Source organism: Trichomonas vaginalis (genome assembly GCF_026262505.1).
Source record: "Trichomonas vaginalis G3 chromosome Unknown ctg_114, whole genome shotgun sequence".
Classification (NCBI taxonomy): Eukaryota; Parabasalia; order Trichomonadida; family Trichomonadidae; genus Trichomonas; species Trichomonas vaginalis.
Genome location: NW_026529201.1, coordinates 37,253 through 154,364, shown reverse-complemented (window position 1 = coordinate 154,364; position 117,112 = coordinate 37,253). Strand labels below are relative to the sequence as shown.

The 117,112-nt window shown below is 30.3% G+C and overlaps 25 protein-coding genes and 18 pseudogenes across 43 annotated transcripts, besides 16 other annotated features; 23 read left to right on the top strand and 20 right to left on the bottom strand.

Moving 5' to 3' along the window:
- Positions 1 to 1,553: 1,553 nt before the first annotated feature.
- TVAGG3_1075230 (MRG, C-terminal superdomain-containing protein) lies at positions 1,554 to 2,285 on the top strand (the record flags this gene model as incomplete). The annotated part of the gene is made up of 1 exon (XM_001323071.1): positions 1,554 to 2,285. One exon carries the CDS (start codon positions 1,554 to 1,556, stop codon positions 2,283 to 2,285), a length of 732 nt encoding a protein of 243 aa, XP_001323106.1.
- An 83-nt stretch (positions 2,286 to 2,368) lies between these two features.
- Positions 2,369 to 2,405: a mobile genetic element.
- Positions 2,406 to 3,581: 1,176 nt separating this feature from the next.
- Positions 3,582 to 3,619: a mobile genetic element.
- Positions 3,620 to 3,935: 316 nt separating this feature from the next.
- Positions 3,936 to 4,592, bottom strand: TVAGG3_1075200 (uncharacterized protein; the record flags this gene model as incomplete). Its single annotated transcript, XM_001323070.1, has 1 exon — positions 3,936 to 4,592. The coding sequence occupies one exon, from the start codon at positions 4,590 to 4,592 to the stop codon at positions 3,936 to 3,938; it is 657 nt and encodes a 218-aa protein (XP_001323105.1).
- Positions 4,593 to 5,220: 628 nt separating this feature from the next.
- On the top strand, positions 5,221 to 6,888 carry TVAGG3_1075190 (quinoprotein alcohol dehydrogenase-like family; the record flags this gene model as incomplete). Its single annotated transcript, XM_001323069.1, has 1 exon — positions 5,221 to 6,888. The coding sequence occupies one exon, from the start codon at positions 5,221 to 5,223 to the stop codon at positions 6,886 to 6,888; it is 1,668 nt and encodes a 555-aa protein (XP_001323104.1).
- Positions 6,889 to 15,303: 8,415 nt separating this feature from the next.
- Positions 15,304 to 15,324: a mobile genetic element.
- A 26-nt stretch (positions 15,325 to 15,350) lies between these two features.
- Positions 15,351 to 15,388: a mobile genetic element.
- A 684-nt stretch (positions 15,389 to 16,072) lies between these two features.
- Positions 16,073 to 16,109: a mobile genetic element.
- Positions 16,110 to 16,269: 160 nt separating this feature from the next.
- Positions 16,270 to 17,498, bottom strand: TVAGG3_1075150 (gene silencing by RNA; the record flags this gene model as incomplete). The annotated part of the gene is made up of 1 exon (XM_001323068.2): positions 16,311 to 17,498. One exon carries the CDS (start codon positions 17,496 to 17,498, stop codon positions 16,311 to 16,313), a length of 1,188 nt encoding a protein of 395 aa, XP_001323103.1.
- A 576-nt stretch (positions 17,499 to 18,074) lies between these two features.
- TVAGG3_1075140 (axoneme assembly) lies at positions 18,075 to 30,248 on the bottom strand (the record flags this gene model as incomplete). The annotated part of the gene is made up of 1 exon (XM_001323067.1): positions 18,075 to 30,248. The coding sequence occupies one exon, from the start codon at positions 30,246 to 30,248 to the stop codon at positions 18,075 to 18,077; it is 12,174 nt and encodes a 4,057-aa protein (XP_001323102.1).
- A 633-nt stretch (positions 30,249 to 30,881) lies between these two features.
- On the top strand, positions 30,882 to 31,613 carry TVAGG3_1075130 (glycine-rich protein family; the record flags this gene model as incomplete). Its single annotated transcript, XM_001323066.1, has 1 exon — positions 30,882 to 31,613. The coding sequence occupies one exon, from the start codon at positions 30,882 to 30,884 to the stop codon at positions 31,611 to 31,613; it is 732 nt and encodes a 243-aa protein (XP_001323101.1).
- A 529-nt stretch (positions 31,614 to 32,142) lies between these two features.
- TVAGG3_1075120 (positive regulation of cilium movement) lies at positions 32,143 to 33,753 on the top strand (the record flags this gene model as incomplete). The annotated part of the gene is made up of 1 exon (XM_001323065.1): positions 32,175 to 33,719. One exon carries the CDS (start codon positions 32,175 to 32,177, stop codon positions 33,717 to 33,719), a length of 1,545 nt encoding a protein of 514 aa, XP_001323100.1.
- A 3,570-nt stretch (positions 33,754 to 37,323) lies between these two features.
- Positions 37,324 to 57,817: a mobile genetic element.
- TVAGG3_1075110 (uncharacterized protein) lies at positions 38,403 to 38,750 on the top strand (the record flags this gene model as incomplete). The annotated part of the gene is made up of 1 exon (XM_051256509.1): positions 38,403 to 38,750. The coding sequence occupies one exon, from the start codon at positions 38,403 to 38,405 to the stop codon at positions 38,748 to 38,750; it is 348 nt and encodes a 115-aa protein (XP_051076285.1).
- TVAGG3_1075100 (protein of unknown function, DUF4106 family) lies at positions 39,297 to 40,007 on the top strand (the record flags this gene model as incomplete). The annotated part of the gene is made up of 1 exon (XM_051256508.1): positions 39,297 to 40,007. The coding sequence occupies one exon, from the start codon at positions 39,297 to 39,299 to the stop codon at positions 40,005 to 40,007; it is 711 nt and encodes a 236-aa protein (XP_051076284.1).
- Positions 42,229 to 43,221, top strand: TVAGG3_1075090 (annotated as a pseudogene). The gene has a single exon. A coding segment is annotated over exon 1 (993 nt).
- On the top strand, positions 43,257 to 43,676 carry TVAGG3_1075080 (protein of unknown function, DUF4108 family; the record flags this gene model as incomplete). Its single annotated transcript, XM_051256507.1, has 1 exon — positions 43,257 to 43,676. One exon carries the CDS (start codon positions 43,257 to 43,259, stop codon positions 43,674 to 43,676), a length of 420 nt encoding a protein of 139 aa, XP_051076283.1.
- On the bottom strand, positions 43,693 to 44,136 carry TVAGG3_1075070 (uncharacterized protein; the record flags this gene model as incomplete). Its single annotated transcript, XM_051256506.1, has 1 exon — positions 43,693 to 44,136. One exon carries the CDS (start codon positions 44,134 to 44,136, stop codon positions 43,693 to 43,695), a length of 444 nt encoding a protein of 147 aa, XP_051076282.1.
- On the top strand, positions 44,173 to 45,043 carry TVAGG3_1075060 (annotated as a pseudogene). Its single transcript has one exon. A coding segment is annotated over exon 1 (871 nt).
- Positions 45,059 to 45,898, bottom strand: TVAGG3_1075050 (KilA, N-terminal/APSES-type HTH, DNA-binding family; the record flags this gene model as incomplete). The annotated part of the gene is made up of 1 exon (XM_051256505.1): positions 45,059 to 45,898. One exon carries the CDS (start codon positions 45,896 to 45,898, stop codon positions 45,059 to 45,061), a length of 840 nt encoding a protein of 279 aa, XP_051076281.1.
- TVAGG3_1075040 (organellar and viral DNA polymerase type B) lies at positions 47,329 to 47,664 on the bottom strand (the record flags this gene model as incomplete). Its single annotated transcript, XM_051256504.1, has 1 exon — positions 47,329 to 47,664. One exon carries the CDS (start codon positions 47,662 to 47,664, stop codon positions 47,329 to 47,331), a length of 336 nt encoding a protein of 111 aa, XP_051076280.1.
- Positions 49,762 to 51,360: a mobile genetic element.
- Positions 54,307 to 54,888, bottom strand: TVAGG3_1075020 (annotated as a pseudogene). The gene has a single exon. A coding segment is annotated over exon 1 (582 nt).
- On the bottom strand, positions 54,908 to 55,072 carry TVAGG3_1075010 (uncharacterized protein; the record flags this gene model as incomplete). Its single annotated transcript, XM_051256503.1, has 1 exon — positions 54,908 to 55,072. The coding sequence occupies one exon, from the start codon at positions 55,070 to 55,072 to the stop codon at positions 54,908 to 54,910; it is 165 nt and encodes a 54-aa protein (XP_051076279.1).
- A 449-nt stretch (positions 57,818 to 58,266) lies between the features above and the next one.
- Positions 58,267 to 59,114, top strand: TVAGG3_1074990 (annotated as a pseudogene). Its single transcript has one exon. A coding segment is annotated over exon 1 (848 nt).
- A 4-nt stretch (positions 59,115 to 59,118) lies between these two features.
- Positions 59,119 to 59,361, bottom strand: TVAGG3_1074980 (serine threonine-protein phosphatase family; the record flags this gene model as incomplete). Its single annotated transcript, XM_051256502.1, has 1 exon — positions 59,119 to 59,361. The coding sequence occupies one exon, from the start codon at positions 59,359 to 59,361 to the stop codon at positions 59,119 to 59,121; it is 243 nt and encodes an 80-aa protein (XP_051076278.1).
- Positions 59,362 to 59,379: 18 nt separating this feature from the next.
- TVAGG3_1074970 (uncharacterized protein) lies at positions 59,380 to 59,742 on the bottom strand (the record flags this gene model as incomplete). The annotated part of the gene is made up of 1 exon (XM_051256501.1): positions 59,380 to 59,742. The coding sequence occupies one exon, from the start codon at positions 59,740 to 59,742 to the stop codon at positions 59,380 to 59,382; it is 363 nt and encodes a 120-aa protein (XP_051076277.1).
- A 1,751-nt stretch (positions 59,743 to 61,493) lies between these two features.
- On the bottom strand, positions 61,494 to 61,891 carry TVAGG3_1074960 (uncharacterized protein; the record flags this gene model as incomplete). Its single annotated transcript, XM_001323056.1, has 1 exon — positions 61,552 to 61,824. The coding sequence occupies one exon, from the start codon at positions 61,822 to 61,824 to the stop codon at positions 61,552 to 61,554; it is 273 nt and encodes a 90-aa protein (XP_001323091.1).
- Positions 61,892 to 62,767: 876 nt separating this feature from the next.
- TVAGG3_1074950 lies at positions 62,768 to 63,830 on the top strand (annotated as a pseudogene). Its single transcript has one exon. A coding segment is annotated over exon 1 (1,063 nt).
- Positions 63,831 to 64,117: 287 nt separating this feature from the next.
- Positions 64,118 to 64,709, top strand: TVAGG3_1074940 (annotated as a pseudogene). The gene has a single exon. A coding segment is annotated over exon 1 (592 nt).
- A 2,208-nt stretch (positions 64,710 to 66,917) lies between these two features.
- Positions 66,918 to 72,165: a mobile genetic element.
- A 2,970-nt stretch (positions 72,166 to 75,135) lies between these two features.
- Positions 75,136 to 75,606, bottom strand: TVAGG3_1074920 (uncharacterized protein; the record flags this gene model as incomplete). Its single annotated transcript, XM_001323055.1, has 1 exon — positions 75,136 to 75,606. One exon carries the CDS (start codon positions 75,604 to 75,606, stop codon positions 75,136 to 75,138), a length of 471 nt encoding a protein of 156 aa, XP_001323090.1.
- A 741-nt stretch (positions 75,607 to 76,347) lies between these two features.
- TVAGG3_1074910 (NAD(P)H-binding) lies at positions 76,348 to 78,009 on the top strand (the record flags this gene model as incomplete). Its single annotated transcript, XM_001323054.1, has 1 exon — positions 76,348 to 78,009. One exon carries the CDS (start codon positions 76,348 to 76,350, stop codon positions 78,007 to 78,009), a length of 1,662 nt encoding a protein of 553 aa, XP_001323089.1.
- Positions 78,010 to 78,919: 910 nt separating this feature from the next.
- Positions 78,920 to 79,528, top strand: TVAGG3_1074900 (ribonuclease inhibitor domain-containing protein; the record flags this gene model as incomplete). The annotated part of the gene is made up of 1 exon (XM_001323053.1): positions 78,920 to 79,528. The coding sequence occupies one exon, from the start codon at positions 78,920 to 78,922 to the stop codon at positions 79,526 to 79,528; it is 609 nt and encodes a 202-aa protein (XP_001323088.1).
- A 330-nt stretch (positions 79,529 to 79,858) lies between these two features.
- Positions 79,859 to 95,948: a mobile genetic element.
- Positions 81,085 to 82,417, top strand: TVAGG3_1074880 (annotated as a pseudogene). The gene has a single exon. A coding segment is annotated over exon 1 (1,333 nt).
- Positions 82,557 to 83,549, top strand: TVAGG3_1074870 (annotated as a pseudogene). Its single transcript has one exon. A coding segment is annotated over exon 1 (993 nt).
- On the top strand, positions 83,645 to 84,527 carry TVAGG3_1074860 (annotated as a pseudogene). Its single transcript has one exon. A coding segment is annotated over exon 1 (883 nt).
- On the top strand, positions 84,652 to 86,208 carry TVAGG3_1074850 (integrase core domain containing protein family; the record flags this gene model as incomplete). Its single annotated transcript, XM_051256500.1, has 1 exon — positions 84,652 to 86,208. One exon carries the CDS (start codon positions 84,652 to 84,654, stop codon positions 86,206 to 86,208), a length of 1,557 nt encoding a protein of 518 aa, XP_051076276.1.
- On the top strand, positions 87,264 to 89,561 carry TVAGG3_1074840 (annotated as a pseudogene). Its single transcript has one exon. A coding segment is annotated over exon 1 (2,298 nt).
- TVAGG3_1074830 lies at positions 90,313 to 91,396 on the bottom strand (annotated as a pseudogene). The gene has a single exon. A coding segment is annotated over exon 1 (1,084 nt).
- TVAGG3_1074820 lies at positions 92,839 to 93,538 on the bottom strand (annotated as a pseudogene). The gene has a single exon. A coding segment is annotated over exon 1 (700 nt).
- TVAGG3_1074810 lies at positions 95,412 to 95,765 on the bottom strand (annotated as a pseudogene). Its single transcript has one exon. A coding segment is annotated over exon 1 (354 nt).
- Positions 95,949 to 96,578: 630 nt separating the features above from the next.
- TVAGG3_1074790 (uncharacterized protein) lies at positions 96,579 to 97,016 on the bottom strand (the record flags this gene model as incomplete). Its single annotated transcript, XM_051256499.1, has 1 exon — positions 96,579 to 97,016. The coding sequence occupies one exon, from the start codon at positions 97,014 to 97,016 to the stop codon at positions 96,579 to 96,581; it is 438 nt and encodes a 145-aa protein (XP_051076275.1).
- A 344-nt stretch (positions 97,017 to 97,360) lies between these two features.
- On the bottom strand, positions 97,361 to 97,596 carry TVAGG3_1074780 (annotated as a pseudogene). The gene has a single exon. A coding segment is annotated over exon 1 (236 nt).
- A 2,257-nt stretch (positions 97,597 to 99,853) lies between these two features.
- Positions 99,854 to 99,881: a mobile genetic element.
- A 4-nt stretch (positions 99,882 to 99,885) lies between these two features.
- Positions 99,886 to 99,997: a mobile genetic element.
- A 6-nt stretch (positions 99,998 to 100,003) lies between these two features.
- Positions 100,004 to 100,031: a mobile genetic element.
- Positions 100,032 to 100,196: 165 nt separating this feature from the next.
- On the bottom strand, positions 100,197 to 102,293 carry TVAGG3_1074740 (P-loop containing nucleoside triphosphate hydrolases family; the record flags this gene model as incomplete). The annotated part of the gene is made up of 1 exon (XM_001323048.1): positions 100,220 to 102,193. The coding sequence occupies one exon, from the start codon at positions 102,191 to 102,193 to the stop codon at positions 100,220 to 100,222; it is 1,974 nt and encodes a 657-aa protein (XP_001323083.1).
- A 144-nt stretch (positions 102,294 to 102,437) lies between these two features.
- On the top strand, positions 102,438 to 102,784 carry TVAGG3_1074730 (uncharacterized protein; the record flags this gene model as incomplete). Its single annotated transcript, XM_001323047.1, has 1 exon — positions 102,444 to 102,710. The coding sequence occupies one exon, from the start codon at positions 102,444 to 102,446 to the stop codon at positions 102,708 to 102,710; it is 267 nt and encodes an 88-aa protein (XP_001323082.1).
- Positions 102,785 to 102,806: 22 nt separating this feature from the next.
- On the bottom strand, positions 102,807 to 105,305 carry TVAGG3_1074720 (protein kinase protein; the record flags this gene model as incomplete). Its single annotated transcript, XM_001323046.1, has 1 exon — positions 102,807 to 105,305. The coding sequence occupies one exon, from the start codon at positions 105,303 to 105,305 to the stop codon at positions 102,807 to 102,809; it is 2,499 nt and encodes an 832-aa protein (XP_001323081.1).
- Positions 105,306 to 106,411: 1,106 nt separating this feature from the next.
- Positions 106,412 to 107,549, top strand: TVAGG3_1074710 (annotated as a pseudogene). The gene has a single exon. A coding segment is annotated over exon 1 (1,138 nt).
- Positions 107,550 to 107,611: 62 nt separating this feature from the next.
- TVAGG3_1074700 lies at positions 107,612 to 108,405 on the top strand (annotated as a pseudogene). Its single transcript has one exon. A coding segment is annotated over exon 1 (794 nt).
- Positions 107,612 to 109,623: a mobile genetic element.
- A 728-nt stretch (positions 109,624 to 110,351) lies between these two features.
- Positions 110,352 to 114,220: a mobile genetic element.
- Positions 114,221 to 117,112: part of a mobile genetic element that runs on past the window's edge.
- Positions 114,621 to 117,112: part of a mobile genetic element that runs on past the window's edge.
- TVAGG3_1074670 lies at positions 115,487 to 116,008 on the bottom strand (annotated as a pseudogene). The gene has a single exon. A coding segment is annotated over exon 1 (522 nt).
- Positions 116,078 to 116,292, top strand: TVAGG3_1074660 (annotated as a pseudogene). Its single transcript has one exon. A coding segment is annotated over exon 1 (215 nt).

Below are 117,112 nucleotides of genomic sequence, written 5' to 3'. Positions count from 1 at the left end.
GATGAAATATTTACACATTTTTGAAAGCAAATTCTAGAAATCGTTCTAACATAACTAGCAACAGTATATTCACCTGAATATGAAACAACAACTCTAAATAATGTTGTATTATATATTCCTGTATAAACTGATATAGAATCGCTTTTATAGTTTGTATTTTCTGAATCAACTGTTATATTTTCTAATGGACAATCGTAAAAAACGTCTGATTCAATCGTTTTAAGAGATTTTGGAATAAAAATTGAAGATATTTTTGATCTAAAAAAACATCTGCTTTCAATTTTTTCTAATTTAGAATTAGGTGAAATATTTATGGTTGTTAAACCACTATATTCAAATACATAATTTTCGAGAGTAACTACAGAATCTGGTAAATCTATTGACGTTAGATTTTCATTGGATTGAAAGCAACTAAATCCGATCTGATCAATATTCGGAGGAAGTATAACTGATTTCAAGTATTTACATTCATAAAATATATCATTATTGAGGTATGGAAGTTTTTTGCATCCACTGAAATTTGCTAATTCAAGACTTGTGCGAGTAAAACTAAATTGCCCAATAAAGGTAATTTGGCTATTTTCTCCGAATTGAAGTGTCGTAATTGCATCTTTACAATTCTTGAATGCAAAGTTGGATAATCATTGGCTACTAATTTCAGTAACATCATTAGGAATAAAAACTTCACCACTAGAATCTGCTGTACAATTAACAACAACTCGATTATAAGATTTTTCTTGGTATAGTAGAGTGACAATACTAGAACTTTGACGGAGTAGAAAATGAAACAAATTTATATAATATAACTATATGATAAATACTAAAAGTTGTACAATTTTTGCATGCTATTCTGAAATCATTTGTCAATTCTGATTGTTTATAAGAATATTGGTATTGATGAAAAATTCTATCAAATGACCCTTTTGTGAGAATGTTTTAATAAGTAATTTTTCATATTTTTTTTGAATAATCGCTAATTTGAGAGTTATTGATCAATGATTGTAATTAAAACAAATAGCATACTAGTTTATGACTTAACAAAGAGAGGATTTAAGTTTGAGTTTGTGATTGGCTAAAATTCAAAGCTTGAAACTTATTGGGCATTTATGTTTGATAAAATCAATTAACTGTTTGTAGTTTTTATTTGTAAATTCACTTCTTGAACCATATTTGTTCCTCGACGAGAATGGGTATTGTTTTTTTAATCCGAAAACAATGCGTCTTATCAAAAAAAAACTTTCTCACATAGTTTTGTCATAAAGTTTATTTTGAAAATCAAGCAAACATGATAGAAAGCATCATTATAAATATCCAAATAATGATTTTGGAAAATTTTGGAATCAAAAAATGAAAAATAAATGATATATTTAGACAGAAATATTTATTTTATGCTTATATATAACTCATTTACACATTAATCTTATAGTTTTGAAATAAATTTTTTCCAATTCTAAGTTTAGAGCATTATTTGAATAGAAAATCGATAATATATCAAAATCCAAATTAAACTACATAAGAAACTAAATAATTAATTTAGACCGTTTTTGCAAGAGATGAGCGAGTTTTCGGGGCATCATAAATCGATCTCCAGGAGTCGCTCTCGGAGCATAAAACAGAATGCTGAGTATACAATTACGCTCAGCAGAAAGAAACCTGTCTTTGTTCCGAAGTCTATCAAATTTATTCGAGGTCCTCAACCGAGGCCTCGGAAATTCATGATGGACGCAAACCAATGGGTATCCATGCCCGAAGTACTATCGCAAATAATGGTCCAAGAAAATTCTTTAATCCAAGAATCGCGCGCGCAGCATTTATTTCCACCAACGCCTGAAACATCAATGGCCGAATTGCTAAATAGTTTTGAACTATCATGCTACGATCCCGATGATATTATGAAAACAGAGCAATACAGAATGTTTACAGAAATGATAAGTTCAATCTTTCAAAAAAATGTAATCCTGTTCCTTTTATATGATCAGGAACATACAGTTACAGAAACCATAAAATCTGACATTCTCGCAAATACTCCAGCAATATTTATTCTCAGATTTATTTACTATTTGCCAGAATTACTAAAATATGAAGACCCCGAATCAGAAACATCCAAGAAAATGCAAGAAGGTATTAAGAGACTCCTAGATTTTTGTATAGAAAACGCAAACGAATTTTTTGTACTTCCATCATCTTATCACAGACCGACACCACAGATTCCAACCCACGGCCAGAAACATGTTTCCAAGACAGAAAGTCACGGTAATAGAGCAGTTAAAGAGAAAAAGAAGTAGATTCTGTTTATTAAACTTTCCATTATAATATATATATTCTATAGCGCATGTATCAATGTAATTTTTTAAAAACTTTTATATTGTAATAAACAGAAATTCATCAAAAGTGACAGCTCTCAATTTTTTGACATTTGTAAATTCTAAATTGAATGAGAAAAATGAAATAATACTAAGCATAATACAATATTCTAGATTTAATTATAATTAGGAAAAAGTTAGTTTTGAGAGTACTTTTCATAGGCATATAGAATGAAATCTTCTGAAAAATAATATCACATAAACTCATATTATTTTCTAATATATAACTATTTTATATAAAAATCAAATTCAATGATCTTAAAAGCGAAGGATAAACCTCAAAATTTACGAATATAATGAGTGGGAATATAATGCTTATCTATCATAAAACCATATGAAATATCAATTTTTGCTTTACGCCTAATTTTTGACGACAATTAGCAAAAAATGTTAAATGTTAACACTCAGTCCATTTGAATATGAAAAATAAAATTGACTTTGATTAAATGTTTTTATTTATCATGCAATTCTTCTTGCGACCAAAGATTTGAATAAAAGTTCAAAAATAAGATAGCTTAAAAATAATATACGGTAGTGTTTACTAATAGATGAATAGTATATAAATTCTATTAAAATGGATTTGATCCAAAAAATATAAAACCAAAAATAATTGTTATAATTTAAATGAAGAAGTAATTTAAAACGATTTTATTTATGATCAAATTTTTATATATTTTTTGGATCAAATCCATTTTAATAGAATTTATATACTATTCATCTATTAGTAAACACTACCGTATATTATTTTTTAAGCTATCTTATTTTTTGAAGTTTTATTCAAATCTTTGGTCGCAAGAAGAATTGCATGATAAATAAAAACATTTAATCAAAGTCAATTTTATTTTTCATATTCAAATGGACTGAGTGTTAACATTTAACATTTTTTGCTAATTGTCGTCAAAAATTAGGCGTAAAGCAAAAATTGATATTTCATATGGTTTTATGATAGATAAGCATTATATTCCCACTCATTATATTCGTAAATTTTGAGGTTTATCCTTCGCTTTTAAGATCATTGAATTTGATTTTTATATAAAATAGTTATATATTAGAAAATAATATGAGTTTATGTGATATTATTTTTCAGAAGATTTTGTGTTCTTCTTCAAAATTTTATTTTTTTTATTAAAAAGAATCTTTACAAAATATACATTTACTTTAATTAATATTTAAAAACGTGCTCTATCAAAAGTTCCAAAAATTCAATATTTTAGCTTTTCTGAGGTGTCACTTTTGATGAATTTCTGTTTACAACAATATATATTAATCTTATTCAACAACTATCATATAAATAAAAAATCATAAAAATTATTTTTAAATTTCTCATTTAAAATCATTTTATTTTGTGTAAATTCTACCAAAAATCTTAGAAACACAGATTCTGTTTCATCATTTTGGAAAAAATTGAATTTCGAAAATTAAAGCACAATTATTTGGGATTTAAACATGTTCACAGATGGTTTAAATAAAAACATATTTATTGGTTTTGGTAAATTTTAATATGAAATTATTTTTTTTTACTAAAGATGTAAAATAAAATTGTATAATAAGTAATAGTTATAACGTACTATTTTATTTGGAAGCATCATAAGTATTTGAATCATAAGTTGAAACATAAGCAGAAGCAAGAGGAGAAGATCTGTTCTCGAACACGTAGCCTACAACAGCGCCTAATATGGCACCAATGAACCAGGCAGCAATAGAAAGAAGGAATCCGCTATTCCAGATATTTGCATCGAATTTAGTGAAGAAAACAAAGAAAGCGGCTTGACCGACTGAAAGTAATGTGAAAAATCCAATGTAAGCACCGGCTTCTTGTGGGTAATCAATTCCTGCAGCTTTGAGAGAATCTTCGATTAAGAATTTTGTGATGAATGGAAGGAGAAGTGCGAAAAGTTGGCCAACAGCAACCATTTCGACTGAATAAACAATGAATTTCTCGAAATTCTTTTCTGCAGTGTAAAAGTCTTTTGAAACAATGAAATAAAGCAATCCAGCAACTAAACTGATAATAGCTGGGACAAACAAGTACCATCTAGGATCACCTTCGGTGTGCTTCCAAAATGATTTGAAAAGAAGAGCAACAACGGTTGCTAAAAGAATTCCTCCGAGAATGAATGTTACAATTCTCATTTGGATAGAAAGAGCTTGAAGTATTGCTACTAAACAAGTTGCTAAGAAGAATCCGACGCCTTCAACAAGCGCCAGCTTCAAAACCCTGCTTACCATCTAATTTTGTCAAAACCGCTATTTTTTATAGTTTTTTTAACTCCTATCATATGCGGGTGATAATATTCATGATGTCTATAACATGGATAATATTTTTTCTGCATAAAAGCAATCTTTATTTCCCAATTTGATAAAATCTTGAATCTAAAAGTACAGCAAATGGGTTTTTAAACATACCTCATTTATTAAAACATTTTAGAAATTTTAATTCAACAATTCAATATAAACAAAAGAATGAATTTGAGATGGTTTGGATAACATCTATGTGATGCACACATCAAATGAACACAAACTCAATGAAATAAGATTTTTATACTTGGATCCATATTAATGGCAACTTACACACATATAAAAAGCATTGATACAACATTTGAATTAGGAAATGAATATTATATTAAGCTATTTATAACCTGGATTACTTATGTGGAGTACAGCTTAACTAAAATCCTCTGTATCTTTGCTCTGCAGCATAGGCTTGTGATAATATTGAATCGATTTTTACAAAATTTTTTAAGTTTTTGGATTTTTAAATCAACAAGCATCCTTTACACCTTATTGTTATGCCAATTTTTAATTCAATGCATCTAAAATCTTAGAGGCACAAATTGATAGGTTTGGTCGAAAATAAATGCAAACCCTTCGCTTTGAGTCACCAATCATAGGAATTAGTCCTTGCAAGGACAATTTTGTTGTTGGTACAGAGAACGATGGGATTTTTGTTGCATCTTCAAATACTTATGATATTAAGCTTCAAATTCCTTTACCTTCGCAATTAGTTCCAACAGGACCACCAGTTTTCTCCAAAGATGGAGATTTCATATGGTTACAAACAGGCAAATCAATTCAATGCATTAAACCAGTTCAAAATGCGCAATTCAAACAAATAGATTTTGATTATCAAATTAAAAACGTTTATCCACATTCAGATCGCGTCTCCGTAGTTGCTGTACTCGAAAATAAAGAAATTCGTATTGCTAGAGCAGATGAAAACGCAAATCCAATTTCATTTGGACCATTAAGTGAAAATGAATCTATAATTTCAGTATTATTCTATCATAGGAAAGCTTACATTGTCATTGATGCCCCCAAACCATACATACAAATATTAGATGCTCAAACATTTGCAAAATCAGGCGAAATTATGCTTCCAAACAGAAGTTCTAATATATATACGGCCGTGTCCAGTGAGTTCGGAGTTGTTATTATCTGGTCCGATGGTTATTGGACTCGTTATACAGAAGGAGAATCAGATGCAATTTCAGATGGCAAAGTTATTGCAGCACAAGAGTATAAACTTATGCAAAGTCACTTAGCGTGCAGTTGTCAAGACTCAGTTCATATCTATGACCTCAAATTCGATGCTGAATTACAAAAAATCGAAAATCCATCACAACACATTTGTTTATTTTCTAACAAAATCGTTATTACTCAAGACCGTGTTGTTCATATCCGTGATTGGCGTGGTGTGAAACCAACAACATCACTTTCCTTAATTGGCTCTTGTTCTAAACAGAAACCGAGAGAAGAACTTGTCCTTCAGATCCAATACGATGACGACATGAAACACCCTACGACAGCACCAGTTTCACAAGAAACAGCAGTTTTCAACATCAAATCATTACGTCACGCAGTCGAGAGTGTCATGGAAGACAAATTTGTTTCATCAGATGCTAGACAAACAGCACTTGAATTGGCGGAAAAAGAAGAAGAAACAGATCTTCGTGAATTGGCGAAATTCCAGTTATTAACAACAATTCCATATTCATCCGTTGTTCGAGCTATCGAGAACAAGTCATTTGACACAGCATCTATGATGCTTAAGAAAGTTGAACCACTTAATTCAGAACAAGTTGTTCATTTGATCCGTTTATTAATGAGTACACTCAAAGAGAACGAAGTTGTCTTGACACATTTGATCACACAACCACATAATGATTCCGTTCTTCAAGGTGCTATCACATCATTGACTGCTCAAGAAGCCGATTCACTTCTTCAGTTCTTGTCCGTTATTATTCGAAGCAGGCGTCAATGGAAAGACTTTGAAGCATCACTTACAGCATTAGATTCAGCAACTCGATGGTCACGAATTATCATTTCAAGTCATTTGACCGGTTTAGCACTTGAGAATTATACAACGGGTCTTAAGATGGTCCAGAGCGAGTTACGTAATGAACAAGATCGAATCCACAGTGCAGGCAACTGCTGGGCAATCTTAAAGAACATTACAGGTGATAAAAAGTCAGATGCACCTCCTTCTTTCATGTATATTGTAGAGAAACTTCAGATTCCTGAATAAGTTTTATTATTTTTATTTATTTTCTGAATTCATAAAGATAAAGTTTCTATTTATAAATTAGATTCGCATAAGCGTTTATTTTCCATTATAATTAGAAAATGATATCTCATCTATAAAATCGTAACTCTTTTCGAACTATATTTAAATATAATATTTTCCCTGTTTTTATCTCTGTCACATACACTAAAAACATTGAAAATGTGTTTGGATTGATAGATTCTTATCGCACGAAGTTACGGGACGCTTACAATTTAATTTTGTTCTTACATCAATGGTAAACCAAATTATTCTTACATTATTTTATTTCGAAAAATTGAATTTCTTCTTTATCAATAATTATAATAATTTTCTTCAACTTTCATTTGGATAGAGGTATGCTGACTACCATTGATACAGGCCAAATGCTCCCAAATTTTGAATATAGCTTCTATGCATGCTTGTGAGCAATGTTTGTATGATCATGCAAGAAAAACTATCTGCCAATTTTGATGAAAATAGATACACTTTATGCTCAGATTATTTTTGCCATTTTTGAATTTTTTAAATTTTTTACATATTTAGCTGATTTATTCGAATTATGAATTGACAAAAACTAATTATTTTAAGTTCTAAAATAATATTAATGCTTAAATTTCATATATTACAATAATGAATAAAAATATTATATTAATCATCATGAAGTATTATTGAAATTAAATCATTCAGATTGTAATCCGAAGTTTATAATAATTTCACATATCTTGCATGTTTTAATAATACTTTCTCAATGAACGATTAAATGATGAGTTAATACCAATCAATTAGGCTTTCTGAGCAAAAATATCTAAATTACATAAATGTGTGAACTATTTACTAGTATTAAGATAAATTATTCCTAATAATAATAATAAAACAAAACAAAACAAAAAAAAAAACAAAAATAATAATTTTATAAGACATACTAAATAGTTAAACATTATTCATACCATAATGCTATAAACCATTATCGCATTATTAATTTTGCTATTTTGAATAAATCAGTAATTGAATATACGGGTAACTTTTTTTGGCTGATAGTTTTTAAATAAATCTATTCTAAAGGTGATACTTACAATGAATCTATATGTTTTATAGCTATTACAAGGAAAACCACATTTACAAAAAAAAGTTAATAATTTAGGATTTTAACATATACGTTTGAGTAATCTTTCATGCGAGTTTCTTAATGCTATGGCGTTTCCGTAAAGATGAACGAATAATAACATATATGATAATAATTTTGATAAATCTTTTGTATAAAAGCGAAAACATCTATTATGTTACTATCGAAAACATAATATCTGAAGTGCTTTTTCGAATGACTTTACTTGTTTCTAAAATAATGCTATGCTTGGGTCTAGACGTGGCGATTAAAAATGATGTTAAGAGAAAAATTAACCTTATTCCAGTCAGCATACCTCTATTTGGATCCTTTCAATTTTTCAAAGACAATGAAACAAAATTTATGATGGATTTCAAAGTCTGCGACTTACGGAGATGTTTGCTATGATATACAAACATTTCTAAATACATCATTGATGTTGATATTTCGATATCGCCATAAATCTTTAGGATTTTAATTTTTTTTCAACTTTATGCAGAGCTTCTTAATTTTATTAAATTAAAATTACAAGTTACATTACATTGTATCAATTTAAACTCTTCAATTATCTTATAATCTTTAATTATTGTCAAAATCTTCAAATAATTTCTTTCAGAAAATAGATTATTCATTTATTTTACATGTTTCTGACGTAATTTTATCTTTATTAGATATTATCAATTACAATGAAACAAGATAATATTACACTATTAAATTAATTAAAATATATTTTTGAAATTAATAATATTTAACCGTGCTGTGCTTTCTTGTTTATCAATGCCTTAGCATTGGACATCTTATTTATAGAGATGAATCTAATACAGTTGTTGTTGGTTGTTCGGCAGACTTTAGTGGTGAAATTCTTATTCCTCAAAATGTTACTGAAATATATAGCGATTCTCTATTTAAATCTGCATTTCAAAACTGTAAAGATTCGATTACATCACTTAAATTTGAAGAAAATAGTGAAATCACCAGTATTAGCAGCAGGAATTTTTATGATACAAATCTTGAATCAGCAAATCTCAGTGAATGCAAAAAACTTACATTACTTAATTCATATGTCTTTTCTTACTGTAAATACTTGAAATCAGTTATACTTCCTCCAAATATTTCAAGTATAGGAGATTCGTGCTTTAATGACAATAAAAATCTAGCATCAATAGATTTACCAGATTCTGTAGTTACTCTTGGTTCTAGTGCTTTTGATGATAGTGGTTTAACAACTATAAATATTTCACCTAATTCTAAATTAGAAACAATATCATCATATTGCTTTAATGAAGCAAAACTATCGTCGTTGTTTATCCCAAAATATCTAAATTCATTTCCTTCAAATGCAATTTATGAATGTCCATTAGAAAATATAACAGTTGATCCAGAAAATATAAACTATAAAAGTGATTCTAAATCAATTTATATAGGAACAGATAACACAACATTATTTACAGTTGTTGTTTCATATTCAGGTGAATATATTATTCCTAGTTATGTAACAAAAATTTCTGATTATTGCTTTTATAATTGTGTCAATATTTCATTTATTCAAACTAATAATGACATAACATCTATTGGGGAATATGCATTTTATGGTTGCTCATCATTAACAAATATTAACATTCCAGAAAGTGTAGAATCAATTGGATCATTTGCATTTTCTGATTGTGAATTAACAAATATTACAATTCCACCAAAAGTTACAATAATTTCATGTAATACATTTTCAAATTGCAAATATCTAACAAATATTATCATCACAGGAAATATAACATCTATTGAATCTAATGCATTTTCTGATTGCTCATCATTAACAAATATTAACATTCCAGAAAGTGTAGAATCAATTGAATCATTTGCATTTTCTGATTGTGAATTAACAAATATTACAATTCCACCAAAAGTTACAATAATTTCATATAATACATTTTATAATTGCAAAAATCTAACAAATATTATCATCACAGGAAATATAACATCTATTGAACATGATGCATTTTTTGGTTGTGAATCATTAACAAATATTAACATTCCAGAAAGTGTAGAATCAATTGGATCATCTGCATTTTCTGATTGTGAATTAACAAATATTACAATTCCATCTAAAATAAATTATATTGGATCATATGCATTTGTAAATTGTATAAATCTGAAAAATATTACATTCCAAAACAATACAAATACGATGTTATTTGACAGAAATATATTTTCTGGAATCCAAAATCCACTGAATATTTATATTTTAGGCAATTTTAATATTACTATTTCTTATGAAATATTTCCAGACAATTATGATATTTTTGATTATACTCAAATTCCAAAAGGAAGTCATTTATATATTACTAACGAAACAACTTTATCAGAATCATGTAAATCATTTTTTGGAGAAAAGTCAGTTTATGTTCATTTTGATAAATCATTTGATATTTCAAATGAAATAACAAAAGATGTGATTGATTATATATCTATTCCATTTGAAAAATTAAAAACAAAATATAATAAAGTTTATTACCAAACTAAATGTCTTCATCTAATTTGTTTCATTAATTGTATTGCAAACAATAACATGTGATTGTTGTTCATAATAAAACATTTTTTAGAATCAAAAAAGATTTTGAAAAAAGTTGAATCAAAGACAGCTAATTATAGACAATAGTTGTCTTTGTTTGAAATAATCAATTGTATTGCAAACAATAACATGTGATTGTTGTTCATAATAAAACATTTTTTAGAATCAAAAAAGATTTTGAAAAAAGTTGAATCAAAGACAGCTAATTATAGACAATAGTTGTCTTTGTTTGAAATAATCAATTGTATTGCAAACAATAACATGTGATTGTTGTTCATAATAAAACATTTTTTAGAATCAAATAAGATTTTGAAAAAAGTTGAATCAAAGACAGCTAATTATAGACAATAGTTGTCTTTGTTTGAAATAATCAATTGTATTGCAAACAATAACATGTGATTGTTGTTCATAATAAAACATTTTTTAGAATCAAAAAAGATTTTGAAAAAGTTGAATCAAAGACAGCTAATTATAGACAATAGTTGTCTTTGTTTGAAATAATCAATTGTATTGCAAACAATAACATGTGATTGTTGTTCATAATAAAACATTTTTTAGAATCAAAAAAGATTTTGAAAAAAGTTGAATCAAAGACAGCTAATTATAGACAATAGTTGTCTTTGTTTGAAATAATCAATTGTATTGCAAACAATTTAGATGTGAAATCAATTAGTTCTGCTAATCAATTTATGTCGTTTTTTGGATTTAGATGTGAAATAAATTGACGTATTGCATCAGTATATTGTAATAGGTCGATTTATAATAAAATAATTATTAAAGTCAATCGTTTTTTGCTAAAAATTAGCTTTCTTCCAAAGGGGTTTATAATTGCAATATAATATGACAGTATATTGCAATTGTAAACTCCTTTCGGGAATCAAATATCTAATGTCATATTGCGGAACAAAAGTGAGAGATTCTCCCGATCTGAGTACGTACTTGCAGGGTACCATTGCAAGACCCTGCAAATATGTACTCAGATCGGAAACTTTGTTCCCAATGTCACATTACGGAACAAAAGTGAGAGATTCTCCCGATCTGAGTACGTACTTGCAGGAACATAGAGATATAGTATGCAACAAATGCTTTTATTAACTTATTTACACTCATATAATTATATTCAAACTTCAATCTTCATTATATTTCATATTTCTGAGCAAACATAGAGCCCCATTCATAATTATAAAGATCACCAATTGTAACCATATAAAAACACAATTTTTAAAAAGTTATTATTATTCAACTTCCTGTGATATGGTATTTTGATTAGATTTCGTAAATTAATGTAAAACAAGCATAGATCTATCATGAGCAATCATACGATAGTAAATATATTGCTTCCATGCTAAATTCATATGAGATTATCTTGACATTAAACTTCGAATCCTCTCAAATTCAAGGTGATAATCACAATGCAGCTCTATTTTAATGCTGCAGTATAGCGAAAGCTCTATGATTATTATAAACTAATAATACCATATGAGTACGAAAACTGAAAAAAAATTGAGAGGGTGTACGAAAAAAAAGTCTGCTTTTCATATCGTTTCTAGTGGGTCATGCACTTTTTGTAAATTCCTGGAAAACAAGGGTATCAAAAAGAAATAAGTTTGCCAAACAGCGATTCCAACATAAGCCTTCTCATTTTTGTCAGCATTGAATCACAAAGAGAAATTAGGATTAAGAATGCAATTTCCACTTTCTGACATCACTAATTACATCATAATATGGCTTATTTTAATAACAAAAAAGTATAACATCCATAATAGGAAATATATAATGTATTATAATAACATTTTACTGACCAAAAATATTAAATCTTCAACTTAGAAATTGGGATATAAAGAGTAAAAAAAAATTAAAAAAAAGTAAAAAAAGATGATCAAAAAATTGTGAGATGTCAGAAAGTTTGCACCTTTTTTGCACTTTTTAAGCGAAGCTCAAAAAGTGCAAAAAAGGTAGAATTCTTTATGCCTTCAAAATTGACAGGCCCTTTTTTTGCAATTTTAAGGTTCTTTTAGAAAACGAAAAAAGTGACTAAAAATTGAATTGGCGAAAAATCATATATGAGCTTCATTTAGTCATATTTTATCAAAGAAGATTTCAAAAAAGTTCAATGAGTTATTAACTCATCTTCATTTCGCCATAATGCTCCTTGTTTTCCAACGTTTCAACTCAAACTTAGCTCAAAATGCGATTCTAATTTTGTCAAAAATTAGTCCACAGCCTGACCTACGCTTTTCTTTCCTTTTTACCAACGAAAGAATACTCTGTTTTCAATACAAACATGGACCATATCCTCAAAATATCTTAATTATTTTATTAATTTTACTTTATTTTGCTTTATTTTGTTTTATTAAGGATACCCTTACATTGCGTAGTTAGAAAGAGAATATGATATTGTCATGATTGTTAAAGTTTTAGGCTCCAGAAATGAATATACATCAAACTGAAACAATTGATAAATTGAATGAACTTTTGAGAGGTTCTCAAATAAAAAAAATTATCTAATTTTTTACAATATTACTATTATTTTATCCACATATGTATATATAGTAATTTGAGAAAACTTTTAGGAAAAAATAAGTTTAATAAAAATCTGAATTTTACTTGTTGTGGGATTGTTATTAATTGACACTCCAGACGTATTACTAATAGTTATGCGTATGCAATTAAAGTATTTCTGATGGACAAAATGTGAGATTTATATCAGATAATTCATTTCTACTATTAAGTTATTCATTTATGAGTTTGCACTTATTCGCACTAAATAAATAACTATTAAAAATTGTTTTAATTAATTGACACCATATAATAGAGTGAATTTTGTTTGATCAAACAACAATAGATGATAGATATAAAGCCAAGAAACTTGCTATTAATATGCTCTACTTGCTATTTCAATGTAAGTATGATATTTTCTAAATGTTTCGTTCAGATAACTTAGATATATTAGTCAAAATTTGAAATTTTAATAGCACATATATTAAAAATAATTATTATTCATAAAAGATTAATGAAATAGTAAAAAAATCAATCAAATTATAAAAATACAACATTTAGAAGAATTCTTATTATCCTTCAAAAAGTCAGTATTTCTGCTGTAATTTTCTACAACATTGTAGTTATTGCACTTTGTCTATGGATTTGTATATATGTTATATATAAATTATATATCTAAACTGCCCATAAGTGCAATTTTTATATAAATTGTTTATTTCTTTAACAATTTCATATGAAATATGCTTTTTTAAGCGTATCAAAGCTGTGTTCTTAATGTGCATGGATATATCAAGAAAAATGTCGAAAAAAAATGTGAATTCACAAATTCACTGAATTTTCACCGTTTTTTGAATTTTGCTACAGCACTAATATTAAATAATACTAAAATCTTCTGTCTTTGTAAAAGAATAAATTCTGACAAAAAGTGCTCGTTTAAATTTAATGATCATCTGTATGACTAAGTGGTAAAAAGTGTTTATGACCAAAAAAGGGTTACATGCTTAGTCTATTTTTCTGACAGGATACTCTAGATTTACATGATCTCTATTTCATATCTCCGTTTTTAGATTCTTCGACAGATTTTATGATAGAAAACCAAGATTAACAAATTTCTGGCATGTTAATGAAGAAATCTGCAGCTACCCTCAATATTATTTCAATAATCAGTATCGTTTCTCTACAATTTATTTTTTTCTCAATAATTTAACAAGAAATAACAATACACACTTGGTTTTACGTATAAAAGCTAAGTGTCGAACTTAATCAACTTTACTTACTTAGCAAATGAATATTTTTGTGGTTGCGAGTTCTGAATGCTGAAGTTTTAGATTTCTCTATAAATGATATCATTACACTTACAATGTTGTTCCAGTCTATCGCATAAATCATAGAAAATCCAAAAAAAAAAATAATATAAAGAAAATTCATGTCATGAAGTTCAAAAAATACCGTGTAACATTAAAATTTGTTATGCATAATACATTTTAGCTATTATTGATTTTTTTTAATTTTCGAGAAATTGAATGGTGAGTCCGATAGAGAAATTTTTAAAAATCCTAGTCCCTCATAGAAGTAATTTCCCTCGTCTCCCATACTTCCAAATGTATGCATATGACATAAACTTTTATGCATTACACAAATGGCCAATAATATCTATAGAGTAAAAAATTAGAAATTTAATTTTTTTATATGATAGTTATATTTCAGATTTGCGAGCGTAACTTTTTTCTCCATGGCATACTTGTTTTAAGAGCAAATGATCAAAATCGTCCTTCAATTATTGAAGGAGCTGATATCTTTTGAAAATTGAATTGAAAGGGTATTCAATTTTCAAATTTCCTCTCAATTTTGGAAACATATCAACTCTATGAATTAACAATTATGTGCCTTCACAGTTTATCAGTCATATAAGGTGCTTATAAAGAAAAAAGTTACGCTCGCAAAATATGTTTTTATATAGATTTCACATAAAATAATTATGTAATTTCTAAAAAGAATATTTTTGTTCTTGAATATTAAAGTGTATTGTAGTTTAAAAAGTTTTAAATATGTTGCTAAAATTTCAGGTTTATAGCTCATGTCTAGCATGACTTCTTCGTATGCGCAAAAAATCTGACACGTAAGGGTATCCTTAAGAATAAAATCATCGCCATACCCATATAACCTTAAAAGTGCAAAAAAGGGCCTGCCAATTTTGAATGCAAAAGAATTGGATTTTTTCCTTTTTAAAGGTGCACTTACGCCCCTATGACATGGCCTTCGATTTTGACGTTTAAGTGTTGTAAACAGAAATTCATCAAAAGTGACACCTCAGAAAAGCTAAAATATTGAATTTTTGGAATTTTTGATAGAGCACGTTTTTAAATATTAATTAAAGTAAATGTATATTTTGTAAAGATTCTTTTTAATAAAAAAATAAAATTTTGAAGAAGAACACAAAATCTTCTGAAAAATAATATCACATAAACTCATATTATTTTCTAATATATAACTATTTTATATAAAAATCAAATTCAATGATCTTAAAAGCGAATGATAAACCTCAAAATTTACGAATATAATGAGTGGGAATATAATGCTTATCTATCATAAAACCATATGAAATATCAATTTTTGCTTTACGCCTAATTTTTGACGACAATTAGCAAAAAATGTTAAATGTTAACACTCAGTCCATTTGAATATGAAAAATAAAATTGATATTTCATATGGTTTTATGATAGATAAGCATTATATTCCCACTCATTATATTCGTAAATTTTGAGGTTTATCATTCGCTTTTAAGATCATTGAATTTGATTTTTATATAAAATAGTTATATATTAGAAAATAATATGAGTTTATGTGATATTATTTTCAGAAGATTTCATTCTATATGCCTATGAAAAGTACTCTCAAAACTAACTTTTTCCTAATTATAATTAAATCTAGATATGAATATTATGCTTAGTATTATTTCATTTTTCTCGTTCAATTTAGAATTTACAAATGTCAAAAAATTGAGAGCTGTCACTTTTGATGAATTTCTGTTTATTACATAAGGTTAATTTTTAATGACCCTTCACGCCAGTTGTCAAAAATTTGAATTAAAGTCAGATGGCCGTAAGTACACTTTTAAATCTTTTAATTTTTGTCAATATGGTGTAATAAAGAAAATTTTATGATATAAATATAAAATAATTTGTTTTGTAAATAAAAAATAACGAAATTTACAATAAAAAAAGAGAAAAAATAAAATTATAACATATTCAACAAATCTTGAGCCTCTTTGATGCTCTTAGAGGCCAATTCGGTGCAGAATGCCTTCAGATCGGACACGAGTTCAGGAGTGAAAGGGTAATTCGACGTCTTAAAAATAGACATTACTTTTGTAAATATCCTTGTCTTTCTGAGTGCAGACTGACCATCTTTCAGACTCTGGATCAGTTTTATCGAGTTCTTTGCGTATCCTTGGAGGAAATCTGCAGGTGGAGAGCCACTGAGGACGAAATGTCGAACAACTTCGATTGAGTTGACTGTGACATCTAAAGATTGTAAGTTTTTGAGAATAGAAGGTTTCCGATTTCCCAAAGTAACGACGATTTCTTTTGCAACGTCCGGATTGTTCTCGATGAGTGAAGCAAATCTGTTTAGAGGGAATTTTGATTCATCGTATATTGAAGAATCTCTCTTGAATTCTGAAATTAAAACGTTTGATTCGTTTGGCTTTAATTTTGTGTCTGCAGCTTTTGCAATCAGGAGGAGGATCGATGATTTCGCAGATGTCGTTGACGAAGCATCGAATAAGAACTCAGGTGTTGCATAAGAATAAATTGGAGATAATTCTCCTTCAAAAATCGGTGCTATTTCAGGAATTGGACGGATGAACGGTGCTTCAAAGTTACTCCAGAAAATCTCGCTTGTAAGGATCTTAAGCAATGCCTGATCATGTGTTATATGCTGACAATTTGTATCTGGAGTATTAGAAACGATAACCGGCGAAATTCTGGGTGTAACTGATGGCGTTTTATCGAGAATTGGCTCCTTTTGAGATGGAAATGTGAATCCGGCAGACAAAATCGTATTTGCTGATTCTTTTGCTGCAGGACCAAATCCATTTCCATTCAAAACTGACGACAGGATTTCATGAAGCTGAGGGGATATGAAATTTGGATTTGATTGGTGAACAATGAGTAATGTTTGATAAATGTAAGCAAAAGGATTTGTTGGCTGTGATTTTCCTTCATTAAATAATATATAAACGCCAACAATTTGCTGCGCGTAATTTAACAAGCCGTCTGTAAGAAGAAGAGAGATTCCAGTTAATGCAGAAATGCGGTCATTGAAATCGAAATCTGCATTAAACTTGGAGGAGACTGTCTCGAGTGTGTCATCCCCGTTATTAAGAATCTCAATAACTAACTCGGCGACTGCTTGGCGTATCATTAAAATCTCTTTGTTTCGGTTGGCCGATAATTTCATTTTTTTTAGGGAGCTTTTTTTATTTGAGAAAACAAAAAAAATTTAATTACCAAATCAAAGTAAGAAAAGAGATAGCCTACTCATAATAAAGGTAAATTTTTGGATCGGTGAGCTTTTTGCAGAGTTTACTTTGATTTCATATATAGTCGCTTGGTCGGAACGGTATGATTCATTAGAGGTTTACAAAAATAGTACTGATGCTTGCATTTACACCTTATTTTCATTGATTTTGAGGTTATTTTTTCTTTCTTTGATATTTTTATTCTAAATTCATACAAAAAGAGCTGAATTAATACCTATTAGGAAAATAATTTATTTTTTCATTATCGAGTATTTTCTCTTACTTTATTGTATTCAGATATTGAACACAAAGTGCAACACGATTGAACAACATGAAAATAATAATTACCTTGAATTACATATTAATATTTAAATGCTAAAATTATAATTTATTAAAATGATTTTCATGTGAATTTTAAAAAACTAAAATTTTAAATAAAAATACATACATGATTTATTCCTATAAATAAATATATAAAATTATTTGGCCTCAAGGAATGCTCTGATCTCTTGAGTTGGATTTTCACTAGAATCACTGTATTTGTTGACGATTTCTACGACTCCTGTGACTGTTTTCGTCAGCTTATCAATCTTCTTTTCCATCTTTGATGCAACATTAGTGAATGACTTCTTTTCTTTCCTCAATTTTTTGACTTCAGTTTTCAAGTTATCAATTTCTTCTTCAAATTCAGATGATTTCAAGTCTTCTGAGCTCTTTATTATTTGTTTCAAAGACTTGTTTTCTCGTTCTGTCTTTTGCAATTTCTTTGTCAATCTCTCGTTTTCATCTTTTGCGTTTTGCAAAGACTCTAAAGCAGTTTGCAAGTTCTTTTCAACTTCTTCATTTATTTTGAGATAACTGTCATTAGAAACTGATTCATTTCTAGCGTTTTCAAGTTCTTCTTTCAATCTCTCGTTCTCTTCAAGTATTGATTCATTGTTTCTTCCTTTCAAAGAGTTCAATATCATTTTGTGTTCTTCAGATAATTTTTCGAAAGCAGCATTCTTTTCATCACAAACTTTCTTGAGAATTATCATTTCTTCTTTAACTTTTCTGACTTCTTCTTGTGCTGTCTCTTCTTTCCTTTTGATTCTCTGTATCAAGTTGTTCTTTTCTTTGTCACTTCTTCTTAGTTTCTGTAATTCTTCTTCCATTCTCTTCCTCATATCTTTTTCTCTGAGCATTTCCGATGTTCTATCTTTCTTTTCTTTGTTAATTTGTTTCATTTCTTCATTTTCTTTCTCCAATAATGAAATTCTGATCTTTAATTCTGAATTTTCTTTAACTAAATCATTGTTTATCTTCATTAGATAAACATCATTATCATTAGAAATCTCAGAAATACTTAATTTTGTTCCTAAAAGTCCGTTTTCTTTTTCACTTTTTGTTTTTTCAAGTTCAGACTTCAAAAATTCATTATCTTTTTGGAGATTTCTGATTTTCTGTGACAAATCTTTCTTCATTTTGTTGTTTTCATCTTTGAGCTGTTCTATTTCTTCGGAAATTGGGTCTTCCATTACAGAAAATGTTCCAGAAACTGCTGCAATGTCAGTAGTATTTGTTTGACTTATCTGGAACTTTCTGCGGTTGTCAATTGATGCTTGTGGACTGTTGTTCTTCAGAAGCTTAGTTAAATCAGAAATGTCACTTTTGGCTTTTTGTAAATCTCTAAGATTTTCATCATTTTGTTTTTCAATTTTTTCTTTTTCGGATTGAGAAGAATGAAGAGAAAGTTGAAGATCAGAAGTCAATGATTTGAGTTCTAAATTTTCATTCTTAAGTTCTTTGATGATTTTCTCATTGTTTATTGTTACTTTTTGTAAATTGTCAATTTTGAGTTTTTGATTTTCAATTTGATTTTGGAAATCATCAATTTCTATTTGAGAATTTTCTAATTCTTGTTTGAGATTGTTGTTTTCTCTGTTGATCTCTTGGATTTGCTGTTTCTGTTTCTTGATTTGTGTCTTGAGATTTTCAAGTGTTTCATTTTTGTTTTGCAAATCAATCAAAGAATTTTCTTCTCTTTGCTTGGATTCTTCGAGTTCTTCTGATAAATCTTCAACTTTCTTGTTCAATTTCTTGTTTTCTTCATTAGAAATTTGAAGTTTCTTTGCCAAATTCTCTTTATCATCATTTAACTTTCTTGTAAATGTTTCATTTTCATTTAACTTCTTGTTCAACAAATCAATTTGATCTTGGTTGTTTTCATTTGTTATTTCTTTGATTTGTTCATTAAGAGATTTGAGTTTCTTTGATATTTCTTCATTTTCTTGCTTGAGTTCATTATTTAATGAATTCAATCTCAAATTTTCTTCTTTAACTGAATCAAACTTCTTCTTTTGTTCATTAAATTCATTGGTTAATGAATTAAGTTTTGTTATTTCATGATTTAGTTTGTTATTTTCTTGTTTGAGATCATTATTTAATGAATCAAGTTTCTTGTTTTGGTTGTTGATATCATTAATTTCTTCTTTGGATCTCTTTAGTTGTTCATTAAGTTTTTGTGTTTCTTCATCAAATTGATTAACTTTCTTTGATAAATCTTCATTCAATCTCTTGTTTTGATCAATCAAATCGTTCTTTTCTGATGTTAATTTCTTAATTTCATTGTTAAGATCATTAACTTTCGTTGTCAATTTGTTGATTTGATCATTTAATTGTTTGTTTTCTTGTTCATTTGTAGAGTTAAGTTTCTTGTTTACTTCATCAAGAGAATCAATTTGTGACTTAGAATAATCTATTTCTTTGTTCAATTTTTGCAATTCTTCACTTTGAGATTTCAATTTCTTGTTGATCAAATCATTTTCTCTCTTCAAATTTTCTCTTTCTTCTTTGATTGATTCGAGTTTTTGTTGTAAATCATCATTTTGATTTTGAAGTTTTTGTTTTTCTTCATTTGATGATTTGAGTTTTTCAGAGAAATTCTCGATTTCTTTCTTTGATTTCTCTTTTTGTTCTTCAATTTCGTTTTTAAGAGATTTAATTTGTTGAGTTAAATCATTAACTTCTTTTTCAAGTTTTTCTCTTTCTTCAATGACTGATTTGAGTTTTTGTTGTAAATCATCATTTTCTCTCTTCAAAGATTTGATTTGTTGTGATAATTCATCTCTTTCTTTGTTAATTGATTTGATTTTCTCCAATAAATCTTCTTTTTCTCCTTTGATTGTTTGTATTTCTTCTGTCAACTGAGAATTCAATTTAGCTTTCATTTCTTCTATTTCTTGTTTAGTTTTCTCAACTTCTTTTCTGCAATTACTCAGTTTTTCATTCTGTGATTTGATTTTTTCTTCTCTTTCATCGATTTCTTTTTGAAGTTTGGAGATTTCTGTTTCTTTTTTTTCTTGTAATTCAATCAAAGAAGAAGAATGAGATTTAAGTTGACTTTCTAAGTTTCTGATTCTTTCTTCAAGTTCATTTGATGATTTCTTCACTGAATTAATGATTCCTTTCAAAGTTCTGTTTTCTTTCTTTAAGTTCTTGTTTTCAGTTGTCAAACTCTGGATTTTATCATTCTTTTCATCATCAAAACTCTTTGATTTATTTGTTAAATCATCAAGTTCTAAATCTCTTTGTTCTAATTCTTTTTCTAGTTGATTGATTTTGTCATTTTGATCTTTAACTGTTTTAGAAAATTCATAATTCTTGTCTTCCATTTGTGTCTTCGTTTTTTCAAGAATGTCTTCGTAATTTCTGATCTTTTCTTCTTTAGTTTGAAGCAAATCTTTCAAAGTATTCATTTCTATATCTCCTTTTTGCAAAGTATTTGATAATTTCTTGATTTCCCTGTTCTTATCGTCATTTTCTTCTTTCAATTTCTTATTTTGTGATTTTATTTCTTCATTTTGTTTCGTGATCTTTTCATTTTCTCTTTGCAAATCAGATAAAACAGATAAATCATTTTGCAAACCTTTCATTTTATCGTTCATTGAATTCAAAACTGTTTCATGTTTTTCATCTTTTTGTTTGAATTCTTTTTGAAGATTTTCAATGATCAAAGACTTTTCATTCAATTGGTTCTCCAAATCTTTAATTTGTTCATTTTCTTTTTGTACTTTCTTGATTTCGTTTTCAAGAGATTTGATTTTATCTGATTTAGTTTGGATTTCTTTTTCAAAAGAATTTGAAGAACAAGAGAAAGAATAAATTTCTTCACTCTTCAATGACAATTCATTTGAAAGACGTTCAATCTCTGATGTTTTGTCTTTCATCTCTGATTTCAATTTGTTTAATTCGATTTGCAAATCATTTAATTTGTTTTCAGAATAAGATAATCTTGTAATTTCTCTTTCTTTCTTCCTTAATTCGCTTTCAAGTTTATTGTTCTTATCCAAAAGATCATTTAGTTCTGTTTTAGCGTTGGATATATCTTTTTCTAAATAGATTTTCTCTGATTTAGTTGTTTCAAACTGGTTCTTGATTTCTTTGTTTTGTTTCTTCAAATTTTCATTTTCTTTTTGTTCTAAATCGAATTTCATTTTGAGTTCTTCGATTTCACTTTGCAAATCTTCTCTTTCCTTCTTAACTGTGTTCAATTCTGACTTGTTTTGCAATGATTTCGTCTTCAACAAAGTATTTTCATTTTGTAATCTTGTCACTTTTTCTTTGTTGTCATAATTTAATTGAGAAATTTGGAATTTAAGTTCATCAATTTGTTTCTTGTATTCTTCATTAAGAATGATTTGTTTCTTAAGGTTGAAGTTATCATTCTCAAGATTCTCTATCTTCTCTTCTTTCTCTTTATTGTCGTCATCAAAATTCGATTGTTTGAATTCTAAAATTGTCACTTTTTCTTTCAAGTTTGTGTTATCTTTCACCAATTTCTCAATTTGTTTTGTCTTGGAATTCAATTCCATCTGCAAAGCTCTAAGTTGATTGGAGATATTGGCATTTTCATCCTTCATTGTTTTGTTCAACTTCTGAGTTTCAGAGAATTTTTCTTCTGTTTCTTGGACTTTCTTTTGTAATTTCTCCAAAAGAATTTCTTTGGATTTGAGATCATCTTCTTTATCAGAAATTTGGTCATTTAACTTTTGTATCTTGTTCTGTAACTTTGTAAGTTCATTTTCGTAATTTGATCTAGATTTCAAACTCATCGACAAATTCTCAGATTCGGATTTAAGTTGTTCAATGATGTCACTTTTATCACTGTCACTTTTACGAAGATTTTCCAATTCTTTTTCATTTTCTGAGATAGAAGATTTCAATTCACTTATTGTATTATCATCGATAAGTTTTTGTTTCCTCAGATTTTCGATTTCTTCTTTTTGTGAAGTGATCTTTTCTGTCACTTTTTGAATCGACTTTTCTAAACCTTTCAAACGTTTTTCTTTCTCTAAGAATTCTTCTTTGAGATGTTTGAGCTCTTCTTTCTTTTGTTCATTTTCTTCTTCCAAAGATGATAATTCTTCTGATTGAGTTTGTTTCATTGTTTGTTTTGTTTCTGTCAAATCTTCAACTTTTGTATTTAATTTCTGAATGATTTTTTCTTGTTTCGTCAAAACTTTCTTCATTGTTGAATTATCATCTTTATATTTAGTCATTTCATTTTGTAATTGACGTTTTTCATCTTCAAGTTTAGATACTTTTTGTTCATAATCATTCAGTTGTTTCTTCATTTGATCTTTAACAAATTCATCAGTTTGTAATGACTTGATTTCACTTTGCAAAGTCTTATTTTCATTTTCTAATTGTTTGTTTTGTTTTTGTAGATTAGAAATAAGTCTTTCTTTTTCATTAGAATTAGTTTCATTTGTTGTTACTTTTTCATCCATTTCATTAACAGTTAATTTAAGTTCTCCATTTTCTGTTTCAACAAAAGTTAATTTTCTTGATATTTCATCATTAGTTTTTTGTAGTTTCGAAATCGTTTTCTCATTTTCATTGAGCTTCAAAACTAAACTCTTGTTTTCTTCTTGTGTTTTCTGCAAATCATTCTTCATTTTGTCATTTTCTCTCTTCAAACTAGAAATCAAAGAATTATCATTGTCACTTTTTCCGTTTAATTTTTCAAACTTTTCTTTTAGAGAGTTGTAATCATTTGTTGTCATCTTGAGTTCATCAATTGTGGCATTTAGTTTCTTTTGAAGGTTTTGAAGATCTTCATTTTGATTGTTTTGAGTTGTATTCAACAAAATTGTCATTTCATTCTTTTCTTTCTCTAAATCATCGATTTGTTCTTTTAATTTTCCATTTTCTGATTTAACATTTGTTAATTCTTCCAAAGTCTTATCAAACTTCTCTTGTCTAAGTTTGTTGTTTTCGTTCAACAGCTTAGAATTCATCTCAAATTTCTTCTCTAAATCATTCTTTTGTTTTTGTGATTCTTGTAATTTTTCATCTAAATTCTTGAGTTCATTTTCATGTTTATCCATCAAATCACTATTATCTTTAATTGACTGGTTAAGTTTGGATTGGATTTCATTGAGTTGTGACTCATATTTAGATTTCTGAATTTGAGAAGATTTTTCGGTTTCTTTCAATTTATTTTGTAAATCATTGATTTGAGATAAAAGATCTTCATTTGTCTTCTTGTTCTGCAAGTCATTATCTTGAGTGACTTTCTTGAGTGTATTGTTTTCTGTCTTCAAAGTTGAAACCAAAAATTGAAGATTTTCTGATTCATTTATAATCTTTTGTAAATCTTCAATTGTTTTATTTTGATCAATCAATTGTTGTTTCAACATTTCTATTTTAGCATTTTGTTGTTTAACAATTGAGTTGTTTTCTTCCAATTTCCTTTTAACAGTGAATAATTCATCATTATGAGAATTTGTCAGTTCACTTAAACGGTTTTGTAAACTAATGATTTCTGACTCATTTTTTTCTTTATTTTCTCTGAGTTTTTCATTTTGTTTCTTGAGATCAGCATTATTTCTCCTTAAATTAGTAAGTTCTTCATCGTTTTCTGATAATTTCTTATCACTTTGTTCTTTGTTGACTTGAAGATCTTCAACTTGTTTTACAAGATTTTCATTGACTTTTTTGAGATTATTTAGTTCTTTTTCTCTGTCATTCAACTGAACTTGTAAATCTCCTTTGTTTCTCAATGAATTTTCTAATTCATTTAGTTTGTTTTCAAGTTCTTTGATTTGCTCTTCTTGTGTTTGAAGTTTTTCGTCTTTTGACTTCACTTCATCTTGAAAAGTGACGATTTGTTCAGATTGAGATTTACTTTCATTTTGGATTTCATTTAATTGGTCTGATTTAGATTTGATCTCTGTTTGCAATTTCTCAAGTTCAGATTTAAGTTGTTTATTTTCATTTTCTGTTTGAGAAACATTGTTTTGTAAATCATTAATTTGTAATTCATTTGATTTTTGTTTTCCTTCCATTTCTTTGATCTTTTCATTATTAGTCTTTGATTCATTCTCATAATTATTAATCTTATTCTGCAAATTATTTAGATTTTCATCTTTTGATTTGATTTCTTCTTCATATTGATCAATTTTTGCTTGTAATTCTTCAATTTGTTTATGAGAATCATCTAAGTTCTGATCTCTTGTTTGAAGTTCTTTTTGGAATGATTCATTTTCTTTCTGTAACTCATCAATTTGTTTCAATGAACTTGTTAATTTGTTTTGAAGTTCTTTCAGTTCACCTTGAAAAGTGACAATTTGTTCAGATTGAGATTTACTTTCATTTTGGATTTCATTTAATTGGTCTGATTTAGATTTGATCTCTGTTTGCAATTTCTCAAGTTCAGATTTAAGTTGTTTATTTTCATTTTCTGTTTGAGAAACATTGTTTTGTAAATCATTAATTTGTAATTCATTTGATTTTTGTTTTCCTTCCATTTCTTTGATCTTTTCATTATTAGTCTTTGATTCATTCTCATAATTATTAATCTTATTCTGCAAATTATTTAGATTTTCATCTTTTGATTTGATTTCTTCTTCATATTGATCAATTTTTGCTTGTAATTCTTCAATTTGTTTATGAGAATCATCTAAGTTCTGATCTCTTGTTTGAAGTTCTTTTTGGAATGATTCATTTTCTTTCTGTAACTCATCAATTTGTTTCAATGAATTTATTAATTTGTTTTGAATTTCTTTCAGTTCACCTTGAAAAGTGACATTTTGAATTTGAAGTGAATCAATTTTATCATCTTTAGATTTCATTTGTTGGTCAAAGAACATTGTTTTATTTTCCAATTGTGAGATCATTAAATCCTTTTCTCTTAGAGAATCCTGGAATTCCTTTGTCTTCTTTTCATTTTCTTTCATTTTGTCATCAAACAATTTTCTCAAATTATTGATAACATCTTCTTTCTCTGTCAAATCATTTTCATGATCTTTTGTGGAATTCTTAATGAAATCCAACTCATTTGAGACTTTTTGAAGATTCTGCAAATTATTTTGTATCTCATTATCTTTTTGACTTATTGTATTTTGTAAATTACTTATTTGCAAAGTCAAATTTTTGATTTTTTCTTCAGAAATTTTATTTTCATTTTCTTTTTGTTTCAAAATCAATTCTTTTTCTTGTTCTAATTGTTTGATGTTATCATTCTTAGAGTTCTGCAAACTAAGTAATTCTCTTTTAGTCTTTTCCAAGTCATTTGTTAAATTACTCACATTGTTTTGCAAATCAAAGTTTTGTTTTTGCAATTTTTGTTTTGTGTCTTCCAAATTTTTGATTAATTTGTTTTGGGAATCAATTGTTTTGCCTTTCTCTTGTATAATATCATTAGAGTGTTTAAGAGAAGAGTTCAGAACTTGTAATTGCTGCTCTTTATTTCCTGTTTTGTCGAATTTAACTTGATTCTTTTTCAGAATTTCTTCAATTTGAGAATTTTTAACTGTTACGGAATCATTTAATTCATTGATCTCGTTTTCTTTGGATGTAAGAGATTGTTTAAGCATGTTTATTGTTGAGTTCATCTCTTCATTTTCACTTTGCAAACTCAATAACTCATTTTTGAGATTTTGAATTTCTTTTTCACTTTGTTTCAACTTGAGATTGGCTAAATTAAGTTTGTTCTGCATATCAAACATAGATACATTGTTATCTTCTATTGTTTGATGGAGTTCATCGTTATTAAATGATCTTTCTGGATAATTTGTTTTTGTCATTTCGATATCTTTGATTTTATCATTCAATAACTGATTATTGTGCTGTAAATCAATGATTGTTTGGTTCAAAGATAATATTTCTTTATCTTTTTGTGCAATTACTTGTTTGTTTCCGTCATCATTTGCTAATAATCTCTTTAATTCTCTAATTTGTGCTTCCAAATCAGTGTTTTTAGTTCTGAGTTCATTGAAATCAGTGTTTGGAACTGTTTTCAGTTTGATTTCTTCAATTTGGATCTCGAGATTTCCATTTTCTTCAGATAATTTTTGAAGATTTGACTCGTAATCAGCTAATTCCTCTTCTAACTGTTCAATCTTAGCTTTGTATTCGCTATTTTGCTTAGAAACATCATCAAAATCGTCTAATTTAGCTTCATTCTCCAAAATTTTTGCTTTCAAATCAGAATTTTCTTTAGAAATCTTTTCTATTTCTTCTTCTAGCAAAGTTATCTGTTCTTCATGATGTTCTAACTGTTTCTGATAATCATTGATAGCTGCTTGATGAACTTTCTCAGATAATTCAAATTTCTGCAAATCTTGTTTAATTTCTTCATCTTTTTTAGAAATTACGTCATTTAACTGGTCAATAGTAGTGTTTAATTGGCTAATTTTATCATTAAGTTGTTCAATTTCATCTTTTAATTTGTCAATTGTTTGCATATTTTCTGCATTTGTCAAAGTTAGTGATTTTTCAGTTTCTTTTAATAGATTTCGTTCTTTTGTTAATCTATCAATATCGTCTAACTTGAGTTGGTAATCTTCTGTCTTCTTTTTCTCCTCATTTATGTCATTTTGCAATTTTTCAGCAAAATCTTTAGATTCTTGTAATTCAATTTGAGTTTGCTTGATTTTATCATTTAGAGAATCAATTGTTTCTTGTGATGATTTCAATAATTGTTGTAAACCAGAGATTTTTTCATTCAAAGATTCAATTTGAGATTTTGAATCGAAAATAATCGTCTGAAGATTTTGAATTTGTTTTTCTAAATCTATTTTATTTTGTGTCAAATCATTGATTTCATTTTGCAAGTCATTGATTTTATCATCTTTCTGTTTTAACAAGCTATTGAGTTGTTGTATTTTTGTGTTCAAATTCGTATTTTCTTGCAACAAAGAAGAAATTTTTGTTTTTGAAGATTCTCCATTATTTTTAATCAATTCCTGTAATTCATTGATTTGTTTTTGCAACAAAGCGATCTCTTCTTGTTTATCATTCATTAGTTTATCATATGATTTCTTTGATTCTTCAAGGTTTTCATTGATTTTTTCCTTCAAAATTTGAATTGTTGAATCTTTTTCTTCAATTTTTTCTTCCAAATCTTGTGATTTTTGTTTCTCTTTTTGTAGTTGATCTTTGACAACATCCAGTTCATTATCTAATAGTTTTCTCTTCAAGTTTTCCATTTCATCCGTTAAATCTTTCATTTTCTGTTCATTTTGTTTAATTAAATTCGATTTTTCTTGATCGAAATCAATTTCCTTTCCTTTAATTTTGTTTTGCAAGTTTTCTATCTTTTCTTTATCTTTAAGTATCTGGTCATCTCTTTCTTTAATAGACTGAGATAACCCATCAATGTGTGTTGAGATTTGTTTGGAATGATTTTCATTTTCTTGTAAAATTTTTTGTAAATTATTTTGCAAATCATTGATTTTATCTTTCAATTTCATGTTTTCTTGCTTGAGATCATTAATTTGTCTTTCTAATAATTTAGTTTTATTTGTTTCATTTTCTTTTTGTTGTTGTAATTTTCTCAAAATTGTCAAAAATTCGTCAGAAATTTTTTGTTTTGTTTTCTGAATTTCGTAATTAAAATCAGCAAATAACTTGTTTAAGAACAGTTTAATGATATTTAACTGGTTCTGTACTGATCCTGCGAAATCTTTCTTTTTATTTCTTAATTGGTTGTTTAAATCCTGAATATCAGATTTAAGTTGTGTATTTTCTTTTTTAATTTGATTAACTCTTGAAACTAATTCTTCATTTTCGGATTTAAGAAGTGAATTCTCACGTTTCATTTTAGCAGAAGTATCAGGAGTTTTAGGTGCTGCATTTCTAAGACTTAATATTGTCTCATTTAGCTCTTTTATCTTATTTTCGTAATCCGAAATCACTTGATTTGTTTCAAGCATGTTTTGGATATCGGATTCATCGAGATTGGAACTATTCTCTTCTTCCATGTATTGCGTTGATGGAAGTGGCTGTCGAGAATTCTGTAACTGTGACTTCAAAAAGTTAATTTGGTTATTAAGAGCCATGTTTTGGTCTGTTAACGCTTTGTTTTCCTTGTCTTGGTCTTGTAATCTTCTTCTAAGGTTCTCAAGCTCTTGTTGGAATGGATTTGTCCTTTCTTTTGGAGAATTTAGATTTGATTGACTCAATTCATCGTATTTTCTTTGGATATCTTCAATGAAATTCTTTTGTGCTTCGTTAATCTGCTTTAATTTGTCGATTTCGTTCTGTTTTGCCTTGAAATCGCTTGATGAATTTGCAGATTTGCTTTGAAGATCTTTAATTTGTGATTTAAGAGCTTCAACTTGGTCTGCAGCAGCTTTCTTCTCTTGATTAATGGTGTGAAACTGCTCAAGTAAGACATTATATTTTTGTTCAAGCGTTTCGAAATCTTTTGTCTTGCTTTTAAGTTTCTTATCTGCTTCCATTAATTTCGTATTTAATTCTGCCACTTTTGATTCAGTATCTTGAAGAATTGATTTGATTGGAGATTCGGTATTTTGATTTTGACTAAGTTTGAATATTTCATTACGTGCATCAGCCAATTCTGATGTTCGTTGAGAAATTAAACTCTCTTGTTCTCGATTCTTTTGTTGTAATTCTTGATTCAAATGACGTAAATCTTCTATTTCTTTCAAATTATCTGCGTTGTTTTGTATATTTAGGTTGGACTTATTCGAGTTGTTAAGTTCGTTTTGTAGTGCTTCAATTCTATCGAGAAGCTGCGAATTTTCTTGAACCAATTCTTCTTGTTGAAGGCGTCCATATCTCTCGGATGCAGTTCTTCTCATCTCAATAGTAATGTTCTTCATGTTGATTACTGTCAATTGCGGTAGAATGTAGATTAAATATAATTCTGAAGACTGATCTCTTGAAATAGGAGTTCCTTCTATATCTAAAAGCGTAAGATTTTTACATTCTGTAAGCTTATGTAGCTCTGATATATCTGATATTGGATTAAAATTCAATCGAAGTTGTCTAAGATTCGATAGGTTCTTGATATTCCTTGGTATCTGCGAAATATTGTTATGATTTAATGTAATTGATCTGATTTGACGCAGTTTAGTCAGAGGACTGATGTCTGAAATTTCGTTATAAGAAAAATTAAGTTGAGTTAAATAAGGCATCGATTGAATATTAGTGATATCTTTGATACCATGACCAATGAGGCTTAAACTGTCTAATGAAGAAAATTTAGATATTGGTTCAATGTTTGCGATATATCCACGTTTTGGTGAATAATCGAATCGAATTGACTTGATATCATCGCTTTCCTTAGAGCCAGTAAGATTTTCTATAAACTTATCATTGAAAATAAGTCGTGGAATAGTTGCCCGCTCTAAGCTAGACATCTTTCCCCCGCGAAAATAAACGGTCACCTAAAAATAAAAAATAATCATTGTTTGAGAAATATTGTAATAATTTGAATTTTTATATAAAAACACAAGCTAAACTTTTATTTATTTTCATTTTCTATCAATTCAATTGTAAACTTCAGAAAATTATAATACATCTTTCCAAACCTGATTCATTCGATTGGAAGAGGAACAACCATTCAACGACTGCGGACTGGAATAATATGATAGACCTCTACTGATGTTATCATAATTAACCAAGAAGAAAATAAAATTAAGTAATGAATCCTACAAAAAATTAATAATTTACGTTTCAATCTATTATGCTGAATGATAATAATCTACTACAATCCCCGAAATGTACAATAAAAGTTACAATAGTAGAAGCTATCCAAGATTATGAATTCATAATTGATCATAATTGTTATTTAAATACATTTTTATTAATTAAAAATGCTGCTTTATTTACTTTGTAAATCTGTAATTGGAGTTCAATCTGAAACATTTTTCGGTTCATATGAATTTTTAGACACAACTAATGTGATTAAAAATCCTGTTTGCTCTAGAGAAATATGTGTGTTTCCCTATCCTTGTAATTCGAATAGTTCGTGTAGCGGAATAAAACTGAACATGAAAAAGGGTACTTATCTACTTGAAGTTTGGGGACCTCATGCTGGTTCACGTATAGTTGATGAAAAAGGTTATGGTGGTTATAGTTATGCGCTTGTTTATATACCTAAAGATCAAATAATCCATCTTTATATAGGTGGAATGGGCGAATATTATTTTAATGATAATAGGCTGACTTATAAAGCATTTAATGGAGGGGGCGCCGGATGTATATATGGTGGCAGCGGTGCTACAGATTTCAGAATAGATACTAATCTTAACTCTAGGTTCTTAATTGCTGGTGGAGGTGCCTATGACCATAACCAAGCTTCCAGCAGTGCTAATACATATGATATCGGAGGAGGAATTAAAAATACCCCTACTGATGCCAAATTTTTTGGAAATGGTAAGAGTTATTCAGCTGTTTCAGAATGTAAAAAATTTAAAAGTGATTCCCCAACTACTGGTTATTATGTATTTTATTCAGGTGGTGGCTGTGGTCTTTATGGTGGAGATGCTGGAAAAGGAGGTTCAGGTTTTGTTTATCTAACAAGACATCCTTCTTCTATAAGAGATATAAATGAAATATTTGTGATTGATGGTCGAACATACTCCGGTTTAAACTATTTTATAGATGGAAGAGCACAAATATCCCTATATTCTAATGCTGATATGTATAATTTTGGACCACGAAGAATAAGTGTTTTCTTGGGAAATTATATTTATTCTCAATCACATATATTAGCGGCATAATTTATTCTATTTCATTTGTTTATTTTGTCATAAATCTAATAAAAAGAAAGTTGCATATATTTATTATGTGATGTCCTCAGAGAGATAATTCACTTTTTAGGCGGAATGTTTGTGAGTTTTCCCCATGAATAACATTAATCACAAATTAGACAATATGTGGTGCCAATCTAGGACTATTCATTGAAACAGTTGACTGGATGGATTTTATCCCATATATTAGCCGAGTAGTCTATTTTATTATGGTATACCATAATAAAATCATTCAAACTTTTGAAATCTGAAACTTTCAATTGAAAGAATGCGCTTTATATAATCACGTAGCCAAAATCAATATAATGGATAAAAATTTTCATAGTTCAAGTGGCCGATCAATAATCACATTCAAAACAAAAACTCATTGAAATTTTGACAATTTTTTCTCAAATTTTTGACAATTAACGATACAGAAAATTTTTAGATGGAGGAGAATAAATATAATCATATTTTTCGAAGTGAAATTTTATTTGACGATGGAAAAATCGATAAAAAGTGTTTATAGGAAGTGACAACTTCATTTTTCGCATGGCACTTCGCGTTGCAAGCGGTAAAATCCTCTTTGGAACAGTTATAGCAGCTATTACGAAAGCAGGAGCTTCAATTGTTAACAACGAGAAAGATAAAGAATCTTGTCCGATTGTGTGGTATGACACATTACATGAGCAAGATCACGACATGCAAGGTATAAAACCATGGCAACTTGTTAACAGATTGCCTGGAATCAATTACATTTGCAGAAAAGCTCCTCTTTTCCGTCTTTTGAACAGAATGTCATTAAAGCTTCCAGCTGTATACAATTTCTTCCCAAAGAGCTACATTGTTCCCCAAGAATACCAACAATTCCTTGAAGATCGTAAGTCTTCAAACAAGAAATACATTTACAAACCAAATAATGGTTCTCTTGGTAACGGTATTGTAATTATCAAGCCTGAAACGAAGTTCAACTATCAGAAGTCATCAGCGGTTATCCAGGAGTTTGTTGAATCCGCATTAATTAATAACACCAAATTTGACTTAAGAATCTACGCTTTAGTTGCATCAATCCATCCATTGCGCATTTATGTTTATCGTGATGGTATTGCAAGATTCTGTTCTGCACCAAATAGCACTGATTCACAATTTGGTCAGATAACAAACACTGCTGTCAACAGAAAGAATCCAAATCATGTTTCGATTGAACAGATAACAAAGACTGTCTCCGAAACATTTGCTGAACTTGAAAGAGTTACAAATACTCAAGTTCTTTGGGGAAAAATTGACAGAATCATTGTTTTATCCGTAATTTCTTCACTCAAAATCCTCAGATTATCCGAAATCAAGTATTGTCCAGCCCATCTTTTCCAGCAATGCTTCCAACTTCTTGGATTTGATATTTTAATTGACAAGAACTACGAGCCAAAGATCTTAGAAGTCAACTACCGTCCTTCTCTTGCTGCAAATATTGCCAAGGAGTCATCACTCAAGATTGACATGCTTTCAACTCTAATCAAGATCATGACTCCACCTCAAGAACACATTGTCAAATTATCAACAATGTCTGAAGAGCAGATCAACAACATGTTCAACAAGAAGGCTGCACATCCAGAGATATTACAAGACATTGTTAGGGAAGGAAGAAGTTTGAACAAATACATTTGTGTTTATCCAACAAATGACAATGAAAGAATGGTTGAATACAAACTTGCAATGAATGTTGTAAGTAAAATGAGTGGTTCCATTGATTCTAGAGGTAATATTCCATTCATGGATGTTACTGAACAAGTAAAAGAAGAAAATCAACCAGAACAAATCAAAGAAAATGTTACAGAATCGAAAAAGTTGTCTGCAAGAGAGTCAAAAGGAAATGTCTCAGCGAGAAAGAGTCTCAACAATATTTCTGTTCAGAAGAAAACGGAATTTAGAGCACCTATTGTAGGAGAAAGTTTAGCTCTCAAGAAAACTCCTTTGGTTTATTCCCATAGTAGAGAAAAAGATTTAACTATTCCTAAGCATCAGAAGATAACAGTGCCTTCAAGCCATTATACTTCTAGACGTCCTATTCATCGAGCAACTCATTTACTTCCAAAGTGAAAATTATTTATATTTTTTTGTTTATTTAAAAAATGATTATTGTTTGAAATTGTTTTAAAAATGACAAATGTTTTTAATGAAAGTATCTCGTCAAATGATAGAAATATAAAAGAAAAAAAAATCCAATAAAAATATTAGAACGAAAAAAACGTAAATTGGAACGTAAGTTTCATGGTTTAATCAGTGTTTGAATGAATGCATCTTGCTATTTTAATATAAATATTTCTTTATAAAAATTCCTTTGTTTCTAAAAGGATTCGTATTTGAATGGCTTACCAAGATTTGGTATATGAATGATATAATTTGAGAAATTCTTATAGCTGAAATATTTTTAAGATATTGGATAGTGGGAGTTCATTTGACAAAATTGAAAAACAGATTTTTGAGATAACACATTCAATCAAATTAGATTATGATAGTTTCATATGATGAAATCGTTTCATTTATATGTTTTTTGATTTATTCGTCTTTTGGATTACCGTGCTTGAAGTGAAACAGAATTTTCTTTTAAGAAAATATTCAAAAATTTCTGAATATTTATATTCAGAAACAAGTATTATTCGAAATCGAATAAGGGTTTCGTTTTGCTAAAATTGTCACTTTTATAGCTAATTAATTTTTGGTTGTTTTGCGAAACCTAAAAAAAAATTCGATAGTCATGCTTATAGAACCCTCTTGCTATTGTGTCAAAATTGCGAAACCGATAGCAAAAATATCTCGCAATATCAAAAATGAGACATTTGGTGAATTATGCATTATACAGATTGAAAATATGATTTTTGAAAACATATCATCATTTTATAGCTAAATCGAAAGTAATTAATATCATATTAGATTAAAATGAAAAAGGAATAGTATCGTTAAAAAAAAAAGGTAGTGGGGCTTCCAGGCGCGTTGCGCCCTCTAGCCCCGAAGATGTTTAGTATAAATGAAGTTTTTATTCGGAGGGCTTCCAGGCGCGTTGCGCCCTCTAGCCCGAAGATGTTTAGTATAAATGAAGTTTTTATTCGGAGGGCTTCCAGGCGCGTTGCGCCCTCTAGCCCATAAAAAATTTCTGAGGACGAGCCAGCCGTTGACTTTTTTGTAGAGCACTCAAAATAGTATAACTTTGTCCGGACAAGTAATGGTCTATCGTCGCTACAGGAAAAGTTACAGGCGTTCCAAGGAAGTATACTTTGAGAAGCCTTTTCTCCCTTATAGAATGAGATAGGACGGTTATTTTACAAAACTGACAACACTTTGACCGAGTAGTTTTTTGTGCTGAACAAAAAGTGTCATATAAACATCTGTCAAAAACCGCTTTTTAACTTCACTTAAAATGCCACGTAAGCTACGTAAGAATATACGTAAGAGGAAGGGAGCATTGAAACATCCAATAGTAAAACTGACACCACAACAACAGTTGCAACAACAAATGATGAATGACCCCACTATGTTGCAACAAATGTCAAGCAACCCTATGCTTTTAAACCGAGTTATTGGTGCACAGAGTGGAGGTTTAAGAGCGGCACTTTTAGCGAAAATGGCAGGCTATGGTGGAGCTGCAGACGGAACAGCTTATAACCTCAAAGTCAAATGAATTTGAGTTCACTCAAAAATCAAATAACAGATGTCAAAAAGTCAAACATAGACATACAGAAACAAATAAGCGAAAACGAAAAGAAACTAGAATATGACAGACACACAAAGAAACTCAATGAGTTAAACGTAGAGAAAAAGAAGAAAGAAGAACAACTGAAAGAACTAAGTACAGAGGAATATGCGAAAAAAGTGTCAGAAAAAGCAGCAGAAGTAGCAAAAATGGAACAAGATGTTATAAATTTGAAAAACCATACTACTCAATATAAAGTACTGAAAGATGAAGAGATAAAACAAAAAGCCCTGAAGACATATATGGATAGCGATGAGTATAAAAAGAAGTTGAAGCAAATGTAAAGGCAGAAAAACTTTTACAGTTGCAAAACCAAACCGTACAGTATGAAAACTTAGCACAAGAAAGTAAAAATAACGACACAGCCATGCAAAAGGCAATGAAAAGCGCAGAATATATAAAAGCTAATAATGACTGGTTAGATGCCCAAGCCAACGCTAAAGCAGCCCAACTTCTAGGGTCAATAAGGACAAAAATACAAGCGGATGAAGACAGTTCAAATGAAGCTTTAATGAATGCTGACTTTAAGAATGCCTTCGAAGCTCTTCATAGTAAGGTGAAACTAGTGAACGACTTCTCATCTGGAAAGAAACTGAAGTCTGAAGGTTTCGACAAAGAGTTAAGAGAAGTAGCACAAAATATGACGAAAATAACAGATGCAGCAACGAGACAGGCAGTTCAAAGTGCCTATGACGCCGTTAGAGCAACTGTTGTGGAAAGTCAAGAAAAAGAGTTACAACAGACCAAAACAGACCTAGTAAATGCTTTCTTAAGAACGAAAAGTCAGGTAGGACATTATGCTGCAGATGGAACATATGTGCCAGCTGGTGGAACTTATATACCAGCTGGTGGAACTTATATACTAGCTAGTGAACTTATATACCACCAAACCCTCCAAGAGAAGCACCTGCACCAGGACTACCTAAAACATTTACATCGTCACATGGACACAGACACAGGCATGCACCAAAACAACAACAACCAACAGTTCAAAATCCAGCACCACAACCAACAGTTCAAAACACTACACAACAACCAACAGTTCAAAACCCTGCACAACAACAACCACAAACAGAGCAAGGACATAAAAGAAGTAGAGAACAAGGAAACCAAGAATTCTTAAAAATGCTTAAGGAAGATTATGGTTACCCAGATACTCTTGACTTTAGTGACAGATATAAAGAAGCTATTAAAAAGTTCAAGGAAGGAAATACTGACCCGAACCTATTTAGCTTTATGGTTCAGCACCAAATGGGATATAATTTCAAACCTGGAAAATACAAGCTCGCTAAGGGATATGATTTAATAGCATATCATCCAAATGACATGGATGAATTTACTCCGAGATATTTGATGTCAGAGCTAAATGATAATTCAACTCTCTTCATGAAACGCGTAAAAAATAGAGACGGAACGAAAGAAGAAAGGTTTATGAGTCCGGATGACTTAGATAGGGAACTTGTTAAAAACGGTCTCGGAATATATGAAATGTCAGCAGATGAGGTACAAGAAACTCAACAGGAAGAAGTTCAGATACAACCAGACATGGAAGAAATAGTTCAGCAACAACAGCTAGAAGAGCCTGAAGGAAACGAACAAGTCCCTCCTTTGGAAACTAACTTCACAGAACTAGATGAAGATTTGGAACAGCCGAAAAATCTTGACCCTCAACAAGACTATGAGGTGAATATGGAATCTTTCCAAGAGTCTAAGAAAAATTCGGCTGACAGAGTAGAAGAATATCGAAAAATGTTCACCGACATACAAAAGACTCCAACATCAGATGAAAATATTCAGCATAGAATGGAAGTACTGAAAGAAAATGTACGCAAATACAATAATCCTTTTTACTTACGACCATATAACGTTCAATCTTTGGCTGAACTCGGTGAAAATAAAAGGTTAAATTTCAACAAAACATATAGAAATGAAACATTGTTTAAAGTTCATTCAGAACCTAGCCAATATGGAAACAAACCTACTTTTGTTTCTGCAGACTATGGAACTACAATGAGATGGGGTCATAAAGCTAATCCGGATAGGTGGTTCATAAACTTACAACCTCAATTCCAAGAAGTTGTAGACGCAATGGAAGTGAATGGTGAACCAGATATAGCTGGTATTTTCAGCGCGGCTTTAATGCCATTGAAAGATATGAAACATGCAGATATTTTGGACCAGTATGAAATGAACATGGCTGATGGAAATATAACACCTGACGTTCTAGAACATTTATCTCAAAGAACTACACAGAACCATAGAGATGGTATATTTGGTGAAGAGTTTAGAAAGAAAGTTAGGGAGAGAGAAGGAAGAGAACCTATTGTACATGACCTTGCAAACGAAAGTTTGCAAAATGTCATAAAAACTTACTTTGCAGACAATGAACTGAGAAGGGATGAATATTTAAGAAAATTCAAATGGACAGTACCAAATGAAATGTTAGTATTGAAAAACATGTTCCTTGACAAAATAAAACCAACTACAGAAATAAATGACGCAAGACTGAAACATTGGGTAAAAGCTTTCCCATTCACAAAAGATATTATTGGTAACATGGAAAGAAAACCAGAATGGCTACAAAAACATATATTTGGAAACGAGCTTATTCCATATGGACAAGCTCTGTTTGAAGAGCTTGAACCGGAAACTCAGGAAAGAGTCATGCAAACAATAAGCGAAGACTCAAATACAAACTATGACAAAATCTTTCTAGGATATAGGTTACCTGAGATGGGCGACCAGAGCCCAAAGGCAAAAAGGACATGGGAAATTTACAACATACTAGGTGAACATGAGGCAAAGATGCAACAACTTGAAGCAGAGGGCAAGTTACCAAAAGCGACACCAAAGAAGAAGAGAAGAGTAGAACAAAGTGAAAGTAGTGAAGAAGTAACTTCATCTAGTGAAAGTAGTGGCAATGAAGGAAAAAGAAGAGTTAAAGATTCAGTCAGGAAGAAAGTAAAGCTTGGTCCGAGTGGGTTCTATTATGACACATAAATTCAACTATTCTATATTTTTACCCATATGAAATGTACGCCGCTCAGAATATAACGCCAACAGTTTTGGATGCCATGAACGGAAATGTTTCCGAATGGTATAACGAATGCGACAATGCCATTAGAAGGTCAGAAATAGTTCCTGGAACTTACGAATATACAACTGCTGTTTCTTATGGAAACGTAGGTGAGTTTGGAGAAGGTTCTTCAACAACAGTAGATATTGCTTGCGACAGGTTTCATATTATTTCTATTGACAACTCATTCTTATACGTGGAACAAGACATTGAAATAAAACCTTCTGCCAAGTTGTCTGACAAGAAAGGTTGCAATGGAATTTTCTATGTTGGATACCAATATGCTCCAGAAGTTTTCATGTGATATAAGATATATTCTAACTCTGACTTAGTTCAAACAGTAACATGGGCAAACTATGAATGGTTCGCTTTGAGAAACTCAGTACAACCACAAGCTAGAGAACAAACAGACCAGTATGCAAATATTGAGAAAATAAGAAGACTTGACCCTAACGTTCCAGGAGTTTATGTTAACCTTTCTGGACAAACTGCAGCAGCAGTAACCAAAATAAAACTGAAACTAAGAGTTCCTTTGTCATCTTTCCTCATCTTCAGGTTTTTAAGATACTTGCCAAACTGGGCAGGAAAAATTTCTATCGAACTTACTCCAAGCAAAAATAACTTAGTCATTGCACCAACACAAGACCCATTCAGCATTACTGTAGCTGGAACTGGTGGAGCCAAGTTCTGTGACTTTTGCAAAGACAAAGTTGACTTAGACTTTGGTTTCTCAAACCTCAACAATGAAGTAAACTATTATTTCAATGCTGCTGGAGATGCTTGGGACCCAGTTAAGTTCACATGCGAAAAGTTTGAATGCAAGAGAATAGAAAGCAGACTTGCAGTCTATATGTTGGACCCAGATATTTCAAATGCTTTAGCTGCCAAATATATTGCAGTTCCACTTATGTTCCCTATACACCAAATATCTGTCAAAGACTTTGCAGGTGAAGTTGGAAACCAAAGTGCTGACCCAGGTGCAAGAACAGATATTGCCTTAACAACTGCAATGAAACATGCAGATACTATGTTTGTACTGTTCAGACGAACTATAAATGACTATTCTTGTTTCTACAACCCTGGTATTAAATATCATATAAACATAGATGGCAAATATTATCCAAGAGAAGAATATTCTACAGTTGAGGATATGAGGTCATACAACTTGACATTAGATGCTATGAACTTTAACAACAACTTCACAACAACCATTAACCCTGAAATGCAAAGTTCTATTATGCCATATGTGAAAGTATGGACTCATACAGGAGGTCAAAAAACTCAATATACAAATGGAGACCGTTCAAACTTTTGGCTTGGCATTCCATTTGCTGACTCAGAAGACTTTATGGGTGGTATTTCAACTGTTGGTACAGTTCAAATACAATATACTGGTGACAGAGACGGTCCAGATGAATTGAGAGCAAAGAAGTTTACAAAACCAATAGCACTTTTCACGGAAGATGCTCTTTTGAAGATTCGTTCGATGAAACCTGCTGGGGCTCCTCAGATTGGTATAACGACAGCTTCCATCGAGCAGATTTTGGCAGCAGGTCAGTAAGTTGTTCTTGAACTGACTTCTCTCCGTCAAATATTGACAGTACGCCAGTTTTGACATAATATTGTATTAAACTTTCCTTTAGTAATATCGGTCAGTTTTGAAGTTATATTTTTGTCTGCTTCAAGAACTTTCACCATTTCAGTTATACCAACTTTCTTTGCTTTATGAAAATATTTTGGTTCAGCAAATATTGCTATTCTATAACATTTTCCATTGTTTGTGTAAAGAACTATTCTGTCAATGTATTTGTATTGTTTGTGAGTATAAACCTTGTTTTGCTTCAATTCAATAAGATATCCGAATACGTCCATCTTTTTATTCTAAGTAAAATGTCATTTCCGAAAAATAGAAGCGTAAGTGTTTCAAAAGGTTTAATGGCGGTGGCAGATGTGAAGTTAAATTCACCAACTCAAACAAACAGTCAAAGTGTTATTGTCAATGTCAAAGACAGAGATGTTGAAGTGGGGAAACCATACGAAGACGAAGATGGTATAACAATTGTTCCTGTAAAAGAACCAACATACCCTGAAGTTAGCAGAGACTTAAGTTCTGTTGCAGATATTCGAAATGACTACCAACAACTGAAAGACAAACTTCAAACTCAGGAGAAGATTTGTCAAGCTTTAAGTATATGTTAAACTTGGTCGAACACAACCCTGTAAAAGTGAACTCATATGTCATTGCACCTCATGAAGTTTTGAAAGAACTATTGAAACTTTTGACAGAGGCAGACGATATAAACATCAAAGAAATAGAACCCGACATTAGTTGCTGTGGTGTTTCATATAATGTCATTGACAAGATATACGTTATGAAGGAGGTGAAACGTTGAACTTAAAGTATAGTTTCCCAGACGTTATATAAAATATTTGACGACCACAACATTTCATTAAAGTTTTTTTGCTAAGTAAAAATGTCAAAACTTCTTGAAAGATGTTGAAGAAAAATAATATAGACTTTATTTCATGTAAAGGACTTTACACACTTTGAACGATATGAAAGACCCTGTTTTGTTTGTTCGTGTAGACAAAGGAAAGTTCTATGTCTTTACAAAATATTTGAACTTCTTAGACAGAGAACTTCAAGAAACGCCATGTGAAAGTTTAGATGAAGTTCTTCTCCACTTTCAGAAAAACTTTTAAATATATATAAATGGCAGAAGACATAATGGTTTATACTTTACGACTAAAAACCCTGAGTCATAGTAATTCTATAACAACAAACTTACAAAGTCCTCAAGGGCGATATTGTAAACTAACCTTAAACACAATGACGACTAAAGCCTGTTTTGCTCTTTTGACACCAGAAGACTTTATTGTTGTGAATGGTAAAAAATACTCCTTTGAAGATACTTACTCAGATATACCACCAACAGGTTTTGTTGACTTATTTAATACTTTTAAGTACGGGTGTAACATGTGCTGCAACTAGAGCAGGTTTCATTATGTTTGGATGTCCGACTGAGTTTACTATTAATGATATGAGCTATAATACAAAACTTATTTCTGGTTTTTTACTACCAACAGTTTCCTATAACAGGAAAAGGTGTCATACAAGGAATGTCTATTCCATTGACATTAAGCACACCAATCTTATATATTGTTTCAAACTTAGGTTCAAAGTGTTATTCGAATGTCGACAGAAACTATTATGACCAAAAGATACTTATGCGTATAAACAATACTTTCTCTGCTGGTTTGCCTATTGTTCATTCGAATGCAGAATTTTCAACCTTAGTGAACTCAAACACTTTGGCAAGTATAAACGTTGACATTAGTTGACGCAAAACTTTGTTCCTGTAAAACTTTATGTCCTATGTATTTGTCAATGACGGCAGAAAGTTTCGAATTGGAAGATGCAACTGGTGAAAGTATTGTATTACAAGAACAACTTCAACAACAAATAGCTCAAGAACAACAAATGCAACAAATGGAACAACAAAGTCAAGAATAAAAAAAATATTATTTTTTTTATTTTTATAAAAATGTACAGAATAGATGTTTCAGATTTTTATGACTTCAAGCATTCAGAAATATGTGTCCATTTAGAGACTATAACAAAGCAGTCGAGAATTTGAAACGTTTAGTCATTTATGTTGACTCTGCCCAGAATGTTATGTCATGAAAGAATGGGATGTTGTCTTTAACAAACCAAGAGCAACAATAGTTTCAGAACAAGAATGTAGACAGAAACTTAAGAAAAAAAAGTCGTACAAGTTGGCATGAAGATGTTAGATGCTTGGGATATCTTATTGTCAAAGTTAGAAGATTTTTCAGTTCGAGGTATAAAGTTTTATACACCTTCTCCAAACTTCTATTCTATCTTCACTGGATATAAATATGAACAAGTAGAATGGAAAACAGTATTATAGAAGCTTGGTTAGACCATGTCAAAGAAATTATATGCAATGGAAACGAAAAGGTTTATGAGTATATCTTATGTTGGTTTGCAAACATCTTACAACATCCAAGTGCTAAAATGAAACTGCTCTCATTATAATTGGAAAACAAGGAACAGGTAAGAATACTTTCTTTACAGATATTTTGTGCAAACTGTTAGAAGGTTATTCGAATCCGAATATGACAAACTTAGAAAACATCTGTGGCAAGTTTAACTCCTCAATAGAGAATATGAAACTTATAGTTTGCAATGAACTTCAAAGTATAGATACAACAAAAGTTTTGAACTCAGATGCTTTGAAGAGTCTTATAACAGACAAGTTGGAGTTGTTGAAAGAAAGTATAAAGACCAAAGAGTTTGTGAAAATGTTGCAAACTTCATTATGGTTTCAAACAATGTTGTTCCGATGAAGTTAGAAAGTTCTGACAGAAGATATGTAGTTGTCAGAACGTCAGATTCTCATATGCAAGATACAGAATATTTTGACGACTTAGCAGAAACTTTGACATCTGACTTTTACAACCACTTGTTCTCATATTTCATGACATTAGATATTTCTAAGTTCAATCCAAGACAAATTCCACATACCGAAGAGAGACAAACATTGTTAGAAGCAAACAAGAGTGTATATGAACTGTTCATAGATGAAACTGACTTTGTGTCATTAGATGAAAGGTCTTTATATGATTCGTATAAACAATATTGTCAAGAATATGGTTATATGACAGCTTCTAAACGAACATTCTTGGCAAATGTCAAAAGTCTTTTAGACGTACAGAATGGTGTATATACAAAGAAAAATTTTTCTGAGTAAATTTTAAAAAAATATTTTTTTATCCGATAGAAAAGATGACGAAATTCATCTCAGTAAACAAGTACATGTCAGGACTTAAAGAAGAACTAGACCCATTCACATATTTGAATGTTTACTTCTACCATTTTGAAAAGTCTTCATTCACCAAAGTTTGGAACATCGAACCAGTTAAGTTTGCTATTGTGACTAAAAATGGTGCGAAATTTGAAGACTTAGACATAGAAGGTTTGTTAACAGTCAAAGAAAGTTTTGACAGAAGGTTCTCAAACCTTAAAGAAGGCAAAGCATACAAACTTGTTATACCTTATGAACCAAAGAAGACAGACGACTATGAATATTATGAGTCTAAAGTTGTAGAAGTTCAAGGTAAATTGGGTAAAAAGATTTTAGAGTCTAAGCCAGTGTTTGCTCCTAAAGAGGAAGAGAACATTGACATTGACCCAGAAATGTTCTAAAAATAAAATTTTATTTTTACATGTCAAGTTTCTTCTTCGGTGGAATTGGCTCTGGTTCTTTCTTCTCTTCTTCTACTTTCTTTTCTCTCTTCTTCTTTTCTGGTGGAGTTATGTCAAATTTGGCGCAACCATATTTATGTAAAAGTTCTTTGTCCTTTAATAGCTCATCTATTCTGTTTTCTATTTCATCTTCAAGAACAGCGCATGTGTCTTCTTTGCATTCTAAGAACTTTTGTTGGACTTCATCTTTCCAATCGGCGTCATCTCTGTCAACAAGTCTGTCATTGACAAATTTTAAGACTGCTCTGCTTAATGTTTTATGGTTCTTGTCATATTCCCAGAAACAGAACTTTAGAACAAATTCACCTTTCATGTTTACACTATGTAAGATTTTATGGTCGACAGATGTTTTGCTGTCGAAAAGCTTGTCTCGAATATAGATAGCGAAATCGCTAGACATTTTCTAAAAGATAAAAATTTTAATTTTTCTAAAAATATGTTAGAAAAAAAGTTTGCTGACATTGACAAGAAATTTGAGAATGTTTTAAACAAGAACAAGAGGAAGTTAGAAAATGCTCAGATAAAGCCTATACATGACAAGTTCTTATTTGCTCAGAATGGTATAACAGGTCTAATTGCACCACCTGGGTCTGGTAAGACTTTCACTTATCTTAAAATGGCTGCACAACAACAAGAACTAGATGAGAAGAACCCATTCTATGAGTTAGTTGTTATTTGTAGTACTTCTGGTCAATTTGACCAAACCGTCAATTCGTTCAAAGATATTATAAAGAAGTCAAAGTTAGTATGTATAAAGGATACTGAGTTGTTAGATTGGATAAAGAAGTACCAAAGAAGAGTTTTGAAGTATAATGCTATAAATGAGTATATAAATTCTAAGTTTAAAGACCCAAATGAGGAAATGCAGAGAATATTAGAGAAGAAACACTTCAGAAACAAACAGAAAGAGATAGAATACATTTCGAAAAATTGCAATCTTACGATTGGAAGACTTACCCTCATAGATGTCTTCTTATCTTAGATGATTTCGCCTCTCATCCTTTGTTAAAGAATAGAGAACAAGATATGTGTCGAATTCTTAAGAAGCTCAGACACTTTAACATCTCAGTTGTCATTTGTGTACAGACAGCAAAGAGTTTAAGTAAGGATGTTAAAAGAATACTTACTGACATAATACTTTTCCCCGGATTGTCCGAAGACGATTTCATGGAACTTATGAAAGAGTCCATGGCAGGTAAGTTTGACAGACATGAACTATGGAGAAGTACAAAGTCATACAAGACCCTCATACTTCTTTCAGAATTCATATCTACGCAAACAAAGTTCAAATTGTAAAAAGTCAATAAAAATAAATGGTTCATCTACCCTACTTGTTTGAAGTTGTCAAAATACTCTGTTATTTTTTCTTTCAGTAGCGGTAAGTCTTCTTTGAAGGTAAGTATTGTACAACCTTTCATATCATAGTGTGTTTGAGGTAACGTATCTTGAACTATTTGTTTCACATCTTCATTTGGGGTCATTGAAATCGGTAAGTTTTCGCGATAGAACCAATTTCTGTCAGATTTGTAAATCTTAGCAAGGTCGTAAAAGCTTTTGTTGTTTCTTCTGACTAAATGCAACATAACCATATCTTTATCTTCTTCATTTTCCAACTCTTCAGTATAAATCATATACTTATAGTTCTTTTCCTTTCCTTTTGGTACCGAACGTGGTATTCTTTTCTGAATGCTTTTGTCTTTTGCTTCAAGCTTGTTTTCCATCTCTTCACGTTCTTGTCTATGAATTTCGTCAAGAAGTCTGTAAATATACCAAGCATAACGAGGCGAAGCCCACATTGCAACAGCATTTACAAGAAGTCTATGTACATAATATCCTCTCAAACCATTTGGCAATTTTTCACGATTTTCATAGAGTTTTGGCGACTGGGGTTTTTTACTTACTCGCTGTTCTTCACTGTTTTCAGAAAAAAGTATGTCTCGCTGTGCTTCGCTCAAAAGTTCTTGTGTGCTTTGGTTCCTAAACCAGTCTTGTGGTTTCTTAGTATCTGGAGCAAAACATGCTGTCAAAATACTTTGCATTTGGTACATATCGTCTTTGACCGAACAAATGAGACGGAGTTGTTTGTTAAACTGAACCCACTCATATTCTTCATTTATAGCTTCATGAACTATAACTGTTGTTGTGTTCTCTGTTGTTGACATATCTGTCTTTACATACAAAATAAAAAAATAAATAAAAATAAAACTAACTTTATTTTTTCTATCTTAAGGAAATTCATGAAATTTGGTCATTTTTCAATAAAAATATATTTTATGTGAAGCCCACATTGCTACAGCATTTACAAGAAGTCTATGTACATAATATCCTCTCAAACCATTTGGCAATTTTTCACGATTTTCATACGGAATCTCTTCTCTCGGTTTTCCGAGGGAAGCAAGCATATGAGGAAATTCATGAAATTTGGTCATTTTTCATCAAAAATAATGTTTAGGTGAAGAGGTGAGATTTCACCTGTTTTTTCACCTAATTTTTCACCTCAGTTATTTTATAAGCGTTTTACATGGTAAACGTTATTTTTACATTATGACACGAAGTGAAGATTTGCACTTCGTCAAATTTTATAAAAAATTAGCGTTATTTTTACATTATGACACGAAGTGAAGATTTGCACTTCGTCAAATTTTATAAAAAATTAGCGTTATTTTTACATTATGACACGAAGTGAAGATTTGCACTTCGTCAAATTTTATAAAAAATTAGCGTTATTTTTACATTATGACACGAAGTGAAGATTTGCACTTCGTCAAATTTTATAAAAAATTAGCGTTATTTTTACATTATGACACGAAGTGAAGATTTGCACTTCGTCAAATTTTATAAAAAATTAGCGTTATTTTTACATTATGACACGAAGTGAAGATTTGCACTTCGTCAAATTTTATAAAAAATTAGCGTTATTTTTACATTATGACACGAAGTGAAGATTTGCACTTCGTCAAATTTTATAAAAAATTAGCGTTATTTTTACATTATGACACGAAGTGAAGATTTGCACTTCGTCAAATTTTATAAAAAATTAGCGTTATTTTTACATTATGACACGAAGTGAAGATTTGCACTTCGTCAAATTTTATAAAAAATTAGCGTTATTTTTGGAATTTTGTGAAAACTCAACGGTTTGACACATGCCATATGCCATTTTACTCAGAATTTTGTGCTGAATTCAGCAAAAATAATGTTTATGTTAGCATGTTAGATCTAACACGTTTTCTAACCTCTTTTCTAACATGGTCCAAAACACACAAAACTCATGAATTCTCGTGAATTTCCTTAAGATAGAAAAAATAATGTTTATGTTAACATGTTAGATCTAACACGTTTTCTAACCTCTTTTCTAACATGGTCCAAAACACACAAAACTCATGAATTCTCGTGAATTTCCTTAAGATAGAAAAAATAATGTTTATGTTAACATGTTAGATCTAACACGTTTTCTAATCTCTTTTCTAACATGGTCCAAAACACACAAAACTCATGAATTCTCGTGAATTTCCTTAAGATAGAAAAAATAATGTTTATGTTAACATGTTAGATCTAACACGTTTTCTAACCTCTTTTCTAACATAACTATTTACAAGCGTTTTACATGGTATATGTTGCGATGGTTCATGACTTTAAACAGTTTTGTAGCTTCTATTTCTTCTTTTAGTACATCGAATGTTTTAACTATGCCGAAGGTTTCTTTATACTTCTTCTTGACGTCAGATAATAGGAAATCGTCAGCAGTTGGATAGTTTTTGTTCAGAAATGCTAACATGTCCATTTTATCTTCTGCTGGCTTTTCTGCTTCTTTCTTTAAGTCTGCATAGTCGTTTCTCATTCTTTCTATCTCTTTGACTGAGTAGTTATATTTCCTAATTGCTGCCTTACATTTTGAACATTGCGGGTTCATTTTTGCGTTATACATTGAAATAAAACCAGCTAAAACAACTAAAGCGTCAATTGCTCTCTTCATCTCAAACATAGCGGGTCTTATTTGTTTGTTCCATACTTTGCCTCTTCTATCTTTATCTCTTATTTCCCAAACACATTCAGCAACTAACGAAACAAAGTTGTCGTAGGTCTTAAATTCTTCAGATTTATATATGTCAGAAACATTCTTATATACCATATCGCAATCTTTGTCCATAACCTTATGGTTGCAATGAAAACCAAGGAATTCATAATTTACTTTACGTATGAATTTCTTAATTTCTACTGAGTCAGTTGGTTTCACTTCAATTTCGTCGAATTCAGGAATAGTGAGTTTTTGTTGTTGGATTTCAGGTAGTTTAGGCAAATGGTCAATAATGTCCTGCATTTCATAAAGATATTCTTCATTTGTTTCATCTTTCGCACTACAGTCTAAATTACTTGTTAAAAGTTCTTGCTTTATCTTCTGGATTTCTGTTTCAAAAGTATATGAAGAAGGAATGAAGCTTTTCATTTCTACTAGCATAGATGTTGGATTCATGACTAACGAGTTTGGTGCTGTTGTTGCTAACATGTTCTTACAATAAAAATAAAAAATATTTTTTAAAAAAAACTAACTTTATTTTTTCTATCTTAAGGAAATTCTGTATAAAATTCTTGAGTTTTGTGTGTTTTTTACGATGTTAGAAAAAATGTTAGAAAACGTGTTAGATCTAACATGCTAACATAAACTTTATTTTTGCTGAATTCATGAGTTTTGGTTGAAAGAATACGGTGGAGCCAAAAGTGGCTCGACCTCAAAACAAGCATTTTGTGAAGAATATAGCAACAGTCCGAATTCCGGCGGTTGCTTTTTATACAAAATTCAAGAGGGTAGAAATGAGGTTAGAAATGAGGTTAGATCTAACCATCTACCCGACATTCTCGTCAAATACAAAAAAATGAAGAATAACTTTCACTTTTTCATTATATAACTGTTATTTTTGACGAAGTGAAGATTGACACTTCGTCAAAAAAATCCCTGAAATCATATCTTTTATACAAAATAAAAAAATAAATAAAAATAAAACTAACTTTATTTTTTCTATCTTAAGGAAATTCATGAAAATTCAAGAGGGTAGAAATGAGGTTAGATCTAACCATCTACCCGACATTCTCGTCAAATACAAAAAAATGAAGAATAACTTTCACTTTTTCATTATATAACTGTTATTTTTGACGAAGTGAAGATTGACACTTCGTCAAAAAAATCCCTGAAATCATATCTTTTATACAAAATAAAAAAATAAATAAAAATAAAACTAACTTTATTTTTTCTATCTTAAGGAAATTCATGAAAATTCAAGAGGGTAGAAATGAGGTTAGATCTAACCATCTACCCGACATTCTCGTCAAATACAAAAAAATGAAGAATAACTTTCACTTTTTCATTATATAACTGTTATTTTTGACGAAGTGAAGATTGACACTTCGTCAAAAAAATCCCTGAAATCATATCTTTTATACAAAATAAAAAAATAAATAAAAATAAAACTAACTTTATTTTTTCTATCTTAAGGAAATTCATGAAAATTCAAGAGGGTAGAAATGAGGTTAGAAATGAGGTTAGATCTAACCTCTTCACCTAAATTATATTTTTGGTGTAAATTTCATTGACTGACTGACTGACTGACGGCACAAAGTGGCTTAGCGAAAACATTAATATATAAAATTCATGAAAATTCAAGAGGTTAGAAATGAGGTTAGAAATGAGGTTAGATCTAACCTCTTCACCTAAATTATATTTTTGGTCCGGGAACAACTTTCTCTCAATTGGAGCTGTAGCATACTCTTTGCGTAAGCGGTTCAGACCTTCTTCGAAGTCTTGGTCTCTCTTGGACTGAGATTGGAATTGCTGGGGTGGAGCTTGCTGGAACATCCAAGGGTTGGGGAAGTAAGGCATAGGCTGAGGAGGGTAGTTCGGGAAGCCTTGTGGTGGGTAGTAACCTTGAGGTGGAAATTGGTAGTAATTCGGAGGTACTTGCTGGAACTGAGGTTGCTGAGGAGACTGTTGTGGTTCTTTAGGTTCCTCTGGTTTGGGAATGGACTGGGTTATAGATCCAAGGTGATGTGATTTTTGCATCCCTGGGATGGACGATACACCCAAAGTGTCACCTTTTTGGGATAACATGAATTTTAAATATCATGAGAGTTCTGCAAACCATATGCACAATATCTATTCAGCCTGACTTCTTGTATATATGAGTTAGACTTCTTAAATATTGTGCTTGGGGCGATATAAGCATTTCCGAGATTACCATCGTGCTCTATAGTATGCTACTTCTCCCTGGTTCTAGCTCAGTTCCAAGGATATTGGCGTTCAAGGATTTGGCAAGGTCCTTCCGAAGTCTCTCATTCGATGAGAGATTTCGGAAGAATCTTGCCTTAAAGTACTCCAACTCTTGTTCTTTTGTTCCTAAATAGTGAGAAAAGTTATTTGACTACATAAGGTAGAGATTATCCGAGGTCCCTCATTTGATGAGAGGCCTCGGATAATCTCTGCCTTAAAATTGTACACTTGTAGTCCATGAGAGTGTAAGTATACATTGATAGGACAGCTTTCTTCTGAAGTCTTAGATTTGATGAGAACCTCAGAAGAAAACTGTCCTATTTTATAGTAAAAGGAGTTTCAGGAGCTCCAAAGCTCCCTTTCGTAAGGATTAGGAGCTTTGGAGCTCCTGGTTCGTAGATGTGTTTCGCATCTTTCATCAGCAAAGGACATTTACCATCTGGGACTCTGTTGATGGAGACTCAGGAGCTCCAAAGCTCCCTTTAGTAAGGATTAGAAGTTTTGAAGCTCCTGGTTCGTAGACGTGTTTCGCATCTTTCATCAGAAGAGGCCCAAATGCTAAATAGCCTCTGCTGATGAGCTTCAGGAGCTCCAAGGCTCCCTCTCGTAACGATTAGGAGCTTTGTAGCTCCTGAAGGTAAGGTAGGATTGCTCTGATCTCTAATCAGTAGATGCCATGCCTCATTATGAACTCTACTGACAAGAGATCAAGAGCTCCAAGGACTCCCTTTTTAGTTAGTGGCGTTCTCACCATTTAGTAGGATTGCTGATCCTACTAATGAAGTGATCACTTAGTATACGTTTTGAATAAATTGAATTTTTTTTAGAATTTAGTATTTTTTATAGACATCATATGTATATTATAAATACATAAATATATTCTTTAATTCAAAAAATTCAATTCGGTTTTGGGATGGGTATCCCAGCCCCAAGTATTCAATTTTATTCAATTTTTAAAGAATTTTGGGTTGGGATGCCCAGACCAAAACAAGCTTTATATTTTGATGTGTAGATACGTATGTGTGCATCATTGTTGTGTTATATATTATGTTTTTAATGAAAAAAAAATCTGATTCAAAAAAAATTATCACTAATTAGTTGATAATATAAAGAAAAAATAGATAAATTGTATGTTTTGAGAGTATTTATCCACATTCACTCATATGAATTTCATTAAATAGTGTCTTTTTAGTCCCAAATTTATTTTGAATTATTGAAATCAAAGAAAAAAAAATCAGAAAAATTTCTCGAAATTTTTATTTTCAAAAAAAATTTGGATTTTATATTGAAAACTGACACTGGGAGGACGATAGGGCTGGGATTGGAGATACCCCGCTCACTTGGGAAAAATACGGATCTATAGACTGGGTTGGTGGGACGTGGGACATTCGTTTGTGGCTTAACCGTCGGACCACAACGATAAAAATCTCTGCTACTAGCAGTACTGCTACTGACAGTAGCAGTACTTTTACTGACAGTAGCAGTACTTTTTCTGACAGTAGCAGTACTTTTACTGACAGTAGCAGTACTTTTTCTGACAGTAGCAGTACTTTTTCTGACAGTAGCAGTACTTTTACTGACAGTAGCAGTACTTTTACTGACAGTAGCAGTACTTTATCGTCGAAAACCCTCTCAAATTTTCCTTTTTACTGACAGTAGCAGTACTTTTACTGACAGTAGCAGTACTTTTACTGACAGTAGCAGTACTTTTACTGACAGTAGCAGTACTTTTACTGACAGTAGCAGTACTTTTACTGACAGTAGCAGTACTTTTACTGACAGTAGCAGTACTTTTACTGACAGTAGCAATGGTCGAGGTCGAACCTACCGACGAGGCAATTTACCTAATTGAAATTAACGAGCTTGTTAAAGACTTCCTCAGGCAGAATGTAAAAGGCAAGCTTGTTAACGGTTGGATAACGGGAAGGGCTGCCTTGAATCTCGAGACTTCGACTGGAATTCCAATTGAGGTACCAGACGGGACAGCCTACGACGACATAAAGCAAGCAAAGAAGGAAGCCATTATAAAGTTCTTTGCCAAGCGTCCTTGGATACTACTTCCAAACAGAGAGAACCCTTTCCCAAGAATTCCCACATTTAAATTCAAATTCGAATAAAAATTTTTTACTTCATGCAATGTTTTATTTCTGTGCCGTCTTCAAGTATGCCCCAATATTTCCTTTTCGATATTACATGAACTTCGGTGAAAATTTTGTCCAATTTGAATCGACCCATCTTCTCACCGACCATGCCCATTTCAATGAGTTTGTTATAGCCTTCTTCGTTCGTCATGAGTGCGTCAATGTTCTCATAGTAAACCTTGACTTTCGATTTGACTTCGGAGAAGAATTTGTTGTACTCGTCAAGGACTGCTTTTGCGAACTGAGGGTAAGACCAATGTTCGACAATAGGTTTTAATGTGGTTACTAAGCCACTTTGACCTTGAGTGAATTCGTACTTCAAAACAAAAGGAGAAAACCTTTCAACAAAGTTGTCGACCTTCTCATAATGTTTACTCTTCATCTCTTGAGGTTTCTTAATGGAATATCCCCATGTCGAATTCATAAGCAATTTGAGTGTCATTGCAAGTTTGGGGTTTGAAGCTTTCCTAATATCATACAGTTGTTGTATGACTTTTCCAACTGTATAGTTCCTTCCCGGGAACTCACCATCTTCGTTTGGAATTCCAGTCGGAATATATTGGACAAACCTCATGTATGCAGCGTTAAGGTCGACATAGTATATCTTTTCGTTTGAGTCGAACTTGTCGCAACCAATTGGTCCAGTTTGTGGAAATTCAAGTGAGTCTCTTATCTTCTGAGAAACTTCTCCTGTTATCTCATAAACATCGTCGAAGCAACCTGTTTCATATAAAACCTTCTGACCTAACTCAGATGCTCTCCAATACAATTTGACGTCAATTGGATGTCTCAATGGAAGTTTGTTTATAGCATCTTGAAGTTCTTGCAACCTCATTGGAAGTTCTTCTGGTTCAGGTTGGTATCCGAACAATCCAACTCCTTGTGGAATTGTGTACTTCTTTTGTACTAGAACTTTGTCTGGAACAACTTTTGGTCTTGCTAACAATGAAAAGTTTGTTTCGTCTTTTGGTACAAAAGTTTCTGTCAGCTTGTCATCTGGAATTGGTTCCAACAAACCTTTCTCGAAAAGAATGTTTACAGCTCTGACAATGTTGCACTTGCCTTTTCCGAACAATGGGTTTGTAAGACTTTCGTTCAACATGAAGTGGTTGTGGACAATTACAATCTTCAACCATGGTAAATTGAACTCAACAACATAGTCGTCATGTGAAGAACCTTTAGCTGTAGGTATGTTGACTCGGATATTGACATTTGCCAACGGTGCAATTTTTGCCAATTGACCTCTGAGAATGTACCTTGTCTTCACACATGACTCAAGATACTTCATCTTCTCATCTGTAACAAGACCAGAGTTCCTGAGACATGTAAGAATACAAGGTTCATTAACAATTGTTTCAATTGAATTGTAAATTCCATACCTTGTCAAGTCAATGTCAGACTTATTTATGAACGGGAAGTATCCAGCATGTTGTCTGACTGCTTGAGGGTTAGGTTGGTACCATTCGAACTTGACACTTGCAATTCCTTCAATTGCATTCAAAATGTCTGAGTCGGAGTCAACCATTTGTTCTCTCTTTGTAGTCTTGAAAGCGTCAAGAAGTTTTGCGGCTGTTTGTTCATTGCCATGTGCATAGTAAATGTGACCATCCAAATCTGTTATGGTCAATCTGAGATTGTGTCCTTTCTTATTTCCGTCTTGTATGGCAGCAAGTACACCCATGAAGCCTTCTTTGTTCTTTCCTTCGTCAAAGTTTACTGTAAAGGTTCGACCAGATGTAATTTGACTTCTAACTTCACGATACTTTTCATATGCATATCTTGTTCTTTCCATGGGAGCATGTGTGTCTTCACCTTTTCCTTTTTTCCTTCTCAAAGGATGCAATTGTTCGTCATGTTTCCAGTAGAATCTGGCAAAGCCGTCGTGTCCTTCAACTTGAGGTTCACTAACATCGAAAGGCATGTCCATAAGACGTTCTTCTTCTAACCTCTCTAGTCTGTTTGGATAATTGGCACGTGCTGTTTCCAAATCCATTTCGTAGCGAAGACCAGACAATTTGTCATAGACTTTTATGGGTCTTCCCTTCCTATATTTAAAATTCTTCGAAACTCTCCAACCATATCTTTGTAACTCTGCTTTTATTCTAGCAGACTTTCTATCCATTCTATATGGGGGCATTTTTATAAAAGAAAAAAAATATTTTTTTCTTTACTTAACATAACTGCCTGCTGCCATAAGTCTTTGACGCCAACCCATACCAGCTAATGAAGGTTGACTTGGTTTAGTTTGGAAACTAAACTTTGGTTTGGTTTATCTTCAGTTTTTGGTTTTTCTTCTTCTATCGGTTTTTCGTCACTTTTCGGTTCCTCTGACTTTACTTCACTTGCAGGAACAGTTGTGTCGTCAACATCTTCATAAATATCATATGCCATTTGTTTTTGTTTTCCTTTCAACTTTTTGTGTTTGTTGTAAAGTTTAGAATATTTCGACTCTAAGTCAATGAGATGTTCTATAATGAACTGTTGGTCAGTGAAGTAAACTTTTCCATATGTTGTCTCGAAAGCTCCTTCAGACTTCAATATTTTATTTGTGAGAGTCTGTTTCTTTTTGAGATACTAGCCGTTCCATTTCTATGAAAAGTGACTTTATAGTTAGGGTTTGTATTTCCAGACTGGCACTTTCTATTATTGAATTTTTCTCTTCATCTGTAAGTTCTTTGACAGGTTTGACAATGGTTCTGAACTTTTTGTTTGTGGTGTCAAATCTACCGTTTTCAACTTCTTCGGTCATTTCATCTCAGTAAAAAAATTTAGTTTGGTTTGTTTTCAACTGGTTGTTGTTGTGGAGGTGGGATGGTTCCTTTAATAATATCATTCAGTTTCACATGTTGAGCCTGACTATATGGTATCGGTTTAAAATGCTGGAAGCCGACAATCCATCTTGAACTCATTTGTCTCAATGCTGCATTGTTCATTTCATCTCAATAAAAACTTTACATTCCCACGTTTGAGGCGGTTGAGGTTGGTTTTGTTTTACCCACTGTTGTGCATGGTTATATCCTCTGTTAAAGAATCTTTCACCTTGGTCCATATAGTGTCCTGCTTGGTTATAGTAGTCATTTGCTTTGTTATAATAGCGTTTCCTGCTTGTCTTCCTACATGTTCCATCCATCCTTGAACTTTTCCTCTTGTTTCAGGATTTGGAATAAGATTGTGGTGGCATCTCGTGCTACATCCAACCTTTCTGTTAAGTTTGTATAATAGGTTGTGCTTTCTCTTTAAGTATACTTAATGTACTCAAATCTTCCTTCCAACTCCAAATACACCTCTGGCTATTGTTCCACTGCGGGTAAAAATCTAGATTGCGACTCCTGCTAATGCGCCAAATAAACCCATTTCTTATAGGGTAAAAAATGACGAATCCGACAAGGACCCCTATGTTTCTAAAGCGACAAAGAAAGCACTCATGATAAAAATCTTTAGTTCAACACCAAATGCTTGGTTTATGGATATCTTGGAAAACATTCCGAGAGTTAGAACAGATGGACCACCATACTGGTTAATATTGTTGGTCAAAACACAAGATACTGTGAAGCCATACATATATGGTCCAAAATATTTTAGATGTAAAAACTGCTTTGACAATATTCGTTGACAAATACCATCCAACAAAACTGACATCTGACTGTGAAAGTTCTTTCAAATCAGATGATGTAAAAAACTATCTGCGTTCAAAAAATGTAAACCAATATTTCATTGTCGACCAAAAACCATTCTGCTCTTGGTGTCATTGACGGTTGTATAAAAATGTTAAGAGACTTAAAACAACCACAAGGTGGTGAGCAAATGAAATGTCATATGACGACAAATAAGACACTTCTCCATGGCAAAGATGAGACAAGTTTAAATATTTACAATAACCGTAAACAAAAAGGTTTGGGAAACCACTCCCGAAGAAATGAAAAACAACCCTGACTTAGAGAAAGACTATATATTTAATAATTTAGTCAAAAGAGACAAACAAGAAAGAATGCCGGGCTTCAAACTTCAGAAAGGTGACAAAGTAAAAATAGAAATACCTAAACGCGACCCATATGAAAATACTATTGACTATGACAACAATGGAACCCGACAGGTACTCACATTCGTGTTCGTAAAAATAAAGAAAGTATACAAGAGAATATTTATGAAGTTTTAGGCAAACATGGCAAAATGTACACACTGCAAGCAGAAGATAAAACTACTATTGCCAGACCTCGTTTCAAACTTGTCAAAGTTCAAGGTGGTATACTTTCAAAGACAGTTCCTAACAAATATAAGACAACTCCTGACGAATATGCTAAAGAAGTTTGAAAATGACGACTAAGCAATTCTATACCATGCGTAAACTGTCATGTAAGGTGGCATGTATTCTTTACTTTGTCCCGTTGTTTGTGTATATCCTGAAACGAAATGTGTATGGTTTCCTTCTCCCTGCGTGTCATCCCAGTAACAATTTATAGCAAACTTAACGTCGTCTTAACATCATATCCTTTACCTTTTGTCATTCCTGACCAATCCCAATATCTATGCTTATGCCAACCTGCTTGAGATGTACTTAAATCTATGTAATGACTGTGTGCAGGTAAATTTTCACCTGAAATCGTTTTACTTCCACCTGTTTCCTTTGAAGAGTTTGCACAATACAAAAACCTGTCGACTATTTGTTCCCATGCACCAACACCAAACATTACTTGAGGACCTCTTGCATCCATAGATGTATAAATAGAACCTACTGGGTTCATTAAATCAACATATGAGATATATAGGATTGTCTCTTTTGAACTTAAAATATAATGCAACTATTTCAGGTTTCTTCTGGTTTGTGTCAGAATTTTTTATAATATAATCTTATGTTTTCAGGGTAGGTAAAATCTTGACTATAATATATTTCTGTCATCTGTATAATAATATACTATTCTCGTTTTTTCTATTGCATTATATCTTTATATCTATAATAATCTAAATATAATGTTAGCTTTTGTTCATCTACATGTGGTGTTCTGTCGTCATCTCCATAGTCATAATAATGTGGTGCTGGAGCTGGGTCAGGCAATGTCATATCTGCCATTTCATAAACTCTTAAATATTTCTTTGTTCGTCTCCATATAAGTTTAAGTAGCAGTTGTTGTCTAATGGAACTTTAACTTGTGTACCATCATTCTTTTATAGCTTACATACATTTCATTGTTATTTTTCGGAATGAGTTTATGCCGTGTACCATTTTTTAAGGACTGTACCAACTGCCATCTAAAATATTTATTTTCTTCATTGACAGAAAAGTCACCAACAATAGTTTCAATATTTTTTGTTCCTATCAAACTTTGGTATATTTCATTGACATATTTTTATCTGCTTTATTTCAAGGCTAACGTTTAAGTCTGTTATTTCAGAAGATGTATGTGTATGTCCAACGGCACTTTTCATGTTTAAGGTTTCTTGTAAGTTTGTAATATTTGCAATGGTATGTGTATGTCAACGGCACTTTTCATGTTTAAGGTTTCTTGTAAGTTTGTAATATTTGCAATGGTATGTGTATGTCCAACGGCACTTTTCATGTTTAAGGTTTCTTGTAAGTTTGTAATATTTGCAATGGTATGTGTATGTCCAACGGCACTTTTCCTGTTTAAGGTTTCTTGTAAGTTTGTAATATCAGATATAGAATGTATATGAGTCTTTTTAGAATATTCGTTTTCAGCTCTTGTCACTTCACTTGACATTTTATTGTCAACATATGTTTTGTCTGCTAGTTCAGGATGAGTATGTTCTTTTGTTGCATAAGCATTGTTAGCTCTTTCTTCTTCTTTTGCTATTGCATCGTCTACATATTCTTTGTCAGCTTTGTTGTCAACATCTGCTTTCAAAAGAAGTTCATTTATAGGTTTCTCGTTTAAAGTTCCTTTTGTTGGATTTATACAGACAGTATGGTTCTTATTGTCTTGAAACAGAAACTCATCTGTCATTGGGTTTATTGTCAGTTTTAAGTTTCCTTCTTTCAATGACTCAGATATCTTAGAATAGTTTGAAAAGTTTGTGTGTTCTTATTTAGAGCTTGCATAATGAGTTGTCGGTTGTGTTGTATTTCTCGCATAGGACGCTGTTTCATTTGACATTTTATTATAGATAAAATATGCTTCCAATAGAAAAAGAAAATTCAAGAGTTGCTACAACTAAACCATTAGATGAACTTTTTACTAATGTCGGTCAAAAGGTTGACATAGACAATCTAAAGAATGAAGGCTATCGTTTTGACTACCCATTAAGATGGTTAAGAGACCCATCTGTCACAAAAGCTATTGGCTTTCGTAGAATGAAGTTTGTTTCACAAGTTCAAACAGGTTTTCCATTTATTGTAAGGTTTCATATAGATTATACATCTGAAGGGAAACGAAAAATGTGGAAGAAATTGAACTAATACAAGTTGACCTCTCATCTTCTCTACAGGCTGCATTAAAAAATATAGAAGATAAAATAAATTCATGTTATGCAAAATATGCTGATGAATATGCGAATACCAATAGCACACTTTATGTGAGAATTGTATATGACAAGCAAAATTCACAAGTGTCATTTCAAATCTACGAAGACAATCCAAATAAAGACGAACAAATATATACAGAATTCACTGCAATGTCATGGTATTATTTGCAAAGAATGTTAAATCAGAAAGTTGAACCTCCTTTAGCAAATATCTACAGTCGATATGCAAGAGATGAACCATATTTATTTAAAGATGTTTTCGACCAAGATGCTGTGATAGTTCATGCTTCATTTTCTGGCGCCCAAAACTCTTTCTTATGCTTGGCAAATGACTTTTACGAAAAACCTACAAAGTTATACGAACCACCAAGTGGAAGTATTTCAGACTTTCAAGTATGGTTTACTACAGATGGAAGAAAAAGAATAATTCCATTATACCATGTGTTTTACTTAGAACTTAGTTTCATATACAACTACTATCGAACGGTAAAAATATAATTTTTTAATACGGTTGAGGTGTTGGATTTGGTTGCCAACTAGACTGTGGTGCAGGTTCAGGCTGTTGTATAACAGGAGCTTGTTCTTCTGGTTCAGGGTCTTTAGGTATAATACCAACAAACTGACCTACTCTTTTACCAATATTTTTGACACCGTTCCATACTCCTCTTCCGACAGATTTTATTCCATTCCATATACCTCTTCCAACTCTTCTGAAGAAGTTTCCTATCTTACTGAAGAAACCCATTTTACTATATGTAAAAATCTAATGTCCGCCTAGTCTCTTACGTTTCCTGTTGAGTTCCATAGCATTCTTTAACTGGAGCTCATACATTCTGTTTCTCCTCTGGTAGAAAACATATTCTGGGTCAACTCCTGTGTTCGCGTCATCTGCATAAAGTTGTTTATATCCCACCTCAGGGTTTGTATAAAACTCTTTCCATCTCATATTTGCATACCATGGTGGCAAACCTAACGCAGCGTCATTTGACATTGCAGTTTGCATTTGTACATCTGTTGGCACTTGACCATAGTTTGCCATTGCAGTTTGTATTCTAACTTCATTTGGAATATTCTCTGGGTTTGGTTGTCCAGGTTGCTGTGCATTCGCTAAGTTCTGTGCGTCCATTTAATATTAGATAAAAATATCTCTTACGAGTACATATACTGAACATTTGCAGGCATTGGTTCATCTTCATATTCTCTGTACTTTTCTGCCACGTCAAATAAATAAATGACACAATGGAAAAAACCTAAAACTAACAATCCGATTTCAAACCACATTTACTTACTAATAAAATTTCTTTGTTATGACACTTTCTCCGGTTTATAGGACCTCTCTCATATTCTATCTTGTCATATCTAAACTCATAGTCGTTTATATCTTCTAACCATCTCATAACGGTTTCCAAACCACTTTTATCGGATGTAAAGTAAAAGCATGGATGGTTATGTATAACGTCTAAAGTTTCTAAAGAGTCTCTCAAAGTCCAGTCTACTTGGTATTGAAAATCCCATGTGTTATAGAACGGCGGGTCCACTATAAAGAAAACATTTTCCTTGTCTTTATATTTTTCATACAACTCTGTCCAATGACATCTCACAAACTCTATACCCTCAATATATTTTTCTATGTCCTCTTTGAAAACATTTGTATAGTTAAGATATAAAACTTTTGACATAAGTGTTTCAATGTCATGAACTCTTATAGCACCACTATATAATAGTCTAGCAGATATACTATCCCAGTCTATATATTCTGCTTTTTTCAAAACCTCTCTCACAATATTTTTCTTATCTAATGGTATACGTTCCATCTTACCTATAGGTATCTTTTCTTTTAACTCTTTCAATATATTATTTGTGTCTGGAATATGTTTGAGACGGTCCATATAGTTGTCGAAGTCATTGCATATAATCTTTGAGTCAGGAAATACGGTATGACATAAATGGGATATATAGAAACTTCCACCGAACAAATCTACAAATGTTAGACCATTCGGTAGTTTCTTAAGTTCTCTCAATATAATATCTTTACATCTACTCTTATTTCCAAAGAACGGTAACGGTGGTTTTGTAAAATTCATTTATATATAATAATAAAAATGTTTTTACCCGAAAAGTGATAGAAAAGTGACAAACCATGAAAACATATATAATTTGTGAAAAGCGACACATTATATAATGTTTTCGACCCAGAAGAAGGCTTCTTCCCAGAAGCAATGGAGGAGGAAATACAAGACTCTATCCAAGAAGAGTCCTCCGAATTCACACCAGAAGACTAACAATTTTCCGAATAAAAACTTCATTTATACTAAACATCTTCGGGGCTAGAGGGCGCAACGCGCCTGGAAGCCCCAGTTACCTGACCTTCGTTATGCTTTAAGTGGCAGTTTTATAATATAATCATAATTTTAGCTCAATATACAACACCTTTTCGCAATATATGGTTAGCAACCTAAATTCTGATTGTTTTGAATTCATATATCTTACGTTTTCTATAATTACATCGCTATTCATCACCATTTCTATCTTTATCATTATTGTTTGTATCTAATAATTTCTCAAAAACATTAATACTTAATATTTGTAAATATCATACTTTATAACGTAAATAAGAACATTACCTATTATGAAAAACAATAATTAAAGAAAAATATGGTAAGCTTTTATAAATGTAATTTTAATATCTTATATTCAGAACATATAACTAGTAAATAAAGTACTTATTTTATACATAAACGTAGGGCATAACACATCAAATGCTCAAATCTATTTTATTTTTATATAATATATCAATCAAAGCAAATTTACATTGTTTTGTTAGATATACTTTATTCGCATCGAAATTGGCGCGTTTCTTTACAAAAGAGCTATTTTTTCGTGATAAATAAAATTTTTTATTCAAAAATAACAAAAATAACAATATAAAATAACTTCATACTGAACCAGGTCTAATGTAATTGTACCGGAATCTATCTTTCACTAAAAGAGGAGCTAATTTCAAAATCATTATTGCATTACAAAGCCGATCGCCTGTTCTTGCCCTAAGTCCTGTTAAAAGATCTCTTAAGTCCTTGAAATCTCTTTCACACATTGCTTCTGAAGCTGATATTGATGCGTATTTTTTGATCAAACTTGATAAAAGGGTAACATCGATCTCATCTGTTCCAATAGAAAGAGAAATCCCTTCCATGTAGTCCCAAAGCATTTTAATATCGTAAATTGGATGATTTGGATTGAATTGTCCAGTTAGCCATTTGTCGACAATATAATTAATTTGTTGCCTTTCTTCTTGTGTTTTATTATTGAATACTGCAATGTCTTCAATAAATTGATAAATTTCATTATTATCAATTTATCTATTTATTTCGTGATAAATAAAATCTACATCCCCTAAAAAATCGATTTCTGCAGTCAGAATCGAAAAATACCGATCAGACGTGGAGATATCGTCATTTCTTTTACTCCTTTTTTACTTTTCTTTCTCTCCTCTCTTTTCGGCCACTTTTTGAATACCTTGGTCGTTCATTTACTTTGATTAATGACAAAAAGACCACTTGTGAAATATCTCCATAAGAAATATAAGAAACTTACCTTGGCGGACTCTCGAGAGCCACCACCTGAAGGTTTTGTTAACTGTTACGATGAATCAAATCATGCATATTTACAGTGTAATCATTTTAAAAATGACATCCAGTGCGATTTCTATATCGCAAAATATCATCTTCAGAAAGTGCCTACAGTAGATCCTGAAGCATTATTTTGGCCAACCTACACTTTACGATGTAACAAGGCGTACAGATGTCCAAAACCAGAATCAAGATGACCATCAAGATCAAACACAACAAAATCAAGGCCAGCAAGGTCAAAATCCCCAGATTGATCCGGATGTCAAAGCATATTTTGAAGATTTAAAAGATTGTGATAAAAGTATAAAAGATTTAAATACAATGGAACTGGCAATTATGTACCTCTTTGCCTCAAGGAGTTTACCAATGGATTTGGTGGATGATCAATTGTTCCGTAATGTTCTAATTATGGCAATGCACCTTGGACGTAAACATATAGGAACTAGTAATATGAGCGCGGTTTTGGACAGTCACATCCCAAGACGTACTTCCTTCCAAGAACGTTTTATTTGTGTGGCCAAAATGCACAAAGATCTTTGGCTAAAGGAGTTTAAAAAGGAAGAATCAGTGGGTGTTGCGATCGATGCCGGAAAGCTCGGTAAAAGATCATATCTTACGAGTTCAATCATGTGCGCAACATCTCAGCTCAAGCCAATGCCATTAGAGACATTCCCGAATTTTACAGGTACTAAAGTGGCGTATGAACATGCGCTTTCACACATCACAGATTTTCTCAAAAGATTTTACCAGATTGATGTTGCTGGTTTCGTAGCAGACAATCTCAGAGTCCAATGGTCTGCACTTGCATCAGTCCTTGAAAATGCACCAGAACATCTTGCCATTCCATGTGGATGTCATACATTTCACCTTTGTCTTAATGATGCAAGAAAACTCTGTCCAAAATTCGACAAATTTTGCCAAAATGTCGAATTGTTTTCAAAAATCTTCTCGAGCATGCCTGTTGCATCACGACTTGGAGGTGGATGCCCAACAGTTTGTTGAACTCGTTGGACAAATTTGTATGACATTGCATCTTGGATAGTCTTCCATGTCGAATCAATCGTCGATTTCCTTGTTTCTGCAGATGTTCGTGAAGTTCCAGAAATTCACGAACACATTGAAGGAATCGTGAAAGTGCTTTTTGTTTACGCTCCTTCTCTCGTATCCTTCTTAACAGCCTTCAAGCTTCTTTCACAGAAACTCGAAAGCGATAATATTACGATCGCTCAAGTATTCCCATATACACTTTCCGCCTTAATATCGACACAGGAAGTAATGCATCAAGATTTGCAGCCGTTCTATGATATCCTCAAAACTCAGATGGATCAGAGGATGTATCAAACAAAACATGGTTACATTCAATATGCGCTTTTTGTATTCACATATATTGGACGTGAGTTTCACAGAATGAAGAACAGTCAAAAGCGTGAAGCACTCGAATTAATCAAGACAAAATACAATCTTATGCATTGTGAGCAAGATTGTTTGAAAAAAGCTAATGCAATCCTTAATCATCAAAAAATCAAGAATTTAACATCAGCAGAACTCAAAAGAAAATTTACAGATGTAATTTCCAAAACTACTGGTGTTCCTCATTACAATCAGAGCAGCTTTGCCAAAATTAATGTTTACTCACTCGCGGTCAACGATAATAATTTGGCCGGACAATCGTCCAGTAATACGAGTTTGGCCGGACAATCGTCCAGTAACGAAAGTTTGGCCGGACAATCTGCCAGAAATGACGGTTTAGCCGACCAAGCAGCCCAATTTGTACGCTATCAAAGCCATCGTTTTGAAGATGATACTGACCTCCCAAATAATGTTGATGTCAATTATGAAGCAGAGAGACAGTTTATTGCAGAAACAGAAGTTATGCCAGAGCCTGCAATTCTCAACACCGGCTCAGATTCTGTTCAAACAGAAATGATCCTGCATGAGGATGCAGAAGAGACATATTGAGCAATCAAGGCAAGCAAAGAATAGTAGTCTCAATCAAGTATTCTTTCCAGAAGCAGAGCTCAACTATGATATTATTGAGTTTCCCAAAATTGATAATAATGAAATTTATCAATTTATTGAAGACATTGCAGTATTCAATAATAAAACACAAGAAGAAAGGCAACAAATTAATTATATTGTCGACAAATGGCTAACTGGACAATTCAATCCAAATCATCCAATTTACGATATTAAATGCTTTGGGACTACATGGAAGGGATTTCTCTTCTATTGGAACAGATGAGATCGATGTTACCCTTTTAATCAAGTTTGATCAAAAAATACGCATCAATATCAGCTTCAGAAGCAATGTGTGAAAGAGATTTCAAGGACTTAAGAGATCTTTTAACAGGACTTAGGCAAGAACAGGCGATCGGCTTTGTAATGCAATAATGATTTTGAAATTAGCTCCTCTTTAGTGAAAGATAGATTCCGGTACAATTACATTAGACCTGGTTCAGTATGAAGTTATTTTATATTGTTATTTTTGTTATTTTTGAATAAAAAATTTTATTTATCACGAAAAAATAGCTCTTTTGTAAAGAAACGGCCAATTTCGATGCGAATAAAGTATATCTAACAAAACAATGTAAATTTGCTTTGATTGATATATTATTAAAAAATAAAATAGATTTGAGCATTTGATGTGTTATGCCCTACAGTTGTATTGTATAAAATAAGTACTTTATTTACTAGTTATATGTTCTGAATATAAGATATTAAAAATTACATTTATAAAAGCTTACCATATTTTTCTTTAATTATTGTTTTTCATAATAGGTAATGTTCTTATTTACGTTATAAAGTATGATATTACAAATATTAAGTATTAATGTTTTTTGAGAAATTATTAGATACAAACAATAATGATAAAGATAGAAATGGTGATGAATAGCGATGTAATTATAGAAAACGTACGATATATGAATTCAAAACAATCAGAATTTAGGTTGCTAACCATATATTGCGAAAAGGTGTTGTATATGAGCTAAAATTATGATTATATTATAAAACTGCCACTTAAAGCATAACGATACTATTCCTTTTTCATTTTAATCTAATATGATATTAATTACTTTCGATTTAGCTATAAAATGATGATATGTTTTCAAAAAATCATATTTTCAATCTGTATAATGCATAATTCCCAAATGTCTCATTTTTGATATTGCGAGATATTTTTGCTATCGGTTTCGCAATTTTGACACAATAGCAAGAGGGTTTTATAAGCATTATTATCAGAGTAGAATATGAATATCATATCAGAAAATGTCGCAAATCTGCCATTTCCCCGGCCAAATAGCAAAAATAATTGAATACTTTTAGCCAAAACTTTAAAAATCAATAAAAATATGAAATATAGATATTAAAGAGACTCTATATACGATATTCATAAAGATTTTCCAAAAATATCACATCGCAATATCAAAAAAGTGACGTCCTCAGTGGAGTCAAGGGTCGAAATTGCAAGCTAAATGTTTTTTTGGCGAAATTGCGTATTGTACGTTTTTTTCGCAAAACGAAACCCTTACATCCTATGCTCAAATAGTCCTGATATCTAAACTAGATAGAGTTATGTAGAGAAAACAGTTAAATTCTAAATTTTGTAGAAGAAATTAGTCAATCCTCCTACTCTTGATGAAATTATGCAAAAATAAAATATGTGATGGACAAAAGAATGATTGTAAAGCCATAAAACACAATATTTAAATTGACCTTAAATAAAGTTTTTAATTTTAGAAACCATTAATACCAAATGTAATACTTATTTCATTTTAATTGAATTACAAAACGATCATTGTGCTTTTGGAATTATTTTTCATTTCATAAAATTTATCATAAAATATTACACTACTACCTATCATTTTCTATTTATTATAGTAACTGTACACTAGATGAATGAAAATGAAAGATTTCGGAGACTGTCGGAAGATTTTGAGAATTCCTCAATTTGTCAAATACAACATTCAAATTTTGAAAGAATTGACCAATTTGAATATGAGGTTAGCTTTAAGTGATGAGAAAGATTTTTGTACCTTTATTATACAGATACAATTTTAGTGGGTGATGAAAATATATTGTTAGACCTCTGATAACTCGATAAATCAACGAAAAATCAATTCATATTAATTCAATCAACATCTTATGTCTTCATTAATTCGATTTAAGCTCCAAAATAAATAAATTAAAACAAAGCTCGTCTAGAATATGTAAAATTACTCTAATAAATTTCAAATTTACTCAAAATTTTAATTCTTTATTCGGAAAACTTTTAATTTTTATTCATTTTCAACTATATATAAAAACATTACACAAAATCCAGATATTTTTGAAATTAATCAAGATTTAATAAAATTCCAGAATGTTAATTCTTTTTATTCATCAAAGTATTAGTGTTGGGTCTCTTTTGTATAGTGATGATTCAAAAACAGTTGTTATTGGATGTTCATCAGATTTCAGCGGCGAAATTCTTATTCCTCAAAATGTCACTGGAATAAACACTCAAAATTATTATGAATCTGTATTTAAGAATTGTAAAGATTCAATTACATCACTTAATTTTGAAGAAAATAGCGAAATTACCAGTATTAGCGGATATAGCTTTTCTTTCACAAGTCTTGAATCAGCAAATCTTAGTGAATGCAAAAAACTTACAGCTCTTGATTATTCTCTCGAGAAAAAAACATAGCACACATTTGCACACATTTTGACACTTTTTCTGACAAGCATCATTCAAATTTGAAGAAAAACCTCTAAATTTCATTCAAATTTCTGTCAAAATGTGTGCAAAATTGAAATAGGCACACATTTTGACATACGATTATTTATATACGTTATTTTAATGGTTTCAGAGAAATCTTCGTTACACATTATTGAAGATTACTCAATATTTAAGTGAATGACTCACTACCACCTGTTTAGAAAAATGGTAGCATAAAATCCAAATGTCACATATATTATTTCTTATTTCATACAAATAAACTTACAATTATAACCTCAACTTGTTTGCAAAGCAGAAACTCAATATAAGCAATCGATCAGTAGTGTATTTAAAAGTCGAATTTAAATTTAAAAATTTATAATCTTATTTCGGAACCAAATAGTATAAATTTAGGACAAAAAGCTACGTGGTGTTGATAACAACTATTAAAATTCAAATATTACTACCATGAACAATACAATGGCTCATATTGATAATTGATAAACGTGCATATAAATTGCATATATCATCAATGTCATTAAGTAAAATACATGTATATAAATAGATTAGAAATATTTTTCGGTTAGAATTAAAATCTATGTAATAAAAAATAAGTTATAAAAATAAATACCGAATTTTTATTTGTAATATAAACTGCTACAATATGCTAGTGTATACAAATGTATTTGTCGTATTGATTTGAAAGATCTTCAACATGGTTCAGATCTAAATTTGAAACTCGTAAAATAAAGCGAATCTTTATTTATAATATAAACTGCTACAATATGCTAGTGTGTACAAATGTATTTGTCGTATTGATTTGAAAGATCTTCAACATGGTTCAGATCTAAATTTGAAACTCGTAAAATAAAGCGAATCTTTATTTATAATATAAACTGCTACAATATGCTAGTGTGTACAAATGTGTTTGTACAAATGTATAACTCTTTGTCAATTGTTATGGCACCTTATAACTTAAAAATCATTTTCATTAACAAATATAAAAAGTGACAATTAATATTTTCATTAAATGCATATTTAATTATCAAAACAATGTCGATTTAGCTTGAATGTTCATTATAAATGTGTAAGTTTAGGAAAACAAAAAATAATTAATTCTCGCAAAGAAACTTATTTTAAAAGAACCTAAACAAAAGTTCATATAATAATAAATCTAAAAATAGATATTAATTTAAACGAAGATAATGAGAGAATGGGGATGTTGTAAAACAATGAGACTTAATGATCAAATAATTAAAATAATAAAATTAATTAAAGGAAAGCTAAAATAGTTTAATGAATTTTTATAGATTGATTACACAATCAATGTTTCTGTGTCAATGTACATCAATCAACATTGTTTCATTGAATTTTGTCTTTCACCAAGAAGATTCAAGAACAAAGTTTTGTAGTTTCAATAGATTGATTACACAATCAATGTTTCTGTGTCAATGTACATCAATCAACATTGTTTCATTGAATTTTGTCTTTCACCAAGAAGATTCAAGAACAAAGTTTTGTAGTTTCAATAGATTGATTACACAATCAATGTTTCTGTGTCAATGTACATCAATCAACATTGTTTCATTGAATTTTGTCTTTCACCAAGAAGATTCAAGAACAAAGTTTTGTAGTTTCAATAGATTGATTACACAATCAATGTTTCTGTGTCAATGTACATCAATCAACATTGTTTCATTGAATTTTGTCTTTCACCAAGAAGATTCAAGAACAAAGTTTTGTAGTTTCAATAGATTGATTACACAATCAATGTTTCTGTGTCAATGTACATCAATCAACATTGTTTCATTGAATTTTGTCTTTCACCAAGAAGATTCAAGAACAAGTTTTCCTCTTTTTCTTTTTTAAATGATTAAAATATTACCTTGCTTCAACTTTACACGTTTTCGTTTACTAAAATTATCTTTTACCTTCACTTATCTTATCATACCCAATTATTCATTTAATTCTATATTTTTCTGACCAAAAATCCTCTCAAATCTCCCTTCTTCTTTCAAAAATTCTATGAGTTTATTCAAATTTCCTTTAAATCTTTGCTAGTCCTTCTATGAGATTCATTCTAAAATTTTTGAAAAAAATTTAAAATTTGCTAAATATATTCTTTATTACTTTGCACTATTTTCCAATTGAAAAATCGTCGATTTTAATCAAATGTAAGATCATAATAATAAAAATTATGAAACTTACCGTGTTTATTAGTAAATTTCAATATGAAGTTGTTATACAAACAGCTGGGACTTTAAATTGAGAAATTGCATAATTCCATCTACAAATTTTGGTCTAGACAATAATCATTGATAAATTATAATATATGTATTATGTGTATTTACATTGCATATATAACAATTTCAATTTCTATATTAAATTGTTATTTGATATCAGCTATATTTGTTCAGGTAAAATGAAGTGTAAAAATATAACTCATGAATTACATATATATATATTATTTTTATTATTAAAATCAAATTCAGATTTATAAATTAAGGTTATTCATTTTTGATATGGTTATCACGCTCAAATATGGAAATAAAATTAAAAAAAGTCAATACTCCTCAAAAAATACATTGTCTATCATTATATCTATATGCTTCCAAAGTATTTCATCTTAAACTAAAGACTTTTATATTACAAAAAGATTCAAAGAAGATACAATTGTTTAATTATGTTAAACATTATTCAGATATGACAATTGAAATAAAAGAGTCAAAAAAGCCTCTAAACTATTTGACAATCCAATAATTTCTTCAACTAAACTATCAAATTTGGAGGATTTAATAAAATGTGGATATGATATGGATATTTCACAAATTGCATTGTTTTCAGCCAGAAATGACATTGATACTGCTATGAAAATACTGAACATGGATTCAATCGAAGAATATGGATATGAACTTAATTGCTTATTAAAACAAGTAAGAGAATTTAGAAGAAGTGATATAAAAGGTCAAATGATTGCAATAAGGACAGATAGCAATGGTAAAAAATACACAGAAGTATTAGCAGAAGGGATTTTTAAAGCAGATAGCGATGTTGATTGATGTACATTGACACAGAAACATTGATTGTGTAATCAATCTATTGAAACTACAAAACTTTGTTCTTGAATCTTCTTGGTGAAAGACAAAATTCAATGAAACAATGTTAATTGATGTACATTGACACAGAAACATTGATTGTGTAATCAATCTATTGAAACTACAAAACTTTGTTCTTGAATCTTCTTGGTGAAAGACAAAATTCAATGAAACAATGTTGATTGATGTACATTGACACAGAAACATTGATTGTGTAATCAATCTATTGAAACTACAAAACTTTGTTCTTGAATCTTCTTGGTGAAAGACAAAATTCAATGAAACAATGTTGATTGATGTACATTGACACAGAAACATTGATTGTGTAATCAATCTATTGAAACTACAAAACTTTGTTCTTGAATCTTCTTGGTGAAAGACAAAATTCAATGAAACAATGTTGATTGATGTACATTGACACAGAAACATTGATTGTGTAATCAATCTATTGAAACTACAAAACTTTGTTCTTGAATCTTCTTGGTGAAAGACAAAATTCAATGAAACAATGTTGATTGATGTACATTGACACAGAAACATTGATTGTGTAATCAATCTATTGAAACTACAAAACTTTGTTCTTGAATCTTCTTGGTGAAAGACAAAATTCAATGAAACAATGTTGATTGATGTACATTGACACAGAAACATTGATTGTGTAATCAATCTATAAAAATTCATTAAACTATTTTAGCTTTCCTTTAATTAATTTTATTATTTTAATTATTTGATCATTAAGTCTCATTGTTTTACAACATCCCCATTCTCTCATTATCTTCGTTTAAATTAATATCTATTTTTAGATTTATTATTATATGAACTTTTGTTTAGGTTCTTTAAAAATAAGTTTCTTTGCGAGAATTAATTATTTTTTGTTTTCCTAAACTTACACATTTATAATGAACATTCAAGCTAAATCGACATTGTTTTGATAATTAAATATGCATTTAATGAAAATATTAATTGTCACTTTTTATATTTGTTAATGAAAATGATTTTTAAGTTATAAGGTGCCATAACAATTGACAAAGAGTTATACATTTGTACAAACACATTTGTACACACTAGCATATTGTAGCAGTTTATATTATAAATAAAGATTCGCTTTATTTTACGAGTTTCAAATTTAGATCTGAACCATGTTGAAGATCTTTCAAATCAATACGACAAATACATTTGTACACACTAGCATATTGTAGCAGTTTATATTATAAATAAAGATTCGCTTTATTTTACGAGTTTCAAATTTAGATCTGAACCATGTTGAAGATCTTTCAAATCAATACGACAAATACATTTGTACACACTAGCATATTGTAGCAGTTTATATTATAAATAAAGATTCGCTTTATTTTACGAGTTTCAAATTTAGATCTGAACCATGTTGAAGATCTTTCAAATCAATACGACAAATACATTTGTATACACTAGCATATTGTAGCAGTTTATATTACAAATAAAAATTCGGTATTTATTTTTATAACTTATTTTTTATTACATAGATTTTAATTCTAACCGAAAAATATTTCTAATCTATTTATATACATGTATTTTACTTAATGACATTGATGATATATGCAATTTATATGCACGTTTATCAATTATCAATATGAGCCATTGTATTGTTCATGGTAGTAATATTTTGAATTTTAATAGTTGTTATCAACACCACGTAGCTTTTTGTCCTAAATTTATACTATTTGGTTCCGAAATAAGATTATAAATTTTTAAATTTAAATTCGACTTTTAAATACACTACTGATCGATTGCTTATATTGAGTTTCTGCTTTGCAAACAAGTTGAGGTTATAATTGTAAGTTTATTTGTATGAAATAAGAAATAATATATGTGACATTTGGATTTTATGCTACCATTTTTCTAAACAGGTGGTAGTGAGTCATTCACTTAAATATTGAGTAATCTTCAATAATGTGTAACGAAGATTTCTCTGAAACCATTAAAATAACGTATATAAATAATCGTATGTCAAAATGTGTGCCTATTTCAATTTTGCACACATTTTGACAGAAATTTGAATGAAATTTAGAGGTTTTTCTTCAAATTTGAATGATGCTTGTCAGAAAAAGTGTCAAAATGTGTGCAAATGTGTGCATTTTATCCATCTCTATTCTCTCTTTTATTACTGTAGATATTTGAAAGAAGTTATTCTTCCTCCATATATTATAAGTATAGGATCTTCTTGTTTTCATAGTACAAGCAATCTCACATCAATAGATTTGCCAGATTCTGTGGTAACTATATCTGATTATGCTATCTACGCATGTGCTATGACAACAATAAACATTTCTCCTAATTCTCAATTGAAAAATTTAGGTTTTTATTGTTTTAGCATGTCAAATCTTTCTTCAATATTTATTCCAAAATTTGTAGAATCCTTTGATTCAAGTGTTTTTCGTGATTGCCCAAATCTAATAAATATAACAATTGATCCAGAAAATGAAAAGTTTAAAAGTTATTCCCATTCCATTTATACAGGAACAGATAATTCGACATTATTTTGAGTTGGTGCAGCATATTCAGGTGAATACACTGTTGCTAATTATGTTACAACTATTTATGAATATTGTTTTTATTATTCAAATATTTCATCCATCAAACTTCACAATGGGATTACAACTATTCAGCAATATGCATTCTATTTTTGTCAATCATTGGCAGACATTACAATTCCAGAGAATGTGGAATCTATTGGATATGGTGCATTTGGATATTGTGAATTTTTAACAAACGCAAATATTAAATGTAATATACTATCAATAGCAAGCGATTTATTTACTAACTGCAAATCGATTTTAAGTATTATAATTCCAGATAGTGTCACAGAAATTGGTAGAGATGCATTTTATCAATGCGTGTCACTAAACAATATTTCATTACCTTCAAATCTTCGATATATTTATAATAGCGCATTTGTGTCATGCATTAACTTAAAGAATATTTGCATTCCACAATATATGGCACAGATTTATGATTATGTATTTCAACATTGCATATCGTTAACAAACATCACATTCCAAGGGAATATAATATCTATTGGTAGTGCAGTGTTTTTTAACTGTACAGCATTAACAGAAATTATATTACCAGATACTGTTGAATCTATTGGAGGCTATGCATTTGATGCCTGTATATCATTAGCAAATATTGTAATTCCACCAAAAGTAACACTTATTAATGATCGTATATTTCAAAAGTGTATATCACTAACAAGTATCATATTCCAAGGAAATATTACAAAAATTGGTGATGATGCATTTTATAATTGTACTTCATTAAAATATTTTACTTTTCCAGATAGTTTAAGTGAAATTGGACAAAGTGCATTTTATCGTTGCTATTCATTAGAAAATATTACATTTCCAGGAAATATAACGTATATCAAATATAGTGCATTCAAAGATCGCACAAATCTAAAAAATGTTTCATTCCAAAACAATAATAATAGATTATTACTTGCTGAAGAAATATTTTTTGGTATTATGCATCCAATGAATATTTTTATTCAAGGTAATCTTACTATCTCGACATATTATGATAACTATTTCCCAAAAAGAAGCAATCTGTATATTACAAATGAAACAATTCTATCAGAAAGTTGTAAAGACTTTTTTGGTAAACAATCAGTTTTTGTTCATAAATCAGATGAATCAACTTTTATATCAAATGAAATGACAATTAATGTCATTGATTATATATCAATTCCATCAGAATATCCAAAAACAGTAGAAAATATTTATCATCATTCTAAGTTAGGGTTGTTAGATTCCCGACGATAGGTGTCTTGGAAGATTTGCCTGGTGTCATCATAGTGTCTTTAAATCAAAAATTTTATTTTGGAGTTAGTTTTATTGATTTTTCAATAAAAAACATTTCTAAAACAAGAAAATAAAACGATAAAATATTTATATTTTATATAAGGATCTTATATATTTAAAATAAATATCATTTTATTTTTTTCATTGGTGTCTGTCAAACCATAATACACTATTCAAAAATTCAATGTGTCTTGCGGTTTCAAAAGACACCTTCAAATTGAACGATAGCACAGACACTATTGAATTTTACCCATTGTATTTAGTTTTTACCCTTTTTATTTTTAAGAATTAATGACTGAAACAGCCGTTTTGCTATGACCTCAATCACTTTTATTTATTATTTTAAATATTATTTAATTTTATTATTTGAATAGGCCAACTTATATTTGAGAAGCTCAGTTTGAGACCACTTAATACATTGAAATATCATAAATATTGAAATATTAAAAAGTGTATTTCAAAATATTGAAATTATAAAAATTTATAATACTGAAATTGAGACAAATTAATAAATTCAATGTGTTTTTTTTTGAAATAACTCTCAAATATTATTTTTTTGTTTATTTAATGATGAATAAATATGATTGCTTTAGTCAATCATAAAAACTAATTTAAGTTTAAAATAATGAAAGGATAATTTGATCGTTTTTTAAAATACAATTATTTTTGATGATTTGCAAGAATCTTTGAAAAGAATATAATATAGGTTCTATTTTTGTAAAATTTATCCAAATCATGTATTACATAAATTACGATTAAAACGATGAAAGAACCAAAAAGTGTGTTTTGTGTTTTGTTGTTGCGTGTTTGGATGCGGGATCCTGTTATTTCCGAAATCGACAAAAAATTTGGAAATTTAATTTCCGAAATCGAAATTATATTAATGTTTTTAATATTCTTATATCAAAAGGATTAAGGTTCATTAAGAGAAAAACAATTCTTCTTCTTCAATCTATTGGCGCATTTATTTCTAAACGCCAATAAGGAAGGGAAAATTATAAGACACCATGGTGTCTTCAAAACGCTAATTTTTGATATTTTTAACAACCCTATTCTAAGTATTTTCATCTTGTTTCAATTTTCACATCGCTCAAGAGATAATTTTGTTTTTCAATAAAAATTGGAATTTTAAATATAAAAAGATGTTTTATTCACTAGAAACAGTACCTCTAGTAATACTATGATATTATTTGAATAAAAGTATATTTTTCATATATTTAATATAAATTTGGACAGATTTTTGCATACCCTTTAAGATATTTATATATTTTTCTCAGAAATTTCTTCCCACTTAGAAATGAAAGCACTGCAGCCACTCAAGTACTCAGACAATAGAACAATTGTGGAGCCGTCCTTCATCTCCAATTTAACTTCTTTAAGAGAACTACTGTGTTCAACAAGTCCAACAACACTAACAAACTCTGTTTGGATTCTCAGATTAAATGTGTCAAACAAACTCATGAAGTTTTCTTCATTTCGACATGAAACAATGAAATCATTCATAAGTAATGTATCAACGTAATCAATCATGTGATACATTTTTGTCTCCTTCTTCACTGACCTCTGTTTGACGTTGATTTTTGATTCATTTTGTGTTGAAAATGGAGAAACTGGTTTTACGTCTAAATCTATGTCATCAAAGTGGTCAATGATGAAGAAAACATTTGTGAAATCAAGAATACGTGACAACCTCTGCGGGAGAATGAATGTAAGACGAAGAAAATCGTTCATTCCGTTTGGATTTGAAATTATATTCTTAATTTCGTGTAAAATCGTGTTAAATTCGTGCAAAAGAGTATCACTAACTGATTATTTCTTGCAATAATATGATAAATATTTATCCATACTCTAAAAATATGGAAATTTTGTTGTGCTTCTAAGTAATCAAATCTAAAATAGAAAATTGTAAATTGAGGTGTTAATCTCATGATAACAATAGGTATTTGATTGAATAATTCTTGTATATTTATTATAAATACATTTTTTTTATAAAAATTTCATTGATTCTAAATGAATTCGTATATTAATGACTTACCAAGATTTAGTATATGAATGATATGAGAAATTCTTATAGCTGAAATATTTTTAAGATATTGGATAGTGGGAGTTCATTTAACAAAATTGAAAAACAGATTTTTGAGATAACACATTCAATCAAATTAGATTATGATAGTTTCATATGATGAAATCGTTTCATTTATATGTTTTTTGATTTATTCGTCTTTTGGATTACCGTGCTTGAAGTGAAACAGAATTTTCTTTTAAGAAAATATTCAAAAATTTCTGAATATTTATATTCAGAAACAAGTATTATTCGAAATCGAAAAAATGTTTATAATTTTTGGATTATTTCTATCAAAAGGTTCATTTAAATTGAGAATGAAAATTTATGAAAGTATTGAAAAAATGAAAATTGATAAATTTGAGCGTTATGATAAAAATTATTCGAAATCAAATCATTATTTGATAAATATGTTTAAACAAGTGTGTGTTACAGGTTCTACAGGTGTCATGGGAAGCGAGACAGTGAAACAACTCTCAACACTCGAAAACTTGAAAATCAGAGTCTTTGTCATGAACAACGAAAAAGACAGGAAGATTGCAGAATCACTCGTTCGTAAGTATGGAAGTGACAAGATCGACATTTTCTATGGAGATCTCAGAAATTACGAAGACGTTTCAAAGTTCGTTCAAAACGCAGATTATATTCTACACATCGGAGGTCTTGTCAGTCCTGTTGCAGATGATAAGCCAGTCCTCACATACGCTGTCAACGTAGGAGGTGCAGAAAACATTGTGAAAGCAATTCACGAAAACAAGATCGAAGAAACAGTCAAAGTTGTTTACATCGGAAGTGTTGCAGAGACAGGAGATCGTAATTATCCAATCCACTGGGGAAGGACGGGTGATCCAATCCAAGTTTCCGTATATGATCACTATGGTGTCTCTAAAGTTGTTGCAGAGAGAATATTCGCAGAGAGTGGAATCAAGCATTGGGCAGTCTTCAGACAGAGTGGAATATTATATCCTGGATTACTGAACAACATGAAACCAATCATGTTCCACGTCCCATTGAATGGTGTCCTCGAGTGGTGCACAGTCGAAGACAGCGGAAGATTGATGAAGAATTTTGTTGATTTCAATCTCCCTGATGAGTTTTGGAATAGATTTTACAACATCGGAAGTGGAGAGTTCTACAGATTAACAAACTTCGAATTTGAAGATATCCTCTTGAGAACATGCGGTCTTGGATCTCCAAAAGATCTTTTCGATCCAAACTGGTTTGCAACACAGAACTTCCATGGACATTACTACTCGGGCAGTGATGTTCTCGAGAATTATCTCAAGTTCAGAGAGAATCTCCCAACAGAAGAATACTTCGAACGCATGTGCAACAATGCACCACTTGAGTTCAGATTGATGAAGAATGTCAAAGTTGTTAAGAATGTTTCATTCCTCGCAAAGCCTTTCATGAAGATGATTGCATGTGATAAAGACTTCGGAACACTCGGATGGATCAACAATAACGACAAAAAACGTCTTGACTGCTTCTATGGAGGAAAAGAAAATTTCGATAATTTACCAAACAACTGGTCAGAATATGCAATCAAACACTATGATACTAATGTATCTGCATCAGAGAAGTGCAAGTTGGATCATGGTTACGACGAAACAAAACCATTCGAATCTCTCACAATCGAAGATCTTCAGAAGGCAGCAGAGTTCCGTGGAGGAAAACTCATCTCAACAGAAGTTAATAAAATGACAGAAAAACTCATCTGGAAGTGTGGTCACTGCGGAAAAGAATTCGAAGCATCTCCAAATCTTATCCTGCGTGGAGGACACTGGTGTCCACACTGTTTCATCCCTCAGACTGCATGGGACTATGGAAGGATTGCAGAGAATAACAAGTTCTTCGCACAAGTATGGTATCCACATCACAATCACGAAGAGAAGAACTACTACGATTTCAACGAGATTTTCGACAAAGAATGTTTCGATACATATTCCAAGAAGACAAAGAAATCAGTTTCATCATCGAACCAGTACATCTACTTGACAACAATATTTGTCATCCTATTATTGATTTTAACACTCTTTACTCTCATTCAAGGAAACTTCTCACTTATATAAGTTTTTATTTGTTTGTAAATATTATAAATTTTAACTAAATATAAATTAAATATTTCGAAAGATGTAGGAAATTTTAGAGGAAAAAAACATTCATTCAAATTTTAAAACAAAACTAAAATATGATAACGAGACTATCTTCTGGAAGAATGTTACATGACCTTCTATGTCTCTAATTTCAATCAGCATTTTCTGAACATATTAATTCATGAATAAATAAAACAAAAATATATATACTTTTTTCGAACTCTAGCAGAAAACTAAATTATTCAAAATGCTAATCCGTTTTTTGGGGATTATTTAATAATTATTCAATTTCTAAATATAAGAATTATTCACATGAAATCTGATATTTCTTTTATTAAACAAGCTATATTTAAGTTTAAAAATGTTATTTCATCTTGTTTTTCACAGCAATAGTGCTGGGAAACTTATTTATGGATATGATTCAAAACAAGTCATTGGATGTACAGCAGATTTTAGTGGTGAAATTCTTATTCCTCAAAATGTCACTGAAATATATAACCAGAATTTTGGTAGTTCAGTATTTAAGAACTGTAAAGATTCAATAACATCACTTAAATTCGAAGCAAATAGTAAAATTATCAATATTTATTCTTATAGTTTTTATTATACAAGTCTTGAGTCAGTAAATCTTAGTGAGTGCAAAAAACTTAGATATCTTCCTGATTCACTCTTTCAAGGATGTAATTATTTGAAAGAAGTTATTCTTCCGCCAAATATTACAAGTATCGGAAGCCATTGTTTTGAAGGTACTCAAAAGCTCAAATCAATAGATATACCAGATTTTGTGGTAACTATATTTGATTCTGCTTTCTCCTTGTGTAGTTTGACAACAATAAATATCTCTCCTGATTCTCAATTGAAAAATTTAGGTTTTTATTGTTTTAAAATGTCAAATCTTTCTTCAATATTTATTCCGAAATTTGTAGAATCAATATATTCGAATGTTTTTCAAGATTGCACTAATCTTGGAAATATAACAATTGATCCAGAAAATGAAAATTATAAAAGTGATACTCATGCAATTTATACAGGAGCAGATAATTCGACACTATTTTTAGTTGGCGCTGCATATACAGGTGAGTACACTGTTGCTAATTATGTTACAAAAATTTATGAATATTGTTTTACTGATTCAAAAATTTCATCCATCAAACTTCACAATGGTATTACAACTATTCAACAATATGCATTCTATGCTTGTAAATCATTATCAAATATTACAATCCCAGAAGGTGTAAAATCTATTGGATATAATGCACTTGAATATTGTGGATCATTAACAACTGTATTTATTAATGGAAATATATCATCAATTGAAAGCTATTTATTTAGTGAATGCAAATCAATTTCAAGTATTTCAATTCCAGAAAGTGTCACAAAAATCGGAAGAAATGCATTTTTTAGATGTTCATCATTAACAAACATTTCATTACCTTCAAGCCTTCAATTTATTTTTGATAGCGCATTTAGTAGTATATGTGGAAGGGTTGTGTGACTTTTTTTGTAAACGTAAGAATTCATGCAATATCGAGCGATTTTGTATCATTTTTTTTAACATATGAAGTAAAAAATGTATGATTCTGACGGTTTTTATTCTTACGTTTTTGAATAAATCAAGATTTAAAAAATTTTCAAAATTGTAAGACATTTACACTCAGCCCAAACATAATGAAATAAACACATTAAAAATTAACATTAATTTTAAAATAATTTATCTTTTATCTTTTATAAAAGAAGCTATATATAGATGATGTCAGATATTCCGCGATTAATTAAACATTGTTTAAATCCTGAATGGAATCATAATCAAAGACCTCATAAACGAGAATAAAAGATTCACTACCATAATGAAATAAAAAATAAAAAAATAAACTTTAAAAATTCATGTCTCACATTTATGAAATCAATTATTTTTATTTTGTATGAAATGAGCGTCAAAACTAACAACGTTAAAAAATTGGGATTCACAAATGAGGAAATAAAGGATATATTAGATGAGATGTGTTATGAAGTTAGTAAATATTATTTAAGAAATTGTCAAAAATTTGCCGAGTTATTAAATGATTTAGATTATGATGGAAAAATGAATAAAGATGATGTTATAAATTTCTTATATCCCACATCTGAAGAAGAAAAACCTAAAGAACCTGACGTTTTCCCTGAATATTATGAAGAACGGATTAAAGATGATGAATACGATGAAATTGAAAAACTGGAAAAAATAAGAGATGAAATAGATGAAAAAATTAAGGAATTAAGAGAAGTAGAGGATTTAATGAATATCCCAGCTTCAGAATCAGCAGTTCAGAAATCTCATGAAGAAAGATATAAAAATTATGTTTATGAATCAACACAAAATTTATTAGATGGTGAAATAGACGAAACACTTTCAGAAGAAGGTACTAAATTTATTCATAAACATAAGTTACAATTTATTGATAATGAAAAATACCCTTGTATCTTACTTTCACCCCCTCTCGATTCTGAGAAATTCAAAAAAGCTCTTAAAAACGTGACATATGCAACTAATACGATTAAGAAAGAAGATCATGATATTTACACAAATTATTATTTAAATAAATGCACAGGTGTTGATAAAGTTTTTGATTTATTAGATAAAATATCAAAAGAAACCATTGGAACCTATAAAATTTTGTGTGATTGTGGTTTCATTATTGAAGATACCAATAATGTTTCATATGAAAGAACAGCACCGAAGGAAGATGAAGTGGAAAGGTCTATACCATTCGTTATTAAGAATATAAAAGATATGAAAACGTATAAGCATTATATTTATTCATTTATTTCAGAAAAAATGGAAGCAACCCATAAAACATCTTCTCATCATTTTATAGCTATTCATACATTCCTTTTCAAAGTTGTGAAATTAAATAAGACAGGAATTAGATTTAATGTATCAGGGTACGCATTCTTGAGTAAATTAAAATGTATTCGTCACGTCGCAGATGATAAAAATTTATGTGTTCTTAATTCATTTTATGGACTTTAAAGAATAAACTTTATTTTTATTTAATTTTTATTCTTACATAAATGAACAAAAACGGAACCGCTAAAATGAATGATAATCAAATTAGAGCAGAAGGTAGAAGGTTATTTAAACGCTTCTATAACATTCCTGATGGTGTTAATCCTAAAACTCGTAGAAGCTATTTAAATGAAGCAATAGATTCATATGAAGGGTTTGACATTTCATCAGAAAGTGAGAGATTAGCGAGAATGTTAAATGTTAATATTGATTTCTATTATTGTGATCCTCAACCAGAAGACGTGGACATAAATAAGGTAGACTTTCCATTAGTGGATTCAATAATGATAGATCCAGAATTTGAAACAGTAAATATTTATTAACACAGAGTCCATGTGGAAAACTTCACGCTGACAGAATAACAGACGTTGAAGCACTCACCGGCTATAAAGTTTGTCCATATTGTAAAGAAGAAGTTTATTCTATCCGTGATGATCCAGAAAGGAAAAACCAAAGAAGATTTTTAAAGCATTGTGAGAAATGTAAAGAAAATAATGGAAGATTAATTCAAGACGTTCAGTTGCAAAAGACCCAGCAACCATATGCACCACATATTACGAAACAGAAGATATATCAGTGGTTATTAGCTCATAATTTGCAGGAATATTATCAACCGACAAGATATATATATTACTTTTGACTTCGAAACATTAGAGACTAAAGAAGAATTACAACTTTCTGAGTGTGCAACTTTGAACGCTTACTTAAAACCATTCATGGTATCATCAACGGTTAAATTAAACGATAAAACATATACGAGGAATTTTTGCTTAACTTCGAGTGATTCTTTTATTTCTGATTGGATTGAGTTTTTATTTTCAACCTGTTCATTAGTTGCTAAATCAAATATTGAACAATATGAAGAATTAATGAAGTCGCAAACATTAAATGAAAAACAGAAGGAAGCATTTAAAGAACTTCTAGATGAGGAATTCAATAAAGTGAATATCATAGGTTTTAATTCGGGAAAGTTTGATTTAAATTTAATTCTTCGTGATTTAAACACTGCAAAATGGAAAATAAAATCAATGCTGGGTTCATCTTCACAATTTAAGCAAATCATTGTAAAGAAAACAAACGTTCCATATGAATTGAGATTTATTGACATCAGAAATTATATAGCGGGGGGACATTAGACCAATTCACTCAAGATTTCGGAAATAATAAAACACGTGTTAAATCCTTTTTCCCTTATCAATTCATCACATGGGAAAATTACGAAGAAGAATTATATAAAGAGGAACCATTCACGAAAGATTCATTTTATTCAGCATTAACTCAAGAAACTATATCAGATAGTGATTATCAAATGTATCTCAATGATGCTAAAAATTTTAAGAATAGATTAGAATATTTTATTCATTATTGCAATAAAGATGTTGAAATTATGATTGACCCAATCGATAAAATTATTGAAGAAACATTTGTTTATAAAATTGATATGCTTCATAATCTTTCTTTATCATCGAATGCTTCAATGATTCGTTACGCTTTAGCATATAAAGACTTTAATCCTAATGAAAAATATCCTGAGGAAGAGATAGAATCAAGTTTTGAATTAACGAAAAAGTATTGGAAATATAAAATTGAATCATATAAGAAACAAGATGAAAAAGCAGAAAGAGATACTAAAAATAATGTTTCAATGGATGATTTTCAATACTATCACGATTTAATCCTTTCATCTAAATGCAAAATGTGTGGTAAAGTGTTTACATATGCAAATAAACCAACATTGGATAGAATCGATAATGAAAAACCACATACCAAAGAAAATTGTCAGTTAATGTGTTGTTATTGCAATGTCGTGAAATCAAATAAAGATGACGATGTTCAACGTTTAAGAATCAATTTAAGAAATTATGCATTAAAAAATAATTTACCAATGACTTTAGATTCAGTTGAAGCTTATCACATTCTCCGTAATGGAATTACTGGTGGTCTATCAAATGTTCAACATCGTGTTAATCTTAAAGGAATCACGCACATTAATAAACTTTCATATAATCCAGAAACTAAAACTGTATCAAATGAGGACACTTCCAACATTATGACTCATTTCGTTGGTGTTGACTTTAATTCATTATATCCTTCATCATTTTCATCTAATCCTCATGATTTCATTCAATATACTGACCATAAAATGTATATGCCGGGAAGATTGAATGGTGTTATCATTTGTGATACAGCAACAAAGAAAGCAAAAGCACTGGGAATAATTAAGAAGAAAAATACTTTATTCGTGGCTGAAGTAAAGGGTCACATTGATGAAAAATACATTAATGATTACATAAACTTTTTACCGATAATAAGAAACTTAGATATTATCACAGATGAAAAAACAATTGGCAGTTTTATGTATAATTACATGAAATCAAACAATCTACCAGTTGACCAGAAACAGAGAAAATTAACTCAATTAGCATCAACACACAACCAATATCAACCATTTTCTTCTTATTATCTATGGTATCTAATAGACAGATTTCATTTTATCATTGATGACATTCAATCAATTTTAACATTTACGAAAAACACTTTTTTAATGAATTTGCGAACAAATTTATGAACGAAAGACAAAAGGCTGAATTAGAAGGAAATAAAGGAAAAAGTTTATTTTGCAAAATTTCACTTAATGGATCATATGGTTACGATGCAATGAATACACAAAATTACGCAAAGACTAAAATAATGAATGCACAGAGGGCACGCGTTGCATGTATGTCAAATAAGTTTAAAAACATAAGAGAAATAAGTGAAGATACATATCAAGTGATGCTTAAAGATAGATTTTATAGATGTGATACATGTTTACAAGAGGCATTCTTCACTTTAGATAATGCTAAATACTGGTATTTGGTTTTCATTTATGATTTTATGTATAAATGCATGGATGTTAATCGTTTTCATTTCATTGAAGGTGATACTTTCATCTTATTGGGCTATTGCTGGCGATCCAAGTCTTCCTAACACTCAAGCATTTCAAGCAATTGTTACAGATAAACAATTTTATGATAAAAACATTTTCAAATTCGCACCTTTTGATTTCTTCTGTTTTGATGAGAAATTTAAACCTAAATTAAAGAATAAAGCTGAAGAAAAAGCACATGAGAAGAAGTTATTGGGTTTAGCAATTGAGAAACAAGGTGATAACATGGTTGCTTTATGCCCTAAGTGTTATACATCATTCAACGGTTCAATTGATGGAAGTGATTTTAAAAAGATTGCACAAAAAATGAAGGGTGTTAGTTTAAGACAAAATAAGCAATTAACACCTAAAAAATATTTGGATATAATAAATGATAAAGTGATATTTGATGGTCAAAATATTAATTTACAACTTAAAAACGGGTCAATGACTCGCTTAACAATCGGTAAGACTGCATTAACAGGAGCACACACTAAGGCTGTATGTTGTGAAAATGGATGTTGTATGCCATTTATTTAATACAATTTAAAATTTTATTTTTAATGAAATGCCACAGACGAGACAAAAGGAACCGGTAATAATGATTTTGATTCTTGATCAAAGAGGTGGGCACCCTTAAAACATTTATTTTATTTTTATATAAATGAATAACACAGATTTAAAAATTTTAATTGATGATTTAGTATTTAATCAAAATTTTCTTAATTATTATGATTTAAAAGCATATCTCCAAAAATATAATAATAATATAACGGGTGATGATATGGAATATTATTATCCATATTATAAAAATGAAATTTTGAAATATCATAATAAAATAATTTCTGAAATTAAAGACAAAATTAAAAATAATGAATATATAAAGGGAAAAACTAAATCACAGCTTAAACAGTTGAAAGATTTCAAAAATAAAGTATTAACAGAAGAAGATATTGATGAATTATATAAATTATATAATCCTGAGCCACAAAAACCAAAGCCGAGGTCTAAAGTAGCAAATGTTCAACAGCTAAAGGAACAAAAACCAAAGGTGCAAAACGCCCAGGTCCTTCAGACCATAAATGATGCACAAGCTTTAATTTATGATTCATTAGTTAAACCATATTCAGCCCGACTTTTAAATGAAGATCAACTTTTGGAATTCATCCTTCAACATAAACTCGAAGCGGGAAAGTATATCAAACCTTTATATACAGCATATTTAAAACAAATGAATAGAATACATCCAGAATTAATGAAGGAAGGAATGAAATCCAAAATCAAAGCAGATAAAATTAAACCACTTGCAACACCAAAACCTCCAACGACAGTACCGCCTCCTCCTTCAGTTAATCCTTCATCATTCACTTTATTATATCCATTTCAAACATTAAAGAAGCAAAAAGATTTTAAAAAGGATTTCAAGATATTAAATAAACCAATTGACCCAAAAATTCAACCGTTAAAGGAAAAATTTAGTCGACCTTCATTTGCTCCATATCCATATTCATACGAAATCGATCATCTGGAATATTCAAAAGGAAACGTTACTTATTTATTTGCCATTAACATTAACACTAGATATTTATATTGCATTCCGGTGAAAGGGAAAACAGAACAGGAAACAAGAAGAGCTATTCAATACTTACTAGATCATGAAAGAGTAGATAATATCAGGGGTGATGGTGATAAAGGATTTCAGGCAGCTATGGCTCATTATTTCCCACAAATTAATTTTTTCTTCTCATCCTCTCCATATACGTTTCATAATAAAATAGTTGATGCGGTAATGAGAACTCTTAGAGATGCGTTAGGGGTTAACGGTCAGATATACTGGGATGGAAATCATGACTTCATCATACAGCAGTTAGTATATTATTACAATAATACATGGCATAGAACTATAAACATGAAACCGGTGGAAATGAAAAATGATATTTCAAAAGAATGGGAATATATTAGAAAGCAAATGGAAAGGTTGAATGATGTTAAACGTGAACAAATTAATTCGGGGCTCATGAATTTTAAACAAGGAAATAAAGTTTTAATTCATCTCGATTATGGAAAAACTGATAAATCAATGACAAAAAGAAGACGAAGATTTGATACAATAGCTGAATTTGTTAGATATATTAACGGTAATGTATTAGTTGAAGTTGACAATAAATTAATAGAAATTCCGATTTATTTTATTACTCCATTATATTTAAATAATATTTAATTTTTTTTATTTCGTAAGAAATGAGTGACAACAAAGCAGTCAAGAGTCCAGACGATGAATATAAAAAGAAACTAAACAAATTAAATCAAAAATATGCTATTACAAAAAGAAGCCGCAATGCGGTGGGGTTGAAAACGATAAAGAGAGGAAAGAAATAATCGAAAAATTAGAAACTTACCGTTCAATCCTTAAACTGAGTGAAGCAAAAATAAAAGAATTTAATAGAATAAATAAATTGATTGGAAGAGATGAATTTAATAAAGATGAATTTTTAAACTCAATCCAAATTTAATTTTTATTCCTCTTCGACAACATCTCTCTTTCCATCATTACTGCATAACCACATTTTCTCAGTTTTAGTGGTTTGTTATTTTTAGCAAGTTCTCGCATCATTTTTATCATTTCCTCCCTTGTTATGATTCGTGGTAAATTTTGAGCTTGTGGGGTATCCATTTATGATAAAAATAAAAATTTGTTATCACTTATTTTATCGTTAATGGTTTTAGGTTATTCAATAATTAATTATTTTTGAAGAACTGAAGGTGCTACCATGTTACCATGTGCTACCAGGTCATTTAACTTCTTTTAAAAATGATGACAACATGACATTTTGACAACATCACAGGAGGAAGGTATTTATGAATTATTTTTGAAGAACTGAAGGTGCTACCATGTTACCATGTGCTACCAGGTCATTTAACTTCTTTTAAAAATGATGACAACATGACATTTTGACAACATCACAGGAGGAAGGTATTTATGAATTATTTTTGAAGAACTGAAGGTGCTACCATGTTACCATGTGCTACCAGGTCATTTAACTTCTTTTAAAAATGATGACAACATGACATTTTGACAACATCACAGGAGGAAGGTATTTATGAATTATTTTTGAAGAACTGAAGGTGCTACCATGTTACCATGTGCTACCAGGTCATTTAACTTCTTTTAAAAATGATGACAACATGACATTTTGACAACAGTCCTGGAAATTTGATGCAGTCCAAAAATAAAGTTAGTTTTAAAATTATTTTTATTTTTTTATTCCTATATAAATGACAGCAACAAACAATAACAGTAACTTTATCGTTTCTGATGAACAAGTTATTGATTCATTAGCTGAGGAATTAGTTGTGGCAGAAACTAAAACCCTCAACGAAAGAATTGGTGAAAACAAGATTGATTTACATAAACTACCTCAAACACGAAGAGAAGGAAAACTGGTATGGCTTTATTAGTAAATAAAATTTCAAATTTAACGATTATAGATGTTGATATCAATAAATCATACAATGATGAACTTAAAAGAAACAGTTAGAAAAGATATTTTATCAAAACTTTCGGATAAAGATGTTATCGTTAAAACCGCTTCAGGAGGTCTTCACATTTATTGCAACACTAATTTCTTCTATGCAGTTTCGAACAGAATGATTAAATGTTATTCCTGCAATGATTATGATATTGACATAATGACTTCTATTGATGATTCAAAGCGTTCATTAGTAGTCATGCTGATTCAAGAGTTCGCAAGAATGCAACAGAACCAATCAATACATACTCATTCATTCGTGGAAGTTACGATTCAACATTAACCAGAACAGTGAATGATATATTAAATGATTGAATATTAAGGTAAGAGTTGAAAAAGAAGAACGAAGAAATAAAGACTATTATGAATGAAAACAAAGATGTAAACATTGACGATAAACTTGCCCAGAGCATAGTTGATGGCATCTGTGATTTTGAAGTACATAATGACGGTGGAAACATGAATTTAGAAAAAGAAGTTCATTATTCACACTGTTTCAAGCAATTAATTCGTTACCTAATCATTTAATTAATGAAGCATACGAAACGTTTATAACTTCTGCATTTAACAGAAAATGCTAAAAGTAATTTTTGAAAAAGCACTAGTAGATATGCACATTTAATGACTTCTCCATTTTGTTTTAGTTGAAGATTCTAAAACTTTATCAAAAGGAATATTATGATGAATACGGTTTACCTTATTACGTAAGCCAAAAATACATTTGATATAAAAACTTGATGACTCGTTTTTGATAACAGATATTAGACGCAAGGCTGAAAATCATCAGTATAAAAACAGTTCTGAAGTAATTGAGATTTATCACGTGTAATCCGTTTTGTAGATTGTGGAAATAAATATTTCATTCAAAAAGGACTATAATATCCACGACAAAATGAATCAAATATCATTCGTTCTTCAGTCAAACATGAAAGAGTCACTCAAAATGATTAAATTATTTAAAGAAGAAGGTAAACCATAACAGCATGGAATGTACTACTAAATCAATTGTCTTCATTAACCGTTAAGGTGTTTGCTTTAAATCTGATTCTCCAGATGTTCTCAACGTTTCAGGGTTATAAATACAACGTTCTTGAAAAGCCTGATTACTCAAAAATTGAGATGTTTATGAATTTCATTAAAGAAGCCATTTGTGAAATAACGATGAAGTTATAAATACCTTCTCGGTTGGATTGCATCAATGATTCAACATCCTGGAATCAAGAATGAAACAGCAATTATTTTGAAAGGACTTCAGGGAACAGGTAAAAACAGATTTACAGACATTATTTCTGAACTTCTCGCCGGTTATTCATGTAAAAACATTACCGAAATAGGTGAGCTAACGGGTAATTTCAATTCAGTAGTCGAGAATAAAATGTTTCTTGTACTTAATGAACTCAAGAATGTTGGTGAAGATAGACTCGCAAACTTCAACGCTTTGAAATCAATTATAACGGATAATGAGATTAGAATTAATGAAAAGAATCAACCCAGAAGAACTGCTCAGAATGTTGCAAACTTCATTTTCGTAACTAACAACGTCTACCCTGTCAAAATTGAAGTTGGAGACAGAAGATACGTAGTTTTAAGAGTTAATGGTAAATTTAAGGGTCAATTTGATTACTTCAAGAATTTAATGGATTCATGCACAAAGGAATTTTATGATAATTTACTGACGTATTTTATCAATTACGACCTTTCATCATTTAATGTACGAATCATACCGATGACCGAAGCCAAACAAGATTTAATTGAATTATCAACAAATCCTTTAGATGTATGGATAAATACACATTATGATGAATTGTGTGCAGGTATGACGTGTGAAAATGCTCTATTCTGCAAACCATCAGACATGAAAGACAAGAATTTCCAAATGAGTATTAAGGATAAATGTGATAGGAAACATAGAAGAATAGACGGTAAACAAACATGGTGTTATGTTTTGAAAGAAGAAATGAAAGGATTATATAAACAGGTTGAACCAAACGATAATGATGATTCATTTACTGACGATGAAATATCTGTAAATGAAGCTTTATAAAGTATGATTGGAATTTATTTTTGCCTTCCTCATTAATCCTGCTGTGTTGTCAAAATGTCATGTTGTCTCATTTTTTCAGAGAAGTTAAATGACCTGGTAGCACATGGTAACATGGTAGCACCTTCAGTTCTTCAAAATAATTCATAAATACCTTCCTCATTAATCCTGCTGTGTTGTCAAAATGTCATGTTGTCTCATTTTTTCAGAGAAGTTAAATGACCTGGTAGCACATGGTAACATGGTAGCACCTTCAGTTCTTCAAAAATAATTAATTATTGAATAACCTAAAACATGAGACTTTGTCTCCGGACTCTTTGAGTCACTTAACGTAAACATTAACGTAAACATTTATTTCTGCAGTTCATCCATTACTTCATTACCTAATTAATTACAGACATAAAAATATATTTAGTTCATTCATTGAACTCTATACCATGCGTAAACTGTCATGTAAGGTGGCATGTATTCTTTACTTTGTCCCGTTGTTTGCGTATATCCTGAAACGAAATGTGTATGGTTTCCTTCTCCCTGAGTGTCACTCCAGTAACAATTTATAGCAAACTTAACGTCGTCTTTAACATCATATCCTTTACCTTTTTGTCATTCCTGACCAATCCAATATCTATGCTTATGCCAACCTGCTTGAGATGTACTTAAATCTATGTAGTGACTGTGTGCAGGTAAATTTTCACCTGAAATCGTTTTACTTCCCCCTGTTTCCTTTGAAGAGTTTGCACAATACAAAAACCTGTCAACTATTTGTTCCCATGCACCAACACCAAACATTACTTGAGGACCTCTTGCATCCATAGATGTATAAATAGAACCTACTGGGTTCATTAAATCAAACATATGAGATATTATAGGATTGTCTCTTTGAACTTAAAATATAGTGCAACTATTTCAGGTTTCTTCTGGTTTGTGTCAGAATATTTTTTATAATATAATCTTATGTTTTCAGGGTAGGTAAAATCTTGACTATAATATTTATTTCTGTCATCTGTATAATAATATACTATTCTCGTTTTTTCTATTGCATTATATCTTTTATATCTATAATAATCTAAATATAATGTTAGCTTTTGTTCATCTACATGTGGTGTTCTGACATCATCTCCATAGTCATAATAATATGGTGCTGGAGCTGGGTCAGGCAATGTCATATCTGCCATTTCATAAACTCTTAAATATTTCTTTTGTTCGTCTCCATATAAGTTTAAGTAACAGTTGTTGTCTAATGGAACTTTAACTTGTGTACCATTATTCTTTATATAGCTTACATACATTTCATTGTTATTTTTCGGAATGAGTTTACACCGTGTACCATTTTTTAAGGAGTGTACAAACTCCCATCTAAAATATTTGTTTTCTTCATAGATAGAAAAGTCACCAACAATAGTTTCAATATTTTTCGTTGTTCCTATCAAACTTTGGTATATTTCGTTAACATATGTTTTATCCACCTTCTTCTCTAACTCATCGTTAACATATTCCTTATCCACCTTCTTCTCTAACTCATCGTTAACATAAGTTTTATCTGCTTTAAGGTCTAAACATCCCGAAACCCATTCTGTATCAGCTTTAGTTTTAAAAATCTTTGATGTCCATTCATGATACCATTCAACCTTTTCTTTAATTTCTTTATCTTTTTCATCAACGTAAACCAAATTTGCTTTCTTCATTATGTCATTTAGGAAACCTTCTATGAATTCCTCATTTAAATTAAATCTTCCAATCTTCAAAACTTTAGGAAATGCATTTAATGCGTAATATCTCTGTTCTTCTGGTGGAATTGATGTTATATCATCCGTTATACCTTTAATTTTAGAATTCATAAATAAAATTTCTTTTATATTTGATATCACTGCACCACCTTTGCAAACGAATTCGAAATGTTCATTTTTCAATACTATCTCCAAATCTCCATATTTCAACCTTTGCGTTTGTTCTGCCGTCTTTGAATTATATGCATATATGGCGTATGTAATGGTCTGAGGGACCTGGGTGCTTTGTGCCTTAAGTTGTTGTGGTTGCTGTTGTTTAATCATTTATTATGATTTAAAAATAAATATTTAATCTGTTATCTCATCAGCTATTTTTTCTATTTGAAATTGCCATAATATTTCATTCATGAATTCTAAATCACAATCAAATAGGTCAGTTATTCTAAATTTAATATTTGATAAATCTTTTGAATGAAGAATAAATGAATTCCCGGATAATTGAAACGGATATGATAAAGAAAATGTGTTTAAGTTGATGGATAAAATGTTTTGTATTGATGGGTAAGAGTTAGGGTCTAATGTTTGATGTGAAAATCTCATTGGGGTATTAACTTTATCACATTTGATTAAAATGAAATTGGAACCAGTGTCAGAATACAAAACATCCCCAACATCTTTTTCAAAATTTAATATTCCCAACAATGAACGAAGATGAGGAGTACAAAATTTAATTTTCAGCGGAAATTTAATAAGGTTATTTATTTCATCAAGTTCAAAAAGTTTATCGGGTTTTGATTTAAAATTTTCTTCATACCATATGATAAATGATTCATTTAAATAACTTAAAATCATGTTAATATCCCATTTCGTTATCACATTATTTATATACATATCATACGTTTTTTCATGGTCATCTTTAATAAATGATATATAATCTGAAGGGTCTAAAAGAATGGGATTAAATTTACCACTCACAGAAACGAGAGTAACATTATAAATTCCGCTAACTGTAAATTTAATTCACAGTTATTATTCGAAATAATATTGATAATTGACATTTTTATTACGATTAAAAATATGGTAAAGCGTTATTTTCCAGTGATAAATAAAACTAGAATAAGATTACCTCAAGAATTCATAAATTCAACGAATAAGAAATTCATTCATGTTATAAATTTTAGTGTTTTCAGAAAATATGAGTCAATGTCATATTCATCAACAGGTTATATTTCACTTCATTCAAATTTAGTTCAATCAAACCCATATAATGACCATTTCATAAGATTTTCAGATGGTATTAAAAATGTAATTGATAGATTAAAATATGAACAGATTGACAATATCGAATTTTTGGAATTTTGGTTTAAATATCCCGATGGAAAAAAGATTGAAGTTAAAGATAAAGCTGATACTATAACAAAAACAATTACAATGACCGATCCAGATAGTGGGGAATAAAAAGAAATAAAACAAACGAGAGAAACTGGTGAAAGGTCAATTATTATCGATTATGATTCAAAGGATTATTATTCGATAATGTTAATGCTTGAATATTAAATAGCCTTAACAAAGAATTTTTCAAGTGATATTTATATTCATCAACTATTTTATTATAAATATCATTATATGTTAAATGAAGTTCAGTTGTTGTTCCGTTCTTTGATATCTTAATTGTGCTAATATCCTTTATAGATTTATTTTTGCAACTGTTCCGCAGCATGAAACCTCATCATCTATGAAAAATTGAATCTTAACGTCTGAATCTTGAACATCACAAAGAATGGCGATAATGTGAATTAATGATTCATAAGGTAAAATAATTAAACCAGATTGGTCAATTAAATTTATTATTGAATCATAATTATTAATTATTATATCACGGTAAATTTTCATTAATTCAGAATTAATGTCTACTTTATATGGCGCATTGCGACTGGAATCTACGATTCCTGGGTTCTCGATGTTTGATGAAAGAGGCGGGGGGTATGTTGGATAAGTGGGAATTTCAACAGGTTCTTTACCAGGTTCAGATAAAATGGTTGGGTCTCCATTCTCATGGTTTTCTTCATTCTCCTCATTCTTCGGTAAGTCACGAGTTAATAAATTGGACTGTGGTGCTGACCTTGTTAATTCAGGGCTAACATTAACTTTAACATTTTGAATAATTCGTGATTTATCATCATTTACGTTATAACCAACCGTAATCTCTGCTTTTGCGTTAGTGTTCTTTTGACTAGTGAAACGTCTTCTCATTTATAATCGAATAAAAAAAAGAAAAATATATTTAAAGTTTTATTTAGTTGTTACGGTAATATCCCAAGGTTCATCATTGTTTGCTTATACTTTCTTTGTAACTGCACCAATTATGTTATTGATATTGCTTTGAGTTTCTTCCAGTCTTATTTTATCATTTACAATATCTTTAATCATTTCATTACATGCATTCTTAAAACCATCTGATTTTTCTAATTTACGTCTATCACTTTCTTTAATTAAATCAAAGTTATAACCTTGTTGAGAATAAAGTGGTTTCTTTATCAATTCCTTGAACGCTTCTGAAAGTGAAGATGAAGAAATTCTTGCCACTTGAATTGGTTTAAATTCTGCTTTCATTGCTTCTTTCTGTTCATTGAACAGTGGATCGAATAAAGCAACTTTAAAGAATTTCTTAGCTGGAATTTCAGGTCTAATATTTGCATATTGACCATCAAACTGATTAACATATCGTGGTAATCCATCCGGTCCCTCTTCAATAGCATTTAATTCTTCATTGAAATAAGAATATGGATTATAACGGTATGAATTAATTGGACCATTTTCACCTTCTCTAATGTATTGTTTAACAGCTTTTCCATTTTCATCAAATTGCATAGGATAACGTTCATTATATGCTTTACGTTTAGGATAATCAGATATAGTTAATTTATAACCATTTATGACTTTAATATTTCCTTGACCATCAGTAACGAAAACTTCATTTATACCATCAGGTTTTCCATTTGGACCCGTAATGTCTGCTTCGTGTGCTTCCCAATTTGGACCATGACGTTTGGCATATGCTTGAGCTTCTGGTAATGTTAAAACGTTTCTCATTTGTTTAACATCTTTTGAAGACCAGCAACAATATGAACTAATTCTTTCATTCCATCAGGAACTTTCATAGTTCTATTATATGCACCCCTTTTGTTTGTCCCTTGTTTTAATGGAACCTGTAGAAGATTTGCCATTTCTGTCATGTTTAATTATAAATAAAAAATAAAAATTAATTATAAAAAGTTAATCAAATTTAACACCTCCTTTATTTAAATCAACTATTATTTTTCCATGTTCACCTAATTGCTGATATTGTGTGTAAAGTTCATTAATGCTCATTGGTAAATTCACTTGATAAAGCATAACGTTCAACTGTTGACGACTAAACCCACTGAAAATGAAAAGTGTGATAGATTTGATTTAATGTTTGTGCTTAATGCTTTGAAGTATTGAACAGCCATGAAGAATGAACACTGAATGTGTCGACATTGAGTTAATAATTGATTAAAATATGATTTCTCATTAGTTATTAGTTTTGATTTCACTGCATCATCTAGAAAAATGAGTGAATGCAAAAATTCTCTATCAAAATTTGAAATAGAAAGTGTTTCAAATAATTCATCCCGTTGTTTATCAATAATTTTATCCTCTAATCCTTGCTTCTTGATTGTATTATATAATTCTTTATACATTAAAAAGTTTTTTAAATAATCTTCTGCTTCTTCTTGTGATAAATAAATAATTGGAATTTTGATTAAATGCTTTAAAGATTCAAATGTATCATCTGAAGGTGAACCTGAACGGTTGATATAAATTAACACATGTGAATGGGGGAAGTGTTAGCAATAATGATAATTTGTTTTAATATCGTTAATGTTTTACCTTTATTTTGTTTACCAATTGCTGCAGTGATTGAATTTAAGTAACATTCAGAATATGGAATTTTCATTAATTTTTCCTTAGATAGAGCATTTCTATTATCACTCAATGCTTCATTAATCATATCATCTACGTATGTATTATATACTCCCACTAATTCTTCATAAGGGGTGGATGAATTTAAATCCATTTAATCAAAAATAAATTTATAATTTTAAACATTTCTATTCATCAATATTTCATCATATGAACTTCTATACTGTGGTGGTGTACCTGTTGAATGATATTTCAAACCTTCGTCCGGTGTCCATGTCCAATACGTAGTCCTAGTAAAACAAACCTGAGGAGGATTTGTCACCTTTGAACAGTAAGTGTCATTTTCACCCTGAATGATTGGATAAGCTTTCACTTGTACTGTAACTTGTGAGTTGAAAGTTTCTAATCCATCAAAGAATATACCCGCTCCATCACGTTGAACTGGAATAGTGCATAAGAATGAAGTTTGGTCTTTCCATGTTCTAGCTAATGGCGTGCCATTATCATCATTCAGTGGTCTAGTTAATGAGTCCTCATATTCTTCTGTGCATTCATTCACTCCATCTAAATCAGAAGCTTGAAGCATACGTGTAAAGAATATGTCGCCCACTGTGGTCATCGCTTGATCGGGGAAGTTTCTGGAATCTATAGTGACCTGAAGACCTCGAAGCATTGGATTTTCTAAAAACTGTTCTTTGCATTGCATTCTTCGGAAATGTTAACACAACATCTGTAACATTATGAAGAGCGTATGAGAAATCTGAGCTAATACCTTCAGGAGTGATGCAACCTCCATTTAGTAAACGAACGTCAATATGTTGAGCTGGAATCATGAATGGATCTTCCTTACTGAATAAACGTGGTATTGCTTTAACTGATTCTTCAATTAAACCGTATCCTGGTGTAATGCATTTATCCTCTAAAACTTCCATCTTTGTGCATGAAATAATAACGTTATCAACTGTTGCGTTAGCAGATGTAGCGGCTAAGCTTGTAATTAATTTGGCAGGAAGTCCGATTTGTTGGAATTTGCGATCATATTTATAAACATGATTCATAATCTTTTCATAATTTTCATCAGTTATCTTTTCATAAACGTAATTTTGTAAATCAGCAACTCTTAACGGGTCAACCTGACAAAATACTAAAGTATCCCTGAAAACATAATATTAAGAATGATTTCACCAAATGATTTAGGATAATCATCGAACGCCTGAAATGCTAACAAATCATTTACCGGAATAATCATATCAAAAGTGATATCAACTTCTTCATTTGCTTTCTTGAAAACTTCTGAAGGTCAATATATTTACCACATACTGAGTTATCATATTTTTGAACATTATTAAATAAACGAATGAACAAACTTTTTAACTTTCCTTTCTGATTTTGGTTTATATGTTGCAAATGCGAAAGATTCACGGGCGCAATCCATCTGAAGATAACCGGCATCACCTCTTTCGGTTTCTACTTCTAATTGTTTAAAGCTTTGATTTGATGATTTGTAACCAACGAATAAACGCATGCATTTAAAAGCGGCATCACATGTGAAAGCTTTATTTGAAACTAGAGTTGCTTTAACTTTGCGTTTAATATATGTGTCACCTAATTGGTTCACATCATGAGCCGGATTTGTAATTCTTAAATGAGTTTGTTTATCATCAAAATATGGAGCATCAGAGTCATAGCATGAACTTTCAAGTTCTCTATAATATCTTCTACCATCATTCTTTGCGAATATTTCATTTATCTTTTCGAATGAATGAATGAAACACATTTCCATTAATCGGTTTGGTGTTTGGTACTAAATAGTTTGTCGTCATTTATTAATAAATAAAAAATCAAAATTAAAAGATGAAAATGAATTTTTAATTTTAATGAAATAATCAACTATGGCTGCAGGATTCTTTAAGAAATTATGGGATAAAGTAAAAAGAGGAGCGCATAAAGTTTGGGAAACAATGAAGAAAGGAGCAAATTGGATATTTAAGAATAAAGAAGCAATTAGTGACATTGCTGAATCAATAACGCCAAAAGCCGCCCCAATAGAGAAATATTAAATAAAGGAGAAAAAGTTTATCAAAGACTTCAACCGATACTAAGATAAAAATAATATTTATTTTTCCACTATCTACCTCCTATTTTATTAAGTATTCCTTCAGCAATTCCACCAATTGCGTTACCTGCTTGTGCTCCCATCGCCGGATTACCTGCTTTAGTACCTAATACTCCACTATGATAGTTCCTGCCGTTTTCGCTACTGGTGCCAAAAAGTTTGCAACGGGTTTAATAATATTTTTATGAACCCAACCTGTAGCTTTCTTAATTCCATCCCATAATTTTTTAAAGAATCCTGCAGCCATAGTTGATTTAATATTAATTAAAAAATATATTTCATCACTTATATTCTATTTTTTATTTAATGATAAATGAAACCGATTTTAAAAATAAATGAAACAGAGGAGGAAGAAATAGATGAGTGTCGTGTTCAACAAAAAATAAACGTTGTTAAACCAATTACTGAAACAAAAATTTTTTCATCTATTGAAGAATTTAATGACTATTATGCTAATAATAAAAAATTATTTGAAGAATTGACAACATGTAAATTGAATAAAATGTTTAAAGTTGATGGATTCAAAATTTCAAAAATAAAAGGGGTGGTTAGTTTGAAATCTATTCCTCAATCAAGAATCACCTCATTAATGAAAATTGATGATTTAACAAAAAGAATAGAAGAGATTGAAGAAAGAATAAATCAAATAATTGATTTCATAAATTCAAATAATCATTAGTTTCTTAAAGTTCTTTTTAAAGTTTATTTTTTTATTTTTTATTTCATTATGGTAGTGAATCTTTTATTCTCGTTTATGAGGTCTTTGATTATGATTCCATTCAGGATTTAAACAATGTTTAATTAATCGCGGAATATCTGACATCATCTATATATAGCTTCTTTTATAAAAGATAAAAGATAAATTATTTTAAAATTAATGTTAATTTTTAATGTGTTTATTTCATTATGTTTGGGCTGAGTGTAAATGTCTTACAATTTTGAAAATTTTTTAAATCTTGATTTATTCAAAAACGTAAGAATAAAAACCGTCAGAATCATACATTTTTTACTTCATATGTTAAAAAAAATGATACAAAATCGCTCGATATTGCATGAATTCTTACGTTTACAAAAAAAGTCACACAACCCTTCCACATATACTACTGCATTTTCTTCATGCATAAACTTAACCAAAATTGTCATTCCACTAAATATTACACAGATCTATCAATTTACATTTTCAGATTGTATCTCATTGTCAAACATAACATTCCTAGGAAATGTAACCGATATTGGTAACTGTGCGTTTACTAATTGTTTATCCTTAACAGAATTCAAATTTTCAGAAAGTGTCAAAACTATCGGAGAATCTGCATTTGGATATTGCATATTATTCACAAGTATTACAATTCCATCAAAAGTAGCAATAATTGCAGCTAGTACTTTTAGGGACTGTACTTCATTAACAAGCATTATTTTCGAGGGAAATATAAAATATATTAGAGATAGGGCATTCTATAATTGCACATCTTTAAAAGATTTTACATTTCCAAATAGTATAAGCTCCATTGGACAATTTTCGTTTTCATATTGTGAATCATTGGAAAATATTACTTTTTCTGGAAGTATAACTCAAATCTTATATAGTGCATTCAAATATTGCACAAATCTAAAGAATATTTCATTCCAAAACAATAATAATAGATTATACTTTGAGGATGGAATATTTTTTGGTATTGTGCATCCATTGAATATTTTCATTCCAGGCAATTTTAACATTTCTATATATTATGATAACTATTTTCCAAAAAGAAGTAATCTGTATATTACAAATGAAACAATTCTATCAGATAGTTGTAAAGATCTTTTTGGTAAACATTCAGTTTATGTTCATAATTCTGATGAATCAGCTATTATATCAAATGAAATGACAAGCACTGTCATTAATTTTATATCAATTCCGCTAGAATATCCAAAAACGGCAGAAAATATTTATCCTAAGTCTAAATGTTTTCAATTAGCTCCAATTCTCGCTTCAATTAAAAGATAATTTTGCCCATTTTTAAATGTCATATTATTATTGATAATTTCGGAGAATGCTAACTCCATTATAACACGCCATTAAATCTATAAAATCTTTGGAATAAACAATTATAAATATACTCTATTAATATTGCTTTTCAATAACATCATTATTTTTCTCGCGATACCAGAATCTTTCATAGTTCATTTTATCATTTTTACAGCTTTTAAAAATGAAGTCATTAAAAACGTCGAGAAAACCATTTCCGAGAATGCAGATGACACCCAGATTCTTTTACAGCACCAGCCATTAAGAATGTGGTTTCCTTCTATATGGTCTTGAAATAATTTTAAATTATATGGAAGGTAATTTAAATGACGTTACATGCCTGCTGTCAAAAATTTGAATTAAAGTCAGATTGGCGTAAAAGTATCCTTAAATACACTTACAACTTTCTGGCATGCTCTCATAAAATCAAAATACCAATTATAGCAAAAAAAAGTATAGCACAGGGATTTATAACTTGGATTTTGAAAAAAAAATGTCAGAAAGTGCTAAGTGCAGTCTTAATGATGCACTTACCACTTTCTGACCTTAATTCAACTTTTTGACAACTAGCGTGTAGCGTCATTGCGATTTAACCTTAAACATCTGAATTGAAGGCCATGTCATAGGGGTGTAAGTGTATATGTAAGGGTGCACTTACCACTTTCTGACATGATCTCATAATATCTATATATCTTTATTTTAAAAACAAAAAAATATAACAGCCATATGAGGTACTAGGCTGTGAATTATAATAACTTTTTCCCAAACAAAACTATTAACTTTTTAACTTAGAAAATTGTGATATAAAGTCAATATGTCAAAAATTTGAATTAAAGTCAGAAAATAAAAAATAATTTTTTTAATCCTTAAAAACAGGAGTGAAATTGACAACAGAAGATTTGACGTCAGAGATTATATCTCCTACCAAGTCATTGAGTATCTGTCTTACTTTGAGTCTGATTTTTTCCTGAGTTATCTGCATTGAAGATGAAGGTTTCAAAGTCTTTATTTTCTCAGAAATTTCTTCCCACTTAGAAATGAAAGCACTGCAGCCACTCAAGTACTCAGACAATAGAACAATTGTGGAGCCGTCCTTCATCTCCAATTTAACTTCTTTAAGACAACTACTGTGTTCAACAAGTCCAACAACACTAACAAACTCTGTTTGGATTCTCAGATTAAATGTATCAAACAAACTCATGAAGTTTTCTTCATTTCGACATGAAACAATGAAATCATTCATAAGTAATGTATCAACGTAATCAATCATGTGATACATTTTTGTTTCCTTCTTCACTGACCTCTGTTTGACGTTGATTTTTGATTCATTTTGTGTTGAAAATGGAGAAACTGGTTTTACGTCTAAATCTATGTCATCAAAGTGGTCAATGATGAAGAAAACATTTGTGAAATCAAGAATACGTGACAACCTCTGCGGGAGAATGAATGTAAGACGAAGAAAATCGTTCATTCCGTTTGGATTTGAAATTATATTCTTAATTTCGTGTAAAATCGTGTTAAATTCGTGCGAAAGAGTATCAAAAGGAGGAATATGGAGTATCTTGGAACTGATTGGCTTAAAAGTATTGTTCCTTGAGAATTGTAAAAATCCTCGAAGAATTTCATCAATAATTGGGGTCTTTTCGCAAGAATGGGATGAATCTTCGGCATCTTTTCGCTGTGGATGGATCCTAAGTAGTGGATATTGGTCTGCCAACTGTAATAAAGTTGTATTTATGAATTTTCCGTAGAAATCGAAGATATTGGATGTATGTTTAGCGAGGGATTTGAAATCATAGTAGAAAACAGCTGTATTCCTCTTGTTTCCTGTTGAAATTAAATATTGATAAAAATTCTTACTCAAAATCTGCAAGAAAGTGGATTTTCCAGATGAATTAGGACCAACTATGGCTATTCGTCCACTAAATGTACATCCATTCTCCATTCCTGGACAAATAAAAGTATGATTTTTCAAAATTTCTTTTGCTTTGTCATCCAAATCATGGGGATGGGTAGTAATATCACCAATCAATGATGAAAATGCTTTGAAAACTTCCATATTCGCGGCTTCTTCGATTCTTTCGGCATTATCAGAAATAAACTGACGAGTTTCGAATTGTTTCTTCGTAACTGATGATTTGGCATCTCCCAATTTCTTTGGTGATGACTGTATTGACTTATTATCGGGAGATCCGTTTTCATCGAGTAATATTTCTTTTCCTTTGCCTTTTTTATCGTAATTATTATCGATTTGATCGTCATCTGATATTCCTTCTACGTATTTGACGTTGACGTCTGATAAATGTTGTGGATACTCGGATTTGTGGCTGGAATTGATTTTCGGAGTATTGTCTGGTGGTAATGATATCTTTGGCTCTTGGTACGTATCGGAATCCGATTGTTCTTGTAAAAATGGACTGTTTGGTTTAATATTTTGTTTTGATTTCGCTTTTTCACGAATTGGAGATGGTTCTCTTCGCGGGCTTGCATTATTTCCTCTTGACGGTGATGGTATTCTCTGCTTTGATGGACTTTGGATATCCATTTTTGATTGAGCTCGAGGGCTTTGTTTTAATGGACTGCGAATATCACTTTTGGAAGGTGGGTTTTGTCTATTTGTGTTCTTATTTGACTCATCTAATTTTGATGGTGATTTCACGCTTGATGAAAATAATTTCATTGGTTGAATGGGACTTTGATCATCCTGATCAAGTATTGAGCATATAATAAGATCACCTGGTTTAATTTGCTTAATATCAGTAATCCTATTCATTTCGGAATCGTATAAACATTTAATTTGAGGTCTATCTAATGCAACAGCTGCATCATTCATGATTTTTTGAAGAGAATTTGATAGTTTTATCATTATTGAGTCTGAGTTTTGATTCTTTCCCTTACTTCGCACATAAATAACAGGTTTTGTTGACATTTTGTAAGGAAATATAATTTTGTATACTTTATGTCGGCTCACAAAATTGAATTGAATGATAGTATACAAAATAATAGTTATTAAAAATAATGCAAAATTTAAAATTAGATATTGAGTTAAAAAGTGACAATCTTAAAATTGCCATTAAAAAAAAATGAGTGATGAAAATGGTGCTTCTTTTTATGGTGCAGACTATAATCATAGATTCCAACAAAGATATCCAAATTCTCAGCGACGTGGTGTTGATGTAAAAGCAAAATCCCAAAAATTCGTCGAATTAACGAATACAATGAAAATATTTCAAAAAGAAGAGATAGAAAAAGTTAGAACAGAGCTTCTAAGAGATGTAGAGAATCTAGAAAGCAATCTTCACAACTCCTTAATAAAATTAAATTTTGTATGTCAACAAGAAAAATCGTAAACTTAAATAAATACCATGGAAATAAACTATTTTATTAATAAACAAATTGTAAAATAACAAAAAAAAATCCGAAAAATATAATAAAAAAAATTAATCTTAGATACTATTAAGATTTTTCAGAAATACTTTCGATGCCTTTTCATACTGTTCGATACTGGCCAGATTGTGAAAGTATTTCTTGAGCTTATCAGATTTCATGGCCTTAGAGCATTCGCTGTGGAAAGAGAGAGTTACCATCGCAGTTATTGCATCGGATACGAACTTCTGGGAGCTTAAAAGCTTCGTAAGTATTGGAATAAATTTGAGATAACTCGGGGAATAGCAAACACGGCCAATATCATCAATGAATGATAAGCAGTTGGTGTAGTATTTATCTGTGGCTCCGTTCTGAGTTTCGACTGCAAATTGAAGAATTATTCCGTTTTCTTCCAAACGACGAATAAAAGCGACTGATTTCGGAGCGCGTCGTACTGCAAGTGTCGCAATCTTCATATTGTGGCAGTCGTGGCTTTCCAACAATATTTTCAAAATATTGATGAAAAATTCAGAATTTGAAGCGAGTTCGCGGGTTTCTTCATCGGCAAATATGGTAAAGAACAATGTTGACACTTGTTGCAAGTGTTTTTTCGCATAAGAAATCCAATTATTATTTTTCAGAAGAAATATCTTTCCTTCTGTGGTTTTTGCTATGATAAGCATCACCATCCATGCTTTAGGTGATGATCCTGCTACTTTTATCAACGCTGAAACAAGTTTTTCGTCAGGAATAATCGAATTTTGTCTAATCAACAAAGAAAGAACTGAATCGGACAGTTCCTTATTTGTAAGGTGTTTTGTGGCCTTGGATAAGTCGATTTGGCCGTTTAAGTCTCCGAAAACAATTGATAAACAATTATAAGTTGTTTCTACAGTTCTGTCGTCTTTTGCTGAGAGGAAACTCATGAATATAGGCTTAAGATGTGATAGACGTTCTTTCCTGTACGTTGGAAAGTTTTGTATCAAATAATAAAATAATGAAATGTAAAGATAGCCGAAACCCTTCTTCAAAACCAATCTCTGTATTGTCATTAAGTTATCCAGGATCGGCCAAGGGTTTGTAAGCGATAAAAGTTGTTTTGCGTAATATGAGTGCAAAATTAACATTTTTTCAGGCCGAAATGAGAACAAGGCATTGATATGTTTGCAGTTGGACTGAGATAGACCTTTGGGATAGTGAATAAACAAATAGGAGAAGCATTCTATTATTATATCAACAACTTCTGTGTCAACAAAGGGTATTTTAGTGAAGAACTTGGAGGTAACGAAAAAAGGAATGAACTGCTTGTCCCGTTTCATCAATGTGCAGCATGAATTATAAATTAATTTTAAAATTGAGGGAGAAGTTGAACTTTTGAAGTGTATTGATATAGGTGTATAGAATGCTGAGAACTGGTTTGTTGTTATAACTTTAGAATAGTAGTCCAAATACTTAGAAAACAAAGAATTTGTTGGATCTCTCAATACATTGGTTGCAGGATCATCAGATTCTGAAGAATAGTCTTCTTCTTCGATTTCATCGTAATATTCATCAGAATTATATGTGTTTTGCTCAATATTTTTATTGTTTTGAGTTTGATTTGTATTTTCTGACAATTGCTTCTCAATAATAGCAAATACAGACTGGTCGTCGCCTCGGTGACATAGTGCGTCGTTGTCTTTGATCATTTTAACAAATTTTGTGATTTCATATTTATTTGTTTCGTGAAAATAAACTCTTCCGGAGCTAAACTCGTCAAATATCTGCGCAAATGTAGGTCGTACATCTGGATCCCGGTCCCAGCATTTACGTATAAGCTTCTGTAGAGGTGGTGGAGTATTATTTGTAAATCTAGGTCGTTTATCCTTTTGTACGACGCCTGTAAAGATATCGTTGACTGATAAACCTTGGAATGGCTTGACATTTTCGGACATTTCGTAGAGAATCATAGCGAAAGCGTAGACATCAACTTTGTTAGTGTAATTGTTGGATGTAATGAGCTCAGGAGCCATGTAATTGGGTGTGCCAATCTTTTTGGTAAGAATACTAGTCTCTGAATCATCAAATCGAGCAATTCCGAAATCACATATTCGTGGAAAGAAATTTTCATCTAAAAGTATGTTTCCTGTCTTCAAATCTCGATGTATGATGTTAAGAGAGTGTAAATGAACCATACCAAATGAAATTCCAATAGAAATGGATGTTAATTGCGTTCCTGAAAGGAAATCTTTGCATCTTGAACGAGTGTATGAGTTAAGTGCACCATTTGGCATGTATTCAGTGATAATTGAATAAGGAGGTTTTGTTGTAAAGCCAACAAAAGGAACGAGAAAAAAGTTGTTGCACTTAGCCATAGTTTCGATTTCTCCAAGATATCTTCGAAGCTTATTGCCTTCAAGCTTTTGTGAAAATATCTGCTTAATTGCAACAATTTTACCGGAATTCTTATCAACGCCTTTGATTACTTCGCCGAAACCTCCTTTGCCGATAACATCTTGGAATTCAAAGTTGGATAGGTCAACAACCAAATCAGATTCAGTCTTGGAAAGTTCTTGAAGATGCCTCTTGTAAACACTCATTTTTTTCTCTTATATCAAAAAAAAAAAAAAAATCAAACATAAAAACAAGAGAAAAGTAATTTTAAATTGATAATAAATATTTTATGAAAAATTCCAACGAGTGGTGTAAGAACTTTTTTTTTGATTGATTGATTGAGAGAGATAAAACTTAACTATTTTTTAAGCTTGGATTTATATCTAATACTTGATTATCACGCACTTTTCAATTAACTATCATATCTAACCATAAGAAACTATATGAATGATTATGAATTTTTTTGGTAATTGTGCCTGAAGCTTTAATTCAAGATCGTCAAGAAGGAGATATCTGCAGATAAATCATATGTTTTGTGAAGAATATCTCTATGTTTAAAAATGTATCACTAATGTTTGATTTTCATTCTAAATCAAATTAGAGTAGTTTATCCATCAAGGGTAATATATAAGTGAGAAAAAGTAGAAAATTGAATGATCCACTTATCATTTAGGTTAATGAAAATAGTAGTATATGTTGACGGGTTGTGTGACTTTTTTTGTAAACGTAAGAATTCATACGATATTGAACGATTTTGTATCATTTTTTTTAACATATGAAGTAAAAAATGTATGATTCTTACGGTTTTTATTCTTACGTTTTTGAATAAATCATTAAAAAAAATGTATGATTCTTACGGTTTTTATTCTTACGTTTTTTATTCTTACGTTTTTGAATTCATACATAAAAGAAGCTATATATATAGATGATGTCAGGTTATTCAATAATGAATTATTTTTGAAGAACTGAAGGGGTCACCAGGTCACCAGGTCACCAGGTCATTTAACTTCTCTGAAAAAATGAGACAACATGACATTTTGACAACAACATAGGAGGATGGCAATAATGAATTATTTTTGAAGAACTGATTGGAATCAATGGAGTCATGAATGAGTAAAATAAACTTTAAAAATAAATTGAAACTAATGATTATTTGAATTTATGAAATCAATTATTTGATTCATTCTTTCTTCAATCTCTTCTATTCTTTTTGTTAAATCATCAATTTTCATTAATGAGGTGATTCTTGATTGAGGAATAGATTTCAAACTAACCACCCCTTTTATTTTTTTTATTTTTTATTTTATAATAAATGAGTATAACAACTAATTCATTGAAATCTTTAAAGTTCACTAATTCAGAATTAGAAAATATTTTAGAAAATTTTGGAGACGGTTCTTATCCAACATATATGCAGAATGTGAAAGAGTTTTCCAGATTGTTGAATGAATTTAAATATAACGGACCAATTACTAAAAAGGCTATAATGAGATATTTATATCCCAAAAAAGTTGAAAAACAGGAGAATATTCCTCTTTATGGTCCAGAGGACCTGGGCTCAGAGAGCCTTGAAACACCTCCTGAATATTTTGAAGAAAAAAATTAAACAAGATGAATATTATAACGATGAGATTGAGAAATTGGAACAATTAAGAAATGAAATAGATGAAAAAATTAAGGAATTGAGAAATGTTGAGAATGAAGTAGAGGGTTTAATGAATATCCCAGCTTCAGAATCAGCAGTTCAAAAATCACATGAGGAAAGATATAAAAATTACTTTTTGGAATCTACTAAAAATTTATTAGATGGTGATATTGACGAAACACTTTCAGAAGAAGGCACAAAATTTATTCATAAACATAAGTTACAATTTATTGACGATGGAGATTATCCATGTATATTACTTTCACCTCCTCTTGATTCTGAAAAATTCAAAAAAGCTCTTAAAAACGTGACATATGCAACTAATACGATTAAGAAAGAAGATCATGATATTTACACAAATTATTATTTAAATAAATGCACAGGTGTTGATAAAGTTTTTGATTTATTAGATAAAATATCAAAAGAAACCATTGGAACATATAAAATTTTGTGTGATTGTGGTTTCATTATTGAAGATACCAATAATGTTTCATATGAAAGAACAGCACCGAAGGAAGACGAAGTGGAAAGGTCTATACCATTCGTTATTAAGAACATAAAAGATATGAAAACTTATAAACATTATATTTATTCATTTATTTCAGAAAAAATGGAAGCAACCCATAAAACATCTTCTCATCATTTTATAGCTATTCATACATTCCTTTTCAAAGTTGTGAAATTAAATAAGACAGGAATTAGATTTAATGTATCAGGGTACGCATTCTTGAGTAAATTAAAATGTATTCGTCACGTCGCAGATGATAAAAATTTATGTGTTCTTAATTCATTTTATGGACTTTAGCCCTGGACTTTAAAAAAATAAACTTTATTTTTATTTATTTTTTAATTTTTATTCTTACATAAATGAACAAAAATGGAACAGCTAAAATGAATGATAATCAAATAAGAGCCGAAGGTAGAAGGTTATTTAAACGCTTCTATAACATTCCTGATGGTGTTAATCCTAAAACTCGTAGAAGTTATTTAAATGAAGCCATAGATGCATATGAAGGATTTGACATTTCATCAGAAAGTGAGAGGTTAGCAAGAATGTTAAACGTTAATATTGATTTTTATTATTGTGACCCTCAACCAGAAGATGTAGACATTAACAAGGTAGACTTTCCATTAGTGGATTCAATAATGATAGATCCAGAATTTGAAACAGTAAATATTTTATTAACACAGAGTCCATGTGGAAAACTTCACGCTGACAGAATAACAGACGTTGAAGCACTCACAGGATATAAAGTTTGCCCCTTTTGCAAAGAAGAAGTATATTCTATCCGTGATGATCCAGAAAGGAAAAACCAAAGAAGATTTTTAAAACATTGTGAGAAATGTAAAGAAAATAATGGAAGATTAATTCAAGACGTTCAATTGCAAAACACACAACAACCATATGCACCACATATCACGAAACAGAAGATATATCAATGGCTATTAGCACATAATTTGCAGGAATATTATAAACCAACAAGATATTATATTACTTTTGACTTCGAAACATTAGAGACTAAAGAAGAACTTCAACTTTCTGAATGTGCAACTTTGAACGCTTACTTAAAACCATTTATGGTATCATCAACGGTTAAATTAAACGATAAAACATATACGAGGAATTTTTGCTTAACTTCGAGTGATTCTTTTATTTCTGATTGGATTGAATTTTTATTTTCAACCTGTTCATTAGTTGCTAAATCAAATATTGAACAATATGAAGAATTAATGAATACATTAAATGAGAAACAAAAGGAAGCAATGAAAGAGCTTTTAGATGAAGAATTTAATAAAGTGAATATCATTGGTTTTAATTCGGGAAAGTTTGATTTAAATTTAATTCTTCGTGATTTAAACACTGCAAAATGGAAAATAAAATCAATGCTGGGTTCATCTTCTCAATTTAAGCAAGTCATAGTAAAGAAAACAAACTGTCCATATGAATTAAGATTTATTGACATCAGAAATTATATAGCGGGTGGAACATTAGACCAATTCACTCAAGATTTCGGAAACAATAAATCACATGTTAAATCCTTTTTCCCTTATCAATTCATCACATGGGAGAATTACGAAGATGAATTATATAAAAAGGAACCATTCACTCAAGATTCATTTTATTCAGCATTAACACAAGAAACAATATCCGATAGTGATTATCAAATATATCTCAATGATGCTAAAAATTTTGAGAATAGATTAGAATATTTTATTCATTATTGCAATAAAGACGTTGAAATTATGATTGACCCAATTGATAAAATTATCGAAGAAACATTTGTTTATAAAATTGACATGCTTCATAATCTTTCTTTATCATCGAATGCATCAATGATTCGTTACGCGTTAGCATATAAGAACTTCAATCCTAACGAAACATATCCAGAAGAAGAAAATGTGGAATCAAGTTTTGAATTAACAAAAAAGTATTGGAAATATAAAATTGAATCATATAAGAAACAAGATGAAAAAGCAGAAAGGGATACTAAAAACAATGTTTCAATGGATGACTATCAATACTATCACGATTTAATCCTTTCATCTAAATGCAAAATGTGTGGTAAAGCGTTTACATATGCAAATAAACCAACATTGGATAGAATCGATAATGAAAAACCACATACCAAAGAAAATTGTCAGTTAATGTGTTGTTATTGCAATGTCGTAAAATCAAATAAAGATGAAGATGTTCAACGTTTAAGAATCAATTTAAGAAATTATGCATTAAAAAATAATTTACCAATGACTTTAGATTCAGTTGAAGCTTATCACATTCTCCGTAATGGAATTACTGGTGGTCTATCAAATGTTCAACATCGTGTTAATCTTAAAGGAATCACGCACATTAATAAACTTGCATATAGTCCAGAAACTAAAACTGTATCAAATGAGGACACCACCAACATTATGACTCATTTCGTTGGTGTTGACTTTAATTCATTATATCCTTCATCATTTTCATCTAATCCTCATGATTTCATTCAATATACTGACCATAAAATGTATATGCCGGGAAGATTGAATGGAGTTATCATTTGTGATACAGCAACAAAGAAAGCAAAAGCACTGGGAGTTATTAGAAAGAAAAATACTTTATTCGTGGCTGAAGTAAAGGGTCACATTGATGAAAAATACATTAATGATTACATAAACTTTTTACCGATAATAAGAAACTTAGATATTATCACAGATGAAAAAACAATTGGCAGTTTTATGTATAATTACATGAAATCAAACAATTTACCAGTTGACCAGAAACAGAGAAAATTAACTCAGTTAGCATCAACACACAACCAATATCAACCATTTTCTTCTTATTATCTATGGTATCTAATAGACAGATTTCATTTTATCATTGATGACATTCAATCAATTTTAACATTTACTAAAAACACTTGTTTTAATGAATTTGCGAAAGAATTTATGAACGAAAGACAAAAGGCTGAATTAGAAGGAAATAAAGGAAAAAGTTTATTTTGTAAGATTTCGCTTAATGGATCATATGGTTACGATGCAATGAATACACAAAAATAAAGGAAAAAGTTTATTTTATAAGATTTCGCTTAATGGATCATTTAGAATTAGAAGGAAATAAAGGAAAAAGTTTAATTTTTGAATTCATAAATAAAATTTCTTTTATATTTGATATCACTGCACCACCTTTGCAAACGAATTCGAAATGGTCATTTTTCAATACTATCTCCAAATCTCCATATTTCAACCTTTGCGTTTGTTCTGCCGTCTTTGAATTATATGCATATATGGCGTATGTAATGGTCTGAAGGACCTGGGTGCTTTGCGCCTTAAGTTGTTGTGGTTTAATCATTTATTATGATTTAAAAATAAATATTTAATCCGTTATCTCATCAGCTATTTTCTCTATTTGAAATTGCCATAATATTTCATTCCTAAATTCTAAATCACAATCAAATAGGTCGGTTATTCTAAATTTAATATTTGATAAATCTTTTGAATGAAGAATAAATGAATTCCCGGATAATTGAAACGGATATGATAAAGAAAATGTGTTTAAGTTGATGGATAAAATGTTTTGTATTGATGGGTAAGAGTTAGGGTCTAATGTTTGATGTGAAAATCTCATTGGGGTATTAACTTTATCACATTTGATTAAAATGAAATTGGAACCAGTGTCAGAATACAAAACATCCCCAACATCTTTTTCAAAATTTAATATTCCCAACAATGAACGAAGATGAGGAGTACAAAATTTAATTTTCAGCGGAAATTTAATAAGGTTATTTATTTCATCAAGTTCAAAAAGTTTATCAGGTTTTGATTTAAAATTTTCTTCATACCATACGATAAATGATTCATTTAAATAACTTAAAATCATGTTAATATCCCATTTCGTTATCACATTATTTATATACATATCATACGTTTTTTCAAGGTCATCTTTAATAAATGATATATAATCTGAAGGGTCTAAAAGAATGGGATTAAATTTACCACTCACAGAAACGAGAGTAACATTATAAATTCCGCTAACTGTTAAATTTAATTCACAAGCTATTATTCGAAATAATATTTGATAATTGACATTTTTATTACGATTAAAAATATGGTAAAGCGTTATTTTCCAGTGATAAATAAAACTAGAATAAGATTACTCAAGAATTCATAAATTCAACGAATAAGAAATTCATTCATGTTAATAAATTTTAGTGTTTTCAGAAAATATGAGTCAATGTCATATTCATCATCGGGTTATATTTCACTTCATTCAATTTAGTTCAATCAAACCCATATAATGACCATTTCATAAGATTTTCAGATGGTATTAAAAATGTAATTGATAGATTAAAATATGAACAGATTGACAATATCGAATTTTTGGAATTTTGGTTTAAATATCCCGATGGAAAAAAGATTGAAGTTAAAGATAAAGCTGATACTATAACAAAAACAATTACAATGACCGATCCGGATAGTGGGGAACAAAAAGAAATAAAACAAACGATAGAAACTGGTGAAAGGTCAATTATTATTGATTATGATTCAAAGGATTATTATTCGATAATGTTAATGCTTGAATATTAAATAGCCTTAACAAAGAATTTTTCAAGTGATATTTTATATCATCAACTATTTTATTATAAATATCATTATATGTTAAATGAAGTTCAGTTGTTGTTCCCGTTCTTTGATATCTTAATTGTGCTAATATCCTTTATAGGATTTATTTTTGCAACTGTTCCGCAGCATGAAACCTCATCATCTATGAAAAATTGAATCTTAACGTCTGAATCTTGAACATCACAAAGAATGGCGATAATGTGAATTAATGATTCATAAGGTAAAATAATTAAAGCCGGATTGGTCAATTAAATTTATTATTGAATCATAATTATTAATTATTATATCACGGTAAATTTTCATTATTCAGAATTAATGTCTATTTTATATGGCGCATTGCGACTGGAATCGTAGATTCCTGGGTTCTCGATGTTTGATGAAAGAGGTGGGGGGTATGTTGGATAAGTGGGAATTTCAACAGGTTCTTTACCGGGTTCAGATAAAATGATTGGGTCTCCATCTTCTTTATTTTGCTCCTCCTCCTTTTTCGGTAAGTCATGAGTTAATAAATTTGGTGAGTTGCTGACCTTGTTAATTCAGGGCTAACATTAACTTTAACATTTTGAATAATTCGTGATTTATCATCATTTACGTTATAAAACCGTAATCTCTGCTTTTGCGTTTGTGTTCTTTTGACTTGTGAAACGTCTTCTCATTTATAATTGAATAAAAAAAAGAAAAATATATTTAAAGTTTTATTTAGTTGTTACGGTAATATCCCAAGGTTCATCATTGTTTGCTTATACTTTCTTTGTAACTCACCAATTATGTTATTGATATTGCTTTGAGTTTCTTCCAGTCTTATTTTATCATTTACAATATCTTTAATCATTTCATTACATGCATTCTTAAAACCATCTGATTTTTCTAATTTACGTCTATCACTTTCTTTAATTAAATCAAAGTTATAACCTTGTTGAGAATAAAGTGGTTTCTTTATCAATTCCTTGAACGCTTCTGAAAGTGAAGATGAAGAAATTCTTGCCACTTGAATTGGTTTAAATTCTGCTTTCATTGCTTCTTTCTGTTCATTGAACACTGGATCGAATAAAGCAACTTTAAAGAATTTCTTAGCTGGAATTTCAGGTCTCAAATATGCATATTGACCATCAAACTGATTAACATATCGTGGTAATCCATCCGGTCCTCTTCAACAGCATTTAATTTTTCATTGAAATAAGAATATGGAATAAGATGGTATGAATACATTGGACCATTTTCACCTTCTCCAATGTATTGTTTAACAGCTTTTCCATTTTCATCAAATTGCATAGGATAACATTCATTATATGCTTTACGTTTAGGATAATCCGTCATTGTTAATTTATACCATTTATGACTTTAATATTTCCTTGACCATCAGTAACGAAAACTTCATTTATACCATCAGGCTTTCCATTTGGTCCTGTAATGTCTGCTTCATGTGCTTCCCAATTTGGTCCATGACGTTTGGCATATGCTTGAGCTTCTGGTAATGTTAAAACGTTTCTCATTTGTTTAACATCTTTTTGAAGACCGGCAACAATGTGGACTAATTCTTTCATTCCGTCTGGAACTTTCATAGTTCTATTATAGGACCCTTTTTGTTTGTCCCTTGTTTTAATGGAACCTGTAGAAGATTTGCTATTTCTGTCATGTTTAATTATAAATAAAAATAAAAATTAATTATAAAAAGTTAATCAAATTTAACACCTCCTTTATTTAAATCAACTATTATTTTTCCATGTTCGCCTAATTGTTGATATTGTGTGTAAAGTTCATTAATGCTCATTGGTAAATTCACTTGATAAAGCATAACGTTCAACTGTTGACGACTAAACCCACTGAAAATGAAAAGTGTTGATAGATTTGATTTAATGTTTGTGCTTAATGCTTTGAAGTATTGAACAGCCATGAAGAATGAACGCTGAATGTGTCGACATTGAGTTAATAACTGATTAAAATATGATTTCTCATTAGTTATTAGTTTTGATTTCACGGCATCATCTAGAAAAATTAGTGAATGCAAAATTCTCTATCAAAATTTGAAATAGAAAGTGTTTCAAATAATTCATCCCTTGTTTATCAATAATTTTTATCCTCTAATCCTTGCTTCTTGATTGTATTATATAATTCTTTATACATTAAAAAGTTTTTTAAATAATCTTCTGCTTCTTCTTGTGATAAATAAATAATTGGAATTTTGATTAAATGCTTTAAAGATTCAAATGTATCATCTGAAGGTGAACCTGAACGGTTGATATAAATTAACACATGTGAATAGGGGGAAGTGTTAGCAATAATGATAATTTGTTTTAATATCGTTAATGTTTTACCTTTATTTTGTTTACCAATTGCTGCAGTGATTGAATTTAAGTAACATTCAGAATATGGAATTTTCATTAATTTTTCCTTAGATAGAGCATTTCTATTATCACTCAATGCTTCATTAATCATATCATCTACGTATGTATTATATACTCCGCTAATTCTTCATAAGGGGTGGATGAATTTAAATCATTTAATCAAAAATAAATTTATAATTTTAAACATTTCTATTCATCAATATTTCATCATATGAACTTCTATACTGTGGTGGTGTACCTGTTGGATGATATTTCAAACCTTCGTCCGGTGTCCATGTCCAATACGTAGTCCTAGTAAACCAAACCTGAGGCGGATTTGTCACTTTTGAACAGTAAGTGTCATTTTCACCTTGAATGATTGGATAAGCTTTCACTTGTACTGTAACTTGTGAGTTGAAAGTTTCTAATCCATCAAAGAATATACCCGCTCCATCACGTTGAACTGGAATAGTGCATAAGAATGAAGTTTGGTCTTTCCATGTTCTAGCTAATGGCGTGCCATTATCATCATTCAGTGGTCTAGTTAATGAGTCCTCGTATTCTTCTGTGCATTCATTCACTCCATCTAAATCAGAAGCTTGAAGCATACGTGTAAAGAATATGTCACCCACTGTGGTCATCGCTTGATCGGGGAAGTTTCTGGAATCTATAGTGACCTGAAGACCTCGAAGCATTGGATTTTCTAAAACTGTTCTTTGCATTGCATTCTTTGGAAATGTTAACACAACATCTGTAACATTATGAAGAGCGTATGAGAAATCTGAGCTAATACCTTCAGGAGTGATGCAACCTCCATTTAGTGAACGAACGTCAATATGTTGAGCTGGAATCATGAATGGATCTTCCTTACTGAATAAACGTGGTATTGCTTTAACTGATTCTTCAATTAAACCGTATCCTGGTGTAATGCATTTATCCTCTAAAACTTCCATCTTTGTGCATGAAATAATAACGTCATCAACTGTTGCGTCAGCAGATGTAGCGGCTAAGCTTGTAATTAATTTGGCAGGAAGTCCGATTTGTTGGAATTTGCGATCATATTTATAAACATGATTCATAATCTTTTCATAATTTTCATCAGTTATCTTTTCATAAACGTAATTTTGTAAATCAGCAACTCTTAACGGGTCAACCTGACAAATACTAAAGTATCCCTGAAAACATAATATTTAAGAATGATTTCACCAAATGATTTAGGATAATCATCGAACGCCTGAAATGCTAACAAATCATTTACCGGAATAATCATATCAAAAGTGATATCAACTTCTTCATTTGCGTTCTTGAAAACTTCTGAAGGGTCAATATATTTACCACATACTGAGTTATCATATTTTTGAACATTATTATATAACGAATGAACAAACTTTTTAACTTTCCTTTCTGATTTTGGTTTATATGTTGCAAATGCGAAAGATTCACGGGCGCAATCCATCTGAAGATAACCGGCATCACCTCTTTCGGTTTCTACTTCTAATTGTTTAAAGCTTTGATTTGATGATTTGTAACCAACGAATAAACGCATGCATTTAAAAGCGGCATCACATGTGAAAGCTTTATTTGAAACTAGAGTTGCTTTAACTTTGCGTTTAATATATGTGTCACCTAATTGGTTCACATCATGAGCCGGATTTGTAATTCTTAAATGAGTTTGTTTATCATCAAAATATGGAGTATCAGAGTCATAGCATGAACTTTCAAGTTCTCTATAATATCTTCTACCGTCATTCTTTGCGAATATTTCATTTATCTTTTCGAATGAATGAAACACATTTCCATTAATCGGTTTAGTGTTTGGCACCAAATAGTTAGTCGTCATTTATTATTAAATAAAAAATCAAAATTAAAAGATGAAAATGAATTTTTAATTTTAATGAAATAATCAACTATGGCTGCAGGTATATTTAAGAAACTGTGGGATAAAGTAAAAAGAGGAGCGCATAAAGTTTGGGAAACAATGAAGAAAGGAGCAAATTGGATATTTAAGAATAAAGAAGCAATTAGTGACGTTGCTGAATCAATAACACCAAAAGCTGCCCCAATAGAGAAGTTTTAAATAAAGGCGAAAAAGTTTATCAAAGACTACAACCGATACTAAGATAAAAATAATATTTATTTATTTTTCCACTATTTACCTCCTATTTTATTAAGTATTCCTTCAGCAATTCCACCAATTGCGTTACCTGCTTGTGCTCCCATCGCTGGATTACCTGCTTTAGTACCTAATACTCACCTATGATAGTTCCTGCCGTTTTCGCTACTGGTGCCAAAAAGTTTGCAACAGGTTTAATAACCTTTTTATAAACCCAAACCTGCAGCTTTCTTAATTCCATCCCATAATTTTTTAAAGAATCCTGCCGCCATTTCTGATTTAACATTAATTAAAAAATATATTTCATCACTTATATTCTAAATTTTATTTAATGATAAATGAAACCGATTTTAAAAATAAATGGAACAGAGGAGGAAGAAATAAATGAAAGTGAAAATGTTCAACAAAAAAAAACTTGTTAAACCAATTACTGAAATAAAAATTTTTTCATCTGTTGAAGAATTTAATGACTATTATGCTAATAATAAAAAATTATTTGAAGAATTGACAACATGTAATTGAATAAAATGTTTAAAGTTGATGGATTCAAAATTTCAAAAATAAAAGGGGTGTTAGTTTGAAATCTATTTCCTCAATCAAGAATCACCTCATTAATGAAATTGATGATTTAACAAAAAGAATAGAAGAGATTGAAGAAAGAATAAATCAGATAATTGATTTCATAAATTCAAATAATCATTAGTTTCAATTTATTTTTAAAGTTTATTTTACTCATTCATGACTCCATTGATTCCAATCAGTTCTTCAAAAATAATTCATTATTGCCATCCTCCTATGTTGTTTGTCAAAATGTCATGTTGTCTCATTTTT